The sequence below is a fragment of the Lissotriton helveticus genome, chromosome 1_1 (assembly GCF_964261635.1).
Source record: "Lissotriton helveticus chromosome 1_1, aLisHel1.1, whole genome shotgun sequence".
Lineage (NCBI taxonomy): Eukaryota > Metazoa > Chordata > Amphibia > Caudata > Salamandridae > Lissotriton > Lissotriton helveticus.
In genome coordinates, this window is record NC_136057.1 from 234,726,333 (window position 1) to 234,870,511 (window position 144,179).

A 144,179-nucleotide genomic window follows, 5' to 3' on the forward strand; every position below is an offset into this window, starting at 1 on the left:
TGAAAATGGAGAGCTAGAAGTAGAAGAGCAGGTCCAAGAAGTCCCGACTCAAAAGGTGACAGTTCCAGGAAGCAAGGTGGTCAAAGGGGGGACTTCGGCTCCACGGGCCCAGTTCCCACAGCCACCGAAGTTAGCGACAGGGGGAAAGGTCTTTAAACAAATGCCTCTATTCATCGAGGAAGAAAAGTGTTATTACATTGATCCATTGACAGGACAACGTGTGAGCAGTGAAGAGGACTGTACCCTCGGGGCAGTCCTAGAGGTGGATCAAAGAGGGCCATTTGTTGAGGCAGAGGTGGCAGGGTGTCCCACTACGTTCTTGGTGGATACTGGGGCTACCCGATCAACTCTAAGATCGGCGGTGGTTCCAGACTTGCCGATGTCAGGGGAAACAATTCAGGTGGTAGGAGTCGCGAACAAAAGGCTGACTAGTCCCTTGACAGAACCAGTGTCTGTGAAGATAGGAAACCATATGAACGAGCATCAGTTTGTGGTTTGTGACTCGAGTCCGGTATGTCTGTTAGGAAGGGACTTGTTGTGCAAATTGAACTGCACAATATACTGCACCCCGCAAGGAGTGGAGGTACAGACTACCGACGATGATGCTACCTTTAAGGTGGCCAATTCAAAATCCTGTGTAGAACTATATCCTACTCTGACAGTAGAAGATCTTCCTCAAGACTTACGAGATGCAGTGGCGTCAGAGGTATGGGATTTCACAGGAGAAGAAATAGGATTGATTAAAGGGGTAGAACCGGTAAAAATACTAGTAAAACCAAATGCCGAGTTTCCAAGAACGCCTCAATACAAATACGATTGTAGGAATAAAACCTGTGATCGAGTCAATGATACAACAGGGAATACTGAAAGAAATCGTGGGTAGTCCTTGTAACTCCCCGATTATGGGTTTGCAGAAACCTAGTGGGAAATTCAGGATAGTGCAGGATTTACGAAAAATTAACAACATAGTCGTTTCATGTTGTCCCGTGGTACCGAATCCTTCAGTGATACTGTTTCAAATACCATGTCAGGCAGAATGGTTCACAGTGATAGATCTTTGCCAGGCTTTCTTTTCCATCCCATTGGATGAAGAGAGCAGGTATCTTTTTGCTTTTAAAATGGAAGATCGCGTTTTAACATGGTGTCGAATCCCACAAAGATTCACAGACAGTCCATCCATCTTCAACCAGTTGTTGAAGAAGAATCTCGAAAATCTAGTACTGCCGCAGAATTCGGTTCTGGTCCAGTACATAGATGACCTACTTGTTGGGTCAGAGACAGAGGAAGCCTGTAAAATAGACTCAATTGCCTTACTGAACCATTTAGCTGAAAATGGACATAAGGTATCTCCGAGCAAGTTGCAGTACTGTCTGACAGAAGTACAGTATTTAGGGCACCGGTTAGAGAAAGGAAAACGTAAGGTGTCACCAGAGAGGATTGAGGCGATAATGAAGATGAATGCGCCTACAACACAGAGAGAAGTTAGAATGTTCCTAGGAATGGTGGGTTACTGCCGACAGTGGATAGTTAACTTTTCACTGAAAGCAAAGCCCTTACAGAAACTGACGCACAAGGAGGTGAGTGATCCGGTACCATGGGATGAAGAATGTCTGGTGGCGTTTTTACAGCTGAGGGACGATTTATGTCGTGCTCCGGCTCTGGGAATGCCCGATTACGAGAAGTCATTTTCACTCTATTGCTGTGAGAGAGAGGGATGTGCTTTGTCAGTCTTGGCACAGACCCACGGAAATGCCCGTAGACCAGTTGCATATTTTTCGGCTACATTAGATCCAGTAGCCGCAGCGTTGCCCGGATGTCTCAAATCCGTTGCTGCAACGGGTGTCAGCATTGAAAGGAGCGAGAGTATTGTGATGGGACATCCAGTGGTGGTGTATGTACCACATTCAGTTGAATTGCTAATGACCAGGACGAAGACGCAGCATCTGACCAATAGTAGGCTCACGCGCTACGAGCAAGTTATTCTTGCCGCGGAGAACGTGACCCTCAGGAGATGCTCTGTCTTGAATCCTGCTACTTTAATGCCATTACCTACTGTAATAGAAGGCGAAGGATGTGAAGACCACGATTGCCTTGATGTGACTGAACTATGCACGAAACCCAGACCAGACATTGTGGATGAGCCGTTGTCTGACCCCGATGAAATTTATTTTGTTGATGGCTCATGTTTAAGAGACGATACTGGTCGGTTGAGAGCAGCTTATGCTGTTTGTACCATTACTGGAGTTGTGGAAGCCGCTTGCCTGGAAGGAGTACATTCCGCACAGGTAGCAGAAATCATTGCCCTAACTCGTGCCTGCATAGCAGGAAACGGAAAGAGAGTCACCATATACACTGACAGCCAATATGGTTTCGGTGTGGTTCATGATTTCGGGCAGTTGTGGTCTCAGAGGGGATACATGACCTCCTCTGGTTCGCCCATTCGAAACGGAGAATTTGTGAGGTTGTTGTTAGAAGCATTACAAGGTCCAGTTGACATCGCAATAGTAAAGTGTGTAGCACATACTAAAAATACAGATTTTGTGTCACAAGGCAACAGATACGCTGATGAAGTCGCACGTTATTGTGCGGAACAAGATTATTCATTTTCAAAAGTGGAAATAGATGGTGCTGAAGAAAAGACTGAAAGACTTAAGCATGATGTTAGAAACTGTAGACACTTGGGAGGATTTAAGAATGATGCAGGAGAACGCACCTGAAACAGAGAAAAAGGCTTGGGAAATAGCAGGTTGCGTGCGAAGTGAAATGGATTTTTGGGTTTCGGCAGATGGGAGGGCTGTGTTACCTGAAGAATTAGCTAATCCCATGGTGAGAGAAATACATGGTCCAGTACATCTAGGAAGGGATGCTATGATGAGAGTGTTTAGGCAAACTTGGTATTGCCCAAAATTTAGAATAGCAGCAGAATCAGTATGTAAGCGATGTGTTACCTGCCAACAACTGAATGTAGGCAAACGACCACCAGTCACACTGAGTCACATTGGGAGGTCGGGGGGGCCTTTCAATAGAATGCAACTAGATTTCATCGAAATGCCAAGAGTAAATCGCCTTCGGTATGTGTTGGTGATTGTATGCGTATTTTCCAGATGGGTTGAAGCGTACCCTACACGTAGGTGCGATACACTCACAGTGGCTAAATTGTTGCTCAGGGAGTTGATACCGCGCTTCGGGGTGCCTGCCTCTCTGGAATCGGACAGAGGAAAACATTTTAACAGCGAAATAGTGAAGATGTTGTGTTCCACACTGAATATCGATCTAAAGCTGCATTGTAGTTATCGACCAGAAGCTTCAGGAATTGTGGAACAAGTGAACGGCACTTTGAAGAATAGATTGGCTAAAGTAGTGGCATCCACATCTTTGAGTTGGCCAGATGCTCTTCCCTTAGTGCTTATGAGCATGCGCAGCACCCCTGACAGGAGGACAGGTCTCTCTCCACACGAGATTCTGATGGGGAGGGCCATGAGACTTCCCACAGTTCCAACTGCTGCCCTGTTGAATATTACAGATGATCTGATCTTGGATTATTGTAAAGGACTGTCTGATGCCATCCATTCTGTGTCCCTTCAGGTGCATGCGGCTGAAGTTCCAGCATCGAGGAACCTGTGTCATGACCTGAACCCAGGGGACTGGGTGTTGGTTAAAAAACACGTCCGGAAGAACTGCCTAGATGTTCGCTGGCGTGGGCCCTTTCAGGTAATCCTGATAACGAACACCGCGGTGAAGTGCGGGGGGCTGCCAAATTGGATCCATGCATCCCATACTCGAAGAGTTCCAGCACCTCTAGAAGAAACAGCTCCTATCCCAGACGAAAGCCCGGAAGTGGAAGAAGAGTCGCAAGAAGGGATTGAAGCAGCTGAGGGGGTGTCGGAAGAAGTTGGGAACGCATCGGATTCAGAAGAGGAGCGAAGGCAGGACGGCAGTGAGACTGAAGACGCAACTGAAGGAGAGAGCAGCAGTGAATACGAAACAGACACAGATCAGTACCAAAGTGATCAAGAACCGAGTGTGAGGACGAGATATAGGAGAACAAGGTGTGAGGCTGCCACTTGGCCGGGGAGAGACAGGAGGCTAAGTTTGAGGTCGGCCCAGGAAGAAACACTTGTTCCTATATCCGAAGACTCGGATCACGAGGAAGATACCCAAGAGGGAACCGAGGAGGGCCCTAGAAGATCAAGGAGGGTGCGAGTGCCTAGTAGAAGATACTCTACTCCTGATTGGACCTACCTCGTTGCAGATGTCGGTGGGGCACAGAACCGGGAGGGTCAGGGAAGTGAACCTGATCAGAACTGACCCAATCATCACTGTACAAATTCTGTTCCTGCTACCGGCGGCGGAGACTGAAAGGTTGCTGACACTCAACATCGTCTATCCCCCTCTCCTAAGCGGAATAAGAAAATTGATTTTAGAAACAGTTGAATTTCCAGTTTGCTGTTCACGATATCCAGTGTTGGAGGGAACTCTCCTTCGGTTAGAAATGCTTGAGTGAGTAGTGGAAGCTCTTGGAATGCTCATTGTTTTGGACTAACACTTTGTTGTAAAAAGACTTTTTGAAAGGACTTTGAAAAATTACTGCAAGATAACCTAGCGCCGAGTGGAAGAAGAAAATTGGTAGGGGTTTCCTTTTAGCGGATGGAGAAGGGCTAGGGTTGTCTGTTTTCTACAGGACTTTGAAATGTTTTGCGGAGTAAATTGTCGGCTTCCAAGTGTTCCAAAGAGGGACAATATGTAAAAGAAAGACTTTGTACAGAGAGAAGAAGAAGCAAATGCTGAAAGAAAGTCAAGAACTACACTGTTTGAGAACATGGAGGCTGGCAACCCGAACCGCAGGGCAAAATGTATAGTTGGCACATTGTTGGGAGTAGTGATTTCCTTGATAGTTTTAGTGGTTACTGTTTCATACATAGTGGGACACGAGAGAGATGCAACTGCAGTCAAGGAGGTCAAGGGAGTGTCAACACCGAAAACTACCATTATTAATGATAAGGGAAACATCAATGATAAAGACAAAGCGTTGTTAGATGCAGAAGTAAAAAGGTTACACACGGATGAGTCACAGGGAAATTACAGGTCAAATGCTTATGCTAAATTGCTTTATGAATACGTTGATGCCATGGAGGTGAAGAATTGCTACGTTTGTATGCAATTACCAGCTTCTGTGGAGGAGGGTATCAGATACCATCATCTTCCATTGACATATGGAATCACATGCAGTTTGTTGTTGAGCATATTTTATGGACGAGAAGGATTTGAGTATTATTTCTCGAATTTCGACTCGACATTGCCAGAGGTCCCGAATTTCAAGCATTTGAACAAGTGGGACTACTACAAAAGCGAAGACAGATTACACAAATGGTTTATTCCATGGAAAACATTAGATACTTCACATGCTCGAAGAAACAATCTGACTTGTCAAGTGTCAGAAATTGAGAAAAAGTTTATAGGGCAGGTAGATACTAGATACAGGAGGCAGACGATTCTGAAGGCCTCAGGACAATGGGAAACAGATTGGACCAAGGAGGAAAGGGCACATCAAAGAAAGGGTAGTATTGGTCCAATTGCTTTAGATAAGGAGAAACGGGGGAAACTGTGCATCCACAGGAGTTACTCCTATTATGAGAATTTTTATGTAGGTCAAGTCAATTGTGAACATGCCTTTCAACTGGAGTATTACTCTAAGGATTTTTTGAAAGGGATGCAAGCAATTCCAAATGTATATTTTGTATGTGGAAGAAATGCCTATGTGAAGCTACCAGATAATTGGTACGGATCATGCTATCTGGCTGTTGTCTTCCCTAAAATATATCATGTTGAGAATTTAGAAACGACAAAGAAAGAAATACCAACTAGGTGGAAGAGAGGGCTGGGTGCAGCAGAAGTAGTTGGAGATGTACTCGGTGCTGCATTCCCTATCTTAGGACTGATATTGAATGACATTAAGATCAGGAGGTTAGCTACAGTCGTAGATAGGCTATCTGCCAGTACTGCTAGATCATTGATGCTGATAGAAGGTGAGATGCAATCGATTAGGGCAATGGTTCTTCAGAACCGACTTGCTTTAGACGTTCTGTTAGCTAAAGAGGGAGGAGTCTGTAAGGCTTTGAAGGTCCAGGAGTGCTGCACTTACATTCCAGACAATTCAAAACCTCTAGAGAAGTATATACGAAATATCACTGCCATACACTACGAAATTGAGGATCTGACAAAGATAAATGTGTGGGAAAAAGTAGGTCATGGAATGGGTAAAGTTGGAAGTTGGTTTGCCAACTTAGGAAAAGGTATCGTTTGGTACATACTGAAACCCATCATCATAATTGTGATTTGTGTAATCACTTTGTGGGGATTGGTGCGTTTGTATCAGTGGTATAGAGCAAATAGGTTGCAGAGAACTATGAGGAAACAGGAGGAAAAGTTGACAGCAATGCAGGACACCCAATACAGGAGTCTAAAGGCATTAGAGACAATGAAAAGAGGTGGCACTGCCACGACTTCACTTTGAAGGGTTCTACATTTTTGTGATGGTGTCTTGATGGTGATGACCCCTGAAGGTCATCAAAGGGGGGATTGAGAGAGCACAAGTCTGAAAAATGTATAAGTGCACCATATTTACAAGCACGTAGTTAGTTTAAACATGCTTTTGCACACGAGTGTTTTATATTTAGAAGTGAAATACACAGAGTGTCTTATATTCAGTAGTGAAATGTATAGAATGTTTAAGTAGAGTAACAATAATCATAACTGTGTGAGATTAATGTAGAAATGTTGGAATGAATATGAAAACCTCATGTTCTCATGTTAAAGGAATCATGTTAGAGTTGAATAGAACTCTAAAAATCCAGTATATTGTGTAGGCCTTAGGGCAATTCACAGCAAATCTAAACGTGCTGCTAAAATAATGTGAGATGGAGTTAACCTGGTTCTTCCACAAATGTATTATCGAATTAAGTTTGAAATATATGTTTTATAGATGTGTTGTTTTAGAAACGTATGCTAGTTAAGAATGTTGCTGTTTAAATCAAGTTAATGTTTTAAGAGTGCAGGGAACTGCTTCATGTAAATCAAGTAGGCCTGAACTGATAATGTCATATCGTTTGAACTGCCATGTGCTCGTTAGGGAAGAAGTCGAGAGGTGTCCAGCACCGAGCTTTGAGTGTGTTTTACGACCTAAAGATATGGTGGAGTCTGGAATTTGAGGCCCACTGCAGGACGAACTGTATGCAGGTGCGAGGGTCTTAATCAGCTCGAATGAAAGGGACTTTGTTCAGTGGCGCTTGGCACAGGCCTGTAGGAGTTTCCAGGAATTTCAGGGGGTATCAGCGCACTGGAGAAGAAGCCTGGGAACCAAGGTCAACTATAACGAGGGTCTTGAAGAGTACCATCATGGAGTTTACCGCGCAAAGATGTACCACGTGAGGGGCGTCCCAAGGGGCGTTTCTTTTGGAAATGTGATTTGGTATTAGGTAAAGTGACCCGGGAGGAGAGCAGAGCAGATGATTTTTGGGAGCCTAAGGAAGCGGATGGGTAGGCAGATAGGCTGATCAGGAGAGACCCATTATCAGAGAAGAGACAAAGAGAAGTGCGTGATCTTCTTAGGAAGTCACCACGGCTGACACCTAGAGGGGTAAAGATCTTGTTAAGTAGGGATGTCACTTAGGATAGTGTAGGGACAGACTAACCTTAATTTTCTTTTCTGTAATGACTTTGAGGTTGCAACTTGTATCCATTTTGGCAACCCTTATGGTTTTCGAGCTTGTACTTATTATTTTGTTTTTCAGACTCAGACTATTCAAAAAGTTCATGTTCATAGTGATACCGATTTATCTTCTGAATCTCATTTTGAGAAGTTTGTATCTTCAGTTATCTTTGACTTTATATTAAATCTTTGAAACTTAAATTTGGTCAGTGATCATTTAGAGTGGTGTAAGTTCTTAAATTGATTGACCTATTGTTAGATTACCTTTTACTCAATGACAGGTACCAACTATTCAGTCGACATAGTTTGGGATTTGGTAAGGTAACTAGTAACCAGTAATCCCGCGTTAACACCTTCATTGTGTTGGCTCATATAAGTATTGTTTTTCCACTGGGTAGCCCTCCCACAAGTTATCCAGCAGCCTAGTGTGGATAGAAAGTTTGCCAACCTGTTGTCCTCTTGCCTCATACGAACACCGCTTGTGACCCTATCTAAAGTGGTGCTCAATGTCAAGTTGAAGTCCCCCCTTGAAGTTGTAGGGAATGTGATGTTTGTGCAATCCACCCTCCCAGGGCTTCCAGATTGCCTGTTTGTACCCCAGTGGGAGATACCATAATGCTGCTGTCATTTGAGCGTGTCCAATTCTCCCTGAACTGTGGCATACACAATTCGTACAGAATCTAATGAGCATGAGTCGAAAGGAGAGCTGGACCAGGATCGCTGCTCTATGGATCCTGATGAGAAACTAGAGTGCACCAGGACCTTATGCTTCCCTCTGCTCAAGAGTCCACTGTATTTCACTCTAGGTGTGTCTCTTGCAGTAGTACTAAGTCTGGTCCTCATCACAAATTGGCCAAAAGTGAGAGAGAGAAAAACACACAAATGGGAAAGAAGTAGGAAGAGAAAGGTGGAAACAAGGCACAAAGAGAGAAAGCTATTATGTACTGGACAGAGCTTACCTAGCTCCAGCCCTCATTAGAAGGTACTTCGGAGTGGAATCAGCGGCCTGCCCGGGATGCGGGGAGAGGGAGGCACACATACTCCACATGTTCTGGGACTGCCCCCTACTGCAGACCTTCTGGGGAGACATACGGCAAATAATAGGCGACTTGATTGATAAAGAGCTGCCACAAACACCAGAGCACTTTCTCTTAGGATGGTTTCCGCACACAGCCAAGAACAAATTGACGGGGAAGTTTCAGGACCTTGCTTACGTCCTAGCCAAGAGGTAGATAGCTAGAAACTGGAAGGCCCGATAGGTCCGGAGATCGCCACCTGGAGAAGGGAACTAGAGAAGTGGGCAGGTGCAGAAAGTAGGCTACTGTTTAGGGAAGCCAGTCGGGGGTTGATAAGATGAACAGGGCCAAAGCTTGGGAAACCTTGCTGGATGAACTAATAGCCTCTGGACAGGAAGACGTTGAAGAGGTGGGCTCCCCTAGAGCAGCTGACACGGCCCTAGGCAATTGACTGGGGGAATCCAAACTTAACACACTTGAACTAGGCCATCACCACTCACGACCGATGAGTTCACATGTACGAGCAGCTACTTACAAACTGCCCCTATGTTTTCTGTGTTCAATTGCAACCCAGGGGGGAGGGGGCAATTGTTTTACTAATTGAGAAGACCGATTGTAAGAATTTGTGAAGGTTAACAGATCATTTGTCATGTATGTCATGGACTTATTCAACATCAAGCAATGTCTGTGGTAATATTGATTAAATGAAAATAAAATATGGTTAACAAAAAGAGAGAAAGCAGGGACAATAAGATTGAAATAATGAGGCAGTACTGTCTGGGAGTGGAGTAAGAAAAACTGAGGTGAATTTGACACCACGATTCAACACTGATTTTTAATAACACCGCCGGAGCAGAACTTTCGACATCAGCATTCAATCTTTTACAGACTAATCACTGTCAATGATGGCCAAACTGCTTGTCAGTGTGGGCCCTTCATCTTTAAACACTTCTCTAAAACATAAATTTCATTTAGGGCAAACACAGTTCGTGCAGTTTTGACCAGGTTCCAGAAATATTGAAGAAACTGTAATGATATATTCTGTATCTGGCTGTTTTTCCAAGGCTGGTGGCTTAGTGGACAAATGTGTCCACTATAGGGACCTGTGTTTGACCTCCTGGTCACAGCTTCAAATCTCAGCTAGTCCACTCAGCCTTTTATCTTTGGGAGGTCGATACAATGAGTACCATTGAGTTTAGTAACAATAAATCTGCTATTCAGTGCCATGATACTCTTGGGTGAGCGTGCACTTTAGAAACACACGTTCTATTATTAAACAGAATAAACAACCTTAGTTGAAAAAAACAGTCAAGGAAGGAACGAGGAAATTAAAAATCAAAGCATGACAGTACTATTTACATCTCACTTAGGCAATCTGAGAGGAATGTTATCAAGAGTAAATTCTATGAAAGGCGCACCCAGTCACTCTCAGTCAAGTGAGGATATATTTAGCTCATGACCGCTGTAAGAAATTGGGTTATTACTTGTGGGTGGTAGTAATACCACTAAGACAACAACCACAATCATCTGGGTGAACCCTACTTAAGCAGCAACCCTAAATTAGCTTAGACTTATCCCTCTGGGAGCGTGGCACACAAAAGCAGTCAGACTTAACTCTGAAGCAATATGTAAAGTATTTATAGATCACTTCAACAGTAATAAAGTGAAATGAGAACAAAAGAGTAAAATATCATACATTTTTTGGGGCCATAGTGACAAAAATTCCATCAGCAAAACCGGAGATATACAACATTAAAGATTTAAGTCAAAATAGTTTGTAAGAGCTCAAAGCCTCAACTGTAGATAACTTGTCGCACTGGACCAAGTTCAGGCAGACCTCATTGGAGCCGAGGCCAGCTACAGGGACCCAGTTTACTGAGCGATGCAGAGTCCCATGCCAAGGGTGTGTCGCGCAAAAGCGATTTCCTAGGAGCTGCGATAGTAGGACCTGTGTAGTGTTCGAGTATTCTGCCAATGAGAGACTTGCGATGTGACGTCCTGTTACACACCAGCTGGCTAGGAAGGAGTTGTGGAGCTTACGACGTGGAGTCCATCATCGAGAATGAGAGGAGTTGGCCTAACAGCTAGGGCGTGGACCTCGAATCTGGGGAACTCGGTTCGAGTCTCAGCAATGACGCTGAACATCCTATGATTCTGGGCAAATCACTTAATCTCCTGGTGCCTAACAAAAAAAAACCACAATGTGTCCTCGTGTAATGCAACTGGTGCTATGTAAAGCACTCTGATACCCGATTCGGGTCAAGTTCGCGCTATATAAAAGTTTGTAAAAAAAAATGCAGTTGACGAGGAGCATGTGATGCAAAGGCCTGCATCGAGGATGCAGTTACTGGGAGGCTGTGAGTGGTGATGCAAAGTCCTGGGCCAAGTCTGGGCCATGCAAAGGCTCCGATGTGTAGTTTGGTTAAGCGATACGTCACACAGCAGCACCGATGGGGAGTTTCTGGTAGACAATGTGGTGCGTGCGTTCTGCTGGGACCACAGTTGGGCTGGCAGAGCACCTCCAGGTCTACTTCCAAGGGTCTAGAACTGGGGTGACATCAGTGGCGGCTGGTGGATTTTGAAAGTGGTAGAGCGAAAAATTGTAACCTAGTATAATCAGCGAGCGAGCAAAGTTCGTGAGACTAGAACTGCAAAAGGAGGGTGTTGGGGAAAACTTTTGAAAAAAATGAATTCAAATGGTGGCTTTTATATCACATATTTACTGCAAATTGTTGCAAAAACGGGATCCAAATATTGTATTTTAAAGCACAAGTGTGAAGAAAACATTAGAAACATATCAAAAATGTGCCCAATTCTTTAACTGGTCTGCTTGCATAATGAACCTCAAGCCAAGCACACAGCCAATGGAAACAGGCCCTCTAAGTGTTTTCTACCTGTAACACATCTCTGCCTCTTTACTGTTTTGGTTGTTGAAGTCATCCAGGCTCACACCATTGGTAACTTTATTTATTTTATTTATTTATTTATTTTAACGACTTGTAGAGCGCCTGGTGACCCGAAGGCATCCCCGCGCTGTAATGATTTGGATATCCAGATGAGATGGAGGAGAAAAAAAACAAAAGAAAAGGGGGGACGTTATTTCGGAAATAGAAGTGTTTTCAATTTTTTTCTGAAAATAAGATAGCTGGGTTCCAGTCTGAGGGTACGGGGGAGTGAGTTCCATCCGGTGGAAGCTTTCACAGAGAAGCGTCGGCCTCCAGTGCGTGTCTTTTTAAATTTGGGGATGTTGGCTAGATGTTCATTCTCGGACCGCAGGGATCTGGGAGCTATATAAGGAGTTACCAGGTCGCTGAGAATCGGAGGGCCAGCTCCATTAATCAGTTTGTAAGCCGTGCACGTAACACCATACATTGCAAATACTTTAAAAATTAAATGCCTGGTTGGGCAAAACAAAAAGAAAATTCTATAGTGAAAGGTCAATGCCAACATCACTTATGCGATTTTAGCCAATTTTCTGCAGGGGAAGACAAATAATTCACTGGAAAGAATCCTAAAGAAAATGTGTCCCTAAAAGTTAAGCCAATGGAAAAGCCCTCCAGGGATTTAAATTATATATGGCCTCCATCCATGCTATAATTAGAAATCACTCAACTTCAGTGGTTCAATTATTTAAATGTCAAATGCTGATTAAAGTCTTTTAGGACATTACTCACACATTTCCTTGCAACTGAAAAAAGAATCAAGCCATCTGTGCGACGAAAATTACTCCAGCAGTAGATTTACTCATTGTCCCTCCTTTTTCTCTTCCATTTGATAATCAACCCTATCTGTGCTCAATTATGTGTTTCTTGAGAGTGCATATACAGGCACACGCACCCCGTGAATAAAATCAAGACAGACAAAAATATGAATTTGTTTTTTGCATCCGAACGTTCTCTGGACGACAACTCGCAAATTATTTTACAGCGTAAATGTATTTTTGCTTTGGAATAGTCCTGTCTTTGATGTAGCAGTTTGTAATCATGGCATGTTATAAATATATTGGCAAACAAGCTGCATTTCAACGAGACTGTAGAGCCTGTATACAGTACATTGGAAAAATCCAATACCTGTGTGAGATGACTTCAAAAACGAAAGCTGTGAATTACACTGGGATGAGAGAAGTGACCCAGATAAAACCCAGACATGTTTACTTACTTCAAATGCCTGGCAGTGTAGGCATGCGTCATTGTGCTGGAGACAGTCAGTCCTCGCTGTGCTTAGGTGCAACACACAGATTCGAGTCAAGCTGCCATGCTGAATGGGCAGTGTGCGCTGATGTGATTGTCTAAACCCGGCGATCAGACAGAAGGGTGGCAGAGGGTGGGTCAAGTGCAAAAGCTGGAGTCTAGTGAAATCAATATGTGTGTTTTCTTTTACCTTTGTCGCTAAAATATTGAATACTTAAGTATTGGTTTGCCACATTGAAAACAGTATGTCACCCAAATGAATACAAATGCAACTATGAAGAGGTAAACCACATTGTGAGTGATGCATAATGTGGGAGCTTAATGGTGGGCCGGACACACTTCTGTTGTATGCTCTAGGGATCAAACGTCAGTCTCAGCCTTGATGAGATTGGGACATGGAGTTGTTTAGGGTAATTTAAGGGATGGTATCTGTTTGACAGACATACTGCATACAAAATCCAGTGTGGCGTTGCAATACATAATGTGCATGTCTGCTAAGCTCAAAAACATAAGCGCCAGACTTAAAGTTGTTAGCCTGAAACAATTTAGCATTAAAATAACAGACAAATTTAGAATTCTGCAAGTGCACGAATTGTGTTTCCCATCCCCGGCATTTTCAGCCTTTGTGACCCTGCCTGCCGGAGCACACTGAGTATTTTAAACTATAAAACGCACGGAGAATTTCTCCTTACTTTTTATAGTTTAAAATACAGGATGAAAGGTTTGCATGCTTGCATGCTTCACCATTGTCAGCTTCTAATATCCTATCAGTGGGCCCGATTGACAGAATGAATTTAAGACTCAATCCTAAACTTACTACTATCTTGCTATTCACAGAATGCTCTTACTACTTTTGGCATTCACAGAAAGAACTTACTACTTTTGGTATTCACAGAAGTTAGGATTTTGTCTTAAGTCTGTCTTAAGTCTGTCTTAAGTTTGTCTTAAGACAAACTTGAGACAAAATCCTAACTTCTGTGAATACCAAAAGTAGTAAGTGCATTCTGCGAATACCAAAATAGTAGTAAGTTTAGGATTGAGTCTTAAGTTCATTCTGTGAATCGGGCCCAGTGTGCGCCAGCAAGCAGGGCTCAAAGGCTGCCCAAACCAACAACGTACGCCACCATGGCAGGGCCTCAAGGCCACCCTAGAACTACTGCCAAGGGCTGGCACGGCACATTCATCACTAACATTTCTAATTGCAAAATGGAACAACTGCACATGGATGTGGAGACTGACTCACATTGGGCACATGGAACCAGAGACATCTCAGACACAACATGCACACAGACTGTGGGTGTACATCAGAATTGTGGCTATGGGTCTCGCTGTGACATACATACCATCCCACCCTGGACTCAGGGTGTATGTGACAGGTCATACAAATATCCAAACTGCAACTGTGTCCATGACTCATGCCCATAACGGAACAGTTGCATATTAAATTGGTGAGGTGCACAACACACAAAGGATTATGTCCCCATGAACTCTTGCCCAGCCTTGGAGTAGCTGCACCAAAGTGCCACACATGAAACCAAATGTTGCCCCCCATACACACACAGGTAATGCAGCCTTACATGCTATGGGATGAACTGTGGCACATGCTGTGGTGTTGTAGGTGGGCCTCTGAGTGAACTGCACAACGCGTATGCAATGTGAACCGAGGCGGGTGACTTCTACAGAGACGGGTTGTGTAGTTCAGGACCGAGCTGTGAGAGCGGCTTGGCCATTGACTGCATTGTGAACCAACTCGGGTGACTTTTATGCAGACGTGTCATATAGGCATGGACCGAGACGTGCACACGCATAGCCCATTGAATCGCATTGAGACGGGTGCATGTGGATTTTCAAAATACGCGTCCTACAGTCAGTTGACTTGGCTATGGACTCTCATGGAGACGGACGCGAATTCAAAACTTGTATGAGTCGTGCGCTGGAAATTCAGTTGGATGCCTACAACAATGTTGCAATCCTAGGATGTCATAAAGGTGAAAATTTGAACGATGCGGAAGACGTTTATGAGTCTTACAATTCCATGGATTGGACAGATTCATGGAATGCAACCGTGTTGGACCTATCACTAAGGAGACATGGCACAGATTCTGCAGCACTGATATAAGGCTGGCTGGCCCGCAGAGAGCTCACTTGCCTGCACTACAAGCTACAGGACCACATCTCTGCTACCACTTCTACTGTCTCTGCATCCTCTGGCTACTGCAATGGCACGTACTCTGGAGAGGGCCCCAGCCTTCACAGAGGAGGAGAACCAGGCCCCGCTGGATGGGGTTCTCCCACAGTACTGAAAGCTGTATGGGAAACCAGGGGAGCAGGTGAGTGTGCAGTCCACTGCCTACCTAATTGTGCAAGTAGTCTGACTAGCCGTACTTTCAACACCCAAAGTGTGTATGTACATGTGATGAACAGGTGTCCTGCTGTAAAAGTGCATTAGTGCTAGCTTTTACTTCCCAGGCAATATTACCATGTCAGACCTGCAGCAGAAATGTCCATTTCCATGGGTGCACTACCTGTGTACCTCTTTTAGCTTTGTGATGACTACATGCATTTTCAACTGTGTGCAGCACAAATATGTGGCTTGCGTGGTAATGTACTTTTCACTTTGTCATCCTCACAGGTTGATGCCCACCAGAACAGGAGTTCTGGCTGACCATCGCCCAGGCTGTAATATCAGTGGGGGTCTACAAGCGCCGGATCCGCAACTGCCAGAAGAGGTTGCACGACCTTCGGGGCTGGACCCGAGAATCGCAAGGGTCCAGCTGAAGCTGTTGCCTCCTCGTCGTATGGGCGGACACTGGACCCTGACCCGCCACATGCTCCAGATTCTAGTGGTGGTCTTCCCAGGCCTGGATGGGCAACTGAAGGCAGACAGCAGCAAGGAGGGGGTAAGTCCATGCCCAATCTGTGAACTATGTCTGATATGCTATTTGCTGTCTTTTCGCCTGGTCATACTTCCACATTACATTGGTCTTGTAGTCCTTGACTCATGTTGACTCATGTACCTCAATTGTGTAATGCACACTCCTCATCTGATCCACATGTGTGGCCCCTACAGTCTGTGCATTTTTTCACTTGGTCACTGTGTCTATGCAGTCAGCTATGCTTAAGGTTCTGGACAGCATATGTTACTGGGACTCTGATATGTGCTTAGTGGGTGGGTCAATTGTTTACATGTGATCTGTGTGTGCCTTAGATAAATATTCCAATTGCTGGTCTGACTGGCCACATGTGTGTGGGGTATTTAAAATGCACCAATGCAGCAGATGAGTCCATTTAGTGGCCTCAGGAGTATGTATATCAAGTGTGTCACACTTGCCCATACACCTGCCTACAGTCCAGGCCTATACACTGTTTCAGGTTTACCTGGGCAGTCATGCACAGTTCAGGACATTGGGAGACTCTGTACTCATACTCCTGTGTATCGACTGATGGATTGTGCTCATCCTCCTGGACCTGTCGGCCGCCTTCGACACGGTCTGCCACCACATCCGAAGCACACGCCTCCACAACGCAGGGATTCAACAAGCCACCGAGATTATCTGCGGCGTACCCCAGGGCTCTTCCCTCAGCCTCACGTTGTTCAACGTCTACATGGCCCCGCTTGCCCACATCGCCCGACTGCACAACCTCCACATCATCTCCTATGCCGATAACACCAAGCTGATCCTCTCTCTCACCAAAGACCCTCACACAGCCATAACCAACCTCCACGGGGGAATGACAGCCGTCGCCGACTGGATGAGAAACAGCCAGCTGAAGCAGAACTCAGACAAAACGGAGGTCCTCATCCTCGGGTCCACCCCCTCGGCTTGGGACGACTGCTGGTGGCCCACCTCGCTAGGAATGGTCCCCACACCCACCGACCATGCACGCAACCTTGGGGTCATCCTCGATTCCACCCTCTCCATGACAAAGCAGGTCAACGCCATCCCCTCCTCATGCTTCAACACCCTCCGTATGCTTCGTAGGATCTACAAGTGGATCCCCACCGAAACCAGAAGGACGGTCACCCAAGCTCTCGTCAGCAGTAGACTGGATTATGGAAACGCCCTCTACGTCGGAGCCTCAACGAAGCTTCTCAAATGGCTCCAACGCATCCGGAACGCTTTAGCACATCTGATCCTCGACATCCTGCGCCGCAGCCACATCACACCCCGCCTGAAAGATCTGCACTGGCTCCCCGTCAAAAAGAGTTTAACCTTCAAGCTCCTCACCCACGCACACAAAGCACTCCAAAACACCGGACCAGCGTACCTCAACTGCCGCCTCAACTTCTACACCCCCACCCGCCAGCTCCGCTCCACGGACCACGCCCTCGCCACTGTACCCCGCATCCGAAGAGCAACCACCGGCGGTAGATCCTTCTCCCACCTCGCTGCCAAGACATGGAACACCCTCCCCCTACGGCAGACACAGGACCTACTGACCGTCAGGAGACCTTTCAAGACCTGTCTATTCCAACAGTTGCAGCTCCCCATCTCCCCTCAGTGCCTTGAAACCCTCATGGGTAAGTAGCGCGCTTTACAAATAAGCATGGGCGGATTTCACGGATCCACGATCCGCGGATTTTGCGGATTTGCGTATTGTTGATCCGCAAAATCCGCGGATCTGCGGATTTTTTTTCTTTTTTGCGGATTGCACTCGTGAAAGTCAAGGATGCAAAGGCCTCTATCCAGCATCACAGCTCATTTTCGACTGTAGATTTGGGAAGAAAGCACACCTGCCCAGCCTCGACAATGCTCACGATTGTTTTTGGGCTGATTCATGCATCACTGAATTTGAGCTTCAACTGTCCATCATAGTGGGTAAATGGCGGGAAGACGGTTCACACCGCAAGTGTGTGGGCCGGGCCAAACAGACGGGCCTTACATGCGAGCACACATGACTCCCCCAATGGCACCTGGGGTTTTCAGTAGGAGTCTGTCCTTATCTATACTAGCCGGGTGGACCCTGCTATTTGCAGCATACCCACGCTTCCTCAGGTTGCTGAGCCTGTGCCCGATGCACTCACTTCTAGTTCACATACAAAAATCACAACTCTGTCGTTGTTGTTCAGGACCCTCCATCGGAAGCGGCTATGCGACTGTAGGAGAGTAGGGTCTGCAATCCTATGATCACCCAGATTTTTGCTTTTTGCTGCACTGGTTTACGACTTTCCCTGGCTGTGGGCCTGCTAATCAGACCCACAGCCTAGCTGTTCTCTCTATCCAAATTGTACTCAGGTACTGAATTGGCACTGGGCCCTCTCCAAGTCCCTGTACTCAGGGCTGAGGTGCACCCAGAAGTCTCCCAGGGGCTGAAGCATGTATTATGCCACCCCTGGATTGACTAACTAAAACTGACACAACTGGCTGCACGACAGCTGGGGCAAGGTGGTGTACTCACCCTTTGCTTTAGATATAGTATACCTATATCTAACCCTAAAATGGACACACAGATCTCCTATCAGTCACTCCTATGGCAGGCCTTAACAATCCTGAAGGCAGAGTGCTTGGAATCGTGTGAGATGGTGCTCTGGCATGAGCTGAGCCTGTCTGCGGCTTTCGGGACCCATCCCTTAGCCGTTTCCATGATATCGCATACCATATACTCTTAAGTGCATTATAATCCTCGCGGTTAAATGCCAACTCTGGTATCGCTTTATCAAAACATGTCGAGTAAGGTGTCATACGAATTGGAATACTAACCCCTCGCCAATTCTGGCGACGGGGTTAGCATTCCACCCTTCTAGAGGGACACGACATGCATGTAACCTATAACCCGGTTAAAAGTCAGACAGAGCCTTAGCATCCACAAAATGGATGCTGCCACCGAGACACAAGTCTGCCCTCCTGCTGCTGGGAGTCCTCCCAGAGCAGGAGATAAGGACAAAGGGTTTCCTGCCAGGGGCGGTGCCAGCACCGTCCCAGACAGGGTTTTGTGTATTGTAGGTAGGCAGGGCTTTTGAGGAAGGTGACTGCACGTGGCACCCCGGTGCTCACTGTGCATAGGCTGGCTGGAACCAGTTCCAGGGTCACTCCAGACCCTGTGCTGGGGAAAAGCCCGCCAAGGAAGTGGGTGTAACCACCCCCCTCCTAGTCCCACCCCTAGGGCAGGACTTAGTCGCGTGCCAGCCCCTTTTTACAGGATAAAGGTAGGAACTGGCCCCCTTCCAAATCAGATCATCTTTGAATCCTGAAACTACTTTCCACGAAAGGAACTCAAGACTTCTTCCTAAGATTTCTCCCTTGTGACTAAGGAGTAGTCACCCTGCATCCGCAGGCACCATCTAAGAACACTGCGGTCTGCTGCAAGTCCTTCCTCCGGAATCCGACTGCCCAGCTCGACGAGAACCGGCTTCCCTGGCACCTCTGACCTCTACCCACCTCTACAGCCCAGCTGAGAACTGTGGGTGCGACGAGACCTCAAGGGACCGGCCATCTGCAAGACTGCACGACTTCTTTCCAGCAAGCCCGCCGAGTGAATTCCTGGTGAGTGCTTTGGGGTCCGAGAAGCCCCGACCCTGAGCAGCTCCAGCACCGAAGTGCAGCCCCCCAGCATCTCCACGATCTGCGTGGGGCCCTTCTGCTTTTGGCTGCTCACCGCGTTGTTTGGCTACTAGCCCGCTGGCTTGTGGCCTTCCCGACGACGCCCGACGACATTTCTGCTGCTAGTCTGGTTGCTCCAGACTGGCCCTTGCTTCCCTCCATCGGAGAAGTACCCTGGACCCTCCTGGTCCGCCCAAGACGCCATTTTAGGTCCACCGCGTGGGCCTTGCATTTGCTAAGACTTGTTGCCCAATCCTGGGTCCAGCGACGTCGACAGCAAGAACCTTCGTGGGACAGCTCGCACCTCCATCCTGGTCGCCGACAACGCCTCCTGGTCCGAGAGACTGCAGAGCCCAGCAGCGCCCACTCACCTGACTGCGGTGACTTCGCCCGGTGCCATCCTGGTGCCCACTTAATCACTGGCTAGTGATTCAAGAACTTGGTCCCCTCTGCTTTCAGGTTTTCTTCTTCCTTGATCCAGGCTTGGATCCATCGAACTTTTCTTCACTGGTCGCCTGCCAGCAACTTCTTCCTTCCAGGCTCCTGGTCCGGCAACAAGATCCCCGACGTCTTTTCAGACCTATGCAGCTGCAGCCCCTGGGCTAGGTAACTTCGGCACTTCGGTGTCCCAGCATAGCCTCACTATCCTAGGGTCAGGATCCACTGTCGTTTTCTTCCTACCAGGTCGGGTTCGCCCGTGAACACTAACTTTGCCTTTACTAGCTTCCATAGACTTTGTCCCGCATCCCGCGTGAGAGTGCACACTCTGCACCCGAGTCCCCTAGGTCTCCTAGAAGTAATCTAACGATTCTATAGTCAAGTCCTAGCGATTCCAAAGCCTATTAGTACTGTACTTACCTGCTAGTAATTTCGCATTCCACTTTTTCAGTATATGGTTTTTCGTGCCCCTCGGGCATTTGTGTATAACGTGCTAACTTAAGTATTTTCGTAAGAGTTTTGTTGTGTGCCTAGCACCCTGTCCTCATAAAGAGTACAGGGTTGTTGTGATTCTAATAAATACACTGTTTATTTTCATAACACTTGTGTGGTGTCCTTTCACTGGGTGTTCAAGGGGTAATGTGATGGTAAAACAGCTGGCTTAACACGCCCTCTAGAGTCTTAGCCTTAGACTGCTCGTATCCATGCTACTAGGATAGCTGGTCTATAAGGTTGACTTACAACCAATCATCAATAAGGGTTGTTTGGACTGATATATAGTGATCACTAGAATAGTGAACACTGCACATCAGGCCAACTTCTCACATTGGTGAGCAGCGGTTGGGATTTGAGCTTGCTGTTGTTTTACCACACATGCCCTAAGAATATCTTGTGAAAGATCACATAAGTACTAAAGGTACATATAACTTAGCTTAGAATACTCTGAGTTCTACTGAACCAGCTGTTGTAGCTCCTAGGGCCTAGCACACCCTAAACTACAACTCTAGCAAGGGATCAGTAGGCAAACATATAGTGTAGGTAAGTGCACCACTTACACCTCACTAGAAAAGCATGTCTACCCAGGAAGATTCTACTGAGACTCCCCTGGTCAGTGTTGACCCTCCACAGGTCACTTCAAGATATGCAGCTCTCAGTTTCCAGGAGATGAGACAGATCTGTGTCTCCAGAAAACTGAAGCAGGGGTCTAACCCCACCATTCCCTTTCTGATAGGTCTCTTAGAGACATATGATGCCAGAAAGCTTTCTCAGTTACATGAGAACATGCCAGCCTTAGAGGGAACCTCTGGGGATCCAGACCTCCCCAACACTGCTACTGCAGTTGAGGAGGAGGAGGATCAGGAGGAACTCTCTGGGGATGAGGTAGACAAAGGTCTTGAGGTAGTCAGAAGGCTAACCAGGGCCAACTTAGACTTACTTGGGCTAGGATCTGGGGGACCCCCAGTACTAACCCGAAGTGGGCCTAACCTTGGAGTTAGGAGAGATAGATCTCTTTCTAGGGACTCCAATAGATCTCTGCACTCTAATGCCTCTTCTCAGGGGAGAAGGAATCCTCCACAGAGGAGATTTACTTCCCCTCAGAGAAAAGAGCATGAAGCTAGAATGAGACAAGCTGAACTGAGGATTGAAAGGGAAGAACTTGCCCTGGCCAAAGAGAAGCTTGCCTTTGCTAGAGAGCAGCAGATGAGTGGGCTAGCTCCCACTGGTGGCAGCAATCTCCCAAGAGATAGAGAGAAGGGTTTAGATACTAAACACCTGACTAAAATAGTGCCCCCCTTTAAGCAAGGGGATGATATCCAGAAATGGATGGCTGCTCTGGAGAGGGCCTGCACTGTGCAGTGCATTCCCCAGAGTCAGTGGGCAGCTATACTGTGGCTCTCCTTTGATGGTAAAGGTAGAGATAAGCTCCTCACTACAAGAGTAGAGGATGCTAACAATTACCAGGTCCTGAAGAATACACTGGTTGATGGGTTTGGTTTAACCACTGAGCAGTACAGGTTGCTGTTCAGAGACACCCAGAAAACTCAGTCTCAGGACTGGTCTGACTTTGTGGATTGTGCCACTAAGGCTTTGGAGGGCTGGTTGCTGGGTAGGAAGGTTACAGATTACACAGGATTGTATAATCTAATGATGAGAGAACAAATTTTAAACAATTGTCAGAACCAGTTGTTGCACCAGCACCTTGTTGATTCAGATCTGACCTCTCCCCAAGAATTGGGAAAGAAGGCAGACAAATGGGTCAGGACAAGGATCAAGCAGAACCAGAACCAGAACCAGGGTGGTCAGAAGAAAGCAGACCAGAAGGGTAATGTTAAGAATGAGCAAAATGACCAGAAGTCTTCACCAGGTCCCCAACAAACCAAAGAGGGTGGGGGTCAGGCTTCCCAGAAGAAGAAGACTCAAGAAGGCCAGTCAAAAAGGTGGTGCCAGTACTGTAAAAGTAAATCTCACTGGTTTAGTGAGTGCACCAAAAGAGGAGGACAAACTCCTGCCACTACAGCCCCTAAGGCAACTGCACCCCCTAGTACAGTCAGTAGTGGTAGTGTACCTCCCAAGGCATTAGTTGGGTTAACCTTGGGTACTGAGGGGTCTGACAACCTAGTTGGCACACTCACTCAGGCTGTCCTTGTCTGTACAGGGGATATGGATATGTCCCCTGAAATAAGTCCCAATACTTTGGGCAAATACAGGCAGACACCTTTGATTAATGGCAAAATGGCTCAGGCCTATAGGGACACTTGTGCCAGTGTCACCATGGTGACACCTAACTTTGTGGACCCTGGACAGATCATGCCAGGTACTGATTTCCTGGTGACCAATGCCAGCAATGTCACTACTAGTCATAGTGTGGCAATTGTGGCTTTCTCCTGGGGTGGAGTGAAGGGACAAAAGAAAGTTGTAGTCAGTTCAGACCTCCCAGTTGATTGTTTGTTGGGCAATGATTTGGAGTCATCACAATGGTCAGAAGTGGAGCAGAGGACTCACATGGAAATGTTAGGCTTGCCAGCACATGTGCTTGCTGTGACTAGGTCACAGGCCAGAAAATGCCCCACTGAACAGGTGCTGGATCCTGAAATGATGGACCAGACACCTTCCAAGAAGAAGAGCAGTAAGGGTAAGGCTTTGCCTTCCCCCTTACCCCAGGTTGAGGATCAAGTCTCTGAGGAGGCTGATCTGAGAGAACTGAGGGAAACTGAGCCTAAAGAGCTTGAACTTGATCAAGTTGAGTTTCTGGGCTCAGGGGGACCCTCCAGAGCCGACCTGGGGAAGGAACAGTTGAGCTGCCCTTCCCTTGAACCCCCCAGACAGCAGGCTGCTGCTGAGGCTGCAGGGAATGCCACAGGTGCCCACAGGGTATACTGGGAAGATGGACTCCAGTACTCTGAGTCAAGAGACCCCAAGCCTGGTGCAACCAGGAGGCTGGTCATCCCCTTGTCTCTGAGAGGTTTCCTTCTCACCTTGGCCCATGAAATTCCCCTTGCAGGTCACTTAGGTCAGACAAAGACTTGGGACAGGCTTGTCGCACACTTTCACTGGCCCCATATGAATGAGAATACCAAGGAGTTTTGTCGCTCCTGTGTCACTTGCCAAGCCAGTGGTAAGTCAGGTGGCACAACAAAGGCCCCCCTCATACCACTACCTGTGGTGGGGGTTCCCTTTGAAAGAGTGGGGATTGACATTGTTGGTCCAATGGAACCCCAGACAGCATCAGGGCACAAGTTTATACTGGTGGTGGTGGACCATGCCACCAGGTATCCTGAAGCTATTCCCCTGAGGACCACCACAGCCCCTGTGGTGGCAAGAGCCCTAGTTGGAGTGTTCTCCAGAGTGGGTTTCCCTAAGGAGGTCGTTTCTGACAGAGGTACAAACTTCATGTCAGGATATCTGACTGCAATGTGGAAGGAGTGTGGTGTGAACTACAAGTTCACCACACCCTACCACCCACAATGCAATGGGCTTGTTGAGAGATTCAACAGGACCCTGAAAGGGATGATTCATGGACTACCTGAAACTCTTAGGAGAAGATGGGATGTCCTGATCCCCTGCCTCTTGTTTGCTTACAGAGAGGTCCCACAGAAGGGGGTTGGCTACAGCCCTTTTGAGCTTCTGTATGGACATCCTGTAAGAGGACCCCTGTGTTTGGTGAAGGAAGGATGGGAGAGACCTCTCAAAAAGCCTGCAACCAACATAGTGGACTATGTACTTGGTCTCCGCTCCAGGATGGCTGAGTACATGGAAAAGGCATCTAAAAACCTTGAGGCCAGCCAAGAACTTCAAAAAGCTTGGCATGACCAAAAGGCTGTTCTGACTGTGTACCAGCCAGGACAGAAGGTGTGGGTGCTGGAGCCAGTGGCCCCAGCAGCTCTGAAAGACAAATGGTCTGGGCCCCACACCATCATTGAGCAAAAGGGAGAGGTTACCTACTTGATGGACCTTGGAACTCCCAGGAGCCCTCTCAGAGTGCTCCATGTTCACAGGCTCAAGGCATATGTTGACAGGAAGGACATGAGCTTGCTCATGGCCACAGATGAGGGACAGGAGGAAGAGAGTGACCCTCTCCCAGACCTGCTCACTCAGAATCCTGATGATGGATCAGTTGATGGTGTTGTCTTTTGTGGCAGCCTCACTGAACATCAGCAACAGGATTGCAGGCAAGTCTTGCAATCCTTCAGACATATGTTCTCTCTGACACCCAGCCAAACTGATTGGTGTACCCATGATGTTGACACTGGAGACAGTCTGCCTGTCAAGAGTAAAATCTACAGACAGCCTGATCATGTTAGAGACTGCATCAAAACTGAAGTGCAGAAAATGTTGGAGCTGGGAGTCATTGAGCCCTCAGATAGCCCTTGGGCTAGTCCAGTAGTTCTAGTGCCAAAGCCTCACACCCAGGGTGGTAAGAGAGAGATGAGGTTTTGCGTAGACTACAGAGGCCTCAATGCAGTCACTAAGACTGATGCCCACCCAATACCAAGAGCAGATGAGCTTATAGATAGATTGGCTTCTGCCAACTTCTTAAGCACATTTGATTTGACAGCTGGGTATTGGCAAATCAGGTTAGCTGAGGAAGCCAAACCTAAGACAGCATTTTCTACCCCTGGAGGGCATTATCAATTTGTGGTAATGCCCTTTGGACTGAAAAATGCACCTGCCACCTTCCAAAGGTTGGTGAATCAAGTCCTCACTGGGCTGGATGACTTCTGTGCAGCATATCCGGACGATATTGCTGTCTTTAGCTCCACCTGGGAGGATCACCTGGTCCACCTGAGGAAAGTGTTAGAGGCTCTGCAAAAGGCAGGCCTCACTATCAAGGCCACAAAGTGCCAGATAGGGCAGACACAGGTTGTATACCTGGGCCACCTTGTAGGTGGAGGCCAGGTTCAGCCACTGGAGAGTAAGATACAGGCCATCAAGGACTGGACTCCTCCAATCACCCAGACTCAGGTTCGAGCTTTCTTGGGCCTGACTGGGTACTATAGGAAGTTTGTCAGAAATTATGGGTCCATAGTGACCCCCCTTAATGACCTGACAAGCAAAAAGATGCCAAAGAAAGTTCAGTGGACAGCAAGCTGTCAGAAAGCATTCAATGACCTAAAACAGGCCATGTGCACAGCACCTATCCTCAAGAGTCCAGATTACTCCAAGCCATTCATTGTCCAAACAGATGCTTCTGAGTTGGGTGTGGGAGCTGTTCTGTCTCAACTGAATTTTGATGGTAATGATCAGCCTATTGCTTTCATTAGTAGAAGGTTGACACCCAGAGAGAAAAATTGGTCAGCTATTGAGAGGGAGGCCTTTGCTGTGGTCTGGGCCCTGAAGAAGCTGAGGGCCTACTTGTTTGGCACTCACTTCACCATTCAGACAGACCATAAGCCCCTCTTGTGGCTAAATCAGATGAAGGGTGAAAACCCCAAACTGCTTAGGTGGTCCATTTCCCTACAGGGGATGGATTTTACAGTGGAGCATAGACCTGGGACTGATCACAGCAATGCTGATGGGCTCTCCAGGTATTTCCACTTAGAGCAAGAAGACTCACCTGGTCAAGGTTAGTTTATTGTCCCAAAATTTGGGGGGGGGTCATGTAGGAGAGTAGGGTCTGCAATCCTATGATCACCCAGATTTTTGCTTTTTGCTGCACTGGTTTACGACTTTCCCTGGCTGTGGGCCTGCTAATCAGACCCACAGCCTAGCTGTTCTCTCTATCCAAATTGTACTCAGGTACTGAATTGGCACTGGGCCCTCTCCAAGTCCCTGTACTCAGGGCTGAGGTGCACCCAGAAGTCTCCCAGGGGCTGAAGCATGTATTATGCCACCCCTGGATTGACTAACTAAAACTGACACAACTGGCTGCACGACAGCTGGGGCAAGGTGGTGTACTCACCCTTTGCTTTAGATATAGTATACCTATATCTAACCCTAAAATGGACACACAGATCTCCTATCAGTCACTCCTATGGCAGGCCTTAACAATCCTGAAGGCAGAGTGCTTGGAATCGTGTGAGATGGTGCTCTGGCATGAGCTGAGCCTGTCTGCGGCTTTCGGGACCCATCCCTTAGCCGTTTCCATGATATCGCATACCATATACTCTTAAGTGCATTATAATCCTCGCGGTTAAATGCCAACTCTGGTATCGCTTTATCAAAACATGTCGAGTAAGGTGTCATACGAATTGGAATACTAACCCCTCGCCAATTCTGGCGACGGGGTTAGCATTCCACCCTTCTAGAGGGACACGACATGCATGTAACCTATAACCCGGTTAAAAGTCAGACAGAGCCTTAGCATCCACAAAATGGATGCTGCCACCGAGACACAAGTCTGCCCTCCTGCTGCTGGGAGTCCTCCCAGAGCAGGAGATAAGGACAAAGGGTTTCCTGCCAGGGGCGGTGCCAGCACCGTCCCAGACAGGGTTTTGTGTATTGTAGGTAGGCAGGGCTTTAGAGGAAGGTGACTGCACGTGGCACCCCGGTGCTCACTGTGCATAGGCTGGCTGGAACCAGTTCCAGGGTCACTCCAGACCCTGTGCTGGGGAAAAGCCCGCCAAGGAAGTGGGTGTAACCACCCCCCTCCTAGTCCCACCCCTAGGGCAGGACTTAGTCGCGTGCCAGCCCCTTTTTACAGGATAAAGGTAGGAACTGGCCCCCTTCCAAATCAGATCATCTTTGAATCCTGAAACTACTTTCCACGAAAGGAACTCAAGACTTCTTCCTAAGATTTCTCCCTTGTGACTAAGGAGTAGTCACCCTGCATCCGCAGGCACCATCTAAGAACACTGCGGTCTGCTGCAAGTCCTTCCTCCGGAATCCGACTGCCCAGCTCGACGAGAACCGGCTTCCCTGGCACCTCTGACCTCTACCCACCTCTACAGCCCAGCTGAGAACTGTGGGTGCGACGAGACCTCAAGGGACCGGCCATCTGCAAGACTGCACGACTTCTTTCCAGCAAGCCCGCCGAGTGAATTCCTGGTGAGTGCTTTGGGGTCCGAGAAGCCCCGACCCTGAGCAGCTCCAGCACCGAAGTGCAGCCCCCCAGCATCTCCACGATCTGCGTGGGGGCCTTCTGCTTTTGGCTGCTCACCGCGTTGTTTGGCTACTAGCCCGCTGGCTTGTGGCCTTCCCGACGACGCCCGACGACATTTCTGCTGCTAGTCTGGTTGCTCCAGACTGGCCCTTGCTTCCCTCCATCGGAGAAGTACCCTGGACCCTCCTGGTCCGCCCAAGACGCCATTTTAGGTCCACCGCGTGGGCCTTGCATTTGCCAAGACTTGTTGCCCAATCCTGGGTCCAGCGACGTCGACAGCAAGAACCTTCGTGGGACAGCTCGCACCTCCATCCTGGTCGCCGACAACGCCTCCTGGTCCGAGAGACTGCAGAGCCCAGCAGCGCCCACTCACCTGACTGCGGTGACTTCGCCCGGTGCCATCCTGGTGCCCACTTAATCACTGGCTAGTGATTCAAGAACTTGGTCCCCTCTGCTTTCAGGTTTTCTTCTTCCTTGATCCAGGCTTGGATCCATCGAACTTTTCTTCACTGGTCGCCTGCCAGCAACTTCTTCCTTCCAGGCTCCTGGTCCGGCAACGAGATCCCCGACGTCTTTTCAGACCTATGCAGCTGCAGCCCCTGGGCTAGGTAACTTCGGCACTTCGGTGTCCCAGCATAGCCTCACTATCCTAGGGTCAGGATCCACTGTCGTTTTCTTCCTACCAGGTCGGGTTCGCCCGTGAACACTAACTTTGCCTTTACTAGCTTCCATAGACTTTGTCCCGCATCCCGCGTGAGAGTGCACACTCTGCACCCGAGTCCCCTAGGTCTCCTAGAAGTAATCTAACGATTCTATAGTCAAGTCCTAGCGATTCCAAAGCCTATTAGTACTGTACTTACCTGCTAGTAATTTCGCATTCCACTTTTTCAGTATATGGTTTTTCGTGCCCCTCGGGCATTTGTGTATAACGTGCTAACTTAAGTATTTTCGTAAGAGTTTTGTTGTGTGCCTAGCACCCTGTCCTCATAAAGAGTACAGGGTTGTTGTGATTCTAATAAATACACTGTTTATTTTCATAACACTTGTGTGGTGTCCTTTCACTGGGTGTTCAAGGGGTAATGTGATGGTAAAACAGCTGGCTTAACACGCCCTCTAGAGTCTTAGCCTTAGACTGCTCGTATCCATGCTACTAGGATAGCTGGTCTATAAGGTTGACTTACAACCAATCATCAATAAGGGTTGTTTGGACTGATATATAGTGATCACTAGAATAGTGAACACTGCACATCAGGCCAACTTCTCACAGCGACTGACAGGAATTAATGCCTGTCATTACTTTTAAGTCCCAGTGCCTGCCAATAAATTACATTAGGGCACAAATACTCCTTTTAACATCTGCCTTCCACCTACATATCCTTCATTCCTGCCTTGGGATTAATTCCGGTTCTGTTGTGAGATGTCCCTAGCCCCATCCTAACGGAGAATAAAGTGATAGTTGGTGACTGGCATGCCTGTGATTAACCACTTTGGGGAGGGGTGGGACATGCATCATATCATCCATAGAAGGTTCCTCATGCATCAGATGCACTGCTCCTTCGGATTAATGTAAGTATCGCAACAAGCTTACATCCTCCTGTTTTAATTCCTTCACATTTACATGGTTTTTAAGCTTCCAATTTCGCTTACATTATTAACCCATGACCTCATATTTGGTATTGAATAGTCGGATTCCCAGAAGTAAATCTCATTTCTTATGTACTGCTTCTGTGCACTAAAGAGCAGCCATACCCCAGTTGATTAGTCAGAAGGGAAGGGTAACCTGTTAGCTGAAACAGAGGCGATAGGGCACTGCTACACCCCCTTTGAATTAATTTAGGCTCCTTGTTAGCTCTGACCTTCCACACGTGGAAGAAAAGTCTGTCACATGGTCTGAGATTTCAAGTTATGGGACCTGAATGTAAAGACCCACTCTGAGTCCATATAGAACTGTTTTCAGGGGGTCAGACAGCAGGCTGATTGGCAGCTTCATAAAAACTCCTGGATAAGCTTCTGAATGTACTAGCGAAGCAGTATGCACCTGCTACTACAGTATTTGACCGCGTCATCCCCATCAAGTTGTGTACTATCTCGGCAAACCTTTGGGTGGAAAAATCTATCAATCATTTATTTCGGAAATTATATTCTGAATGCCGGGATAGGGTTCATTATGGTGCCAGGGGAGAGTGTACGCAACCAATTAGCATAGAGAGAGGGGAAAGACAGGGCTGCGGCCAATCGTTCATTACAGAGAAGGTAGGTATATTATGGGAAATATTCTTTCTGAGGCGAGTAAGGACAATCCTGTCCCTGAAATAGTTACTAAGTTAGCTTCAACAGGAAGCACTAATAGATAAAATAAAGCAGGTGCTCGAGCACCAGCTTTATTTTATCTATTTGTGCTTCCTGTTGAAGCTAACTTAGTAACTATTTTAGGATGGCGCTGGCAGTTTGCCGGCGCCATCCTAAAATAGTTGCAACAACTTCAAGCTTGAAGCCTTGAACTTTTGCCCCCCGGATCCGCCGCTCGCGGATTTGCGGTAAATTCGCGGGAGTTCACGGATCGCGAATTTACCGAAAATCCGCGAGCGGAACGGATTTTCCTCCCATGCTTATTTACAAATAATATGATTGATTGATTGATTGAAATGTGCCATCAGGTGTCTGACTCTATGTCGTTGTGGTGTGGCTTCCTTTATGGGACAACTGGTGTGTCCATAATATTTAGGTTCAGCAGGACATCCGAGATGTGACTATAGGAGACGATACCTGTGCACCATATAGGTGTGTGATCACTTGGCTGTGCAAAATACTGTATGCAACAGTGAATTACAGGCAGCTGTGTTTCATTCGCAGCAGACTGTGAGGTGCTCATGTTCAGGAAGTTGTGTTTTCAGTCATTCATATGTCTGATTTTTGTGATGTGGGGTCATCATAGTCCAGAATATGTTTTCGGCAGGGTCAGACAAATGCACTTGTCAGCTGCAGAGTTTGCTTTGGTCATGACCTATGATTGTGACACAGTGAAGACTGCTGTTGTCTGGATGCCCTGCCCCTGTGACATGGGGCAGCGATGACTGACTTACCATGCATGCCTGTGCCAGGGCATTGAACTTGCTAAGAGGGATCCTGCATTGGAGTCAAAGGTGCTCCATGCACCCCATTGTGGCATTGACTATCAGGATGCTAGGCATCACACGCATGTGAACTGAGACTCTGGGCATCCAGTCATCCTGACACCTGTACTGAGTGAGTGGCTTGAGATGCGATGTGTGTGTATAGTAACACACTTATACATATTCACTTGCATGCCCAACAACTGTGTAGGAGGTGCATGCATGCACATTGGGGTTTTAGCAGCCAACATGCAACAGACATATGAGTGCAAGTCCAGGAGAGATATGGGTGCCATGGTTGGTGGTCAGACTGGCAATTGCCCTATGTAAACCAGTGTGGACTGTTTGAGCAATGCTCTGCTGACGATGCCAGGGCTTGCCCTGTGATGTGCTGTAATCACTGTGTTGTGTGCAGTCAGTGCAGGCGACTAATGTGGGTCTTTTTTTCCTAATTCGATCCAGATACATCCATGGGCACAGGAGGGGACAGCGCCATGGAACAGGATGAGCCACAGAGCCAGACTGGGCCAGCAACTGAGGAGTTGGAGAAACCCAGTGGCACGGAGGGTGAGGGGAGCCACACAGAGGAGTCCTCAGCACCATCTACCTCAGCTGAGGACCACAGCAGCTCAGAGGATGTCTCCCTTGTGGGGGCGGCTGTCAGTAGCCAGCAAACCCCAGCTAGTGAGGCTGTTCCCGCCAGCACCACAACCACCACCCCACCACCCTCCCATCAGCTTCCATCCCAGAGGTCCATGGCATCTCTCATGTTCGGGAGCATGTCTCCTTCATGCCAGGCACCGCACCCCCTGCCCCTGTGTCCCCTGCTGCCCTGAGTGTGGAGTCTGTGGACTTGCTTAAACAGATCCATGTAGGGCAGACATTAATGCTGAGTGTCCTCCATGCACACACTAGTCTGTTGACACAACTGGTGTCGTTCATGGAGGGCATCTCATCAGGCATGTCTGCCCTACAGAGGACCAATCAGTCCATGGCCTCCTCCTGAAATTCAGACAGGGTTGATGGTTTATTTCCAATTATATTGTGTTTTTCTTGTATTTGTTGTCTTTTTTTGTCCCTCAAAGGAAGCTATTGTAGCGATTTTTGTTCCTCCTCCAACAGTCCCTCCTGCCTCTGCCCATCCACAATTCCTAGCACCCTACCTGTCCCAAGCACACACACACCAGCACAGTCATCCAAACACACAGACACAGGCAGCACACAAACACCCAAACCAAAGTCCAAACGTGAACGCAAGCAAAGTCAGGGGACTGATACCACACTCACGGGAATGGTTTGCAAACACACATACAGGCATCCACAACCACTCCGCAGTCCTCCGATCCCTCTCCCTCCAAAAGCCCTTCCCTTGCCGCATCTGCAACCCCATTTCCAAAAAAGCTCTTCCTGTGTGACCTTGGCCTCTTCCCCACCGATCCAGCAGATCAAGAGTACAGGGGAAGAGGAAGTGCCCCTCACACCCAGACACCCTCCCCCAGGTGCGGGCAGACTGAGGCTCACCAGCAAGTCCCCCCGTACACAGAAGAGCAAGACCCCACCCCGCCCCACAGCTCCACTGCACAGTCTCTTTCCTCCATCCCCGAGGTCAGCACTCCATAGGTTCCCCCGCCACACCCTGCCCCAGGTTCTCCACTCACAGATACATCATTCCCAAAATGCTCAGGCCCTCCCCCTACCACTTGCTCTTCCACCACCACCACCCCCGGTCAGCCTGTTTTGTGCAACTGGTGCGGGGACCGTGCCCCCCCTCTGTCCTGCCAACCTCACCTGAACTCCATTCCGTTCCCATAGAGTTAGGCACTGCAGTGGAGTCCACATCCACGCAGTCTGACTTTGGAACTGCAGTGGGGACCCAGTGCACTAAATCTGCCCTGCCCATTGCAGTTGCTCTGGCCCCCACCCCATCAGACTTGTGCCCCATACTTGTGACGGCACACACCATGACAGACACCTCCACTGCAGTTGCCAGTAACTCTCCTGCACCCACCACCCCTTCACTGCCTCGTTCTGCTGAGCCCTGATCCTGTCCATGTGGTCCCTGACAGGCCCCCATGTATGCCCCTCAGAGTGGATGTCCCCTGTCGTTCACAGTGCAGGCAAGCAACGGGTGACAGGTGTCACTCACACCGAATCTGGACTTTCTATATGGACTGGACCGTGGCCTTTATTTTATTATGGACTTTCATTTTCAGTTTTCAATTTGCTGAATAAAGCCTTTTTTGTTCTCCTTGTGAATTTGATTTTGCTGTACATTATGTTCATGATGTTTGCATTGCCTTGCTTTTATGATGCTGGTTTTCCAATGTTTAATACTGAGGTATTGATGTGATGAACTCCATGTGGTCCATGAGATATGTAAATTGTTCTGTTTGGTATCCATGTCATCCTTTGCAGCTAACGAGGTGTGTCATGATTAAGTAGTTTTCCACAGTGATGTCAACATTTCATTGACATGGTCACATCTTTGGCTTGCACCCATGCACATATGATGTGCTTCCTATTGCCCAATGTGTCTATTTCCCTGACTGTGGGCCCATCTTCACTGGACATGCAGGTGTGCGCATCATTGGTGAAGGAGTCAACTGTGTCCTCTGTGCAACTAAATAGACATAAGTATGGAGTATGTGCAGATGACTTAAGGGACACTACCATACCCAGGCTGATATGACTAGTGCCTACATTGGGTGGTATATGATGGTTGACTGAGCAAGTGTTGTGCTGATATGACTGTGACCTGCTGGAACTGTGTTTTGCACAGCTGTGCTTCCACAGGAGTTGAGTCCACTTAAGTTAGTGTGTTGTTCTGTGAGATTGCCTGGGCCCATGGTGTGTGTTGTGTGGGCATGTCTGTGTGTCTTCCCATCCCTTTTTCTACACAGGCTGTGTTCCCTTGATATGTTTGTGTTGGTGATGCTTGCTGAGTTGTCCTGTGTTCATCACACATCTTTGTCCGGAGCTTCCAGATATGTGGGTGCATGACACACTACTGTTCATGTGTGTGTAATCACTAGGATTTGTCAGTTGTGAGTGGTGATGATGTGGTCAGATGCAGATGGTACACAGTCATGGCTACCCAGGGCATTTGTTTGTTCAAAATATCATGTATTTGTCCATAGGTGATCGTGACATGTGTATGTGACTGCTCCCAATCGTCAGGATCAGAGGTGCAATGTTGGTAGGTTCCAGCATATGTGCCTTGTGTTTCTCCTTGACTTCTGCGTTGTCCTAGGACTGTGGCAGGGATTCCAAAGGTTACTTGAGATTTGACATCATGGCCATGTACCACATACTGTGCAGTATGTATGTCATTCACCATGGTTGTACACCGTCCTTGTGTGATGAATGTGTGTACCTTAGAACCTCCCAACATCACTGTGTTCATCATCGGTGCCTGTGCAATATTACCAGTCCATGTAGGCTTCACTAATACACATTGGTGCACTGCAGGATGTGTGGTTTTGAGGGTGGACAGATGTGAATGTTTGCATGGCTGGGCCCCTACCTCCCTTTTGTCCCTGGTTGAAGGGCCATGCTGAGTGATTTGTGTTTTTGTAGGTGTGATGTAACTTTGAGGCACAGGACACATGTCTGAGTTTCCCAGTTTGAACACCATCTACCTTTGGCATCACAGTGGACATTTCATGCAGGCTTGTGTCACCCCAATGTATGATCCCTGGGGGTAGTGCTGTTGTGGGTCTGTCTCTTGCTGCTTTAGGTGCTGTTCATTCCAGCTTGTGTCACATATGTCTGTTGGGATCCCTCTCATCTTACAATGACTGATTTCCCACTAAGGTGTGCCCAATTGATGGGTTACTTTTGTATGGCACTGTGTCCACATCTGTGTCATTGTGGTTCATCCCCCCATATGTGTTGTGTAGTTGCCTGGGGATACTGAGACACACACATATACATGTTGTGTGAGGTGTGCAGTGTGAGGATTGCTTGTTTGTGATTGTGCATCTGCACAAGTGCATTGGTATTGCTTTTGTGGGCAATTGTCTGGATGTTGTTTGGGTGATTTTCCCTGCTGTCCCTGTGAGTCATATCTCATCATTCTAAACATTGTTCCTTGTTGTTATGTCCCATTGCTGCCATGAAGTGGGATTTTGTGACCTGACACCTACAGTCTATACAGGATGTATTGCTTTGTGTGTCTATTTTCGAGATCTGTGCATGCATCATGATGGTCACTTCTGCTCTTTTGCCATTGTACACTGTATGCAATGTCAGCCCCCATGGGTGGTGCTTGTTTGCACATGGGCAAGAGTATTATTTATTGTCACAGAACTGTTTGCCATACCACATCTCTGTGGGTATGTGACACAACTACTACTTTGGCACAAAAATGTTACATGTGTTGAGAGCAGGAATCATACATGCTGTTTGTCATTTGCTGCTTTTACTATGTTGACACTTACCTTTAAGTCACTGTGATAATAGGGGGTTAAGCCCCATTAGCACAATTCTCAACTTTTGATGCGATTTGGAACAACACAATTGACATTGGATCTACACAGTGATGGGGGATTGGAGCACATTGACATAGTGATAGTGTGATGCTTGACTTGTGTAGTCCATATTCAGTTTTTGGTCACACATGTGATGGTAGTTACATTGTATGTGCTAACTCATATTCACTGTTGGGGCTATTTTTCAAATACTACACACTGTTGTCATGATGTAATGGGGGCTGTATTTTGATGGCATACCTGATGTTGATGTGTGATGGATGTGTGGTGCGTCACCCATCCTATGTGTGGGGTTGTTGATATTGATAGTCACACAGCCCTCTATGAGTGAGGGTGGCAGTGGTGATGGGCAACATGCCCCTATGAGTGGGGGTGGCAGTAGTGATGGGCAACATGACACATATGGGTGGGGGTGGGAGTAGTGGTGGGCAACATGACACATATGGGTGGGAGTGGCAGTAGTGGTGAGCCACATGCCCCTATGAGTGGTGGGGGCAGTAGTGATAGGCAACATGACACATATGGGTGGGGGTGGCCGTAGTGATGGGCAACATGCCCCTATGAGTGGGGGCGCATTAGTGAAGGGCAACATGCCCCTATGAGTGGGGGTGGCAGTGGTGATGGGCAACATCACACATATGGGTGGGGGTGGCAGTAGTGGTGGGCAACATGCCCCAATGAGTGGGGGTGGTAGTATTGATAGGCAACATGCCCCCATGAGTGGGGGTGGCAGTGGTAATGGGCAACATGTCCCTATGAGTGGGGGGCAGTAGTGATAGACAACATGCCCCTATGAGTAGGGGTGGTAGTGGTGATGGGCAACATGACACAAATTGGTGGGGGTTGCAGTAGTGGTGGGCAACATGTCCCTATGCGTGGGAGGCAGTAGTGATGGGAAACATGCCCCTATGAGTGGGGGAGCAGTATTGATAGGCAACAAGCCCCTATGAGTGGGGGTGGCAGTAGTGATGGGCAACATGCCCATAGGAGTGGGGGGTGGAAGTAGTGGTGGGCAACATGCCCCCATGAGTGGGGGTGGCAGTGGTGATGGGCAACATGACACATATGGGTAGGGGTGGCAGTAGTGATGGCCAACATGACACATATGTGTGGGGGGCAGTAGTGATGGGCAACATACCCCTATGAGGGGGGTTGCAGTTGTGATAGGCAACATGCCCCTATGAGTGGTGGGGCAGTAGTGATGGGCAACATGACACATATGGGTGGGGTTGGCAGTAGTGGTGGGCAACATGCCCCTATGGGTGGGAAGGGCAGTAGTGATGGGCAACATGCCCCTATGTGTGGGGGTGGCAGTGGTGATGGGCAACATGACACATATGGGTTCGGGTGGCAGTAGTGGTGGGCAACATGACACATTTGGGTAGGGGTTGCAGTAGTGATGGGCAACATGCCCCTATGAGTGGGGGGGCAGTAGTGATGGGCAACATGCCCCTATGAGTGGGGGGCAGTAGTGATAGGCAACATGCCCCTATGAGTGGGCGGGCAGTAGTGATAGGCAACATGACATATATGGGTTGGGGGTGGCAGTGGTGAAGGACATCATGACCCTATGAGTGGGGGTGGCAGTAGTGATGGACAACATGCCCCTATGAGTGGTGGTGGCAGTATGCTCAGATGTGAGTCCCTTGCTCACTTTGCCGCTGGATTCAAGCAAGCCGGGCTGAAGACGGCTGGAATGCCAGAAACCGGTCCTCAGGAGCTTGTTTCCGGTCCAGGGAAGGCATGGCTTGGCAGTTCGGGCTGGACTGTTCCCATGAGGCACAGGGTCAGACTGATTTGCGTATAGCCATGTCTGAACTGGGGTGGCAGAGTGGGCTAAAGAACGGTGATGGATCAAACCCAGATCTTTTGACTGGGTGTGAGTGTTTGATTGATTCAGATGCTCCATCCATCACCACCCCCTTTTGTACCGAGTAGTGATGAGCAACATGTCCCTATGAGTGGGGGGGCAGTAGAGATAGGCAACATGACACATATGGGTGGGGGTGGCAGTGGTGATGGGCAACATGACACATATGGGTGGCAGTAGTGATGGGCAACATGCCCCTATGAGAGGGGGGCAGTAGTGATGCGAAACATGCCCCTATGAGTGGGGTGGCAGTAGTGATGGGCAACATGCCCCTATGATCGGGGCAGCAGTGGTGATAGCCATGCAAGCCATATGGTGGCCTATTACTAGTGGACAGAGTCTGGACCCCCTGGGGATGTGACATTTGGCGAGTACGTGCCATTTGTTTGTGTGGTGGGTGTCCGACTTACTGTTTGCGCCGTCCGTGTCTGTTCCTGATTCGATCATAAATGTACAGTACTGGTATGACCTGCACGATGGGATTCTTGTTGCGTTCGTCTCGTACACGCTGCTTGTTGGTCCATTTAGTACCCGTTGCTAGCTGGTCCGTGTCATAGCCGTGTATTGTGTTCTGGTGTGAATCATACCTGATATGCAACTTTAGTGGATGCTGTGACGTGCTGTACGTGGCGATATGTCCGGCGCGTAGGAAGTACGCATCGTACTTGACCGGCCGGAAATTGCAGTGATTATGGTGCCGTGCGACTCGAATTGTGTGTTTACAGATCAGGCTCGTACGGAAAATGTGAATGGAGTCATAGCATAGGTGTCGGTCGGGAATTTGGCACTTTTCCGCATTGTACCTCCTCGCCCAGATGGTCCCGCTCCTGGTACCATTCGTCCATAAGGTAAGGCTACGGCAGCTCTCGGGGAGCTGTCTGACCAAGATCGGAATTGTCCCCTTGGAGTTGGAATAGTAAATTATTATGGTTTACTATCCAGCACTTTCCATAAGTTTATTTGGTTTTGGAGTTTGAATAAGTAAATTATTATGATTTACTATTCAGGACTTTCCCTGATTTTATTTGAATTTGGAGTTGGAGTAGTAAATTATTATTGTTTATTATTTAGCAGTTTTGTCGAGTATAGTTTTTTTTGTTGTTAGGAGAGTAAATTGGGGTGTGGGGGTAATTAAGTTTTTTTATATATTTTATTTTATTTAGAGCTTAGTAATAATAATGTAGTAACATTTATTAGGTATATTTTTGGGTGTTTTTTATTTGTAGATTGTAATAAGTAAAAAATAATATATTTGTTTTCATTTCCAATATTTTTTCACGTGAAAATATTTAACTTACGAATAAAAATTAGTTCTAATTTTTTTTGGGTGGTATACGTTTTATTTTAAAATAAAAAAAGAAAAGTAGACATTTTTATGATCTATTTAAAAAAACAATAATAACATAATTTCAACATTTATTTTTTATGTATTCATAATAAACAAATAACATATTTTAATGTATATTTTTTTTTAATACAGATAATGAAAAATATGATATTTTTGGATAACAGACTTATGGAACGGTAAAATAACTTATTTATACATTTTTATACATAAACATATTTATTTGTGTGGTTGAACATTTTTTACAACACAAAGAAAATATTTTTATACTTTTCTAAACATTTCAAATAACATTTTATATTTGTTAATTATTTTACAATAATTGTACAATATGTATTTCACAAATGTATATTTTATTATTTAACATATTGAGTATTCTTTTTTATGAAATAATATTCAATATGTTAAATAATTTACAATATTTGTAACACTTTTTTACAATATATATTTTAACACATGTTGATATTTTTGGAAGATTTATATTAAATGACATAAATATATTTTTGTATACATTAGGGGCCATATGTAGGTAATCTATATTTACAGATTCTAAAATACCGAATTTTATCGATTCGGTATTTCAGAATCGGTAAATGGTATGTAGATAAAAATCAAAAACCAAATCAGTAATATTTGGTATTTAAGAATCGGTATTTACCGATTTTCCCATTCAGTCCTATGGGCCTCAAGGCCCATAGGAATGAATGAGAAGTCATTTACTATTACCGATTCTGTAAATACCGAATTGGTAATGGGGTAACATTTTCAAGGGTGGCAGGGTGTCACATTGATACCCTGTTGCACCCCTGAATAGTGCATGGGTGCATACATGCTAAGGGCATGTATGTCTGCCACATGGCACTTTTAAAAAAGCAAATAATTGCTTTTTGAAAGGTATTCGGTATTTACCACCAACTTGTAGTTGGTGGTAAACCCTTCCTACCCCTTTTCAAGAAAAACCTCAAGCTGCTTCCCTTCGTACCCCCTTTTCAAGAAAAACCTCAAGCTGTTGCTTCTCAACAAATATTGGGCTTCTTAATTCCTATGAAACTTTCTGTCCATTTACTCTTTGCAGTCCTCTACACTCTCCCTTCCACTACCTTTCCTACTCTCGCTCTCCTTCTTTCTCCCTTTAACTACTTAATCCCCCCTATTTACTTTTTTAACAGTCCTCTTCTCCTTTACTTGTTCTCTGAATTTACTCTTTCTTTTCCTTTTACACTTGGAGGACTTTATCGCTTAGACTATGTTTACAATTTGACGTTTATTGATTTTCTTTTTCATGATGTGTTAAGTACCCTGTAAAGCACTCTGATGCTCTTGGGTCCAGTAGCGCTATATAAAACCTTTTTAAATATAAATAAATAAATGAATTAATTAAATGAAAAATGCACTCACTTGAGTGCTCCCCACATTAAGTGTCGTGTATTCCTATAGGTTCTGAATCGATCCCCCTATTCCTGACCCTATTCTGGTTAAACTAACTATCAAGTTAACTAACAGTCAGCCCATGAGGCAAGACAAGCCCCCATGATGCAGATACCGTTATCTGACGCAGTCACACTACGGCACAGGAACGTGTTATCTGATTAGGTCATAACGCTTGAGATCTAATTAGACCAGCGACATTCCTCCAGCCCCTGATAAGGCATACGACGTTCTCATAACAAATCAAACCTATGACAACCTGGGAAAAACCCTGCGGCCATTGTTTTGATTTCACAGAGAACTTTAGTAAAGAATGTGCTAACGAGCAAGTCGTATGACATCTTTATTGACGTATCTATGTCCATCCTTACGTCAATCTCGGCACCTTTAAGGTATAAATATTACCGATCTTGCCCTATGCAAACACACGCGTGGCGACAAGACGGAGCAGCCACACTTGCCGAAGCCGAGAGCAGAAGCAGACCCCGCTGGCGCAGCCCCGCCTTCCTGACGCGCTGAGAGACGCGCTGCTATCTCAAGCCGAGAGACCCAGCACCGGCGCTTCCGGGTAGCCCTTGCAGGCAGCCTGGAATATCGAGACCAGAGAACGAGATACCATTCCTCATTCATCCTAAATTCCAGGTACAGAACTGAATAACCCCTCACAGAGAATTCTTTAGTTATTCACTTGGCAAAAACAAACTTAACTTAAACTGTAACTTTCTATTCCCGCCCACGCATTAGACTTAGGTCAGGTACACGGGGTAGGCGTATTTAGAAACACCAGTTGAGTACGTTTAGTCAAATGTATATGTGTATGTAAATATATTTTAATCATTTCAAACATCATATGGCTCAGAAACCATATCAATGTTTTTACAGTATTATTTTATACTATTACTTTTAATGTATGCACTTTACTTAACTATAAGTATTGCAATAATATCGATCCATTTCTCATGTATGAGAAAAGAGACTGATCAATAAATAACACCTTCTTATTGAACACGCCCGTCTCTTCCTTTTCTCTACATTCTGATGAGACTAAGAATGCACGTACTGACTGAGTAAAATAATTGCCTTGTGCTCACACGACTCTCGAGATTGACTCTTGATTAGGGGAGAGCAAAGTTGTCATGTTCTATGGTTGTCAGAAACTAAATCCCTTCTTGTCTAATCAGGGAAGTTAATTCCTCCTTGAACATTCGAGAAAGTTTCTAGCGAACTCTGAGCTACGCTGGCAAACCCAAAAATTAAGTCTAGTATCGACAGTAGTAGACCTAGTTAACGTCTGGTCTAGGCCTTTACAGCTGTAGGTATTATTCCAATGCGCAGAGCCTATTGGGAAAATAGGAGCTGCACTACATGGCGCCCAACGCGTTTGGAAAGGGCGATAAAACTAACGTAAGACATTTAGAGTAACTCAGTCGTGCTTTCTCACTCAGACCCCTTTTCCCATTATACTCCAAAGACGTCTGGAGTGGGTGAAAGGTTATATCCTCCAAAACCTCGCAGGAGGGAACTCCTATGTATGGTTCTTGGTATAGTCAACGTTGAAGGATACACTGTTCCAAAATATTGTGCATCTAATCTCTGTTTCCATAAAGAAACCTGATCTGCAAACAGCTATAATACCATCCGGTCAGTAAAATGACTGAAAGTGATGATGAAAGAGAAACAGTTAGATTAGCAACTGAACTCGCAGATGCTGATGCTACCATGCAAGCAGCAGACACGAATATAACACTCATTCCGGTCATTAAAAGGAGATCTATAACCTTAAAACTTATAGAAAATGGACTGACACCTAGAGGTGGCACAGTCATATTCGTAATCGAGGCACACGAATATCGGCAGACAGAGGTATATTATTCATGGATACATTTTCCAGCAGCTAATGCTGTAACAAAGTACTTCCACTATTACAAAGTAGAGGAACCTCCTAATGAGTACACTCCTTTCGAGGAGGTGGAAGTACCACTCAAATTCCAAGAGCATTTGCTCTTATTTGATGGCGCCCTAATACATAACAATCACATTACAAGGCTCGGTCCTTTAGGAAGACCAGGAGCAACGTGGCCGGTCTTAGCCGGATACACACCACATCCAGACATCGAAAGAATGCCTGCAGCAGAGCTGTTAATACAGCTAAAACAACTACTAAAAATTCATAGACAATTAGTTCAGTATGTAATGCGGACTTCAACAATTCAGCCAGCGATTAAACTTCCACAGCTGACCCCTCACCAGGGGAACACAAATAAAATCACACCACAGAACATCCAATCCTGCCTAGGTAAAGTTCCAGCTAAACGGGAACAAATACCATTCTGGTTGGCACAGAAAATTACCCAAATAGAGGCGGTGTTTCCTGACACCACCCCATTAGAAAAACACAGGATTCTGACCATATGTCTCCCAATGGGAATCGCACCACACATTGAGGACTGTGACACTTGGGGTACAGTCTTTGCTTCCATCTACACAAAAACGCACGGTGTTCCATCCATTTCGGTAATACCAGATGTGCTAAAACAAATTTAAGATGAATACGGTCCAGAACCTGCTTTAACTCTTGGTATGAAATTACTAAAAGACTTCAAGCAGGTCTCGGCTATATTATTAGCCAACATAAAAGGTGAAGCAGCAAACGTGGCGATCCGCCAGAGGTTAAAAGAGACAGATATAGCAGACCAACCAGCTGAAATTGCCAGAATCATAGAAAAATCCTATGAAGAACTAGGCAGAGATAGTCTAGCTGGAATACCCGTAAAACCGCAACTGACTACAAGTCCAGAAAAAATATTTTTTAATAATAATTCACCAAAAAAGAACTGGGATGGAAACAAACAATCCAATCCTAAAGAAAAGAAATTCCAGTCCCGAGGGAGGTCTCCCAGGCGAAGAGAGAAATCTCCAAACCAAAGACAGAGGTCACCGCAGAGTGACCCCTCTGGGAATAGATATAACCTTAGAAATAGGGATAATATAAAAAAACCTGATAGATATCAAGACATTGATACACGTCCCTCTCAATCTTTTCAGACTTCCTCGCAGAAATCGGAAAGAAGAGGACGATCGGAAGAGCACGCCAAGTCCAAAGACAAGGAACCTGCTCAGCTAAAAAAGAAATTACAATTTCCAAAAAAGAAGGTAGCCAGTATCAAGGTAGTTAACAATGCCGAGAATACTGAGGACACAACTGAAAAACGGAGAGTGGGCGCAGACAATGCTAGACAGCGCAGCAGAGGTGAGCATAGCTCGCAAAGTCCTTATGAATCATCTGGAGACAGTGGACACGAATGAATATCTTCAAGTGGAAACTGCAGACACCAGAGTTAGCAAACCCCACAAGATATACGAGATAACATTACGTATAGAGGGAGATAAGACTAGGAAAATAAGGGGACTATTTTGGGATAATCTCTCCAAGGGCTATGATATCCTTCTAGCTGAAAAAGACTGGCCACCAGAGTTTGTCAGGGAGTGCCCTCATGGCGAAGAAGTAATTATGCCTGCCTTCTCGAATCAAATCCCGAATCATAAAAAATACACACTTGCTAGAAAGTGGGCAGTGGCCTTAGCACCTGCTTTATATAAAAATCATGTAGGATGGGATGAGGATTCTCCTCCTCACAAAATCCAGTTAAAATCACAACCTACTGCACAAAGGCAGTACCCAATTAAGCAAGAAGCTAAAAAACAGGTAAATGAAATACTAGATCAGCTAGAATACCAGGGGGTGATTGAAACTTGCACCTCACAAATGAACAATCCTTTGTTTCCGGTCTCCAAACCAGACAATTCATATCGTCTAGTTTTGGATTACCGACACCTTAACACATGTTGCAAAACCTTTGCAGTGCAAAACTCACACAGTGCTGCACTAATGAATAACATAGTGCGCAAAAAATACAAAACAACCTTGGACATCTCCATTGGATTCTTTTGTCAAAACATAGCACCAGAGAGCAGATATTTAACTGCATTCTCAGTAAATGGCACTCAAAAACAATTCTGTCGGTTAGCCCAGGGGTACAAGAACAGCCCGGGGGTATTCTCAGCGAGAGTAACAGAATTACTACAACTATATGATGATGAAGCATTATCCTATGTCGATGACATTTACTTAAAAGATGATGACTTGGAGACTCACTTGAAAAGGGTGAACACCATAATACTTGGGTTCGCTGCAGAGGGTTACAAATTCAACTTCAAAAAATCCAGAATTGCCCATCTGACGGTCCTATTCTTAGGATATGAGTTATCAAGTGAAGGCAAAAGCCTGGCAGACAATTTCCTAGAGAAATGTGCCGTAATCCAAGCACCTAGAACACTAAAAAACTTACAGTCGATTCTAGGTTTCCTAAATTTCGGAAGAACATACATTGCAAATTACGCAGAAAGGGTCAAACCCCTTTATGATCTAATTAAACCAGACTTTAAAAGATCCAGTTGGACTCAAACACACACAGAAATTTTGAGATCCTTACAAACAGACATGCTAATTAAAACAAAATTAGAAACACGTGATAACACACGCAATCTTGTGATTCGAGTCATCCCAGGGAGATGCGGATTCACATACCTGACCTCTAATGAGGGAGAAAAGGTACCAATTGCATTCAAATCACACTTGTACACTAAGGCTGAAATGAAATTTAGCCCAACGGAAAAAATTCTTACAGCAACACAGACAGCTATAGCAAAAGAACGAGCCCTGGCACAAGGTAAACGAATAGTAATCGTGACACCAATACCAGCCTTAGAGGCGGTAACAAAAGCAAGCATTCCAAATGCTAAAGCACTCCATCCGAGATGGATACAATGGGCTAACTCTCTTGCTGCAACAGACGTGGTGTACGAATTTGACCCTTACTTAAAAACACAAGAATTTCTCCAATATGAATTTGAATGTCCTACGCCAACCGAAATTCTGCCTCTAGATCACTACGGCTGTATAATATATACAGACGGATCAGCACAACCCGCAGTAGGGGGTAAACAAGCTGACAGTGCTGCGTGCGCGATTGTTAAAGGTCGTTGGCACGAAGGGAAATTTAAACCAACCCTCACTAAAACACAATCCCTAGGAGATTGTACAGCTCAGCGAGCTGAACTACTAGCATTCAAGATGGCGCTTGAAAATACCGATCGAGAATTCCCCACACTCATAGTGTGCGATTCGTATTATTGCGTTCAGTCTTATAATGAATACTTGCAGATCTGGCTTCAGAACGGTTTCAAGGATGCGAAAGGTGGCACAATCAAGCATAAAATGCTCTGGGAACAAGTAGCTCTTTTACAAAAAGAACTACCAAAGACTCACGTGATACATACACTGAGTCATCAACGTGATGGCGTTCACGTTGCAGGGAATTCATTGGCTGACGAGGCCGCGAAGGCAGCTGTGCAAACGGCTTCCGTAGCTGCCGTCACCCGGTCAAAAACAAAAATAGACAGCGAAATATTACAAGCTGTCAGCGCTTCAGAAAAGGATTCGATAGAACCATTCCCTAAAGGCTTTCCAGTAAAATACTCATACATAACTGATGCAAACATTGTTCCTTTTGTTCAAATCCCTGGAGTGGGGGAGAGGGCAATTCCAAACATGGAACATAGGTTAGGACTAATAATAGCGGCACACGAAGGGCTTGCTTCTATCCATGCTGGCGTCTCAGCCACAGTATCATTATTAAAACAGAGATACTGGTGGCCACAAATGAGAAGACAAACAAGGAACTATGTTCTAGAATGTGAAATATGTCAAAAAATGAAAGTATCAACGGTGAGACGTCCAGCTCAGACGCCCCTTCTAATCTCGGATAAACCATTAGCCTGTGTTTATCTAGACCACTGCGGTCCCTTACAAAGGGATGGTAACTATAAATATATCTTGGTTGCAGTGGACTCATGCACGAGATTCATATGGATGTGGCCCCAGCGAACGGCTGACACCAGAACTGTTATAAAAGATTTGCGAGTCTTTATCGGCACATACGCAATTGGCATGCTGCATTCGGACAATGGTCCTGCTTTTAGCTCTCGGGCTTATAAGGAGGCCATGGTCAGCATGGGCGTGCAATTGCGGTACTCTTGTCCATTTCACCCTGAGGGGAACGGAATTGTTGAAAGAAAAAACCGTGACATAAAGCAATCTATAACGGCAAAGGTATTAGGTTCGGGAGCTGGGTGGGTCAAACATCTAATAAGTGTCCAACGTAGTCTAAATAACTTGCCAAGAAATTCTCTGAAGGGATTCAGTCCGTACGAATTATTATTTGGAACTAGGATGATGATCTCTGACCTTGATAGTCAGACTTCAGTGGTGAAAGAAAAAACCTTTGATGTCAAAGACCGTTTGGCTATTTTGCAGGACTTAAACAAAACAAGAAAAGACCTGAGCAACATACAGTTGAAACAACAGCCAACAACCACTGAAGAATCACCACCTGTCCCAGCAAGACCTGTCTGGATTCCAAAAGTCGGGGATCTAGTCAGGGAGAAGATCGCGGTAAAGAAGGAATTTGGGCCTTCTTACAGAAAAGCAGTTCCTGTCTTGTCTGTCAACGGGACAAGATCAGTTGTACTACCGCCACTTGCTGGTAAAAAGGAGAACCGAGTTGTATCCATCGACCTGGTAAAACCACAACATGTGGCCGATAACAAACGGTAGGCCAAGTGGACTCCCAATAAGTAGCAGAACACCAAGGTTTGCTACCAGCACAGAGGTCCTATCAAAAAGGCTCATCACATTCGAAACGCCTGCAGAAGAACAAGAAGGACTATGCAACAATGCAATAGAACTCAGACCTCTGAAAACCCAAATAAAGACATTTAGCAGAGACACACCAATCTATACTGAAGTACCAAGTGAAAATGCAAAAAACAAAAATCCTGAACCAATTGGAACAATTGACAGAACTGCATCCGGTTACTTCATCAACTTCGATGATTCCTCTGACGGCTTCAGTGAATCAAAGACACAGCCATCATCAAAATCCTTTAAAGACAAAGCGAAGGAACTTTTGAAACAACTGAAAGAAACATATCTGATTTCTCCATGGATTGAATTTTGGGTGGGTTTTGGTGCATTTATCCTCATACTTTGGCTCATCATGGTATTTACTTTGGGACGCTTCATTGAGGGAAAATATGCTAAAATGGACACAGCAAGTCAGAACATCAACTTGATCCTCAAACCACACACATCTTCACACGTCGAGAAAAGAGAACTTTCTTCAGAACTTTCTTCAGCCAACTTCACAGCCAATCCGATACCTGGTGGGGTAGCCTGGGACAACACTGACTATGAAATTTATGGTCCGGTCGAGATCCTGAAATATCCACACCAAATCAAGATCTCCTTGAGTGATTTTGCAAAACCAAACTCATTTGTTGATGATTGGGACTTCGAAAGCATTAACAACATGATGTCTGACTTAGTAATGTCTGCTAAATTTACAAAACATGATTATTTGCAAGGTTCTACAAATTATGATAGTATGTATTGCTATAACCATTATGGTAACCATTTTTTACATAAATCTGCACAACCTAGAAATGTTTTAAATTATAATCAATGGGAACATTGTGCTACACCTCCAAAAGGGAGCTCTAGAACCGTGTATGACAAATATTCATATTTTTCAGGTTTTAACACAAGTAATGCTGAAACATTTTATTTTAAATTGTCAAACAAGACAGGGATGAAAACCATGATAACCAACACAAAATTGATTTATTCAGACTCATTCTTTGAACAAATGAATACTTTTGGATTTGATTATTGGGACAAAAATGTTGATTTGAAAAGTGTTTGGGGTATAAAAGAATGGCAAGTACAGGGTATAGAAGCTTTGTTTAGAGCCTGCATGATCCCAGAACAAATGATATTTTTAAATGACACTGTTCAACAAACCACCTGTCTTGGCTTAGCCAAAATCAAAGATTTAAATAAACCGTCTATTCCAAAGCCAACAATGTTTAGCAATAGCTCTGATACAGATGAAGAGATAGACGTAAACCAGATATTAAACCAAAACAGAACACATCCTGATTGGAAACAATGGTTTATCTGGCCCACAGATACAAATAACTGTCAAGACAGATTCCTGAATAAAACACAGGGGTTCAAAATGACCAGGCCAGACCCAAGATATCCCCAAAGACATCACCCAGGGATAATAACAACCTACAGTGTGGGCAAATTATGCCTTCAATGGCTTCAAACTTCCACACTGCCTGAAATTAAGCAACACCTAACTTTACTTACTGATGGTGCTGACTTGCGTGATTTCATTCTGGGACCACGCAAACAGCGTCAAAAGCGTTTCATAGCAGCCTCTGTATATGCAGCATACAATGAGGCCTGGAAGGTTACTCAAATTGAAACAGCAGAAAGAATACGGGAAATTGACCGTATCAATTTGGAAAAATCACTTTCTGTAGTGGACAATGGGTTAATGACTCTGTCCTCCAGAATTTTTTCATTGGACAGCATTGTGTCTTCAGCAATCGATATATTATCGCAAGACTTACTGTTATTACAACATGGTCAGTCACAATTGCGTTCTATTGTACAGCTTGGCTGGACGTTACAAAATCTGCGTTCAGGCTATGTGCCTTGGCGTTTAATCAACACAACGTCACTATTCCAAATCTTTCACCTTACTGATAGACAAATCGGTATGGCGCAAAAGGGTGCTGATTATACAATCTTGAGCATTGAAAAACTAGAAAGATTACCAATGACAATGTCAGAACGACCTGTCAGTGAATGGATAATACACGTAATCATAAATATTCCAATCTCAACCTTCAGGTTTCAATACTGCCAAAAATATATACAGGCTGGCATGTACGAGAAATTGGGAAAGGGGTACCTTAAAACAACTTGGAACCTGCCCTATTCACATGCATGTGTCAGTAATAAAGGACAGAAAGTGTTTCTTAGTGGCAACAATTGTGCTATGTCACTAAGCGGCACGCTTCTGTGTAACGGTATTAGTTTGCACGGAGCCTGTGAAGGGAATTCATACAACCTTTCATGTCACCAGCAAGGCGCACCTACAACTGAAATAGAACCATTCTTTCAAAGACTCTATAATGGGAGTTACATTCTTATTGTAGACCGCAGATGTTGTAGTCTTAGGCCCGGGACTCCTTATCTAGTCACTACGACGGCGAAGGTCAAGTGCTGTGGACGTTCTTTGTTCCCCAGCTCCTTTCCAGACAGGGAGGCAAGGGCATGGCCCAATTTGAAAATTACTTCTATTCGAATAGATACTTTAAGCAGAATGAAAACAGTGCTTCTTCAGACGCCTACAAGGCTCACGTCATCAAAAGAAACGTATGATCTACAAGTCGCAAGGACGACTGCAGAGATACATACATTATTATCAACTAATTCCCCCGTACATTTCGCGGAAATCCTGAGCGAAATCTTAAATATTTCTGATACCAATGGGATCTCAGGGGTATTTAAGACAGTATTTTCGATGGCATTAACACCATTCAAAGCCATACTGGGTATTTTTCCAGATTTCGTCCATTCGATTTTTGGCGGACTTCCCCTGATCCTGGGACTAATTGCAGGAATCCTATTCTTAGTCCTTATTTTTCGTTATGGCAACCCATGTCACAGATCAAACTCTCGCGACAATGGAAGAGACGATCCTAGCCATTGGATACCGGGACCGGATATCAAAAATCCTGGGACTCTCCCGGCTTAGAGACCTGAACATGACTTGGTTTCTATCATTTCGACCAATGTGGCAAAGGTGTGTTTTACCTGTACTAAGGTGTCTGCTATGCGGAGAAGAATGCGTGTTAGACACCTGTCTGACGCTACAATCGGATGCGCCAGTGGATGCAGATACACTGTTGGTTCCTACCAAGGTTCACGCTTTGTGCTGCCCTCAAAGGCTGCCAATCCTGATGACGGCATTCCTGGAATCTTCACCACTACGATTGAAGAGTAGTGAAGTTCAAGATGAAAGCAGCATCGAACAGGTACGACCTTCTGTCAGCAATGCGAATCAGAATGTCAATGGAGGCAATCATGCGCATGAATGCATGGTTACACCTATTTCCGACTTAGTGGAACTTTCCCATGAAGCTGTTGACAGTTTTTTCGAAAGCCTGAATGATATGATGTTCTCTCCAGAACAGAAATAGAGACTTTTGAGTAAACTCGCACACGGCGTTCCCTGAATTCGACCTTCAACTTTAAAAATAAAGTCACATGAACAATTACAATCCAGTTCACGGACAGCAATTTTCAGCAACCCCCTAAAATATTTTCCCATATTTTTTCCGGGACACTGATCTTCTGCTTAAAGTAAGAAACTATTCCTAGAGAACTAAGATTTCTATTTTTAGATACTTTTTAGGCTTTAGCTGCCCGCTGGTATGTTCACAAACATTTTATTATGTGATGAAATGGTCTCGAACTTTCTTTCTGTATAGCCATGTTAAGAGCCATTTCATGTGTATTTCTCAAATACCAAATTAGCAATAATGCATACAAATGCGTGTTTACTTTTGCATTTAATTCATAGCTTAAGTGCATACAAAATACATGACTGCAATTTTTCAGTATATTTGAAAATTTCAAAATGCATTTATGTATTTTGGGGTGGTAAGGTATACACTATTCTCTATAGTATGTTGTACTATGTTATACTATGCATAGATTAGTAAATATGACCATAGTTAGCGTGGAGTGGGTGTCGTGTATTCCTATAGGTTCTGAATCGATCCCCCTATTCCTGACCCTATTCTGGTTAAACTAACTATCAAGTTAACTAACAGTCAGCCCATGAGGCAAGACAAGCCCCCATGATGCAGATACCGTTATCTGACGCAGTCACACTACGGCACAGGAACAGGTTATCTGATCAGGTCATAACGCTTGAGATCTAATTAGACAAGCGACATTCCTCCAGCCCCTGATAAGGCATACGACGTTCTCATAACAAATCAAACCTATGACAACCTGGGAAAAACCCTGCGGCCATTGTTTTGATTTCACATAGAACTTTAGTAAAGAATGTGCTAACGAGCAAGTCGTATGACATCTTTATTGACGTATCTATGTCCATCCTTACGTCAATCTCGGCACCTTTAAGGTATAAATATTACCGATCTTGCCCTATGCAAACACACGCGTGGTGACAAGACGGAGCAGCCACACTTGCCGAAGCCGAGAACAGAAGCAGACCCCGCTGGCGCAGCCCCGCCTTCCTGACGCGCTGAGAGACGCGCTGCTATCTCAAGCCGAGAGACCCAGCACCGGCGCTTCCGAGTAGCCCTCGCAGGCAGCCTGGAATATCGAGACCAGAGAACGAGATACCATTCCTCATTCATCCTAAATTCCAGGTACAGAACTGAATAACCCCTCACAGAGAATTCTTTAGTTATTCACTTGGCAAAAACAAACTTAACTTAAACTGTAACTTTCTATTCCCGCCCACGCATTAGACTTAGGTCAGGTACACGGGGTAGGCGTATTTAGAAACACCAGTTGAGTACGTTTAGTCAAATGTATATGTGTATGTAAATATATTTTAATCATTTCAAACATCATATGGCTCAGAAACCATATCAATGTTTTTACAGTATTATTTTATACTATTGCTTTTAATGTATGCACTTTACTTAACTATAAGTATTGCAATAATATCGATCCATTTCTCATGTATGAGAAAAGAGACTGATCAATAAATAACACCTTCTTATTGAACACGCCCGTCTCTTCCTTTTCTCTACATTCTGGTGAGACTAAGAATGCACGTACTGACTGAGTAAAATAATTGCCTTGTGCTCACACGACTCTCGAGATTGACTCTTGATTAGGGGAGAGCAAAGTTGTCATGTTCTATGGTTGTCAGAAACTAAATCCCTTCTTGTCTAATCAGGGAAGTTAATTCCTCCTTGAACATTCGAGAAAGTTTCTAGCGAACTCTGAGCTACGCTGGCAAACCCAAAAATTAAGTCTAGTATCGACAGTAGTAGACCTAGTTAACGTCTGGTCTAGGCCTTTACTGCTGTAGGTATTATTCCAATGCGCAGAGCCTATTGGGAAAATAGGAGCTACACTACATAAGGATTCGGTAATTTACTTTTTCTCTTTTTTAGGTTACTTTCTTCTAAAAGTCTTATTGACAGCTTGTCTTGAAGATAGCACAAGTCAATATTACCTTTTGGCTGGAACGCTGACTTACATTATATAATATAAACTGTATGAATCTATATCCTATGTGATCAACACTTGTTACCCTTGATTTTTTATCATGTATTGTTTTAAATTGCAGCCTATAATTCTGATTTCTATATTAGTCTTTGTGATTGGACCATATTCTTTTGATTTATTGCATTACTGTTTGTCTTTTTGACTTAATTTTTATAAACTCTCATGAGATGGCTATTTTGAGCACTTAAATTCCCTTTTTTGTAATTTGTTTGCAAGGGAATATACATTTTATACATGGATATTGTTGGATTTACCTGGATTGTGTTTGCAATTTTGATTCTCCCGAGTGAACCATATTTTCTTTGATATATTGTTATTTCCCTTGTTCTTACGGTTATTGGGACTACTTTAACATTGTTACAGACAACTTTCTAAAAGTTCCATTTTCAGTAATGCAACTTAAAATTTGACCATCAAAAAGGACTTGAAAGTACAAATCTATATCACCAAAATGGACATTTCAACATGCTCCTAATTGAAAGTTATTATTTGTTAAATGTGATAAGTTATCCCAATGTATCCAACAGCAGAGGTAGGCCTCACAGTAATGAAAAACAATTTTAGGAGTTTTTCACAACCAGGACATGTTAAACTTAAAAGTGCATGCCAACTTTTTAAATACATTGCACCCTGTCGTCTGGACTGTGTAGAGCAAACCCACTGGTTTATCTTGCCAGGTTAAAATTGCAGAGTAAAACTGCACACAAAGGCTGCAATGGCAGACCCGAGACATGTTTAAACAGCTACTTAACTGGGTGGCACAATAAGTGCTGCAGGCCACCTTTTAGCATTTAGTTTAAAGGCCCTTGGTACATCCTGTACCACTTTACTAGGGACTTATAAGTAAATAAAATGTGCCAATTGGGTGTATGCCAATGATGTCATGTTCAAAGGAGAGAGCAGTGGTTAGCAATGGTAAACTGCAGCGGAGTCCTAAGACCAACAAAAACAAGATCAGCAAAAATAGAGGAGGAAGGCAAAACATTTGGGCGAAGAGCACCCTCAGGGTGACAGGTGTATACTGTATCTTGCCGTGCTTTTAAAGAGAATAAACAACTTGAGTTGAAAGAAATAGTCAATAAAGGAGCCAGGAGCTTGGAGCTTGGAATTGAAGTATGACAGTAATAATTATATTTCAGTTATGCAATTGCCTGGGATGTGATTAAAAGTTAATTCTATGGAAGACACACCCAGTCTCTTGCAGTCAAATAAGGTGGTATTTAGCTCATGACATCTGTAAGAAATTGAGTTATTGACTGAGGGGCTTGGTCACCCCACTCAGATAACAACTACAATCCTTGTCAGGGTGAACCACAAACGTGACCTGTGCTTAACCCTCTGGTAGCTTGGCACAAAAGCAGACAGGCTTAACTTTGAGGCAAATTGTAAAGTATCTATGCAGCACACAAATAGTAATAAAGTCAATACACCACACAAGAAACCCCCCACACCAATTTAGAACAAGCATTGTCAAAGCCTACAAGTCTCGGCAATGTGAGGGCTATTGGCTTTGTCAATGTCTTTTAGCCATGTTGTATAGCAGCACAGCTGCAGTTCAACATGACTGAAAGTCATAGATAAAAGCACTATGACATAGTTAGTGTTGGTGCATGATAGCTTTTTTTGACTCGCAGCATAGATGGGACACGCAACAAATCGTGGGGGGCACAGCAAGCAACACAACGGGGGTGCAAGGCAAGTAACACAACACGGGAGGAGGTAGAGATCAGTAGGGGAGAAGGTTAAACAAAGCATTATGATGTGGCCAGTGGTATCCGTGTCACAGCGTTTTGGTCTGTTAGGGTGGGTTGGGGCCAACACAACAACTGGAGGGAGCAGACTGACAGGAGAGAAATAGAAACACTTCTCAGATGTAACCCCCATGATTCTTTTGTACTAATATCCTAGTGTTCTGTTTGGAATGGCAGCCATGCTGACATTTTTGACATATAATTGTGTAACTAGAGGTGGGCGAGCCAAAACATTAACAGGGGCAGTCGAGTCAGAGCCGAGCCTGGGGTCTGAATTGGGTCTTAGAGCCTGTGCACAGCTCTAAAGATATTTGTCATGTAAATCATACAACAAACATCATGTCAAATGTAAAAATTATGTTCAAATATTTAGTAATAGGCTCAATATAGCACTGTACTGATAAGTACTTATTAAAAAGTGGTACCAACTGGTATCCTGAGGTCACATATTTGAAGACACTTTCATGCACAATAATGAAGAAAAAACATTTTGGAAACAAAATATTTGCCCAAGACCACACAAATTAAGTGGGGAAGCCACAATTTATCTAGGTTTCCTGGTTTCACTTTGTACAAATCAGCCAGGAAATTGGTATCTATTTGTCTTTCTTTATGTTAAGACTTTGTTTTTATCTGTTAGTACATTTTTCTGCAGTTTTTAAATGCAGCACAAACTCAATCGAAGGCCAAGCGCATTACATGAGCACTAGTTACATTATAAAAGCTCACATGCTTTCTTTATAGGAGGAGATTAAGGGCCAGATGTGCAACCCGTTTTTGCATGCGCAAGGGGGTTTGCAACCCGTTTGCCCATGCTAAAATCTAGTGGGCCATGTACAAAGCCTATTAGCGAGTCACAATTTATTTGCAACTCGCTAAATTGGTTTTGCAACTTGCTATGAGAAAAGGGCGTTCCCTTCCTAATAGCGACCGCAAAGCCATATACCAATGTTTTGCAACCGCAATTGCAGTCGCAAAACACTCACCAATGACCACCCTCTTCAAGAGGTTGGTAATGGAGTTGCAAATGTGAAGGGGTCCGCATGGGACCCCTTCTCCTTTGTGACAGGCTCTGAAAATATTTTTTAAGGGCAGGCAGTGTTCCCAGGGACCACTACCTGCACTTAAAAAATGAAAAAAATGTGTTTAAAATGTTTTCTAAATGCATCCCATTTTCCTTTAAAAGCAGTCCCAGACACGGTGATCTTCTGAGGAAGCAAGCCAGCATCCCTGGGAGGGCCTTTCTTTCCCAATAGGCTCGCAAATTGCGGGAGACTCATTATAATTTGTGAGCCTCGCAATCTGCGACCCCATTAGGAATCACAAACAGCGTTAAACACACTGTTGTACATGGAAAATAGCGCCTCGCAAATTAGTTGCACTTTGCACGGCGCTATTTTGCTGGTCGTACATCTGGCCCTAAGTGATGTGCACAGACTCACAGGTAGTTCTGCCAACGCCGAGAGGGCTGGAGTGGGAGGCAGGGTGTGGTTGACATAGACACAAAGCAGATTGCATTTATGCAAAAGAAGATATTCCGTCGGGAGATCAATAAATGTTTTTCTTTTTAAATCAATAGTACAGCTCCCTTCCCTCTAAGCAATGTTTTTTTACCATTTATTGTGACAGCAATAAATCAATCAATCAATCAATCAATGGATTTGTATTGCTCTGCTTATCACCCGTCAAGTATCCAGGTACTTGAAGGTCCAGGTGGGCTTATTCGAACAGCCAGGTCTTGAGTGCCTTTCAGAATTCTGGTAGAGAGGTGTTGGTTCTGAGATGAAGGCTGTTCCACATCTTTGCTGTGATGTGGGATTAAAAGCATCCTCCGCTTCTGCTTCTGTGGATGCGGGGCGTGTTAGCGAGTGAGAGGGCGATGAAGCACAGTCTTCTGGGTGATTTGTGGAGGTTGAGGTGGTGGTTGATGAAGGCAGGTCCTTTGGTGTGAAGGTCTTTGTGAGCATGGGTTAGAAGCTTGAATTGGCATCTCTCTGTATAGGGAGCCAGTGGAGCTGTCTGAGCTGTGGTGTGATGGGGGTTTATCATGGGAGGCTGAGGATGAGCATGCACAGCATTTTGTATGGCCTGAAGTCTCTGTAGGAGGTGGGCGGCAATTCCTGCATAGAGAGCTTTGCCATAGTCCAGCCGCTGTTGATGAGGGCCTGTGTCACGGTGCACCTTGTCATCAGAGGGAGTTGGGTTACATCTGAGTAGGACATGATGTTTAGTCCAGGTGCTCTAAATATGTTGGAGAGGAGGGTCATGTAGGTGTTGAAGAGGGTGCAGGCGATATTTTTGTATTCAGAGGTGTAGGATGGTAGTGGACCCTCTGTGTTCTTCCCATGACGGAGGCAAACCATCTGATAGTATCCCCTTGAGTGCCCATCTTTTGATCAGCGTGTAGTGTGATACAGTGTCAAATGCTGCCAAGAGGTCGAGGAGGATCAGGGCTGCTATTTCTCCTCGGTCAGGGATGGTTCTGATGTCAACTGTGGCAGAGATTTACTTTTGCTTGGAATGAAACCATTCAAACCAGGAGGGTTGCAAATAAAAATTAAACTCCAAGCATACAAAGAGAAAAGCAAACACTCACTTTGTTGTCGTTGAAGTAATGTAAACAATGTGAAAAGTTCAGATTGGAGGTGTCTCCCAGAAAAGAACTGCCATCTGATGCAGATAAAAGATACCCTAAGTCCTATTTTTTTTACTATTAGCTAGAAGAAGTGCCATCAAGAGAACTCTAGGACCATGTTTTCATTCACAGTTGAAGTTGTAGAGGCCAGCTTTGGGGTGGAAACCCAGCAGTAACGGGCACATAAACACAAAAACGAAACCAATTCAGGATCTGCTGTTCATTGCTGTGCGCAAAGGAGCCACCACACAAACAGCACTCCCCCACTCTTCTCCCTGCCTGAGAGGGGATGCTTGCAAAACACACCAAAGTTGCCTTAACCAATAGAGATAAAACAAAAACTGCAAAGTACAACAACACTAAATAGCTCCTGGCAAGAGGGCTGCAGAAGAGCAGATTGCTCTTCCACAAGAAACTCCTTCCGGTATCACAGGCACAACACGAACAAGGGTGGGTGGTGAGTGCTGGGCGGATTGGGGTGAGAGGGTGGAGGAGTTTATGAAACAGGAGTGGGTGAGTGGGAGTTAATAAGAAACAGACTAGGGCCAATGGCTAAACACAAGCACTCATATGGAGTGCTGGAACACAAAAAAAGTAGCTCCAAATACAGCTGCAGTAGAAGGGTTCAAGTACTTGACCCATGCTCCAATGGAGGGACAAACACAAGAAGAGGACATGAAGCAGGCATGCCTTGACAAACAGGAATGAAGGAAATGAGAGTAAAGCAGAAACCAACCAAGGAATAAGCTATGGGCCATCAATCATCTGTAAACAAAATGTCACGCAGAGACAGTGCATACAATGCCTAGCTGAGACCTAAAAACAGAGAACGTTTTAATAAATATAATGGCAGCAAAAACAAAGTAAATCCAATCTAGAACTTGAAGTTATTAGTGGAGTCTAGCACCTAAACAAATCAAAGCTCCAACTGCCAGTTTCTGGCCACGTAAGACCGGGTCAAAGACAAATGTTAAGGCTTAGCGCAATGGAGTGTAAGTCTGATACAAGGGCTGGATTTCGCCTAGTCTCAGCATACCTTTGTACCATTTTTGAAGGAAGGTTTGGAGAAGGTAGAGGTAATCAGGAAAAGGCAGCAGGCTGTCCCTGAAGAGGAGCCTTAACCGCCAGGGAGTCGCTGGCTGAAAGTCTCAGTGAAGGTTTCAATGATGGCAGGAAGAAGCTCTGAGTAGAAAAAGCTGTATTTCCAGGCTGAAGAGGTAATCATCTTCAATGTAGAGCGGGTCATCATCGAGCCCAGTGAAGAGTTTTTCCTTTAGACTTAGACAACTTTTTGGAAGTTGAAAATCTCCAGTGGGACAAAGCTGCAGGCTGTAGCCTGAGAGGGCTCTTCATGGTTGGATACCCTCACAGGGAGGTCCAGCTGAAGAGCATTTGTTACTGCAAAGAAGAGCATATTGTAAGCTACCGCAAAGTCAGTCTGACCAACAATACACCTTGGGCAGATTAGGTGGCAGGTAGGTCCCAATCTATTATCACTTCTCCAGGAGGATTTTGTAGAAAATGTTTCTAAATCTGAGCTTTTGGAGAGGTACCACTAGTACCACTACCAAGGGTCCAGGACCTTGTGGGCAACACTTGGGGGGTTAGGACCCACTCCAGAAGAGGCCAGAAGCGGGATTAAAGGCCTCAGGAGCTTGTTATGTCCCTGAAGCTCACACAGGAAGCCATCCATTTAGCCCTTGGAGTCACTTCTGGTGGTCCTACAGTCAAGGAGATGGTCCAGTTTTCCATCAAGCAGCAAGACAGCCCTTCAATCAGCAGTACAGTCCTCTGGTAGCAGCAGGGCAGTCTTATGGTGTCCAGAAGTGTACTAAAAAGCTGTTCAGCGGGTTATACCTGGAGACACCCTGTTCTATCCCTACATCTGGTTCTGGAACGTTATTACCTTCCTCTGCCAATGTTCAAAGAAGTTTGGGGTGCACAAAAAGCTAGTGTCAGGTTCCTTTGTGTGTGCTGGAGAAGTGTAAGTGGGGCATGGCACAGCTCCGGTCCCAGCCATCCTAGCACGATGGCCCACACTGTCCACCTCCAGTCCTCATTATGTCACTGTCTAGGGTAGTATCTGCACCCCCAAAGAACTCAGAGACAGACGTCTGGTAGGAAAAAACTAAGTTCATCAGCAAGCAGGCAGCGGATACACAAGAAGCCTTTTGATATCCTGCCTTCGCTCTTTGAAATGTACCCCAAATGTTTTAAGTAAACCCAGAAGACCTGTCAAACAGGCTGCAACACTGTAATGTCAAAGACAGTCCTGCTGCTATTGAGGCTTGACTGGATTAGGTAGTAATAGAAGCTCAGCTAACATGTGGCTGTGCCAGGGGAGGTCTCTGTGAAGTGAGTCACAAGCGTCAGACGCAGAAACCCAAGTACACCTGTCAAACAGGATGTGACATTCAAACAGAAATTGACACTTTATTGTGAAAGACGATCCAACCCTGCATTTTCTATTAGGTTCATACGGGTCACCTCTTCCCATTCAGATCTGCCTATCGGTTGCTCATAGGCACAAGTTCACAATCATTCCTACCTATTTAAATGCTAATTACTGGATGGCAGAACCTGAAGTGCAAAAATACAGATTTACCTTTCAGGGGCTTCAAGCAGGCCAAAGTAACTTTTGAAATGTCACTTTTCCAAAATATGTATACCAAATACAAGTTCACCCTTTAAATTGGCCATGTGAAGTATTTCAAACATACCAAAAATTAAACTTGTAGTTGTTTCTTAGGTGGAGATAATATTAATTAAACGCAACATTGTATCCCAATGCTTGCCTATGGAACAGCCAGTCTTGCCACAGTGAAAAATAAGTATATATATTTTTGTCTGCCATACATGTTAAACATTCAGTATACAAGTCATACTTTTAAATTTCACCCACCATGCCCTTTGGGCATATAAGTGCCACCTTAGTGGTGGCTTATAAGTAGTTATAGGAAGGATTAGGCCTGTCGAAAGGAGCATTTTGATTTGTTGAAGTGGCAGTTTTAAACTACACACCCGCCTGTAGTTGCAGGCCTGGAGAGATGTTTTACTGCGCTATTTTAGTGGGTGGCACAATGAGTGCTGTGTCCCACTTGTAGCATTTAATTTACAGGTCCTGGGTAAAAATAGAACCATACACTGAGGACTTAGAAGTACATTAATTGTGCCAATCAGGTGTATACAAATATTAACATGTTTGAAAGGGAGAGCACATGCATTTTCTTACTGATTAGGAGGAGTAATATACACATAGTCCTATGGCCAATACAAATGAGTACATCAAAAGACGGCAAACATCTGGGGTGCCTCTCATAAAGAGGAACATTTTCAACAGTCAGGATTACGAGTTGGGCCTTAATTACACAAGTGTTATGGTCCCCATTGGAATTTCACGTTCTACATTACCTCTGCTGTCCCATGCAAATCACTCAAGGAGAACAACATCTTGGACCCATCCCAGTCCGGTTTTCGCAGCAACCACAGCACCAAGACAGCCCTCATCTCCGCCACCGATGACATCAGGAGTCTGCTTGACAACAGAGAAACAGCGGCCCTCATCCTCCTGGACCTGTCAGCCGCCTTCGACATGGTCTGCCACAGCACACTACGAACACGCTTACACAATGTTGGAATCCAAGGGAAGGCCCTGGACTGGACCACATTGTTCCTCTCTGGCAGAACCCAGAGCGTCCACCTTCGCCCCTTCCACTCCAAAGCCACCAAGATCATCTGTGGCGTACCCCGACGCTGTTCAACATCTACATGGCACCCCTCGCCCACGTTCTCCGACCGCACGACCTCAACATCATCTCCTACACCGACGACACCCAGCTGATCATCTCCCTCACCAAAGACCCCCACACCGACAAAATCAACCTCCACGAAGGAATGAAGGACGTCGCAGAATGGATGAAGAACAGCCGACTGAAGCTGAACTCAGACAAGATGGAGGTCCTCATCCTTGGCCCCACCCCCTCAGCCTGGGAAGACTCCTGGTGGCCGACATCACTAGGAACAGCACCAACACTCACCGACCATGCACGCAACATAGGGGTCATCCTTGATGCCACCCTCTCCAAGACTAAATAGGTCAACGCCATTTCCTCATCCTGCTTCAACACCCTCCGAATGCTCCGCAGGATCTTCTAGTGGATCCCCACTGAAACGAGAAAAACAGTCATCAAGGCCCTCTTCACCAACAGGCTGGACTACGGAAACGCCCTCTATGCAGGAACGTCGGCCAAGCTCCTGAGACGACTGCAACGCATCCGGAACACCTCGGCACACCTGATCCTCGACATCCCTCCGCCACAGCCACATCACCCCCCATCTGAGAGACCTGGACTGGCTCCCCGTCAACAAGAGGGTCATCTTCAAGCTCCTACTCCATGCACACAAAGCTCTCCACAACACCGGCCCAGCCTACCTCAACAGACGACTCAGCTTCTACACCCCCACCCGCCAGCTCCGCTCGACAGGCCTCGCCCTCGCAACAGTCCCTTGCATCTGAAGATCGACCGCCGGCAGCAGATCCTTCTCCCACCTTGCCGCCAAGACCTAGAACATCCTCCCACTAAACTACGGCAGACCCAAGACCTACTGGCCTTCAGAAGACTCCTCGAGACCTGGCTCTTTGATCAGTGGCTGCATCCCCCCCATCCCCCCCAGCGCCTTGAGACCCTCACGGGTATGTAGTGCGATTTATAAATGTCTTGATTGATTGATTGATTGATTGACTGGAGAAAAATTAGGAATTGCTTTGAATTTGAGCCCTGTGTTCCCAATTCGCCAGTAATTCCTGATTTTTAGTGCACCGTCAGGGTCTGACTCCTAAACACCAGTATTTCTACCCACCCTCAGAGTTAGTAACTCAGTGAGCAGCACAAACTGCAGCCCCAGTAACTGTGACTCAAAATATTGTCCCTGATTAGACACCTGGGCAGCTTCTTCTGGAGTCCACAGCAAATAAAAGTGCTTCCTCGAAGCCCAGGTCACATAAGCAGGCATCTTTGAAACCCATGCCGGCTGCAGTCACCCATGAACCCATTAAACAGGGGTATATTTTCATGTGTGGCATAAAAAAGGAGGTCACTGCAAAAACTGTACCTCGTCTAAGGACCCAATGATGCGGGCCTACACATCTGGCTTCAGCATTGATTACCCCTGTACAGTGCTGTGTTGCTAGCTTCCTAGGTTCTCGCTTCGGAAATACCAAAACATACATTTAGACATGCAAAAACTAGGATCTATAACCAGAGAGCAGAGCCAATATGAAGGTTCGCCAGCCTTCAAACTCATGCCAGGCCTCGGTTTGTAGGCGGCTCACAGCACAACAAGACGGAAAGAACAGCTCAATATCACAACCATGCGGCAATAGGCACTGACCACACTCCGCAGGAGGGGCTAATCAGTAAGTGGGCAGGATATCCCATCAAGCAAACATCTCGAGTCGAAAGAAAGTGTCAATGAAGGACCCAAAAAATTGGAATGATACCATGGAATGTTATCAAGTGTGAATTCTGTGGAAGACACGCCCCGTCTCCCGCAGTCAGGTAAGGATGCTTAGCTCATGACAGCGGTGTACATAAATCCAGAGACAGAGGAAGAGAGAAAGGGAGATTGACATATTTTCCAGCACAGCACTATCCACCATGGGCTCCTGGGTGATTTTTACCCTGTTCCTTACTTGGGGTCGGTCTGTTAATGCTAAAGTAGCTCTCGATTTTAGCGAGTGTGATGGCTTTTTTTATAAAAGTGCACCACCGGCCGGGATCCCGGCTGTAAACCCCGTTAAACTGTGCCAACAATGGAAGCAATTCCAAGTCTCCAACAATCCAACGACCTGCTTCGCGACGCTTTACGACACGTTTTACCGTATTCCCGTCTGGTCGGCGTACACTCTGATAATGGACAGCAAAGGACGCCATCAAAGATTTCCAGACAAATGGTACATTGAGCCACAGGTATGGTCTTTTACTACTCATCTGCGCGCTGTCTATCGCTGCCTCTGTGGGTCTGATAACATCCCCTAATTCTGTGCTCTGCATAGCCGAGTAGTATTTCCTTTGCAGTTCTGCGGGTGTTCAGTGCTGTAAAGTTATGTCGGATACGGGTGTCCTCATGGCAGGGTCTTCCGTTCTTTAAGGCTGGGTCTGTCAGCCCACGGATACTAAACTCCAATCAGGATTTCGGAACAAATCCCCAATGAATATGCATGGGGATAATTTGCAAGGCATGAATTTGACATGAAGAATGCTTGCATTTGTTTGGGTCTCGCTGATACTCAGTATTTTTGGTGAGTTTGAGAGTCAGTCCTGGAATAAATGGAATGTAAGTATGTGTGACTGATGCCAGGGGCAATGGCTACACATTGGAACTTGGCAATCAGCCTTCTCTGGCTTCCATTCAAACATGGCTCCATCTGTGTCGATATATGGTTCAGGGCTCTGTCAATGTCTAGGTGAAACCTCCAGGCAGAACACCAACGGGCTGACCTTGCAGTCTTCCCTACTAGTGTTGAATTATTATTATTTTATTACTTAGCAGCTTGTAAAGCGCAATGGTTACTCCATTCCAGAGTGTCCCTGTGCTGAATTCCAATCCCAGCAAAATGCATACTAATCTGTGGGATTACTACTTCTCTGCACACCCTAGGAATAAGTGAACAGCGGCCACATCCTTCCACTAGAAATCCTATAATGCTGCACCAAGGAGCCATCCTCAGATGACTGGTTTATTGGAAGGAAGCCTTGGCTTAAATGTGAAGGCATTGGCCCATTGAAGAGTTGTTGCGTGTTGGAGTCCTAGCTGCCATTGGGTCTAGGCAACTTTCATTGATTTATATATATGCGGAGCAGGCATAATTCCAACACTGCACACATACCACAAAAAAACTGAATTAGTGTAGTACTGGTGTGCGCTTCTCACCTACATTCATCCATTGAAGAGTAGAGCAACTTGACACAATGAGTCTTCAAGTAAGACATGCCTGAAGGAACAGTCCGCACAAATGATTTCCGCCATGACCTGGCTCCTGATCCCAAGATGTCAACTCTCATAATGAAACACCAAGACGTTCTTCTTGTGCCTGCTGGTGCCAGATACAGAGGTGCCGTCTGCATGCCCCCACCTACCCTTGTTGTGGGATGAGGCAGTGACGGACAGCCTTGGATTGTTCTCTCTGTAACCTCCTTCTTCATTGAAGAGTTTGGGTATGACAAGCCTGGCGAATCTTCACAGGTAGACACCCTCTCTTGCACTCCAGTGGCTAAGACTACTATTATTCGGGAAGTGGTAGCAGTCCACAGGCACGGTGTGTGTATAATGGGAATGTGTGCTTGAAACTATTATATCATAGGAATCCCTTTGTCACATATCCATGTCTCAGCCTCTCCGAGATTATTGTCAATCCATACATCGCTTGGAAGCCCATTACCTCCATCTCCTCCAGGGGTACCTATAAAATACCACCTCTACCAGAATCCTCTGGGTTTGCCCAGCTCCTCTGGGAGGCAGAGCACCAACACTTCCTGTGCTGTGAACTGTTGGCCATTTGCTTCTGCTTTGAAAGCAAATGGTGTCTCCAGGTTATTAAAAGTCTGGGGTATTTTCATACTTCCATGCAGACTAGTCTCGTTTGCCTGAACCCTTCCCTTACTGAAGTAAAATGTCAGTCGGACGCCGGTTGTGTCCCACTTGAATTCTCTTTGTATTTTTTTGTTATACACTCATTGAATATTAAAATTCTGCCCAGCTGGACAAGGAATATAGCACTGATTTAGTCTATTTTTATTAAGAATATTCTGACTGTCTATGGACCACTGTCTTTAGAAACTATCAGCCTGATTCATCAATCTCCCGTTTTGCGAGCCCCTAATAGCGATTCATAACGAATCGCTATTAAGGACTTGCAAAACGGGATTCATGTAGGAATTGCATAAAGAAATGCGATTCCTACACATTCCTTATTTGCGATTAGCTAATTGCTAATCGCAAATAAGGAATAACTCCCCATTCATTCCTATGGGCCAAAAGGCCCATAGGAATGAATGGGGAGTATTCCTTATTTGCGATTAGCTAATTGCTAATCGCAAATAAGGAATAACTCCCCATTCATTCCTATGGGCCAAAAGGCCCATAGGAATGAATGGGGAGTATTCCTTATTTGCGATTAGCAATTAGCTAATCGCAAATAAGATAGCGATTTAAAGGGTGCCAGGGGTGTCCAAAGGACACCCTGTAGCACCCCTTAAATGCAAATTGAAACAGGTGTTGCGCACACACATGTCCAAAGGACATGTGTGTGTGCAACATGCAACTTAGAAAAATGCTTTTAAAAGCATTTTTCTAAGTTTTCGCTATTTACCACGAGGTTTGACCTCGCGGTAAATAGCGGGCCGAAATTGCGAATTCGCAATTTTTAAATGGATGATGAATTGCATTTAAGGAATCTCAAATAGAGATTCCTTAAATGTAATTCCTCGCAAAATAGCGAAATCGCTATTACCGATTTTTGCATTTGGGATGATGAATCCCAAATGCAAAAATAGCGCTCGCAAAGGGCCAGATTCTCAGAATCTGGCCCTTTGCGAGCCGATTTCGGCTTGATGAATCAGGCTGTATCTTGTTTGCATGTGGCATATTTATAGAGCAATTAACACTGGGAAAGATTAACCGCTTGATTCATCAAGCTAAATTGCACTCGCAAATGGCAAGATTCTCAGAATCTTGCCTTTTGCGAGTGCAATTTTTGCATTTGGGATTCATCATCCCAAATGCAAAAATCGCTATTTAAGAATTCGCACATTTGCGAAGAATTGAATTTAAGGAATCTCTATTTGAGATTCCTTAAATGCAATTCATGAAGCATTTTAAAATTGCGAAAATGCAATTTTGGGCCGCTATTTACCAAGAGGTCAGACCTCTCGGTAAATAGCAAATACTTAGAAAAATGCATTTAAATGCATTTTTCTAAGTTGCATGTTACACACACACATGTCCTTTGGACATGTGTGTGTGCAACACCAATGTAGATTACATTTCAGGGGTGCTACAGGGTGTCCTTTGGACACCCCTGCACCCTTGAAATCGCATCCTTATTTGCGATTAGCTAATTGCTAATCGCTAATAAGGAATAACTCCCCATGCATTCCTATGGGCCTTTAGGCATGGGGAGTTATTCCTTATTAGCGATTAGCAATTAGCTAATCGCAAATAAGGAACATGTAGGAATCGCAATATTTATTGCAATTCCTACATGAATCCCGTTTTGCAAGTCCTTAATAGCGATTCGTTATGAATCGCTATTAGGGGCTCGCAAAACGGGAGAATGATGAATCAGGCTGCTTGTGATTTGCCCAGGATCACAGAATGTTTCACCACAGAGACTTGAACCGGGATCCCCAGCTCTTAAGTCAGCAGCTCTGGCCACTCCTCTTAACTTCCGTGTTGCTTATTTTAGAAGGCAGTGTCTGCTGTCTGAAGTAGGTGCTGTCTACCCAACTAACAATGTAAGTAGTACCCCATAGATTACGGTATCTCCAGATGATCAATCAACATACTAGGTAGAAGAAGCTTCCATGTAGCACACAATGGAAAACAAGGCAGAACACACTTCTTTTACATAAATTACCACTTGGGCATTAATTGAATTGAATATGGATTTCGGGAAGGTGGTGCCCTTTGTCTTACCACTCTCACTTCTTTGTTGAACAGCTTCTGAGATATGTGCCTTATTTCCTTGTCTTGTATACGCTTCTTTGCCTCTGACGACTTGCTGTTCTGGATGGTGGCTGTATGCTGCTGGCTCCAGTGTGTTTCCTGCCCTGGTCTAACTCACTAATGCTCATGGTAAAAGGATTGTGGTTCTTGGAAGGGATGCAGGTTGGACCTGGGCTTTCCCTGTGCTCCATGCTGGTACTGCCCAGATCCATCAGCCTCATCTTTTACCTCCTTTCTCATGACCCCACTCACCCTCTCATCAACGCATGGGTGTATCACTGGCAGCTGGGATGGAGGGCCTCTCTTCCATTATTTCGTTTTCTGGTTTCCTGCCACAACCCTGGCCCATACACCACTGATTGCTGCCTGTACTATCTGAGCCCAGGCACCATACTTACTTGCCCCAGCACCTACCAACACAGGCGATGCCTCATATCCAGGGTTCTTACCCCAACCTACCCCCACCTGAAAGATCTAGATTAACAGACCTTGCGCACGCAGCATATGGGGGCCAGACCAACATCAGGGAAACAGATCTCTTTCACTCTTCCCTTTCCAGAGTACCACTACTGAACTTTAGTATTTTAGAGTTTTTGACTCTCAACAGTCCTTTGATACTATCTCTTACCATATCCCCTGGGACTGTCCTCCTACCCTCCCCCATCTCCCTCTTAGTACTATATGTCAAATCAGCCAGTTTATTACTGTACAGAGTTATCACATCCAGCTGTTGGACTAATGGGCATACAGTGAAAAAGGGAACATTACAGACACACAATCACAATAACTGTAGGAAAGTAGGATCTGCTTTCATGGTTACCCACACTTTTTGCTTGTTGTCAGTATGTTTTGACCTATTCTGACTGTGATCCTTCAAATCAGGACCACAGTCACTATGGTTTCTCCCTAAATTTACCATGGTAAGTACGTTTGTACATCCACAATTGGATGTTGCTATACCCTTGTAAGTTCCTAGTATTTGTTATTAAGGTACCCAGGGCATAGGTACGCCAGAGGTCTCCCTTGGGCTGCAGCATGCATTGTGCCACCTATGGGAGTCCACTTAAACTGTGAATATTGGCCTGCAGCTGCAGCCCGTATAATTTGGTGCTTGCACCTTTCACAACAGATATACGCTTCCTTATATCAGGGAAAGGTAGAACAATATGTTTCCTGTTGCAGGGCGGTGTGACCACCTTCCAGACAGGACTTAGTGCATTGGCCAGGGATGGGGCACTGGCCAGCGCAACCAGACTGCTTTGAAGAGCACATTTGGTGCCCTCCTTGCATATTCCAGTTTGAGCCAGTTTAGGAAGCCCTTGGCTCCCGCTTTGGCATGAAACTAGACAATGAAATGGAAGTATCTTCCCCTCTGCCTAGCCCCTCCTCTGGGAGGGACCCCTAAATGTAAATAAATGTAAATGTGTGGTACTTGTATACCGCACGAATCACCCATGAGGCATCTCAGCGCTTGTCCGAATACCGCTGAGGAACCCTTCCTGGCCTTTCCTTGTGAAGTGCCCACTCCTGGGCACCCCCAAGGTGAAGCCAGGCATCCGATTCCTAACGTTGTTGGGGCCATTGTGGAGATTAAGCAAGCTATTGCCCAGAGTTGCAGAGTCGGACCCATGATTAGAATAGGCACCGAGTTAAGAATTACCAGGTCCGAGGAAGTTGAGCCCAGGACCCGCAGAGGCGGGAATTGAACCCTGGTCCCATCCTAGACCTCTACATCAGGGTCTGCCGCTCTAACCATTGAGCCACACTTCACCCCTGAGTTGTTCCAACAATTTCTTTAGGGTACTTAAGGGCTTACCTGTTGGTGGTTCCTTATATTAGTGGTGGGACAAGACTCAACCCTGAAACCCCGTCACCCTTTGACTGTTTGGACACTTGGACTTTGTTGGACTTGGACTGTAAACACAACTACACCAAGGAAGACTCTTGCTGCTCCTGGTCTCGCTGTTCTTCATGTCTACTTTGTGGCCTGTATCTGTGCTTCTTCCAGGATCTTCAACAGACCTGTGGCCATCAAGGACACCTGAAGTATTCTCCCTTGGAGTGAAGTAGTCACTCCCCTGCTTCTGCAGGCACCACAACAAAGATAACCGGTCTGCTTCTCCTTTAGTCTTACAGACTTCCCGAGGCTCAGCAACACAGGTGGTGGTTTGGCCTGTGGGTCCTCCTGAGGGTCGGCTACTGCTTCAGTGGGCTCTCCTGCTGTTGTTGAGTCCCTTGGACCTTGCTGGTCCCAACGTTTCTCCTTCTTCGTTTTCCATGCCAGTTGCATCTATCAATGCTTGTTGATGCACCCGTCGACAACCTAATCAACAACATCCTACGTGGGACAGCTTGTGCATGTGTGTAGATGTTTTTGTAATTTATAATTTATAAGTTGTTAAAATAATTATCAAAATTTATTATTAAGTAAGTATATCTTATATATTTTATGTATATGTTTAATTAATGGTCTATTATTGTATATGTATTATTTCTTAATGTTAAACATTATTAAATATTTGTAACTATGTTTATTTTGTTTATAAGTATTATTTACTTTATTTTACACTTTTTTTTATTACAAAAAAACAATATTTTTAATTACGATATTTTTAACATCGATATTTTGGTTTCGATATTTTTGTACTTACCATGTTGTAGATAGGATGTCGATATTCTTGCCTTCGATATTCTTGCGTTGATTTTTCTGTAGGTCGATATTTTGTCCGTCGATATTCTGTCAGTGATCCATATTGCCCACCAATGTTGGGAGGTTCAGAAGAGTTGACGGTGACCTTGTTGCTGCAGCTGTGAGGACCAGACAACACTGATGAAGACCAGGACCTGTGCACAAGCTGTCCCATGTAGGATGTTGTTGACTAGGTTGTCGACGGGTGCATCAACAAGCATTGGTAGCTGCAACTGGCATGCATGGAAAACGAAGAAGGAGAAACGTTGGGACTAGCAAGGTCCAAGGGACTCAACAACAGCAGGAGAGCTCACTGAAGCAGTAGACGACCCTCAGGAGGACCCACAGGCCAAACCACCGGATCACTGACAGAAAATCGGCGGACAAAATATCGACCTACAGAAAAATCAACGCAGGAATATCGAAGGCAAGAATATCGACATCCTATCTACAACATGGTAAGTACAAAAATATTGAAACCAAAATATCCATGTTAAAAATATCGTAATTAAAAATATTGGGTTTTTTTGTAATAAAAAAGTGTAAAATAAAGTAAATAATACTTATAAACAAAATAAACATAGTTAAAAATATTTAATAATGTTTAACTTTAATAAATAATACATATACAATAATATACCATTAATTAAACATATACATGAAATATATAAGATATACTTACTTAATAATAAGTTTTGATAATTATTTTAATAACTTATACATTTAAAATGATTATAAATTACAAAAACATCTACACACATAAAACAATAACAAATAAAAAGTAAATAATTATATTCAATAAATAAAAAAATACATATACTTTCAATATTTTTAAAATTAATTATATACTACATTATCAAAAATAATAAAAAAACATATTAAATAGCTATAAATAAAAATACTATTCAAAGTCCCCCCAAAAATACAGTAATGATAACGTTGGATAGCGTAACACTTAAAATTACTATTTACACTTCAGAAACTGGAACAGTAGGGAAAGCGTTGGATAGCGTAGAGGTAAACATTACTATTCCAACTCCAGAGACTGCAACAGTAGGGAAAGCATTGGATATGTTTCCATGCAGCCATTCCAAAGTTAGCATTTACCGCAAGGTTAGAATGCACTTAAGAGTATATGGTCTGGCTACATCACAGAACAGCCTCAGAGAATATGCCCCGAAAGCTTCAGAGGGGCCCAGCTCATGCATGGTCACCCTCTCACACAAAACCAAGCACTCTGCCTTCAGGATTGATAAGGCCTGCCATAGGAGTGACTGATAGGTTTACATGTGCTGTGATTAAAGGTAGATATAGGTAACCTATATCTAAGGGCGGCCGCAAAATCTGTCCCGCTCGCGGATTTTGCGGATTTTTGCGGATTTTTGGCAATTTCGCGAATCTCGCGAAATTGCCGAAAAACCGCAAATCCGCTCGCGGGCGGATTTTGGGCAGTGTTGAGTAGAGGTATCGCACAAACTGGTGGCGTCTTCTTTGATAAATATGAAGGGCAGGGTTCATTCTGGCGCGATGCTCCTGTCACAAAAATTAAAACTCAACAGGAAGCACTTACAGATATAAATAAAGCAGGTGCACGAGTTGAAGCTCAAATTCAGTAACGCATTCATCAGCCCAAAAACAATCGTGAGCTTTGTCGAGGCTGAGCAGGTGTGCTTTCTCCCCATATCTACCGTCGACAATTAGCTGTGATGCTGGATGCATTGCATCCTTGACTTTCACAAGCGAAATCCCCGTGCAGTTCCTGTGACCAGGGGCTTCTTTCTCCTCATCTGCTGCACTGATCGGTCTCTGACCTTTTATACACACAAGAGGCATGTGAACTCACATAGAGGCCCGCCCGTTTGGCCCTGCCCACACACTAGCTGTGTGCACCGTCTTCCCGCCATTTACCCACTATGATGGACAGCTCACTCCAGGGACCCCTGCGCCCTTCAGCGCGATGGCATAGTAACACACACATGGTCACTGGAGACAACTCTTCTGGCACTTTACGCAGCTGTAGTGTAGGAAAAGCACTATACATTTACCCAACAAGGTAGCACTTACTGATTAGCCAGCAGAAGTACAGAAAGTACAGTGTATTTGTGCAAAACTGCAAATCCGTGAGTTCGCAATTTTTTTGTGAACTCGCAGATTTTTTGCAATTTCGCGTGAATTTGTGGACCGCAAATCTGCAAAATTCACCCATACTTACCTATATCTTAGTAAGGGGTGCATGCACCACCTTACCCAGGCAGCAGTAGCAGTCCTGTGGTGTCATTTTGGAAGGCTTCCCAGGGGCGGCGTAATACATGCTGCAGCCCCTGGTAAGCCTCTGGGGGACCTATGCCCGGAATACCTGGTGTATCATATACTAGGGACTCACAAGGGTACACCAGTAACCAAACTGGAGTGTACCTAATGTACATGCAATCAATTTAGAGAGGAAGCAGCTAGGCTGGGGTCCTGAATAGCAGGGCCCCAGCCTAACTAAAGTAAAAAAACAGCGAAACCTCAGCAAAAAGTGGGGGGTAACCTTAGTAAGCAGATCCTACTCTCCTACATGGGTGTCCCTAGCAACACTAGCAATCTTTCCAGATGATATGCTACCTTAACATCCTCTGTGCGATATGATAGAAATGGAGAGTGCACTGAAAAGTTTTGGGTGACCCATGAGATTAGACAGGGCTGTGTGCTTGCCCCCCTTTTATTTTCCTTGTATATTAATGGAGTCTGTCATTCCCTGCAAGAAGTTAATGCCGATACCCCTAGAGTAGGAACACGCCCAACCTCTATTTTGCTCTACGCGGATGACGCAGTATTAATTTCCAGGACTGCAAATGGTCTAGAAAGGCTCAACTATCACTTTGTTAATTTATGGAAAATAGAGCCCTTAAATTAAATCTAGGGAAAACCTCTGTCATGTCTTGCCGGAATAAGAAGAGATCTGGGAAAAGCGTCTATGAACAGGGACATAAACTAACAGAGGTCAAAACTTTTAATTATTTAGGTATTACATTTTCTCAAAAAAGTAACTGGTCTTCTCATATCGAGGTAGCCAAATTACATTTTATTAGAGCCATATCTGCAGTTTTTAGATATTCCAAATAGATCGGGAATAAACCAGTGAGAGAAATTTTGAAGTTGTACAGGAGTAAGGGCCATATGTATCAAACTCAGGTTTTGCGATTTGGCGAATCGCATTTTGAGAATCGCAAAACATGATGTAATTAAAAGTTCGCTAATATTTGGCCCAAAAATTCGCAGAATTTAATGTGAATACCTAATTTCCGATTCCTTAATTGCGAAATCGCAAAAAAAAAAATCGCAAATCGGCGAATCGAAAATTCAGGTGCAGCTTGATGACATCACAACCAGGAAGTGTGACAACCCATGCTGCACCTGAGTTTCAGAAGCAGAGTGAGAGGTTGGAAGGAGGGCTGAGGCACTGGTGCACTGCTACTGACAGAGGAGAAATGGCCACACAGGATAAGCAGCAGGGGAAAACAAGCAGGAAGAGAAAACAGAAGTTCTCTGAAAGGGAGCTGGAGGTGCTCATCCAGGAGATGGTGGTGAGCCATGAGCTGCTTTTTGGAAAAAATCCCTGCGTGTGCCTGAGACCCGCAAACACAGAATCCAGGCTGACATCCAGGAAAAGTTAAACTCCATTGGGGTCACCCACCGCAGCGTAGAAGCCCTGTGAAAACGCTGGTGTGATATGCGCCAGAGGTCTAAGGAAAAGGTTGCTGCCAGGCTGGAGGAGGCAAGAAAGACTGGTGGTGGGATATCCACTGCCACTGATTCCACGCCACTGGAGGAATTGGTTGAGTGGACCCTCCGCCGGAGAGTGTGAGTGGCGTGGCAGACCTTGACAGGTCCGACCCCCTAGACCACAGAAAAGGTATGTGTGGATTCCCTCCTTGGTCGTCACCTACCCAGTCGGTCTTTAGACAGACTTCCTCTTGTCTCTCCTTGTTGTCTTTTCTCTCTTTCCTCCCTTTCCCACCTCCCCCGCCCCCTCCAATGCTTTTCTCTCTCCTTTCTCTCCTCTCCTAATGTATTGCCTATTATTTTTGATGTATTGTGTAATTGTTGATCTTGTCTGATACATTGTTGATCCTCATGTATAGTGCTCTGATACCTTTGGGTCTAGCCAACCTCACTTTCCCTCCTCCCCTCCCCCCCACTACTTTCACGCTCCTCTCTCTCCTCCCCTAATGTATTACTGACTGTTTGATATAATGCTTTCTTGTTTGATCTTTTCCTATATATTGTTGAACCACATTGTTGCACTTCCTTTCGTCTCTCATGCAGTCTCCTACCGCATCCACCCTCCATTTATGTCTCTCCTTCCCTCCTCTCTTAATTGTATTGAGACTGAACTATTTTGTCTGACGCCCGATGGAGCTACTTAGTTTAGCTATAGGGGAGATGGGCCGTGGATTCCCTCCTTGGTCGTCACCTACCCAGTCAGTCTTTAGACAGACTTCTTTTCGTCTTTCCTCATTGTCTCGTCCCTAGCTCCTATCCCCTCTCCCCTGAATTCTCTCCCCTTGCCTGCTACTCTGCCTACCCCCTGTCCTTTGTGCCCTTTGACTAAGCACTCCTTCTCCCCTTGTTGGGGAAAAATCCAATATTTATACTCTGGAGTCTCAGCGAACCCGCTGAGTGAGTCCACTGCGCCAAGGGAGCCACTCACACTTGAGGTATGGTATGGCACCCCTTGCCAAAGCACTCCCTCTCCCCTTTCTGGGGAAGGATCCAGTATGTAGGCCTTGGAGTCTCAGAGACCTCTCTGAGAGAGTCCACTGCGCAAAGGGACCCTCTCACAACAGAGATAAGGAAGTGATACCACTCCCCTGGGATCACAGCTTACTGGACTTTGAACGTTTGCCTTGACTCGTCTACCGGTTTGTGTACCAGTTACGCTTCTCCTCCTCTTCCCAAGCTGTGTCTCTCACCCTAACCTCCTCTTTCTCGCCTTCATTATCTGTCTACTTCCCCTGCTCCAACCCCCCTCCCCTGAATCTCTCACCTTGCCTGCTTCTCCCCTTACGTATTTGTGCTTATTGTTTATCTCAACCTTACCAGTAACTATGTGGCCATGCTCTAAGAACTATGTAACCTTTGTTATGATTTAACCTGTAACTATGATCTGATGCACATGTAAAGCGCTCTGATACCACCGGGTCTTGCCAGCGCTATATAAAACTCTTAAAAAAAAAAAAAAAAAACAGGTCTCGGGCTGTACTGTAGTGCCCCTCCACTCTTATGGAGGCAGCGGAAACTTTTCTTGAGTATTCCAAAGGTCCTCTCAATGGTACTGCAGGTGGCTGTGTGGGCACTGTTGTACCTCCGCTCTCCAGCGGTGGCATGATCCAGGTACGTAGTCAGTATGTAGTCTCGGACAGCATACACACTGTCACCTGTAGGGTAAGAAGAATCAGGTTAAACACTGTCCTTCCGCTGCTGCGCTTGACTGGTGTGTCCTTGTTACCAATGTGTTTACCTAGTAAGTAGCCATCAACAAATTCACCATTTGTGAGTCATCGCTGAATTCCAATGTGGCGGAAGATGAATGAGTTGTGGGTGCTGCCAGGGTATTTTGCTTAGATGTCAGTGGCAATATGCTTGGCATTGCACACTACCTTTATGTTCAGGGAATGGTAGGACTTGCGATTTCAAAATACATACTCGTTCCGAGAGGGGGAGATATAGCGACATGGGTCCCATCTCTGCAGCCAATGACGTGGGGGAATTGTGCAATCTGATAGAACTCCTGCTTGGTTTGGTCTAGTGCCTGTTGTGTGCTGGGGAATCGGATGTGGTGATGCAGCCTATGTACCATTGCATCAAGGAACGCATGGAAGAAGCACAGCAGTGCACTCTGAGAGACCCCTCCTGCTGTGGCTATCACCCCCTGGAAAGTCCCTGATGCTAGTAGGTGCAGTGAGCACAAGACCTGAACATGGGGGGGATGGTGTGTGTCCTGCGTGTGGGGTGTTCAAGTATGGGTTTGAACTCCAATATTAAGTCCAGGATGCTGTCCTCATCCAGCCTGTAGTTAACATGGATCTCCTCCAAAGTCCGCTGGAACAGGGTGATGCGTTGTCTGAAGCTCCTTTCCTGGCGTCTCTTTCTCTGTGCAGCACCTCTGATTTGGCAGGCTCCTGGCTATCACATACAGCCCAGCCATTGGGGAAAAGGCCTATGGCATTGTGGGCCTCTTTAAATAGGTTGCACCTGGTTACCACCTGCTGAGACTTGGTGGTAATTGCGATTAGCAAAATTGTGAATTTTCGGGAATTCTCAATTTGCGAATTTTTAATGCATTTCGTTTAGCGAATTGCAATTTGAGATTCTTTTTTTTGCAATTTACGCTATTTGCGAGGCTGAGATAGCAATTCCGCCAAATTTATTTGCAGAATTGATTACTCGCAAAATGACTAATCGCTAAATTTGTTATTTTGCGATCGCTATGTCTCTCATACATAGGGTATCTCTGTTTTGCGATTGTAAACACCTATTTTTGCGATTCGCAGTGTTTACGATCTCAAAACAGCTTCACACATATGGCCCTAAATGTTTACAGGTAGCTCTTTATGGCCCACCACTGTGAGGTGAAGAAAAGTGTATTTTGCTACAAGCCCATGAAAATTCACTCCTGGGTGTGCCCAGCTCAACTTCTCCTTCAATAGCACATTTAGAATTGGGTATAGAATATATTGAAGAGCCCATTCATCTAAGAATTTTGAATTTTTTGTATTGCTTTGCTCAAAGGAGGGCAATAAGTTTCATAGGGAGGTTATCATGGATTGTTTAGGTCTAAACCATTCTGAAAAAATCACCTGGCTAAAAAATGAAAAGTCTTTTTGACATGAACTAGGTAAAAACTTGAATCCCTTAGAGTAAAAAAAAACAAACTATCCTTTTGGATAAAAGGAATACCCAAAGAGAGTATCAAGAATCGTCCAAAACAGCAGTTAGCAGATATCTCCTAGGATATAGGGTAGAGGGGATACAAGACTATTTGGTTACAGTAAAGAATGTGTGTGATAGATTTCTGCTCACCAGATTGCACCTCGAGACAATTCATTTTTAGTGGTTTTCTCAAGAACTGATTCATGACCTTAAAACCTACCTAGATGCCTGTGCGATCGTAATGCAATACAATCAGCTCTGCACTTTTCTTGCAAACGATTCAGTCATATCAGAAAGCGTTTACTTCACACTCTTTTCTTGTCATAGGGCATATTTTGCTACGAAATCGCATTTACCTATCTTAAACAATTGCCAAATACCATATGCATTTTGCCATTGTTACTTTTATTTTCTTTGCAGTGGAGTGGATGTACGTTTTTAAGTACACTTTAGTTCAAGCTATTAGTGCAGATTTTGCGAGGGACTCCACTAATCACAGTATAATTACATTAGATACTAAAACTAAAGCACAAGAGGTTTGCCCAGAATGACACAGTGTGTGCCAGTGAACAAGCCTTGCATGTTTTCCTTTACAAACGGGGAAAATCTTGGAAGCGCATCATATTAAAAATGGTTCTTCATTTTGTTACTGTCATAATTGCATCCAAAATTACATTATCCAGTTGGATTATGCACAGTGAGTGGGGGAGCTCAAAACTTCTTTTTGCGAACTCTGGTGCCACTTACCTGCCTTGACGGGGCTGGGAGGTCTTGCTGCCCGTCTTTTTTCCTTTTCCCTTTGGTCCCGCTATGTGCTGTGCTGCAGCGCCCGCCGCCGCACAACCATTTCTACCCGGTGCGGCCGCCGAGTGGAGGGGGAGTTTGTGGCGCTCTACACTACTAGTCCCAGCAGCCCTTGCGTCCGGAAGCCGCCATCAGTGACATCGCGCCAGGAGGCGCATAAATAACAGCATCACCTTCCGCGTCGCGGGAGCGCGCGGGAGCAGCCCGGGACAAGGGTGGGACCATTTGTGACCATTCGTGACTGTTCGAGACTGGACTGGGCCACATTATTAACATCTATGGGCGTATGTACTATCTATAACATTTCTTAAATTATCTGTTCCACTATCGAGGTTATGAGTATACGAAATGATATGGTGCGAGGGGGAGGGGTTGGAGATAGCATTACGGGTACATTAGATAATTTCATCATCAGAGCCACTAGTGTACTCGAAAAAGAAATTGCCCTAACTGAGAAACGCCTGTCTATGGAATCTCTATTTAACAGGCGTTCATCGATGGGAATTATAGCAAAATCTAGCACACCCAACCAAGTTAAACCACCAATAGGGGGGAACCTCCTAGCAAGTAATAATGAGGGCTCGCTTACCTCCACGCCAAACTTAGAAATATTACAAAGTACTGACTCTGCAGAAGAACTAGCTGAGACTAGTGCCTCAAGTAGTGTAATCAGTAATAATACCCCACCTCCTAGGACTAGGTCTAAAACTAAAAATATCCCTAACCAAGGAGGGAAAACAAACATATATAAGGATGCCCCTACCAACAAACTTAAAACACAAAGGAAACCAAGGGCTGATAAGACTAAACCTACATCACACAATAAGACTAAACCACTGAGGTGTGTAAATAGAGCAGTACAAACTATAATTATAACATCTATGGATCATGCCATGGTAACCACCCAGGAAACCATAGGTCCTGATACTATAACGGTAGACCAGGCTAATCAGACAGTGGACAATGACAATGTAAATGATGGAGAGGGATTCTTGTTGAAGATAGAACACCTGATGAGGTCACTTATGTTACCCCTGTATGAAAGGGTAAAGGGGATAGGGGAGAAATTGGGGAAAATAGAAGAAGTCTCACGTACTAACAACGAGTTGTTGATGAAGTATACAAAATCGACACATACACTGACCCCAAACACTACGATACCATTACATCCGCTTAAAAGCATAAATAGTCTACCAGCTGAACCCAATGTACGTAAATCAGCTGAACGCACGCAATTGCATGAAGGATCCACCGCTGGGCACACAAATGTATTAAATAATGCCCTAACAACTTCAGGGGAAGAGAGACCGGAGACACCTACTGCCCCATAATCAAGGTTAACAGAAACTGGAAATATTCAAGCTAAGCCCGGGGATAAAAGAGCAGATGAGGTGAAGAGCAAGAGTCAGTCGAACCAATCTGACCATCCCGACAGGGTAAGACCAATGGACAGACATATGAGTATTAATCTGCCCCCCGAATCATTCCCATATACTGTGGTTTTAATATGGGTACCAGCTCTGGGAGAGGGAAAGTCAGAGAACTACTTTGAACTAAAGAACAAGGTCAGTCACTGGCTAAATAGATGCAGGCCGATTCCATTGTTTCTAGACGGTGGAATCCTTCATGTCCGCAGATTAAGTTGGGTAGGTCAGAGGAAAAAAGATCACGATGGAGACTGTGCTATAGTGAATTTTAAAGATAGCCAGGTGGTACATCATATTTGTGGCTGGAGGGCGGGAAACCTTGAAAGCAGGATACAAACAGTAAACCTGGGTTATTTTTACCCCCCACCGCCCACGACTCAACGCAATAGGCATTTAGACCATGTACAGGGGCAGTGGTATAGGGATTCCTGTAACAACCAGTTTAATGTTCCTACCCATATCGTTTTGCGGCTCTCTATGCCCAAGAAGGTCTTGAGGGAGTAGACTGACGGTATGAGGAAACTCCCATCTCACCTACTCAGAATCCCCCTATCCTGTTTGGAGATGTGGTAACTATGGGAAAGGGTGATGAAGATTCGCCCTTGGTCATAGTAGCAACTGCTCCTGAGGACAGTTTGGAATTGATTGTACCTAACATTGTGAGGGATAGCCAGGAGGATAAGATCACCCAAGGGCAATTTGTGAACAGGCATGGGGACACATATTCAAAAAAGCTTAACCAGAGAACTAACTGTACTAGCAAGCATCCCTAATAAAGTCATAGCAACCAAGCAGAACAATGACTTTGATCTTAAAATACTCAGTTGGACCGTCGCTGGCCTTGAACCCAGATTAAGGGATAAAGACTGGGTACACTTAATCTCGAGGTACGACATAGTAATGTTCCAAGAAACATGGGCACCACACGACTTGCATATTGATGGGTTTCACTGCTGTAATATAGCAGCTCGCAAAACCCACTTTGGCCGAGCAGTGGGAGGTTTGTTTGTTAGGTTTAGTATATTGGCTGGAGGGAGCTATAGGAATATAAATACTAACATACAAGTTATTGAATATAAACGCCAAGTCCCCTTTTTCTTAATACATTTTTATAATAATGATTTCATCTCTGTTCCAAACAAAAACTTTGTAGCACTTTTTAAATTTATCACTAAATTAGAGGATAGATGGGGTAAAGGTGAAAATCTGGAGATTGTACTGGGTGGAGACTTCAATGCAAAACTTCCAAAGGATACAAAGGTCATGGGATTAAGTCAAGGGAACCAAGCCAAATGGAGGGGTCTTGAACTGAGAGCCCTGTTAAATGAATACATCATGAGTAATGCAATGGATTTTGGTCAACAACTCAGCGGGTACCTACGCATAGAGGAAAAGTCGGGACGTCAACTATTGATTTTATTTTTGTTTCCCCCGGCTTGGCGGACCGCATATTAGTGACGGAAATTGTGGCAACAGATTTTGGGGACCACAATCCAGTGACAGTTATACTAAAACTAGCTAAACGACCTGCCTACGGTACTATGCAGGGGGCGAGGGACATATGTGTAACCCGGATAGACTGAGGTTGAAATGGAGAGGTATAGACAAAGATGAGACCACCAAGTCCTTATTAAGGGAGGAACAGATATCAATTCATTTATGCTCAAATACAACAACCAGAGGCCACAAAGTAATCACATATTTCATTAAAATATGTTCCACGGTCAGAACCCTACTGTCAGTACCTGTACCTCAGGGACAAAAAGATCCGAAGTGGTTCGACCATAATTGCTCTGAAGCAAATAGAAACTTGCGCAAGGCCCTCACAGAGACCCCCTGAATCAGGACAAAAGTTAGTGCGGCTAGGAAAACCTATAAATTAGCACTAGACATACGGAGAGGCACACTTCTGGACACTCGCTGGGAAACCCTGGCTGAAACCGCAGGAGGGAAATGTAGTAACCTATTTTGGCCCGCGGTAAAAGAACTACGGAACATGGGCCAACAACTAACACCAATAAGTTGCACTATTGCCAGCAGTGCTTGGGAACTACATTTCTTAAAAATGTATGCCCAACCGTCAAATAGCCCAAGTTTTGAAGCTCAAGACCAGTTTGGCAATCTACAGATATCCCTGGGGGAAGTGGAAGAAGCAATTGCCCAGAGTCTTGGCAACAAGGCACCCGGACCTGATGGGTTGCCCATAGACCTTATTAAATGGAAACCTGATCTTTGGGCCCCAATACTTGTAAATGTTTTTAATAGTCTGCCTCAATCTACGATGCCTGAAACTTGGGGAACTAGTATAATTGTGTTGGATTCCACCGGCCCAAACACTGCAGGAACGTAGTATGGCCCAATCCACTACCCTGACTCAAATGTCGCTCATATGATGTATGACCATGAGACAACACCTGAGCCCAGGACAGGGGGTGGGAAAACAAAACAAGGGAAAGTGACTTCAGCGAAGCTTCACCCTTAATCTGGACAGCAGACCAATCACTTGCCACCACCTCCACGCTTCTGTACCTGTGGAGTAATACACACAATTACTCCTAGGGTCCCCAAGTCCCACTAAACAGCCTCCCTCATTATATCATGACCACACCTCGCCATATTTAAACCACAACCTCCTTACTTGATGTTAGCACAGGATTGGCTTCGGGAGATCCAGGCAGCTGGACGACCAAATGTATTTCAATGGCTGCTTCTTAGTCCAGGGGAAGCACGATTGGCAAAGGAAGCACTCCGTTCCCCAGGGATAACAAGGATTACAATAAACGGGTTTAGGAGGAAAAAGCCACTCTCTGGGCATAAAAAAAACCCTAGAAATGTCTCGTAAACTAATGAAAAAGGGCCAGGGATGAATAAATCACTTGTGACTCTGAACACGGCGTCTGACATCGACCGCGCTCCTCGGTGTCTCCAGCGCGTCGATATCGACCAAGCAGCACACAACGACGTGGACCGGCAGCACAAGATGCGGAAACAGAACGCGCTACTTGGAATTCACATATTTTCCCATATCTGGGAGTGTCCTTTGCTGCGAATGGTTCGTGGACTGGGCATTTGGCCCAGGCCACGAGCAAATTCTCAAAGGCCACTAATTCTATTCTAAGCATCCCCAGACCCAAAAGATCAGGTGCCATTAAAGCAATTGTTAAACTTTTTAAACTACAATGTGTGCCAGTAGCTACCTATGGGGCAGAAATATGGTGCATTGGAGACAATTGTCGCATCCAGCAGGAAGGAAACCGGTTCTGCAGGAAGCTGTTAAGCATACCAATTTCTTCATCTACTTATATTACGCACAGCAAACTAAACTTATCCTTTGTTTTGGACTTTATTTGTGCCCGACCAGTGCTATATTGGCATTTGATATGGAGAAATAATTCAGCCAGTTTGACCCAAGATATAATATCTGACTGCCTAAAATGCGAAAGGGGGATGGAGATTCCATGACTTTCATTTGTTCAGAAAAGCTAATGTAAGATAGGCAAAGACAATATCTTTGCCAATCCAAGAGATGCTAACACGGTGAACAAAACTGAACTGAAGGAAGCATTTTATGCACTTTATACAACGGGTAGAATTGGGATAGAATTGGGAAAACCTACAGTGGCAAAGTACATGGATATGGGATTACATAGATACCCCTTAGCACTGTACCTAACCCTACCGATGACACATTGGGAAAGAAGTCTCTTGTTCCGATTTAGGGCTGGTTCTATTAGATTTTTGTTGAATTTTCCCTTGGGGCACCAACTAAAGGGCCGATTATGATGGCGGACGGACCTGAATCCGTCCGCCACCATAGAGTAGGAGGGACCGTCCGCAGGGGCTGCGGCGGTCCCTCCGTGCAGATTAGGATGTGACCGCCAGGGTGGCGGTCACATCCTCAATCTTTAACATTGCGGCGGGTGCAGCTTCAAGCTGCACCCGCCGCAATGTTAAAAATGCATACATTGCATTTGTATGCAGCAAGCGGCAGGCACCGCGCGGTGCCTGCCGATTACTGCATACAAATGCAGGGGGGTACCATAGGTACCCCCCATGTGCACCCCCCACCCCCCCTTCACCCAGGGGGCCCGCAACGGGCAGTGAAGCTCCGTTTGCTTTTCCACAGAGGAAATCCGGCCGTGGAAAAGCATTTCTTTTTGGGCATCCTAATATGGCTGACGGTGTCTGAGAGACACCGTCACCATATTAGTGCTTTTCCGCCGCGGTTGTAAGCCAACCGCGGCAGAAAAGCTGCGGACGGACCCAGGACCCACCAGCCATCCTAATGTGGCAGTGGGTCTTTGGTGGGTCCGATGCGGTTTTACCGTATCCTCCGGGCCGGTGGTGGCTTCCGCCGGCCCAGAGGATGCGGAAAAAAACGCTATCCTAATCAGCCCCTAAGTACGAACAAAATAAGTTGCCCTTGTGATGGGCTTAGTAACCAAAATGATCTACATTTTTCTTCTCTTGTTATTACTATTTGATATATGCTAAATGTTTTTTTAATTCCTCTTTTTAAAAAATGTAGACCAATCACTCTGAATGAATCCTATCAGCTGCTGCTTTCATTGGATAATGAGGAAATAATCTGTTGCACTTGCACTTTCCTAAAAACTGCAGTTCGTGCTCGAAATATGATGGAAAATGCCTAAATTAGGACTGCTGGTGACTTATTGCAAATACCTGTATTTTTATTATTCTCATGGATTTTATGAATTGTATAATTATATATGTGCTTTTATGGATTTTTAAGAATTCGAATAAAGATTTTGAATTGAATTGAAGTTGTAGCGAAACCAGAGACAGTTTGAAAAAGTATGCTGGGATTTGAGAAGCTGAGCTAACTAAATAAAAAAGTTATGGGAGTGCCCAAAAGGCATGTAGGAGAATGGCTGGAAATGACATTTCAAAAGGAAGTTTAAGCTCTTCCTTCAAAGTAACATAAAAAGCATGCAAGGAGGGGTGCAGAGGATGCAAGGAGGAGCCCTCAGGCTGAAAGGTTGCATCAGAAGGAAGGTTGGGCCCTTTTTGAGTGATCTGACCTCAAGGAATAGTGCACTTGCCTATTCACGCTGGCCACTGGGACTTCCAGCTCCCAGAGGCCTGTCACTCTGTTACTGAGACAGTAAGCCATTAAAGAGTCAACATGTCTGTGGTCACTTTGAATCCCTTTCAGTGTCAGGCGGTCATACATGAGGAATCAGCATCTCTTTTGTCCTGTCACTAGAGGTGATGACTGTTGTAAGGTGGTTACGTTTAGCAGGTAAACACTATCATAGGCCACATGCAGCCTGTCTGACCCTGGGCAATACACAACTGATAAGCACTTAGCCATACTGTTGGCGAGCTGCTCATGTTCCTCATTTAAGGTTGAGGAGTGACAATTCATCTGTTAAAAATTGAAGAATACCCCATCCACTTAACCCTTGGTTCCTGGACATCATATAGAGTGCAAGAGAGTGCACAAGCTTGCAATATCAGAGGTCCTTTCTAGCTGTCCTGAGGGTGAGTAGTACAAACATGTGTTAACACAAGCTGCTGGTATGTGTCTCTGGAGTGACCTGCACATTCCTGTAGTACATCAGGCTGTCCGGAGAGTGGTCAGCAGGACCCTGCAGGGCCACATGCTGTTTTCAGGTGTCCAAGAATGAGCAGCAGAAGCCTGGAGTTAAACTTATCCTTAACCTATAAAATGTACTACAGCATGTAGTAGTACATATCACACTGAAAAACATTTTCAGTCACAAAGTACACATGTCCCAAAATTGAAGAATACATATGCAAAGAGTTGTGGATATATTGATATGCATGAGTAGAACATTTACATACCCACATATTCATATAGAATTATGTAGTAGCACGTGCAATGCTGAACAACATTCTAGTAACTCAAAAAAGTCAACACTATTCAAATCTGTTTGTTTAATTATGCTTCTGATGAGGGTAAAAGAAACAAGCATTTGCAATGCAATCGGTTTCTCATTTGTGAAGTTAGAGCTATTGGCGATGTAAATGATAATATTTTTTACTTACGTTTATTTTCTTTGCAGTGGAGTGGATGTACGTTTTTAAGTACACTTTAGTACAAGCTATTAGCGCAGGTTTTGCAAGGGACTACACTATTGTTAAAATTCAATCACAGTATAATTATATTAGATACTAAAACTAAAGCACAAGAGGTTTGCCCAGAATGACACAGTGTGTGCCAGTGAACAAGCCTTGCATGTATTCCTTTACAAACGGGGAAAATCTTGGAAGCGCATCCTATTAAAAATAGTTCTTCATTTTGTTACTGTCATAATCGCATCCAACATTATATTATCCAGTTGGATTATGCACAGTGAGCTGGATACCAAATGATGATCCAAACGGTGTTTAATCAGTCTGTAGAGTTGATTAGGATGTGATTTGCAGGTATGAATAGCAGAATCAGTCTCAGGAATATCGCACACTTTCTCGGCAGCCTGCTACACTGATCTCAATGTACCTCGCAGGTGATAGTTGTATTTTGCAGCCGGGTCCACAGAGGCATTAATCCTTCAGAGGGCGATACACTAGGTACTATTGTGATGAGCAATTCTAAAGTTCCTGTAGTACCTAGGTGCAGGTGGTGAACCACAAAGGAATGCCCTGTGCTTGACAAGTAGTGTACCATGGACAGAAGAATAGGTGCTTTCCGGAGTTGTGTAGGTGCAGGAGGCTATCCTGTGCCCGCACTTACATCACCAGAGCACAGGCCTGGAGGATGCCGGAGCTGGAAATGCCCTGCTCAGCACAGATGCTGCTTGGTTGTTTACTACTCATACAAAGGGAGAAGAGAAGCCAGAAACCTAAAATTGTCAATACTATCGACGCCCAGGAAAATTATTACCCTCTGGATGGCATCCATCAACCGGACACATAAAATAGACTAGTAAACAACAATGAAAACAATGAGGCAGCATTCACCACCTTATGGGGGCCAATTCCGATCTCGGTTGGAAAGCATCTCGACCCAATCGAATCCGGGACACTTTCCGAGTAAATCAGGTCACGAGAGTCTGCCCAAGCGAGTGCGATGCATCCGTATCCCTACGGATACGATTCGGTCAGACTCTTATTGACTTCAATGGGAGCCTCTGTTACGGAAGCGTACACAGGGTCCCTTTGAAAAAAGGGGTGGCTGGGAAAAAGCCTGTGTCAGGCGCCCCATGGTGCCCGACACACCTTGCATTCACGGAAAGCGGGGACTCATGGGTACCCCACAAGACCGAATTGGAGGGCTCCGGGTGTAGACTGGCCTGCTCCTGGCCCCCAAAGACTGATTTCGACATCCTTTTAGATGCGTGAAGAGCAAATTGTAAAGGCTGTCCGACTCGATCATCGTACTCACTTGTTCAGAAAGCGAGTCCCTAGAGCTGTACGAATCAGCTCCGAATGGCTCGGTCTGTACGAATCCTGTTTGGACCAATTCGGTCAGCGCAAACTCGTCGAAGGCATCATGCTTGCGCACTCAGAAAGATGTACGATCCGGTCGGAAACAAGGGCTGCGAATCGGACTCGCAAAACGCGAATCAGATTCTGAGAAGTTCTGAGTACATCGTAATCCACCACATAGTTTTTTTGTTGTTGTTTTTTTTAAAGCAATAACAAACAACGTTATGTGGGGGGTGTGGCAAGAGTGACTAGCAAGGTGGAAAGCTCAATTACAATTAATATACAATGTTTTATATTATATATTTAATTAACTGATTATTATTTGATAAATCCTGGCTTGTTTTTGCTTTGAAGGCTGCAATTTAAAATGCTATTTTAGTAAGGCTTACTTCCGATCATTATATAACATAACATGTCTAGAAATCTGTATTACGTAATAATAGTTAAATAGATGGTATGTACAAGCAGCATGGTTTCTGACTGTAATCCCCTGCTGGTGAACATCATCCTATGTCTATTGCACTGGGGTTGTAGGAATCCTGAGGTTTTTCGAGAAGGTGGGGCAATAATTACACAAACTTTTCATGTTTTTCAAAATTTACAAAAAGACTATGGGCCCGATTCACAGAATGAACTTAAGACTCAATCCAAAACTTACTACTATTTTGGTATTCACAAAATGCACTTACTACTTTTGGCATTCACAGAATGAACTTACTACTTTTGGTATTCATAGAAGTTAGGATTTTGTCTTAAATCTGTCTTAAGTCTGTCTTAAGTCTGTCTTAAGTTTGTCTTAAGACAAACTTAAGACAAAACCTAACTTCTGTGAATACCAAAAGTAGTAAGTTAATTCTGTGAATGACAAAAGTAGTAAGTGCATTCTGTGAATACCAAAATAGTAGTAAGTTTAGGATTGAGTCTTAAGTTCATTCTGTGAATCGGGCCCTATATTTTTTTTAATCACTCAAGAATGGCACTGGTGCTTGGATAAATATACACAAAAAGAACTAAGGATACACATATCCAAGGCCTCACTTTGGCTCTATTTTTTGGGTGACAAAACAAATTACTTAGCAAATCCAGGCTGTCCCATAAATGTGTCTGTTTTTTGGTTTGGATGTAGGTAAACATATGACTGGCTAACCTTCAGTTCCAAAAAGAAGCGCATAAGGTAGGGCATCCTGTGTAGATTTGAAATCTCCATGGCTGCAAAACTGAAAGCAATCAGCAGGTGCAAAAGTTCAATCTTAACATTAGTAACCATTCACTCTAGTGCTTTCTGAGGGGCCCCTCCAGAGTTCAGTTGCCTATTTGCAACTATTCTATGACCCTGCTCTGACCCTCACAGCAGGCTCATAGAATAGCTACAAGTAGGCCATAAAGGTCCTGTGAAAAAATATTGCACTGCAACAGAAAGCAAATTACAGATAAGGAAGGAAGCAGGTGCCAGCCAGACTGGAAGTTTAAAAATCAGTGACACATTAATCAACCCCAAATTAATTCATGGCAGGTGTGCTTGCTTTTTTTTTACATAGGTAAATGCAATTGTGGTCCGGCTGCATGAGATGTGATGAATGGGAATGATCGGCGGACAAACACAATAGGAAAAAGGAGGCAACACCTCTGCACAAGTCAGTGTTGTAGGTCTCGGGTGTCCCCAGGCGACATTCATCAGCATAACCATCAGAAAATGAGCATGTAATCCTCGCAACTCGAGGGCAAGCCGTTGACTGAGCCTTTCAGGCAGAGTGAGATCGGTCAGATATCACTGCAGCATCTACAAGCCATGGCCTTGCCTCTATCATACAATGGCAGAAAGCAATTAATTAAAACAGCGGCGAGCGATAACAATTATTAAAAAACAGGGATTGGCTTGGCAAACATGGCATTGGGAATAGGAGGGGGTACAACAAATAGTAAAATAAAAAAAATTCAAATTGCAACATATTGTTCTAGTAGCTGCGGACTGGGTGAAGCCGATTGCTGCTCCAAAAGGCCTGTGCGGAGCATGGTTGGAACACCTAAGAACTGTTTCTGCTGTGTCTGTGCTCTTGCGGAGGGGAAGGGCTGATAACGCGACTGCGGAAAGGACTGTTTCTGCTGTGTCTGTGCTCGAACGATGTGGGAGGGCTGATAACGCGATGGTGCAAAACAATGAATTAAAACAGTGGCAGGTGCGAAACAATTAATAAACTCAGGGACAGGCTTGACAAACACGGCGTGGGGAATGGGAGGGGTACAAGAAATAGTACCTACATCAAAGCGGATGGCCACTACTTAAGGGGAATTAGTATATAGTTGAGCGGTGCTGCTGATCTACAAATGGTAGTGATGTATCTGGTGTGGGAACCAATCAGGTAGCAGCAAAGAAGTTCGACGCGGGAGTGAACCAATGGACAGTAGCAGGCGGGATCAAAGCCCTTTTGGTGATTACAACATGTCTTGCACATAGCGCATGCTCTCTGCCAGGCTCCACCTAAAAAACACTAGAAGAAAAAATTAGTCCAGTAACACAGCAAGAAGCAAAAAATAAATAAATGTTTAGGGATTGAAGTCACAAATAGCTTACAACATATGACAAAATAAATGCTCTGCACTGCAGGCTGGCGGAGAAGCTGCTTGGAGCGCTTGCAGTACCATACAGTTAGAAGCCTTTTGTTGCTGATATTTCCAGACAATTTCACGTGACCTCAGACTTGTAAAGCACCTGAGATTTCAGTATTGAAAGCAAAACAAGCAGTAAAATAATAAAGACCGTAAGGATTGTTTACGGACATAGATGCTTGAAAAAGTAGCATAATGTCTGTTAGACTGTTACTTTTATGATGTTTTATGAGCCTGTTTTGCACTCAAATAATATGTTGTTTTAAGATCCCACTGAAAAATATTATCTAGCATTCATATATGCATCAAAATTATACTTTGAGTAAACACATATTCAAAATGCAGAAAGCTACTGTTACTGGGAGAAGCCTTCTTTCCACAATGGCTTCAGAATTCACCAAATAGTTTTTGCCCTTTCCTGAAAACAATTCTTCCCATGCATTGTAATGCATACAATGCTTAGGACACGAAAAGAGACACCAAACAGCCAACTCAACCAGGAAGGTGTTTTTTACTTCTTTGAAATACACGGAATGTGTATGAATATTTCAGTAGGAGTAGTGACAGGCAGCTGCAGGGTCATGGTGGACCAAAAATTGTATGCTCAGCATTTAAAGAGAGGACTGGTCTGCAAAAAAAATCTGGTGAACAGGTGCCTTGTTCATAAAGGTATTGAAATGGCTTTATAGAAACATGCACTTTGCTGTCTAGGAATAAATAGCTTCAGGCCCTCCACATTACTGAAACAGCACTCATCACCTCCTCAGATGACATTCACATAATCCTGTAGAGCTGAGATACAGCAACCGTCATCCTACTGGACCTCTCTGCAACATCTGACTCACTTTCTAACACCATCCTCTCTCGACTCCAAGAGATTGGCTTCCAAGAACCCACCATCTGCTGGATCTGCTCCTTCTTGACAGACAGAAGACAAGCTGTCAGCCTAGACCATATTCTTCGAAAACCCCAGACTCATCTGAGGAGTGTCTCAAGGTTCATCACACAGCTCTACCCTCTTAAAAGTAGACATGACCCCTTTGGCCAATATCATCTGGACACATGACATCAATATCCTGTCCTACACCAACAGCATGTAACTTATACTCTCCCTATCAATTATGACTCACCGCACATGGAACAAGTCCACCACCTGCATGACCGAAGTTGCCAACTAGCTAAACACTGCCAAGACAGAAGTAGTGATGTTTGACTGACTAGGACCCACCCTCAGCAACCACGCCAGGAACCTCAGAATCACCATTGTTAATAGCAAACTGGAAATTACTGCACAAGTGAACTCTGTAACCACCTCCTGCTTCCACTCCCTGAGGATGCTGAAAAAGTTCACCACTAGAAAAACCTTCACTTACCCTCATCATCAGCAAGCTGGACTATAAAAAACACTGTCCATGAAGGAATCACAGAACAACTCACCAGAAGACTGCAAACCAGGGCTGGCTTTAGCACTGGTAGTGCACGGTGTGACAATCTTTTTTGGTGCCCCCTGCAATGACCTCCTTCTTCACAAATTCCCTCACTATCACCTTCCAACGGTGCCCCTCATCTCTCCATAGCCCCTCCCCCACATATGTTTAATTTGTTTTATCTCACCACTCATACCAGTAAGGTTGTCAGAGCACTTTACATCTGGACAGGACTTTAACTTATTTTTCTTAGTTTCTCCAAAGGCTCTTGAGGTAGAGCTTCAGCCTGTTCAAGAAGTCTCAGGAACAGCAAATACTTCAAGATCATATGCTACCAGCACTGGGAACTGTGTGTTTTGTGCTGCAACAGAAGAAAAAGCAACCCGTCGCTGTCATCGATGCTGCTGCCGGCTCTGTAACCTATTGGCACCGCATAGAGCACCGCCCGCTTTGCACCGCAACTTTGGTCTCACCAACGATGCAGCCCAACGCAGCCACCAAGCTGCAGTTTGCACCGTAACGTGAGGGTACTGCACTACGCAACACCTCACTTCACATCGCCGCCCTGGTATCACCAACTCCACGCTGACATCTACGTTGCTGCCTGCACCGTGGCCTGGGGGTACTTCTCGTAAGTTACTCAACACACCGCCCTTTCCACACCACAGCCATGGCCTACGGACGCCGGCACCATCAACTCCATATCGTCTAGCAATGACAGCATTTCAGCAATGACAATGACGCTGTTTACACCATGACCTAAAAGCACCACAATGAGCACCGCCCCACTTTGCGCCCCAGCCTTGGTCTCAATGACGCAGCTGGACGCCATCACCAAGCCACACGCCGCCTCTTCTGAGTTCATTGCAAGGTCCACGATGCCCTGCCTTTCCAAGGTGCTCACAACACCGTGATAGCCCCAGACGGACCTATCGACTTCAAAGAACTGATTTTTTACTCTATTTTTGCAATATTCGTATTTTGATTACTGTATGTTGGATTTTTATTGTTTTTGTCTTGTTTTACACAGATAAATATTGGCTATTTTTTTAAAAACTTGGGTGATGTCCTTTTGTAGTGTTTTCACTGTATTACTGTGTGTTATGTGCAAATGCTTAACACATTGCCTCTTAGATAAGCCTGATTGCTTGTGCCAAGCTACAAAAGGGGAGAGCAGGGGCTACCTTAGAAGTGTAATCACCTTACCCTGAATGGAAGGAATGATCCCTACTTGGACAAGGTGCATACCTTTGCCAACTAGAGACCCCATTTCTAACAGACAGTCATTTATATGTCTATACCTCTGTGATAATGCTTTGCATGGAGGGGCCACAGGAATTAACGGGCTGCAGGGGGTCGTGTTCTAGAGCAAACTTTGCTTGGATCAGGCTATAACCTAATGGACCTTGTAGGGGGATGTTGCGTATTTGGATATCAACATAAATATTTGTGAGCCAATGTGATTTTCCCATAGGACAAGCATAATTACTTATTCAGATGTAACTGCATAGGAATGCAAAGAGGTGAGGGTGACCATTTTAGGGCTAACTGTTGTGACACATTTTGATCAGTGCAGACAGTTTGCATACAAGTAGTCTATTGGGGTGTTCTATTTAGTAAGTTCGTTATGGATTTTGAAGGTGGCACAGTTGGCCCATGTTTTGTGAAAAATGTGCATGCCTTAGACTAAATCCCAATAAACTTGATAGGTGTATGTTGTTTGTTTAAAAAAAACACAACGTGGTCAAAGTATAATAATATGATAAAGTCTGATTCAACCGCGTTGGTTGAATTATTTAAGGTTCAGTAAATGGAATGTGTTTTAAATAAAGAGATGCCTGCTAAGAAGATGCTGATCGAATTAAGATTCTAACTTCAGCCTGTGAATAAAATGCAGGCAGAATATATTTTCAGTGTTTTTGTAATCCACTGTTAATGGCAAGCAGTTTTTTCACAGTACACTCTTTTTTTTGTGTTAGAAAGCTTTATTAAAATAAATAATCAGTACAGCAAGGTGACATCGGCATAAATAAATGAGGAAGAGGAAATATGAGGAGATAATGATAATAAAGCCGATGGCACAAATAAGGGACAAAGCATTTTAAATTTTTAAGAGAGGGAGGGAAAAAAGGGGGGGAGGGGGATGGGGGATGAGAAAAAACCTATTAATAAGTCATAAATGGAAAAATTGCAATAGTCATAAACAGCAATCACAATAAAGTACAGTAAATGCACAAATAACAGCAAATACGTGGCCTAAGGGCATTAGAGAAAACATGCATGAAGCTAATAAAACAGCATAAGTGAAAGATGAAGGAATGTACTTATAAGCAGGAGTACAAGTATTCAAGGGGGTTTAAAATTGGCAGAGGAGAACGTAGAGGGTTTCTTTTTGGCAGATTGATCTAAATGGAGAGTAAGGGGTAACCAGTACAAATCAACATTACGAGAGGGTTTGCAAGAGGCTGCAAAGGCAACATCAAGCCTATGGGAGTGACAAAGTAAGTTCCACCAACATAGTATGGAAAGGCTGTTTAGAGACTTCTAATTAGAAGAAATGTGTTGGAGTGCAAGGGCAAGCATGAGGTCTAAGAGACCACGTGAGTGTGAAGGAAGGTCAAGAGATTCCGAAAGACTCCCCAGAAATACCAAAGAGGCTGAGAAAGGGATAGAGAGGTGAAAAATATGAGAAATACGAGTCCACACCTGTGTCCAAAAAAGACGAACTGAAGGGCAAAGAAAGAAAAGATGAAAGGAATCCGCATTAGTAGCATTGCAGGTCCAGCAATTAGCACCAGAAGAGGAGAGAAAGCGAGATAGGGAGAGGGGAGAAAGATAAAGCCTATGATAGAAGAAAAAGAGGGATTGAGTAAGAGAGGCATTGCGGGAAGTTTTCAGAGATTTAGCCCAGACTTTATCCCAAAGACAAATCGGCCATGTGGAATTTAGATCTTTTTCCCAAGAGAGTTCCAGTTTCGATTTGGGGCGATCAGGGTCAGGTGCAGAGAAATATTTGTATATAAGAGAGGCCTTAGGAACATTGGATAGAAGTGTAAGTAGAGAAGAGGATGATGAGGGTGAGATGTCCGATTCAAGAGAGTAGTATCGGTCAAGAACCGTTCCATAAGAATGAAGGATTGAAATTGAGGAAAGGAACGAGGAGATAAACCATTGAAAAGATGGTGGACCCAGACAATATCCCTCGACCTCCAGGTAGGCCAGGCAATGGGTCTGTTACGTAGGAGAATGAGTGAATTATACCAGATGGGTAATAACAGAAAGGATTCACGAGAAATAGGGGCAGTTGATACCAAGGGTCGTAAAAGAGAGGAAGTGTGCTTTAATAAAGGGGGGAGAAGACAGGGAGCTTTAGCGGTAAAATGGAGAACTTCCTGAAATGAATAAGGGAGCAACAGGTCACGTTCAACAGACAGCCAAAGAGGTGAAAAAAGGGAAATGTCCTGTGACAGCCAACGAGATGCTTGACGGAGGGAAAAAGATTTGTGGTAAAGACGGAAATCCGGGAAATTAGTTCCACCATTAATTTTGGGTTTACGAAGGAATGAGAGCGATATTCGTGCTCTTTTCTGTTTCCAGAGGAACTTGGACAAGACAGAGCCAATACGACGAAAGGAAAGAGCCGGGATATGGATAGGGAGCATGGAAAGTAAATAAATTAAGATTGGGGCAATCATCATTTTGATGGAGTCAAGACGACCACACCAAGAGAGGAAAAGGGGATTCCAGGAGGAAAGTAGAGCGTCTATCCTAGATAGAACTGCGTTCATGTTAAGCTGGACAGAAGATGAAATAGAGGTGGAAAAAAGGACACCAAGATATTTTATTTTCTTACTATTCCAAGCAAAACCAGTGGAAGAAAAGAAGTGTGGGAGGCAGAATTTAGTTAAGGGGAGAATCTCCGTCTTATCCGAATTTATTTTATAACCGGAGACCAAAGAAAAGTTCTCAAATTCAGCTAGTAAGGAAGGGACCGAGGTAGTAGGGTCAGAAATAAATAGAAGTATGTCATCAGCATATGCAGATAGTTTAAGTTGGTGGGGTCCGTACGGAAAGCCAGAAATGGAAGGATTATTGCGAATGGAGGTCAAAAAGGGTTCAAGAGCTAGGATAAACAAAAGAGGGGAAAGAGGACAACCCTGGCGGACACCGCATTTAAGTGTAAAGGGTGAAGTAAGTTTACCATTGACTAAAACAGATGCTTTGGGCATAGAATAGATTAAGGAAATATAGGAAATGAATTTCGGGCCAAAACCATGCCACTTCAATGAAGCTATCAAAAAGGACCAATCAACTCGGTCAAAAGCCTTTTCAGCATCAACTGAGATGGCTGCAAGAGGGATAGAAAGGGAGGAGGCTTTACTAAGGACATTGAGGAGTAGTCTGGAGTTATCCGAAGTGAGGCGGCCTTTAACAAAGCCACATTGCTCCTTCCCTATGAGGTGTGGCATAAGGGGATCAAGGTGAAGAGCTAAAAGTTTAGCAAACAGTTTATAATCTACGCTGCCTAAAGATATTGGCCGATAATTTTTACAAAATTTAGGATCCCGTCCTTCTTTAGGGATGAGGCATATAGTAGCATCTTGGAAGGAACCTTGAGCCAGGCCGTCGGAACAAAAAGACTGAAAAAGGAGGAGAAGATGAGGTAAGAGGATGTCGGAAAAATGCAGATAAAATTCGACCGGGAAGCCATCAGGGCCGGGGGTCTTGCCTTTGGTGAGAGACGTCAATGCAGTGGACAATTCAGAGAGGCTAAGGTCAGAGTCTAGAGTAGAAAAGTTGAGCTGGGAGGTATCAGGCGTAGGCAAACGATCAAAGTATGATTGAAGAAGATCTGGAGTAGGGGGATTTTCAGGGGAATATAAAGATTCATAGAAAGATTGAAATTGTTCCAAAATGTCTTTGTCTGTATGTAAAAGAGTGTTAGAAGGGGAATAAATAGATTCAATAATAGTTCGTTCTTTTCATGATTTTAGATAATTAGCAAGCAGTTTACCTGATTTGTTACGACCGCCATAGTAACGAGCACTGCTTCGGAGGAGATAGGAAGAGGATGAATCTGTAGTGAGTTTGTTAAAGGCAATTTTAGATCGAAGAAGTTCAGGAGACATCTGATTTGGAGAGGAGGTATAAAATTGGTGTGCTAGGGACTTAATATGTGTTAGGGCGACCTTGTGTTTCTGAAGGAATGCTTTCTTTTTTTTGGAAACAAAGTCGATAATGAAGCCGCGGGCCGTGGCTTTAAAGGAGTCCCAAAGGATATGCAGAGGGGTGTCAGGAGTAGAGTTGATTTGGAAAAATTCTGAGGTGAAAGAGCGAAAGGAGGAAGAGAAAAGAGGATCAGTGAGAAGAGAGGAGTTGAAACGCCAACGAGACGATTTAGGAGCAGGAGGAAGAAGATCAAAGATAGTAATAATAGGAGCATGGTCAGAAATGACAATAGGTTCAATGGAAGAGAAGAGAAGGTTTTGAGATAAGGAGGAAGAGAGGAAGATGTAATCCAGGCGGGAAAAGGAAGCATGTGGGGGAGAGAAAAAGGAGAAATCCATGGTTTCTGGGTGTGTGATCCTCCATGAGTCTACGAGATTAACCTGAGAGATAGTATCAAGGAACTGCTTGTGGGGCTTGTGAGGGGAGAAACGAACAGAAGACCTACGGTCTAAAAAGGGGTCAACAATCTGGTTACAATCTCCGCCTAATAAAAAGGAATCATCTTTGTATTGGATACATTTTGCTGTGATCGAGGGCCAAAAAGAAGAGTCAAAGCATGTAGGACCATAAACATTCAATAAAGTAATCGGAATAGCATTGATAAGTAATTTAACAAGAACCCAACGACCCTCTTCATCCCTCTCCTCAAGGAGTACTTTACATTTGAGACGTTTGTGAACTAGGATAGCAACACCATTCTTTTTATGAGAGGCAGGTGAAAAGAAAACATTGCCCACCCAAAGTCTTTTTAGTTTCAAAGATTCAGCATCAGAAAGATGGGTTTCTTGAATGAGGACAATATCAGGGTTGTAAGAGGAGAGGTGGGAAAGTACTCTCTGCCACTTAATAGGATGATTAAATCCTTTCACATTCCATGAAATAACTTTAAATATGAAAACGTATAAAACTGTTCAAAAACAACATTTGCAAAAATATACTGTACATGCAACAAGTCAAATCAGAGAGGGGAAGAACTATCACAACTAATGGGAGAGTAGAATGAAAAATAGGTGGGAACATGAGAAGCGGAGAAAAAGGAAAGGGATCTGAGAAGGGGGAAGAGGAAAGAAAAGAGAGAATACATAGAAGACAGTACAAATCCAGAAGGATGACTGCAAGAAACATACCTGAAGGGGGGGGGATACACAATGGAGGTGGGGAAGTGGTGACGCAGGGCAAGACGGATAGACCAGGATCAGAAGCACAACCGCACCGAAATCTCACAGGGGTACAAGGGATGACACATGGTGAAGGGGGAAACCGAGACATATCTGCATGGGGAAGAAAAGAGAAAACAACAGCTAACTCAGGAACATAATATATATATTCTAAGCAATATAAAATAAGTCAGAAGTAATGCAGAGAAAGAGAGAAAAACCGGAGGAACAAATGGAAAGAAGTAACAAGGAATTAGTAAGATTAAGAACAAAGTAGAACCAGGTAGAATGAGAGGATAACAGCGAAAGACCATTCATAGCGAAAAACAGAAAACAGCTATCAAGATAAATAACAACATGCATCAGCCACTATTTGAAGGGGAAGATTCCATTCCGTCATTGTCATGCAAAAGAAGAAAATTACGGAGTTCACTAGGATCTTGAAAAGACCAAGACTTGTTCTGATGGGTGACTCTGAATGTACATGGGTGGAACAAGCCATATCGGGCTCCAAGAGAGCGCAGAGAGGGACGTAGAGCCAGAAATTCCTTTCGTCGTGCAGCAGTGGCAGAAGAGACATCCTGGGAGATATAGACACGTTGACCTTGCCAAGATAGATGTTTTTTGGTTCTGGCGGCAGAAAGAATGGACAGCAGGTCTGTAAATCTCAGAAAAAGGATGATGACACCACGAGGTTTAGTAGATGTTGATGAGCGTGCCCCAAGTCTATGTGCTCTTTGAATGCTGAGGGATGTGGAAGGTGGCATGTCCAATAATTTCGGAAGGAAGGATGAGAAGAAAGTGACAGGGTCATCCCCCTCAAGAGTTTCCGGCAAACCATAAATACGGAGGTTGTTCCGTCTATTACGATTCTCCAAATCCTCTGTATGACGCTGTAAATAGAGGACAGTCTTTTCCAACGAGTCAATGCGTCGTGAGTTGGACTGAATCTCAGGAAACTGCTGTTCCATGGAGGAGATACGAGTATCCATGACCTCCCATTTGTCCTTTAAGAGTTGCATATCTTTGCTTGTTTCCTCAATGAATGGACGCAACGCACGGATTTCTTCCAGAATTAAGTCAATGGAGTGCGAAGGAGGAGAATCTGGTGTAGGAGAGTTTTGCTTAAGTCTCTTGGAGGTTGATGTAGTAGGTGATGATCTGTTCGCTGGTGTTTGGCCTGAAGCTGCACGTTGAGAAGAGGAAGTCGCCATCACGACTGAACGTGAGGAGGTATCTAAGGTGGAAGAATGTACAGGAGTAACTGCAGAAGCTTTGAAGACAAATTTGGACTTGCGCAGATTCACCATAGGGGAGAATAAGTCATAAAAGTACTGCCGGAAATAGTATATGTAAGGGAGTCTGGATGGAAAAGTAGAAGGCTGAGACACTGAGAACAAGAGTGAGCTAGTGATCCTGAATATTCCGTTTAGACTGGTCTGCACATTACTGTTGAGGATTGATTAGAAAAAAATCGCCATTGTAGTTGACAAATTGAGGGCCTGCTCTATAGTCATGTGAGCAGCGCAATCCATTATGCTGACCAAAAGGGAACCAACATTCCGGAAAAATCTGACAGAAGATGTCTTTAGTATGAGATGAAAATCTTAATAGTATACATTAGTCACAGGAATGAGACCCGTTCGATGATGACAACTGTGCCCTCAAACTGTCAGAGTATGCGTAGTAGTGATGAAATTACTGCAGGTCAACAGATGAAAAGGCGTTTGTTCAGAGTGAAAGGATCTTCCACAACATCATCTTCAGTTATAAAAGCAGGCACAATTAGACGTGTCAGTGACAAACGCTTCGTAGCCAGGGTGCTCAGTCAGTTATTATGGTAGGGCCAATGGGTAGGAAACAGTCACCAGAATCAATAAGGCAGTAAATACGGCTTTTGCAGGAGAAACAATGTTATGACGTGAGGTGGCAATTAGAATTACACTGGTTCAGGAATAGCGCGGTGACCCTGGAAAAGCGCACGTCATAAAATATAACATGTGGCAAGTCTATGTGCCGGCCGTAGAGATCAGAGCAGGATATGAGGCGGTAAATAGCAGAAAAACATGGTAGTCGGCAAGAAAGTGTGAGGAGCGGAACAGAAACCGCGGCTCGCAATCAGCCGCGATTGTCACAAAATGGCGGACGCATAGTAGAAAGGCAGAGCGACCTGAGGAGGAAGAGGGGCATAAATATTCCGAATGTGCCCAAAAGCTCACCTCCAGGGTCCAGGTTCCATGGATATCGATGGTGTGAGGCCGGTATCTGCAAAAAGTAGAAGAAGAGCAAATCTGAAAGGGAACCGCCGGCACTGAGGCAGATTCCAAAATGGCGGGTCCCGGCAGCTCCCGGCAGCTTGAAAGTCAAAGCCGTAGAAAAGTCCTTAAAGCTGGTGAGTAGAAGTTGAAAAAACACACCTCATGTTGACGGCATGCTCCGGTCTCGAATTCCGGTGTTTTGGAGGAAGTCCGGTCTCCCTTACAGCAGGAAAAGTAGAAGGAGATGTACCGGCGCGGAGGAGCTCCTCACCTAGCCGGCCATCCCGCACGGCGTCCAAGCCCTTCACAGTACACTCTTGAATAAGTGTTTCTATGGCTTTTATATTCCAGCTCATTCACAAGGACCTTCGTGGGGAAATGCAGGCAGAGAGGGAGATATCCGAAGACCTGCGGCTCAGTCTGAACGAGAGTCAGGCCATTAATGACGACTACAAAGATTCTTATTTCGACCGGGGGCACTTATTTCCCAACTCCTTCCAGGAAACAAACCTCAGAGACTCCACCTTCACTCTCACAAACGCTGTGCCCATGGACCCCTGCTTCAACAGAGTCACCTGGGCCAAACTGGAGAAGGAGCTCAAATCCCAGTTACTCTCAAACTGTGTCAATGTGCAAGGCTTACCCTACCTGGTGACAGGGGCAGTGCCGAACCAAAACAGGAAAATACCTGTCTTTGATCCCGAGGACACAGCGCCACCCGCAGGTCCAAACCAAGACTACGACAGAGTTTCTGTGCCCAGCCACGTGTGGACCGCCGTGGGCTGTGATCACAGGGGTGATGAAAATAAGAAATTCTCTCTGGCGTTTCTAGGCGAGAACAAGGCCGAAGGCGATATCGAAACTCTGTTTGTGCAAGACAATGCAGCCAGGCTGAAATCTCTGTATGCTTCTCCCGACAATATTGCCATTTTTAGTGACCTTTGTGAGGGCACTAATAAGGAGCTTCGGGACAAAATCTCATCAGACATTAAGAAAAACATTGTAAGCGGCAATAGCAAAATAAACCTGGCCTTAGAAAGAAAGAGGGCAGCAGATAATATGGCTCAGAGATCCAGTTCAGCACAAAAACGAGTGAAGACCTCTACCAGTACTACCGTCTCACTGCAGTTCCCAAATTACTCTGAGTGGGCTAAAGTTTACAACAGCGAGCCGGGGTACGTCTGTGAGCTATCCAGCCTGGGACTGGTCGGCCACCACGACACCACCCTTGTCCACGAAGAGCACAAAAAAAGACTTAAAAAGAGTGTGGCCTCTGAAACGGAGGGTCCTGTTTGTCTTGTGCAGGAGAAGGCCGCGCTTCCATCACCAGGCTTGGGAGAACAATGTCGTCTCAATGATGTTTGTAGTAACAAGAACGAACGCTACAGACTGCTGCACGGAGCAATGTGAATTGAACAAGGAAAAGGGGGAATACGAGTGACAAAGCTCCTACTATGGAAAAGTGCCCTGCTCCCCTCAGTACTCCAGCGTGACAGCTCCGGGGGGGGGGGGGGGGGGGGGGGGCTTGCCGCAGTGACCACCCATGTGGGAGTTATGGCCATAGTTATTACTGGTGTTATACAGATTATGATGAGAACTGGAACTACTGCTGTTCTCCAAGGTACCCCTGTGGGTCGGGTGGACAAAACGTCTGTGCCGCCGCTGATTCAGGGGGTAGACGGGTCATGTGCCACATGTAGGCCAGAGAAGCAGGTCAGAGATACATCCAACACTTGCACAAATAGGTGATTATATTTGTGAGGTGTTTTGAATTCGCCCTAACTATATATATTTTTGAATATGGGGCTCATTTCATGTGCCGGAAATGTCACGATCTCCGGTTCCTCAGGCAGACATATTTTGGACTACGTTTCATGTTTATGAGTTGGCCTGAAATAGGGAAGCCGTGATGTGTAGTAAATATCAGCTTTGAAATTACAACTATCCGTCCTGGTGCATGGCTCCCTGATTCCACATCCATGTTAGCCTGTATTCTCTGCTAGAATTCCAACGGCTTTTCACTGACAACATTGCTTCAGAAAAAAAAATATGAATGTGTGGGTTTTCCGGGGTAATTTGTGATCCTGATTCGAAGTAAATGTCCACTTAAATCGAGATTAGAGCGCTATAAAAAACCTTTTAAATAAATAAATAGAAGGAAATTGATAACGAGGGCTCTGTCCATGAAAAAGGCAGCCGGACGAGGTGAAAACATGTGAAAATCGGTGCAGAAACTTGAGAATCCAGCAGTTATTTCTCATTCCAAGGATCCTATTACGAGTTTACAAACATGGTTTTACCAGACCCGGAATATCCAGTGCCACACGGTGTGGTAGTTACAAGGTGTGCTGTTTCAGTTCCATTACAAGTTTTCCCACTCAGAAGTGGAATCACTGCTGGAATTGGGGTATGCGCACCCATTTCCTCAGCCCTCATTCACAGGACCGTTCTACAGATATAAGGTGCAGGTTTTGCCCCCTTAACTCTTAGGGGCCTTATTAAGAGTTTGGCAGTTTGGGAGCGGGACCTCCCCGCTCCGCCAAATCCATGTACCAACCCCTTGCCGGATAAGGAGTTTTCTCCTGTCTGGCGGGCCGTTCTTTGGCATTCCCAGGGCGGTGCCTATGAAATAGGCCTCACAATGGGAAGTCAGAGGGAGTACCTGCATGGCATTGACTGCTGCAGTTAATTCCATCCAGGTACTGATGTACATGCAAACAGGGGGGCACAAACTGTGCCCCCCTGTGTGCATCCACATGGCGTAAGGAACAAGTGGACCCTATGTGGCCCCCTTTGTTTCCTCACGCCACACTTTTTATAGCAGTCGCACCGCCATGAAAAGAGTGGCATTGAGGAACCTCGTAATATCCTTGGCGAGCCGCAGCGGCCCCATCAAGCATATTGTGGACTCAATACCGCTACGCCTCTGCCAGGGATTTCAGATCTCTGGCTGTTGTGGTGGCCCCAGAGTGGCCCGAGTGCCCTGGTTCTAATGGGGACGTCGGAAGACCACCACTGGTGCGCCCCATGAATCTGCCGGCCCTTAATCACTATTCAAACAATAACTCTGGTCTCTGCCCACATTGGGATTATCAATAATTTTTATAAGACCCCAGAGTGGAAACATTGTAACAGTGTGGTGATCCTGCACTTGCTAATTAACATACCCCATAGTAGTAATAGCTGGCTAAGACAATGCCTGAGAGCATGCATGGCTGAGAGCTGGGTGCATGGCTAGCCATGGACCCACTGGCAGCAGAAGGGTGCTCATGGCTCTCTCTTCTCCTGCTCAGTCCTTCGCTCGCCCATCCATTAAGCCATCTACATGCCCAGCCACTCCCAAATTCGTCCATTTATGAACTCACAAAACCATTAATTCAACCGTCCATTAACTCATTCTTTCATTCACCCAACCACACAACCAGACAAAGCACCTCGGCCAGGAAGGGCGACAAATCGCCATGAGCGTCTTGCCCCGTACGCACCCTGAAAGGCCAGGGAAGTCCTCTGACACCCTGGCCTCTGGCGATACTCCGTGAATGCCTAGGAGCTGCACACCCCCCAGTGCCTTGAGACCCATCCGGGTGAATAGCTGCGCTCAACAAACCTTGATTGATTGATTAAAGAAGCCCTTCCTCGCAGCAACCCAACTCTTGGTTCAGCCTGGAGACAGGACAGGGGCACATGTTAGAATCTATGCCTTAGTTGGTGTAAAAATACTGAGGTGGAAATCAATCCATGAACCAAGAGCATTTTACATGTTCAGAATCATATACTAGCCAACGGGTCATCATTGCTTGTGCAAAGTCACTAGGTAGAGCCAGGCAAAGCTGTCAATCAACCTCATGTCATGTATGACCCCTTACTTCTACCTTTTATCTTTTCTTTGCCAAATAGCAATTTGATTTATGGGGCCTTGAAAGCGTGGGATTTAAAAACCTGCATATCAATGCTCTTGGCAAAAAAGAGAAAGCATGGTGCCTCATGGCATCAAAAAGCAACATATAGTAAAACAAAAACATGGAACAAACTAGTAGCCAGTGAGCAATGATGGCATGATGGAATTGAAGAATAAACACACCAATGAACTGGTTTAACTATAAGAATGAGTCTACCTGAAAAAAACGTTCTTCTTCTTATCTAAAAGGTTTGATCTTCATATGAAAGCAACATATAATCATTAACACTTGATGCCTATGAGAGCAAAACATATAGTGTGTGCTCAATATAAGAATATTTATAACAATCATCTAATCTTTTTATTTCAATGATGAACAATTTTTACTAAGATGATACAAACTCGAGAATTTATTTTCTAACTGTTGTAACATGAACACATCATCCCTAAAATATACATATTATACAGAGAACACATAATACCAGAACGGAACAGCTCAATTATCTTTCAAAAACTCAGATATAGAAAGTGCTTTCCTCAATGTATCAAATATTTTTTCCTGAATTATAACATAACAGGAAAGTACATCAATCCTACAAGCAAAATGCCAGATTTGTCTTTGTATCAACAACCCTCCAGCCCCATCTGATAATTTGACATATTTATCTATTTTAACTCAACGTTAAAGTATAAGTGAGACAAACAGCTCAACAAGCCTCTTTAAAATTTATAATTTATAAAGGTTCTGATACAGATTGTTCTGGTCATTAAGTGTAGACTCTAAATCCTCCCAAGATGACAAATTTAAAATATGTCTTTGCCTTGGGCCACAGAACATTGAGCTTTGAAACAATTTAGCACTTAGGCGAAACTTAAAAGCATGAAAACATTTGGCATTCGGTCAGTGGTTGGGCACAGCACTTGCGATTCAGTCAATGGTTGATGGATGATATAGCGAGAAACCATGGATTGAAGATAAAAAGCGTTTGAATATCAGTACAAAATAGTGTAAAATTCAAGATTCCTAAGGGTCAATACATAGTTATAAAATACAGGGCTTGAAAAATCATACAAATGTTACTATACCTGCAGTTCTAGGAACTTTAATAATCTACTCAACCTAAATGTAATGTACTTGATCCATGAACTGGTCTCAAATTGTGTGATCCTAGGCAAATATTTTGTCTTATAGAGCCGCCTTATTCTTTATTATCACATAAGAGTGCACCTTTAAATATGCAAGTTCACTATTTCTGCTGTTCAAAAAACTCTTTATTTACTAGACTAAATGTTTGCTACATGTATAACAAGAATCAAGCCCATATATAGGGTACTCATGATTCCTGGAGTGCCTCTTAGTTCACTAATAGCATTGTCATCTGAGCAGGAGAAGTAATAATTTCCAGTTCATGTTTAAAAACTCACTTTTCATAAATATATTAACAAAGCATGCTGTGGTAGTGAATTCTCATTTACAGATAACATATTTACCAATGATATGGCCACAAAATATTGTGTCACCCCAGAATTACAAATATGGGTCTTTGTAACTAGTGAAATATATTTTAAACCTTTGAACAGTTCACTTAGTAATTTCAGTGTGGTGTTAGAAAAAAGCCTGACACCTTCCAGCCTTTCATTTAACAAAATTTGCACAGTTCAATTGTCACACAGTTTACTTTACAAACTCCTCTACCTTAAGCCATGGAAAGAAAAATAAAGGTATTAAGATAAGCTGACTTTTGACCTCTGTCTCTAAAAAGCAGCAGATGTGATAAAATAACAAGATTTAATGGCATTTTTATTGCTCTTTCCCTTTGTTAGCAATAAATATGCCTTTAAATCTTGTTGTCTTGTCACATTTGCTCTGCTTTCAGAGACAGAGGTCAAAAGTCAGTTTTGTCTTCCCTTAAGTTAGAGGATTTGAACTGGCCAGAAAGTGTGAGTAGTCTATAAATATAGCTGTCCTGAATACAGTGGGACAGTGGATTTTTGAAGACCTGAAATAGATTTTGAAATAGTTCCAGTTCCATGCAGAGGAGCTACTCCTTACTGTAAACACCTCAATGATTCTAGATAATTATTCACACTTTCTTGTGCTTTAAAGTTTTAAAAGAGTTCATTGATTTGCTAACTTTCCTAAAACAAAATACATTGGATAGGCCTCAACTGCTCATAAATCAGGCTGAGCAAGCATTTCCAGCCACTTATGATACAGCACATTTAACAAGGTCCACATGGTTACTACACCTAAATAAACAAAATCAAAAATTAAAGCATTATTTGTGGCAACAATTATTTTTGTGAAATGCGATTGTAAAATTCATTGCGCCTGAACGTTAGTGGGTTGGAGAAATTGAGCTGTTGAATATGTAACATACAAGACATAAAAATAAATGTATCTGAATGGCCATCCTGATGGAAAAATGAAATGAATATGCAATGCGATTAGAATTAATTTGAACATTATGCATACGTTTTAACCTGCTTCACATGTGATTCGAAACGCATTAATCATTTTATGTCACAAGGTGGATAAGTCAAAAATAAACATATATTTCATATGTGCAGCATGTAATGAAAAACTTTTTAATTTTAATAATAAAGATTACTTAACTGAAAATTATTGTCTGGCTCAATGTCTTAAATTAAAAAGTGACAAAATTAAAGAGCAAGATATACAGAGTATTCAGATACATGCTTTCCTTTTTATGGATCTGGACTGAAGAAAATAAACCTTAAGCCCTGAATATTTTATAATTGCTCTGATGGACAAATGAAAACAAATGCAATTGAAGAGCTTATAGTTCTGGATTTTTGTATAACATACTTCTAGTGAACCAAATATTCTTCTTCTCTTCTTTCCCTGTTTTTTTCTTCTTCTCATCTTTACTGTCCCCTTTTCTTACTCTCCTTTTGCTTAGTAGTTTGGTTTGTGATTTCTGTTCCTTTATTTATACTCTCTTTCATTTAAGAGAATGTCTTTTGTAAGACTTTTCTCCGATATTCTTTCTTTTAATTTGATTTTCTTTCTTTTCATTTGATTCTTTTCTATTGTATTTCTTTTTTGCTTGCCTCTCTATTTTTACTCTTAATTTGCTAACAAAATAATCCTAACACAAGACTACTCGAAGGCTACTGTGGACATAAGAAAGGGCTTTTTAGCCCAAAGAGACAAATTAAGGAAAGAAAACATCTTGTTCTCCTTCGTTGGCCCCACCAAATTTAGGATAAGCAGCAAAGGGATGTCGCTCACATTTGAAGATCCAACGGAACTGTCACGAAACCTGCAAGGACCAGCCACACAGGAAATGGAGACCACAGCAATGACATCAAGCAAGAGGAGCGCTTCACCAGAACTAACGACGGAATAATCAGGAGTGACATGGTGTGAATCACGAGATCAGAAGAAACGTTTGCCAAGGAACACATTATATACCTCAAATCAACAAAGTCTACCTCATGCACACAACAAAGCAGAAACTGCTATATACCATATCAGTAAAGTCACCAAGATATGGTGATCAGACACACGGGCCCGAATGAAGAAGGCCTCAGCCAGCGAAAAGGAAACATTCAAGAGCGGCGATCTACCTCAATAATATCCTTTCTACGTACAACTATAGAGATACATAGTTAAATGTGACTCTAAATTTTGGAATCATAGCCTATAGTACAGAGGACTCACCACTGCCAACCATGATATCCCAGGGAGGGAGCGGGCCATTGTACGTCTTCAGTACGAGGTTTCAGAGCATGGAGGGGGGAAGGGTGGGGGGAGAGCGGGGGGACGTTGTCTTGTCTGTCTATTCTGTCTTGTTCGTTTGTATTTTCTTGTCCACATAGGTGCCCATACTCCGATGTTTGGTAGACCGGTTCACTCGACAGAGCGGCAACATCCATCTACCCTAGCTAACTCCATCAGGCTGATGGGAGCCACGCACCGCAGCCACCAAACAAAGAATCACAGGGGGAACTTAAGGGGAAAGATAACAAGGACCACACTATCCACATAATGACACTTAATAATACCAAAACACCACCACCTAGCAACAACTCCGCCCTACAGGCAGACCTGAAGATAGTCTCGCTCAATGTTAAGGGCTTTAACCACCCGATTAAGAGGAAAAAGGTACTGGATTACCTAGCAAAGACTAAAGGAGATGTTATACTTTTGCAAGAAACCAAACTATCAAGGGAGAAAGCTAACAAGCTTAGGGCAAAATGAATAGGACAGATAGCCTGCTCACAAGCAGTGACCAAGAAGAGAGGAGTCGTCACTCTGATGAAGAGAAACTCAAAGATAACCATTGACAATGAACAGTACGACGAGGAAGGGAGACTACTAATAACTCACCTGAAGAGAGGCGATGAAACCATAGTCTTAGCTAACACATATGCACCGAATACTGATGACGCAGCATACTGGGAGGGAATAGCGAAGAGACAGGCGACAGGTGACCCGAACCACATGATAGTACCAGTAGGGGACTTCAACCTGCCATTAGATTACACCCTAGACAGACAATCTACAGCCCAAGCCAGACCCCCAGCCTCACATAACACCCTAAAGAATATATGCAACAGATTCAAGCTGAAAGACCCCTGGCGACTTCAACACCCCGACACCAGGGACTACACCCTCTACTCCAACCTTCACAACTCCTACAGCAGAATAGACTACATCCTCATCTCAGGCTCCCACGCACACCTTATCTATACTACTATTATAAAGCGAGAACTGGGAACCTTTGAGGCGGGTAAACTCGGGAACCACAGCGCCAATGCAAACAGCCAATACATCTTTGAAAACATCAGGGCAAGCAGATGGACATAGGCTATATAATAAAAAAATATATATGTTAGAAGGGCAAAGTAATTTTTAAGGAAAAGTAGTCCCTTTTAAGTAGCGCCAGCTAACGATGTGCGCGCTGACATCACGGTTCGGCGGCCAGGAGTGCGGGGAGGAGCGGCCAGGAGCACGGAAGCCGGAAGAAATGCATCACCCCCGAAAGCCAGGAGCACACATTAAAAGGTACATTACCGCAGGCGGCCAGAAGCGCGGGGAGGACGGGGTAGCCGGAAGAAGTGCATCACCCCCGAAAGCCAATAGCACACACTAAAAGGTACATTAACGCACAACCTTTCCAGTTCTCTGTATAACAGCAACCCTCGTCCTGCTAACATAGCACTCCAAGTGCCATCCGTCACAGCTAAAGTGAACATGCCGTCAACAGTCTTCATTAGCGCTGATGCACTCTCCTCCTTGCCCCCATCTGTCACGAACACTGTTTAAAATTCGGACTTATTAGGCTTTATTTGGGAGCGGGTCTGGTTAATATCTCTACGGGCTGAAGTCATCAACCGTCCACGGTGCCCGAATCCACATAATTCCTAGCCCTGTATGCGCAGCTGATAACCACTGCCGCGCGCACAACCACAGGGCCATAAATCTAGCTGCAAGCAGCTCCCACACAAACTGGGTTAATTTGGTTTACTATATAGCCAGTGAGAACGCGGGCTTGACTCGGAGGGGGCTGACACAGGATTAAATGGGTGGGAAAAACAAGAGCTAAAACCATAAATCAGGGAGCAGAAAAATAAAACAAAAAGGGTCTAAAAGACTGATTTTTATTTTGGACTTTCTGACACTATTTATAGAGAGTGGTGACATGGAAATCAAAAGACCATACTGCAATTAATTCTTTTGTGGAGGGATTCAAGTGCACGGCAGCTATTTCTAGGCTACTTTCTGAAATTCCTTCTAACATACATGGGGCATTATGAGTGTGTTAAAGATGTATAGTAAGAACAATAAAACAAAAAGGGTCTGAAAGACTGATTTTTATTTTGGACGTTTTTACACTATTTATAGAGAATGGTGTCATGGAAATCAAAAGACCATACTGCAATTAATTCTTTCCGTGAAGGGATTCAAGTGCATGCTAGCTATTTCTAGGCTACTTTCTGAAATTCCTTCTAACATACATAGGGCATTATGAGTGAGTTAAAGATGTATAGTATGTATGCAGAGGACAAATTTTAGAGTACACTGAGGCTGAGCGGCCAGGAGCGCGGGGAGGAGCGTCAACATCGACATGCCCAGGGGAGCGCGATGCTGGTGAGTACCTTTCACCCAGCAAAGCCTACCCGGACAACGTCGGGACGGGCTGCTAGTAGAACATACGGAAATTACGGCAAGAACAATCTCCAACCACTCATGCATCACCCTGCAACTATCAGGTCGCCACAATGAATACCCCACCCGCAGATGGCGTTTTAATAACATAGTCATGGCAAACCAAGAGGACAAATCGAAGATAGAGCAAGCCATTAAGGACTAAATTGTAGATAACAACACACCAGACACGGTCCACAGACACTATGGGACGCCCTCAAAAAGACAGTTAGAGGAACGCTAATTGAGATTAAAGCGACACGAGATAGAGAAACCAAACACCATCTAGACCAATTAAAAAGAGACATCAAACATCTAAAAACAAAACACACCAATGACATGGCAAACCCCAACTCACTAAAAATGCTCACAAGTAAAAAGTATGAATTCAATAGAATTCTGATCGAGCGAGCAGTCCTGTGGATTAAAAAATACAAACAAATTAACCTCTGCGAGGCAAACAAAGCAGGAAAAACCCCAGCATCATACCTCAAACAAACAACACTCCATCTCATCAATCACAGACGCAAAAAACAACACACACACCCAACACAGGGACATAGCTCGCATGTTTAGGGACTTATACCAAGAACTATACAAAGGAGATGTAACGCTAGACCAGAAGGGCAGTAGTGCCTACCTAGACAGATTGAATCTGCCCAAAATATCAAACGAAGAGGCGCAGGCCCTAGGACAAGAAATAAAAGCTAAAGAGATCGCTTTGGCTGTCAATTCACTGAAAGACAACAAAGCTCCAGGGCTAGATGGCTACACAGCAGCCTTCTAGAAAGCATTCCAAAACAACCTACTCCCAATCATGAAAAAAGTCTTTAACCACTGTGAGAAGGAGGGGGAAGTAACGAAATCCTTGACAGAAGCAAACATTATAGTCATTCCCAAAGAAGGCAAGGACATGCAGCGCCCTCAAAACTACCGACCCATCTCACTTATCAACATAGACTGTAAGATATATGCCAAAATCCTAGCCACAAGGCTAAACAACTTGCTCCCACAGCTGATTAAAAACACACAAGTAGGCTACCTGAAAACACGTATGTCTCACGATAACACTAGCCTCCTCTGCCATGTGATTGAACACTCTACCAAATCTGATAAACCGGCGGTAGCAATAACACTAGACGCAGAGAAAGACTTTGATCGAGTGTCCTGGCATTTTCTCGAACAATGCATGCGAGCATACAACCTGGGAGAAAGCTTTATGAGAAAGGTATTGGCACTATATAAATCCCCCAAGGCACAGATAGCCATAAATGGGTCAACATCACAACAGTTCAACCTATAACGGAGCACACGACAAGGGTGTCCCCTATCCCCGGCGCTGTTCCTTTTAGCCCTCGAACCCTTGATCACAGACATCGTTGCCAACAATAATATGAAGGGAGTGACCATCAACAACACCACAGCCAAACTCACAGCCTACGCGGACAACATTCTCATAGTAACAGAAGACCCAGAAACTTCCATCACAGCACTTATGGACACCATAGGTATATACTCTACACACTCCGGTTACAAGCTAAACAGAGACAAATTGGAGTGTATGCCACTCAACATAAACACAACCAGTGGGGTAACAGGCGCCTCCGGGCTAGCCTGGCAATCCGGGTTTGTCAAATATCTAGGGATGCCCTTCGGGAAGAACCTGAAGTCCACTCTTGAACACAACGAGAAACTAACCTTAAAGAAGATTAAAGAGCTATTGGAATCCTGGTTGCCCAAATTCATCATGTGGTGGGGGAGAATAGACACCATAAAGATGATGATAACCCCAATAGTGAACTACCTGGCGGGAATGCTCCCTCTCAAACTCACAGACAATTTCCATCGCAAGGTAGACCAAATGATAAACAAATTCATCTGGCGCGACAAAAAGCCTAGAATAGGTCTCCCCAAACTAAAGCTAGAGAAGAGACTAGGAGGACTAAACGTAGCGGACTTCAGAACATTTCAAACGGCCTTCATAGCTAGCCAGGATACTACCAGACCAGAAATAGACTCCAACTTGGCTCTCCATCGAGAAGGCCATTCTAAACAACCCCAGCCCTATGACTCTCCTCACCGCTAGCAAGCAGACACAGTGAATAACTCTATACTTAAAAACACATGACAAGCACTTCTTAAGATAGACAAGAAACTAGAACATAGCATCAAAGACTCAAAATGGGAATCCTTATGGGTGAACCCCAAGATCAAATACAGGGGGAAACCCCTGGACATAAAATCATGGAAAGAACTAGGGTTCTCTTTCCCGGCACATCTAGAAGATAAAGGGAAGTCCTACTCCTTTAACAACCTACAATTACGACACAACCTCAAGGACATAAAACTCTACAACTTCCTTATAATCAAAACAGCCTTATCTACAGCATAATTAACAAAACACAAACCCACGATCATTCAATACATGGAGAACCTAAGCAAAGTTGGCCACCAGGTGTCCCACATATACAAACTCCTCTGCCCCAGCTCCTCAAAGCTTAACATCAAGAACACCAGATACTGGGAAGACCAACTAGACACCAAACTCACAGAGCAAGAGCTACACACCCTCTGGGTGTCCCCAGCAAAAAACATGATCTACCCAGTGCTAGCGCAGACTAAATTCAGGTTACTGCATCAAACATAGTGGACCTCAGCGCACTTAGCGACGTTAGGTCTTAGAGAGAATGACCGCTGTTGGAACTGTGACTCAGAGAAGGGGGACCTGACGCACCTCATATTCCACTGTTCCAAGGTTAGATAATTTTGGAAGGAAGTCTTCACATTCATAAATAGTGCCCTTGACTGCACTCTAAGAATAGAATACGCCACAATTACCACTGCACTATTAAGAGTGGATATAGCCACACAACAGGACAGAAACCTCCTAGACTTCCTCCTAAAGTCCGCACCCAAAACAGTGCTCGCCAATTGGAAGGACATGACCAAAACCAGGTTCAAAGGGTGGCTGAACTGGGTGACATTCCTCAGAGGTGCCGACAACACAGCATTAAGTTACGCTCCATGGAAGAATCCCAACATAGAGATGTGGTCTACCCTAGACAAGTTCCTTGACCTTTACGAACCCCCTTGAACAAAGAATTCAGAGTCCACTAACAGTAGGACACACCCACAAGAAATATCAGCTAGGCCAGAATGGCGTAAGGTCACAACAGAGAGCACCAGGATGGTCAACCATAACACAAGAGCCAACACTTGTATGTTCTATGTTACGTGTAGGAACCCCGGGCCCGATTCACAGAATTAACTTAAGAATCAATCCTAAACTTACTACTATTTTGGTGTTCACAGAATGCAGTTACTACTTTTGGCATTCACAGAATGAACTTACTACTTTTGGTATTCAATGAAGTTAGGATTTTGTATTAAGTTTGTCTTAAGACAAACTTAAGACAGACTTAAGACAGACTTAAGACAAAATCCTAACTTCTGTGAATACCAAAAGTAGTAAGTTCATTCTGTGAATGCCAAAAGTAGTAAGTGCATTCTGTGAATACCAAAATAGTAGTAAGTTTAGGATTTAGTCTTAAGTTCATTCTGTGAATCGGGCCCAATATATATAAGAACTACCACATCTATCCCTATGTTTTATGTCAAATGTCTACGAGGCAGAGAGGCAACCGTGCATCGTCAAGTAATGGTCCAAGCCTAAAACCAGCAGCAACCTAAGCCTAGAATCAAGTGCGTGAGCCCCATCGAAAATATCCGCAAACTGTCTATTCATGTTATTTGTCATATATACTGTATTGTGAAAATATCAATAAAAATATTTAAAAAAAATATATATATATTATCTTAATCAGAGTTATCCACATGTATGATATGGGGATTGCCCTGAGTGCATATAACTTAAACAGCTATATAAATGACATCTAGATTACACTTCCAGATTTCTAATAAAAAAAAATATAGGGGCAGATTTATGATAACTGGCGCATCCCCAGGGACATGCCAGTTATTTTGCGCCGCTGCTCCGCCACCCATGGTGTGCCACATTTACAATGCGGCGCACCATGGGACAAAATTGGCACAGATGCGTGACGCATCTTTGCCGTAAAGGTGGCGCATTGCTGGAGTTTCGTCGCAAGCGCGACGCAGCTCCAGCAAGGCTCGGGGGTTCCCCATCTTTACAATGCTGCATCAAGGCCTACGCCTGCTTCAAGCAGGCGCAGGGTTTTGACACAGCATTGGCCTGAAAGTGACTGAGTGAAATCTTATAGATTTCACTCAGCCACTTTTGCGAGGTGCACCTGCCCCGGAACGCCCACCCTGCGCCGGAACGCCCACAAGTGGCGCAGGGCTTTACAACGTGACGCATCTGCCTAGATGCGTCACATTGTAAATGGGTCATAGGGATGCGCCACGTTTACGCCGCAGTTGCGTGACGCAAACGTGGCGCATTCCCAACATAAATCTGCCCCATAGAATCTTAAAATGATGATAGAGTTCAATTAATTCAAATCCATATTTTTGGACCGATATTTTCATATGGTGTTGGTCTTCAAAACAGGTTAAAAACTGGAGGCAGAACTGAAATGACTATGTCATTATAGAATAAAGAGTCTCCGTTGTAGGTCATATCAACTCGATAAAAAGTATTGGCAAAGCCAATAGCTCTGACATTGGCCGCCAGCCTTTTGGCTATACTTTTTCATTTTTTATGGTTTTAGGGAATCTTTATTGCTTGGGAAGCTGCCATCAACGCAAAAAACAAATAAAACTATATATGTTTTTAAATGGCTAAAGCTAAAAATGTTTTTCTGGTTTCAAAAAAGTACACAATACCATGGGACTCTCTGGCACTGGAGGAAACTACTTCATGTTTGGATGAGCACCTTGTGAAAGGGCTTACCGCAAAACGCATAGTTAAGTCAGTCAATGGCTGAGCTGGGCTGACACACTGCCCCCTGACGCATACTGGAGTGGGTGGCAGAAAAATGCGAATGACACAATCAGAAACCAATGGAGGAAGTCTGGCTAAAAGCCCCTGTAAGTAACTATGCTATACATGTTTCTGGTCAAATGAAAAGGTCTTATTTAACACAGACCTAAAAAATCGAATCCATTTGGCATGGGCTGCCACTTTATAAACAAAATAGGAAGGAAGAAAGAAAGGAAGAGAAGGAAGAAGGAAATAAGGCACAAAACTGAAGAAAGGGAAAGAAAGCAAGAAAAAAGAATGAAAGGCAAACAAGAAAGAAACAAGACATAAGTCAAAAAAGAAGTAAAGAAGGAATTAAAGAGGAAAGGAGGAAAAAAGAGGAGGAAAGAAAGAAAGCAACATAGAAGGAAAGTAGGCAAAAAAGAAAGGACTGAAAAAAGGGAAGAAGGAAGACAAAACAGGAAGAAAGAAATGAAATAAGGATACTAAAAAGGAAAGAAACAAAAAAGAAAGAAAGCAGAAAATAAAAATGAAAAAGACAACACAGATAGAAAAGAAAAAAATGCCAATTTGTAGAGCATAGCGTATACCCGAAGGTGTCTTAGCGCTAATGTCTGCAGAACAAAAGTAACTCAACTTGAGATTGAATCTACGGATTGAAAATCCCTGTCTTTAAGTTTTTTTCTGAATTGGAGAAGGGATGGGGCTGCCCTTAGGAGTAGTGGAAGAAGGTTCCAAGCTCTTGATGCTCTCACCACAAAACTACTTCCTGCCAATTTTATTTTCATAAATCTAACAAAATTAACTTTAAAAGCCCTTGAGGATCTTAAGTTTCTAGTTGGTGTATACCAGGTTAGTGTTTTAACAAAAAAAACAATAGTCCAGAGTCATATAGTGCTCTGTAAGTAAGACAAAGTGCTTTAAACGTTCCAGCCCTTTTTACCAAAGACTGACGTGACGTTGTGACGTTTCCCTCACGTTACCCCACGTGACCGGGGAGGAACGTTTTTCTTCCGCGTATTCGGAACCAGGCGTGTACGGATAGGCACATCGCGGGACCTTTTCATATTGAAGTAAGTGGAGCAGGTTTTCGGGAGGGAGGGTGGTCCGTTACTTATGTCACCAATGGTGCTTGTGTAACTTGTAACCCCTTCCGCCTCTCTTTCTCTCTCGTTCCCAGAACTCCTAGGGGGTCCCCCAACCTGTGTTCCATGAAGTAACTGACATACCAGATACACGTAAGCCAGTCTTTTTCTCAATATTGTTGTATGTTCTACGTTCTAGCTCTATCCCGCCGTAGCCCTTTCTGGGTCAGCTAAATCTGACTACTGGGTTCTTTGCGGCAGCCACTGAAAGAGAATGGCTCAGTGGATGCCAAGTATTGGTAACATGCCTGCTTGTAATAAAGGGGGTGTGTGAGATTGTGCATCCTCATTTCCCCAAATGGTGGGGGCGGCCCCTGGGTATAAAAACTAGTTGGTTGGCCGAGTAGGCTGTTAAAAATATTGTGGGAGAACTGCGTGCCCGGCGGGGATGCACAGCCAGTGACCGACCTTTCTTCCCCTCTCCCTACTAGCCTTATCGTGCACAAAGTTAGAAAATATAGAAGAGATTGAAACACGCAAAATGCCTAGAGATACCTGTAGTTACTAAATGAGGGAGCTAATGATTTGTTCAGGAAGAGAAATTTTTTGTTCACTGTTACTCTCTCCTTGACAGGTTACTACCGGCCTGGAGAACACCAGCTGACCGCAATTCATGGTAACACCGTGAGTTTTTTATAACCCACACATGAAAAGAGGTTAGGGTACGCCTTAGCGCGCGTATACCGCCATGGTCATTCGCACTGATCAAATGGTCCTGATGAATGCTTAGCAAAACATGCACTAAGATAGAAGCTGAAACAAGTTCATGTCGACCTAACACTACACACCTACGGTTTTTCCAGCCTCTTTACTTTGCTGGGTTAGATCCGTCATTTGTTTTTAATCAGCAACCAGAACACCTTGAAATAAATATTGTTTACAGGTAGTTTCTGGTTACTTCTTAACCTTGAACCATATCATGTGCACTTATTCACACCACATCACCTGCTCCGCTGCAATCGCAGGCGTCGTAGCACACCGGAACGGCATTCGGTTGTTCCGGTGGGGACCCTATGATGAAGCATGTCACCCCAGGTGGTGAGTGAGGGTCCTTCAAGAAATATTCTGTGTGTTTCTTTCTCTGTAGTTTTTATGGATTCAGCCACTCTTTTGTTGTTATGAATCATCTCAGATGTCTCCCAAGTTCTTTCCTTTGCTAACTGGGATAGGAAGGGGATCCAATTCGAACGGCCAGCAAGAAGCTGACCAGAAGTTAGGATTATTCCCAAACAATATAAACTCTGTTTTCCCCACATTAAGCTTAAGACAATGTTTATCCATCCAAATGTTAATATGTCCCATGCATTGCTGAATGCAATGTCTCGTCTCATTGGAAGTGTTTCGCATCGAGCACACAAAAAAAAGAAAGACGGATTTAAGTAAAGAATGCAGAAAAGAAAGAAAGAAGGAAAGAAGGCAAAAAGAAGTAAGAAATAGCAGAAAGAAAGAAGGAAGGAAAGAAGGCAAAGAACAAAGAAAGGAAATATTGAATGAATGAAATAATAAAAAGGCAAGAAAGAAAGAGGCACAAAAAGAAAGAAGGACAGAAGCAAAAAAGGAAAGAAGGCAAAACATGAAGAAGGAAAGAAAGTAAGAAAGAAAGAAATAAAGAAAGAAAGAAAGTAAATAGAAAGAAAGAAAGTAAAAAGCAAAAAAAGAAAGAAAGAAAGCAAAAGGCAAAAAAAAGGATAGAAAGATGGACCTCCAAGAAAGGAAGAATACAAAATGAAATACAGAAGGAATGCAGGAATGAAGAAAGAACAGAAAGAAGGCAGTACGAAACAAAAAAGGAAAGAAGGCAAAGAAAAAGGGAAAAGGAAAGAAGGCAACAACGAATGATGGGAAGAAAGAAGGCAAAAAAGAAGCAAAGAAGGCTCAAAGGAAACAAAGAAGAAATATGGAACGAAAGTAGGGAAGAATTAATGAAAAGCAAAGAAGGAATGGAATAAGGAAAGAAGAAAAGAAAATGGAAAGAATTAAAAAAAGACAGAAAGATGGAAAGAAGGCAAACAGAAGGAAAAAAGAAGGAAAGACGTCAAAGAAGAAAAAGGGAACAAGAGAAGGAAAGAAAATGGAAAGAAGGAAAGAAAAGGAACTGGAATGAAGGTGGGAAAGAAAGAAGGAAAGGAAAAGGAAAATAAGGCAAAAAAGAAAAAAGGGATAAAGGACAGAAAGCAGACAAAAAAATCAAAGAAAGGCAGAAAGAAGAATCGTAAGATGGAAAGAAGGCAAAAAGAAAGAAGGAAAGAAAGTAAAAAAGAGGCAAGAAACAAAGTAAGACACTGGAAAGAAGGGAGAAAAGGGGTTTCACAGTCTAAGATATAGGATACTAAAACCGAAATCACACCCCACTTATATTGAAATAAAAGAGTTACAAGTGTGTAGCAAATAAAACAGGATAAAGTATGATTTTCTTCCAGGGCAAAGTTTAATATAGGATTGTTGGTGACATCAAGGCCAGGAAATAACTGCAGTCAGATAAACAAAGGTCATCCCAAAATGAATTCACAACAGTGATGTCAGGAGACAGAACTGAGGAAGCTGGAATGTGTCCTGTGCTCACTTCAAATGGGTCCTGGTATTACATCAGGCAACCGTTAATAAATTATGAAGTAAAAATTAAAACACTGGTTCTAAAGGGAGCTACCTGTGTTCAGATGTCCACCTTGTGGAAGAGCAAAATACAAGTCCAGTTTGCAATGGAGGAGGTCAGAAGGCGGAGAGAGAGCGATGTGGATGGTCGTTTCTGTATCAAGACGAGCAGGTTTAGTGGCGTAGACTGTCATTGCTTTAGTGTGAAGATCCTATCTGGCGTCCCGGACGGTCATTGCTGGAGATTCATGTCAGCGGACACTACAATGCTGAATCGTAAAGTGTGATCTCATGCTGCCGGTCCATGCTATAGCGCAAAGAATCGGTTCACTGGAGCTTTGTGTTGGCAGTTGGAGTGAGCGGCAAGATTTGGGGCACTTCGCAGTCACAAAGAGCCCAAAACTTCAGTAATTCTTCCTTTCTTCCTTTCTTCAAGGAGGAGCTCAACTGATGCCACACCAAGCACCGCTTGAGGATCATGAACTCACTCCAACATCGGTCAGCAGGGCTCAGGCAGTTCCAGTTGCGGGTCCAGGAAGCAGATCAGCTGGCAGATGCAGGCAGGACTTTGGGGCTTGTTATATTTCTGTAGCTCAAAACAGCAGGTCAGTCAGCTGACCCTTGGTGTCACTTCAGCCTTGTTTGAATGTCCAGTCTTTCTCCTCAGCAAGCAGGGCAGGTCTAAAGCAGTAAAGCTGAAGGGTGTCCTTTTTCTGTTGTGTCCACAGTCCCAAAGTTTACAAAAGAGTAGGTCTTTGGGCACCCTTTTTATACCTGGTGACCACTTTGAAGTGGGAGAGCCTTCTGAAGTTTCCCCCTACAGAGGTGTCTAGAATTCTGCCTCCCTGCCCTGGCCCCACTCTGTCTGGGGGCACAATAGGCTAGTGTGAAGTCCTTTGTGGTTGAGCTGGGCCAGTGCCACTGGAGTGCTAGTGTGGTAAGTTATAGTTTCACTCCCCATCTCCCCCATCAATCCAGCATGGCCCATCCTGTCAATACCAAGACCCTCCATTGCGATGCTGTCTGTGAGGAATACACAAAGGCCAACTGCCAACTACACATAGTAATGGAACCCAGTAACAGGCTGCAGGCACCATGTGCCAGATGTACGACCATAGCATTTTGCATCTCGCAAATTTCGTCAAATTGCGAGTCGCAATTTGCGAGTCACAAAATGCTATGTACAACAGTGTAGCAGACACTGTTTGCGATTCCCAATGGGGTCGCAAAGTGTATGCCTCATGAATATTAATGAGGCTGTCTCAATTTGCGACCCAATTGGGAGAGGCTAGCACTCCCAGATGGTGGCCTGTTGAGGTCAGAAGACCACCATGTCTGTGACTGCTTTTTAAATAAATCAGTTTTTTTCCAAACGCAGCTGGCACTGCCAGCTCTGCCAGTACTTCCTGCACTTAACAAATATTTGTGCAACCATTCACAAAGGGGAAGGGGTACCCTTGGCACCCCTTCCTGTTTGCAAATGGTTTAACTCCTACTTGAAGTAGGTGGTAAACTACAAGTTTTTTGTGACCACACATGTATTCGCAAAACACTCATTCATAGCATTTGCACTCGCTATTAGGAATGGACGGCCTTGGCACGCCCCTTTCTAATAGTGAGTCGCAATCCATATTTTGCAATTCGCTAATGGGTTAGCTACTCGCAAAATAGCCACATATTTTTGCAGTCGCAAACAGGCCTAAAGGCCCTTTGAGACCATAAAAAAATTGTCATACATATGGCCCTAAATGGTTAGGACAAGAAAATGCCAACTTTCTAAAAATAGAATTTTCTGAACTGTGACTTAAAATCTGACTTAACCAGTAAAGAGGTTTTTAAATTACAAATCCTCAGATGCCAAACATGATTTTAGGACCTGCTCTCAATCAAAGGTTATCACTTAATAATATAATAAGGTAACCCACCACCTTCACCCACATCATCAACACCTCCATCACATCAACAACTTCCCCTGTAAACTGGAAGCATGTTGCTATCAACCCCCTCCTTAAGAAACTGTCAGCCGACTTAAACCAACTTAATATTTTCATTCTGATCTCTCTGCTCCCTTACCAAACCAAAGTGACAGAGAGAGCTATTTACAAGCAACTCACAACCCACCTTTACGTACACCACCTGCTGGACCACACTCAATTAGGTTTAGGAAAAAAAACACAGCACTGATACTGCCATCATCGCAGCCACTGATGACATCCATACAATTCTAGACTGAAGAGAGACAGTGGTCCTCATCCCGCTCAACCTCTCTGCATCATTCTGAATAGTCTCCGCCACAGTTAATCATTGGAAGACTCAACAAGATCGGCATCCAAGGACCTGCTCTCAAAAGGATCTCCTTCCTCAAAGAAAGAATCCAAAAAAGCAGAATGCCACTGTATGCATCAAAGTCCAAGAAGCTGCTCTGCTTGGCCCCCCAGGGATTGTCCCTCACACCTACCCGTTTCCATGTCTACTTGACATCACTTGTCAGCACCATCTGATGTCACGGCATCAACATCATCTCCTACGCCAACGACACCCAGTTCATCCTCTCCCTGACAGACAATACCAACTCCACCAGAACCAACTTCACCAATTGCATGACCATGGTATCAGAATGCATGAGAATCAATTGCCACAAACATAACTTTTACAAGCCAGAAATGGTGGTCTTCGGAAACAAAACCTCCCCATGAGATGCTACATGGTGCCCAACCGAGCTATGACCAACCACCCATGCCAGAAACCTGGGGATCACCCTGGACAACAAGCTCAACATAATGGCCAAGTCAAAGCATTAAGCACTGCCTGCTTGCACATCCTGCTCATGCTCTGAAAGGTCTTCATATGGCTGCCACAGAACACCAGATGAACAGTTACGCAAACACCAGCACTAGAAAACTTGATTACGGCAACACACTGTACCCTGGAATCTCCAAGCAGTTCACACATAGACTTCAAACCATCCAGAACGCTGCAGCAAGACTCATCCTTAACTCCCCTCATCACACCCATATCTCATCTCACTTAAACCTCACCTACGAAAGGTCCACGGGCTCCCCATCCACATACACAGCCAGTTCAAACTCCCCATGCACACGAACAAAGCCCTAGCACAACATCGGACCTGAATACCTGAACAGCTGAATACACTTCCACCAGCTAGTCAGACACCTATTCTCAGCCTTATTCTCACTCACACATGCCCCACATTAGCAAAAGTACAACAGGAGAGCATACTTTCTCCTACATCACATCTAAAAACTTAGACAAACTCCCACAGCACATCAGAACCTCCTCTTCACATCTTGAGTTCTGCAAGAGATTGAAGACCTAGCTATTCCAAAAACCTTATGTGGATCTCTCACATTACTCCTGTTCTGACACTTGGATACCCTCATGGATGGTTAGCACACTCTATGAATGAACAGAATATAACATAAAAACCCAACGTTGTCTTATGGGAGAGGTAGGATTTGCGTTACTCAAAAACAAATTCAGGAGTTTTTTACTATTAGGACATGTAAAACTTAAAAGTACATGTCCAATTTTCTTATCACAAAGTGCCCTGCCATTGGGGCTGTTGAGGGCTTACCTGAGGGGTATGAAAAGGAAGGTGTAGGCATGGCAAAAGGTTTACTTTGCCAGATTGAAATTGCTGTTTAGAACAGCACACACTGACTGCGATGGCAGGCCTAGGACATGTGTTAAAAGGCTACTTAATCGTACGGCACAATTAGTGCTGCAGGCCCACTAGTAGCATTTAATTTACAGACCCTCGATACATGTAGCATCACTTTAATAAGAATTCAAATTAATTTAAATGTGCCAATCGTGTGTACACCGGTTTCACCATGTTTAAAGGAGAGCATGAGCACTTTAGGACTGGTTAGCAGTGGTAAAATGCACAGAGTTCTATGTTACAACAAAAACAAGTTCAGAAAACAAGAGGATGAAGGCAAAAAGTTTGGCGACTACCCTGCAGAGAGGACTACGTTCAAATCATTATTTCAATAAAATGAGAAGGCCTTGCTTATGAACATGAGAAGCAAGCGTTATTGTGAATTTCCGGTAGTAGAACATTCTAATCACAAGAGAAAGACGTGCAGGTTTGCACTTGAAGATATGCCAGTGAGACGTCTGATGAAGCAAAATGCACTGGACGCCAAAAGAATGATGATAATGCCAGTTTGAATAAGCAAATTAAGCTGATTCTGAAAAATAAAGGCCCAGTGAATTCATACTATTCAGTAATACAGACAAAAATGTGAGAAATTAAAAGTGAAATGAAATTTAACTAGGGACAAGTTGTAGTAAGCCAAACTGGGTCCTCAGTTCTTAGAATTAGAAGCATGAAGTACAATAGTTCACAAGAAGTGAAATAGAAACAGGTGTTTATTGAGCCTCACACCAATCAGTTCCAACCAAATATCCGTGATGAAATACGAACGATCTAAAATAGAACTACAGTGAGCACGGGGGCCAATGGGGGTGAAAACACCAGGCAGAAGGTGCACCGTAAGAACACTGGATGGAACACTTAATATAAGACACACTGGGAACAATCTAAAGAAACACTAAATACAACACATTTCCTTCCTTTGACACCGAAATATAACACATTTAAAACAGATGGAAAATAATACCATATCACAAAATGTATCTGACACAACGAAAAAACATATTAAACATAGGGCCATATTCTCAATGAAGTGGCGAAGAGAGGTGTTAGCCTGCTTGGCTTAACGCCTCTCTCCGCCACTTCAGAAACACGAGGCTGCACCCTTTTCTCAAGGACATGGTGCAGCCTCGCATTTAACTTAGCGCCAACCGCAAGCACCTTTGCACCAGGTTGCGAGGGTGTCAGCAAGCAAGGAGGTTTGTTCACGTACAGGAAGATGTCCCTTCCAGCACATAAACAAACTGAAAATGCCAGTTTGTAACTGACATGTGTACTGCTTCATGCAGCACACATGTAAGTTACACCAGGCATGAACAAACCATGGCATTTGCATTTTCCATGTGTGCTGCACAAGGCAGCACACATGGAAAATGCCAAAACGAGGAGAAATAAAGCATTTCTCCTCGTTTCGCCACCTGAAGACCAGATTTTTCCTGGTCTTAAGTTTGGCGCTACATCCTATTTACGCTGCCCTTGAGAATAGGCGGTAGCATCAAACTCAATGGGTGTTGCCCACCGCAACTCCCACTGCACGCCTCTTTGACGCTAAAACAGTGTGAAGGGGGCCCTATTCACAAGGCAGGGTTAAGCTGAGTTAAGTGGCTTAACACTGCCTTGTGACTAGGGCTAATCCCCTATCACCACAAGATGTTGTTGTCGTGATAGGTGCTTGAGAATATGCCCCATAATCTTTCAAATAACCGGGGGCATATTATTAAGGGGGTTGATCTCCGCTTTTTTGGCTTTAAAAGCCAAAAAAGCGGAGATAAAATTATCTCCCTTTTACCTAGCTGTCGCTAACACCAGTTAGCGACAGCTAGTAGGAGATAGCGACCATCTTGGACCCCGCTTTGCATGTCAGTGATATTTATCACTAATGACATGCAAAGTTGGCGTGCCAAGATGTTAGCGACTGGAAACAGTCGCTAACATCGCTATCTCCTATTACCAACTTTTGGAGATATTCACGCTAAGCGTGAATATCTCCAAAAGCTAACACCTGCCCTGAGCAGTTCTTAGCCATGTTATCCAATGGGAGGTGGATAACATGGCTAAGAGCATTATCTCGGTAATGCATGAATATCGCTGACTTTTCAGCGATATTCATGCATTGTGGCCGTTTTTTATCGCATTTGCGATACACCTTGGTAATACCAAGGTTTATCTGCGATAAAAATCGCCGCAGCTCAGTGGTAAAATGTTGTCTCTAACCAAGCAATAGCGATAATTATTGCTATTGCTTGGTAATATGCCCCAGAATGTCTCAACTTCACTTTGCAAAAATGTACACTCATCTTTATGAAGTTTCATACCTTTTTCTTGTAGAGCAGAGAACACTTTAGAAAGTATGCTATTATGTTCATTAATGGCAGCAGCAAAATGATGAAGTTCTCTTGAAAGGCTTATAGCCTTTCTGTATTGGCAAATAAGGTATCCATTAACCTTTGAACTAGGGATGCACCAGAAGATAATCCAAATGGCATTCGTAAATAACAAAATGCCCTGAATGGTGTTAGTAAAGTGAAGAGGTGTTTTCAATTATCAGCTCAGTCTGATGGTATGCTGCCATGAGGCCTAAGAGGGTAATGAATTTGACTTCTCTCATTTTGGCAAGAATATCCTATATCCGTAGATCATGGTCAACGAGAATCTGCTTATCGAGGGCCTTTAAATCAGAGCATATTCTTAAATCTCCTTGTTTTTTCTTTTAATTAAAACAAAAGGCAATAGCCTGTGTGATGGCGATACCCAGTGTGATCACTCAATTGGCTAAATGACTCCTTCCATGCACAAATTATGTAATAAAAAAGAGATTTTCTTACAAACAGAAATGCGTGCATTCTTCATTTGTGCTTGAGTGGTATGGCATTTAAGGCAATTTAATTTTGTGGAAAAAAACTGTCACTTTTTCTAATTTGTTGATGAAAATACCAGTAAATTTACCTAATATGACTTCAACAAATGGGATACTTTCAAATGGGCGAAACCTTGTATCAGTGGTAGATCTCAGAGTCATAACTAAATATTCCTGATGCCCCCATCCAAATAGGAGCACTCACACTGGATGATTTATATCACAAGCTGTTACATGTGATTCTTTGTCAATTTGGCATAGTTTTCGATTGCGTTTTAATTCATGCACCAACAGGTTGCTACCATATGCCCCAATCATACTGATACATGATAAATAGGGTTTATAATAATGTTTAAACTACCGCTCTCCTGATTTGGGCACCTATTCATTAATTAGCATTTAAAAAACTTTAGAAATACCTTAGAAATTCACTGAAAAAAACCATAGGTTACAGGGATGTTATAGTTATTTGGACATTTCATTCGTACAAAACCAGAGAAATTCGGCCGTTATAGTTAGTTGAGCTAACTATAACTCGTGCCCTCGCAGTGTGCTGCTGATGATGACGTCACATACTACATCACTCATGCCATGGTCAGTGACATCACTGATGACATCTCAAATGACATCACTGATGACATCATCCACAGGCTGGGTGATTTTTAAAAGTTTAAGAATGTTATGTATAGGTACGCAAAGGTGTACTAAAGAATGAGTGGGTGTATGAGTTTTTGAATGGATGATTTAGTGGGTGCATGACTAGCTGTATGAGTGAGTGATTAAATGTGTCTTAGTGAATGCATGGGTGAGAGACTAATCTGTGTGAATGTCTGTTTCAGTCTGCCAGTTGGGGTGTAAAAGGCTGCATGGGTTGGTGAGTAGCTAAATGAGTGTCTATATGGATTAATGATTGGTTGTCTGAGTACCAGTATGGGTGCCTGAGTGTCTGTGTGGGTGGATGGGGGGTGTAACTCCCTACATGGTTGTGTGAGTGGATGATTTAGTGGGTGTATGTGTTCATGAGTGCGCCTGCGATGGGCTGTATGGCTGTGTAGGTGAGTGAATAGATGTCTCAGTGTTATATGTGTGAGGAACTACATATGTGAAAGGCAGTATATGTGAGTGTTGGAGTATATAACCAACTATGTGTGAGAGTGAGTGATTGCGAGAGTGGATGTAGGCATGAGTGTTTGCTTGTATAAGTGATTGTAGAAGAGAGTAAGTATGTGTTAGTGTCCGTATGAATAAGTGAGGTGGTGTGTGTATAACTGTATAAGTGAGTAAAAGGCAGTGTTATTGATTCTTTGGGTGACTGATTAGGTGTGTGAGTAGCTCTCTGGATGAGTGACAGTATGTGAGTGTCTGTATGGGTGTGTGAGTGCATATATAAGAGGCTGTATTAACGAGTGATTGCATGTCTGAGTGACATTATCGGTGAGTGGATGTGTGTAGACCTATGAATCAGGGAGTGGGTATATACAAACAGGTGTTGGTGTGTCTATGGTTTCAAGAATGGTAATCTGCATTTTAGAGTGGGTATATGAAAGGTAATTTCTGGGTGTGAGGAAGTGCATCAGATATTAACCAAATTCTGTCATCAGTGATGTCATTTGACCATGTCATGAGTGATGTAATATGTGATGTCATCAGCAGTGCATTGCGGGGGGCGCTAGTTATAGTTAGCTCAACTAACTATAACAGCTGAATATCTCTGGTTTTGTACGAGTGAAATGTCCAACTAACTATAATGTCCCTGAAATGCATGCTTTTTTCAGTGAATTTGTAAGGTTTTTTAAATGCTTATTACTAACTATAACGCCCCTGAAACCTATGTTTTTTTTCTGGGAATTTCTACGGTTTTTAAAATGCTAATTTATGACTATAGTAATTGTCTTTACAGAGCGGTGCTGAAAGGGGGCTGGGCCTCCGAACAGTTCTCAGGAATTCCGCTGCATAGGACTTACAGTAGGTACCAGGATGGCTTCATGGCCCTTATGAGTAAAGTGGACTTAATCGCCAAACCCGTAGTGTGTCAGGAGGTGAGTTTGCAGACTCGTGGAGAAAGGGCGGCGTGGCCTCCGAAGACCTCTTAGCAATACCACTGTGTGGGACGTACTTGCGGTAACAGGAGAGGTAGTTGGCCCCCAAGGCCCTTGGGTAACAGGAGAGGTAGTTGGCCCTCCTTGTGGGCTAACTACCCCTCCTAATACCTCCAATAAGTCCCACAAAGCAGCATTGGTAAGTTCTCAAAGCAGGCCCGCCCCCTATGTCCCAACAGTTTGCAAAGGCCCTCACCCGGCATGCTCTTGGATAGGGATTAACGTCCCCTTCAATGTTGGGGGTCCATAGAGGCCAACTAGCCTACCTGACACCTCCAGTAAGCCCCAGCTAGGGGGATTGTTGAGAAGTAAACACGGCCATGCCCCCTTTCTCCATCACTCTGCAAACGCGCCTCCTGGCATGCTCTTGGTTGGGGGATGAAGTCCTCATGCCTCTAGAGGTTCCCTGGGGGCCAACTAGCCCTCCTGTTATCTCTGGTAAACCCCACACAGCTGGATAGCTGAGAGTGGTCAAGGCACGCCCCTTTTTTACACCACTCTGCAAACGTGCCTCCTGGTGCACTGCTGGTGGGGCGATGAGGTCCACATGTGCCCTAAGGATACATTTCAGGCTAATTACATCATACAGCAGACAACAAGCAAATATAAGAGGGATCTTAGGAAAATACTGGTACCTTATTAAGAATGACCCTATCTTGGGCAAGGTGACACCACGGAGCCCACAAATTACATTCAGGATGGCAAAATTGATGCGGCAAGTTCTGGGACACAAAAGTACATACAGCAACAACATGGTTAAGTAGGCAGCAAGGATTTATAAAATGCTCTAAATGCAAAGCTTGCATTTAGAGCAAAAATACGGAAGCATACACATCAGGACTGTCAAGCAGAGCAAGAAAGATAAAAGGGAGATTCACATGCAAAACTGAATATGCAATCTATGTATTAAAATTCCCATGTTGGTCTCTTCAATACATGGGAAGCACTATTCTAGAGGTGCATAAATGTATTTTACAGCACTTGTGTGCTGTAAAGAATGGGGATAGAACCTACCCAGTGTCACATCACTTTGAAACATGCCACAACAAAGTCACGAAAGGCCTGAAATATTTTGTCATAGACGCAGTAGCTCCAAGCATCAGTGGAGGAAACTGAGCAAAGAAGCTAAGAAAGCTAGAGTTACAGTACATCATAGAGCTCGATACTAAGTGCCCAGGAGGCCTTAATATTGGAAAAGATTTACACTCTCACCTGTAACATGTATATAGCATTCTGTACTGCAAGAAGCCTTCCGTTTGCCTTGAAAGCCGATTTTAAAATGTTTTAACATCGCAGAGCACGAACTACAGCACATTTCTTGATGACTGGGTAGTTTAAAATGTAAGAGAGTAATTTACTTTTGATACAATGCCTACTGTGGCCTAATCACATTATAGCGCAGAGGGACTTAGCACTATGAGGTGATGATAAATTTCCATAAGGTCTTATTGTATGCTAATATTACATAAGTCGCTGCATTATAGAAATCTGTAAAATATTTTTAAATACAATAGCACTATAAGAGTGTATTGATGAGTTTGAGTTTGAGTTTAAAACATTTGTAGAGCGCACGTACACCTGACGGTTTCATGGCGCTGTGAGGTCCTGAGCCCAAGAGGGTAGGGAAATCGGGGAGAGCGAAAAAAGGGTGGATTATGAGGGGAAGGCTTGTGAAAAGAGAAAGGTTTTTAGCGCCTTTCGGAAGTGGGAGTATTGAGTGGAAGATCTGAGGTGAGCAGGGAGGGAATTCCAAAAAGCGGGGGCAAGTGTGGAGAATTTTGTGCCCCCCCCACTTTTTACGCCTGAAGCGTGGGACTGCCAACAGCTGTTGGGAAGATGAGCGTAGTTCCCTGGCGGGGGCGTATGCTTTGATTTCCGAAGAAATGAAAGCGGGAGCCGTGCCGACCCGGGCTTGAAAGGTGATGCATCCCATCTTGTACTGAGCTCGTTCTCGAATAGGGAGCCAGTGCAGGGACTTAAGGAGAGGCGTAACGTGATGGAATTTGGCCAAGTTGTGAACCAGGCGGGCCGCCTGGTTTTGGACCAGCTGTAATCGTTGCATGCTGTAGGTGGGCATGCCGCAGTATAGAGCATTTCCGTAGTCCAAGCGGGAGACCAACATCGCTAGGACAATGAGTTTTAGGGCAGAGAAAGAAAAAAATCGGGAAACTTTGCGGATGGTGCGAAGTGAGAGGAAGGAAGAGGACACCACAGAACTGACCTGGGAGTGCAGGGTGAGTTGGTTATTCAGCTTGATCGCTAACGTTTTCACGGAGGAAGAAGGGGAGGGGGGGGAACCTAGTGAGGGGGGCCAAAAGAGAGAGGTCCAGGGACTGGAGCAACCACCTGTCAGAATCAACTCGGTTTTGTCTGGATTTAACTTCAGGTGGTTGTAGTTCATCCAGTCCCGGATGAAGATCATGGTGTACTGGAAATTCACCATGGACTCAGGGGATGGGGACAAGGTGAAAATAAGCTGCAGGTCATCCGCATAGTTGAAAACGGTGACTTCCATTTGGTGTAGGGCGAAAATGAGAGGGGCGATGTACAAATTAAATAAAAGGGGAGAGAGGGAGGAGCCCTGGGGGACCCCGCATGGAACTTTCCGGAAGTCCGCTGAGAAATCGCCCAGGCGCACTGCCTGGATGCGGTCCCTCAGGAAGGAGGACAGCCAGACCAAGGCCGAACCTCCGATCCCCGCCGCCCTGACACGAGAAAGTAAGATGGAGTGATCAACCGTGTCAAAGGCGGCGGAGAGGTCGAGGAGGACCAAGGCCTGGGGATGGTTGGTGTCCATACCCTCTCTGAGGTTGTCAAGGACCGGTAGCACCACGGACTCCGTGGAGTGTGCAGGGCGAAACCCAGCCTGCCGGGGGGCTAATACCCCGTTCTCCTCCACAAAGGTGCTGATCATACGGGTGACATGGCGCTCTAGTACCTTCCCTAGAAAGGGCAATAATGAAATAGGGCGGTAGTTGACAAGAGCGGAGGGGTCGGCTCCAGGTTTCTTTAGGATGGGCAAGATGGAGGCTGTTTTTAGGGGTTGAATAACAATGCCCTGGGACAGTGAACTGTTGAGAAGTTTGAGAGGGGGCTGCACGCAGGTGGCGTAGATATGTCTAAGGATGTGAGGGGGACAGGATCCAGAGGTGAGCCTGATTTGACCATCGGGAGGAGGGAGAGAAAGGCCTCCTCTGTCAAAAGGGGGAGAGATTCGAGGCGGTCCTCGACTAACGGACACTGGGGGTTGACAAAGGTAGGGGGGGGAGAAGGGATGTTTGCTTTGATGTTAGACATTTTATCTAAGAAGTAGGTGTTAAGGGAGTTCCATAGATCCTGGGAGGGAGAAGGTTTGAGGGTTTGATAGTTAACAAAATTATTAGGTGTCACGTAAAGCACTGCAGAAGCGAATAAGAATTTGCATAGCAATCAATCAATCTGCGAATGAAAAGTGCGCTACTCACCCATGAGGGTCTCAAGGCGCTGAGAGGTTGGGGGGGTCAGCAGATCTGCTTAGCCGAAGTGGCCAGGTCTTTGAGAGTGTTCCTGAAGGTCTTCAGGGAAGGGGCGCTTCTGATGTCTGCCAGTAGCTCATTCCAGGTCTTGGCTGTGATTTGGGAGAAGGATCTACTGCCTGCCCTGGCTCTATGGATGTGCGTGGTTTCGGTCAGAGTGAGGTCAGTAGATTGCAGGTTTCTCTTGGGTACATGGAAGTTGATTCTGTTGTTGAGGTATTTTGGCCCATTGTTGTGTAGGCATTTGTAGGCATGGGTGAGGATCTTGAAGGTGACTCTTTTCTCCACGGGGAGCCAGTGGAGTTTTTATAGGTGCTGGCTGATGTGTTCATGCTTGGGGATGTCAAAGGACGAGTCTGGCGGCGGCGTTCTGTATTGTCTGGAGTCTCCGTTGTAGGAAGGACTTGTAGATGCCAACTTAGAGTGTGTTTCCACAGTCCAGTCTGCTGGTGATAAATTCGTGGGTGACCGTCTTTCTAGAATCATGGGGGATCCATTTGAAGGTCTTTCGGAGGATTCAGAGTGTGTTGAAGCAGCTGGAGGTGACGGTGTTAACCTGTTGGTTCATGGTGAGGGATGAGTCGAGTACAATGCCGAGGTTCTTGGCTTGGTCTGTGGGGCTAGGTGGGCTTCCAGGTGTGGTCCCATGCCGAGGAGGTGGTTCCAAGGACAAGGACTTCTGTCTTTTCGGATTTGAGTTTCAGGCAGCTGTTGGTCATCCATACTGATGAAGTATGTGGTCAACGTGATGTATTTTTACAGGTCAAAACGCAATTTGACTGATTCAAAGCCTTCAAATGATCAAATGAATTGATTCAAATAATTATGCTTTAAGGTAACAAAATGAATGTGGCAAATGTATAACACTACCAGTCTTTCTTTACTATTGTTTAACACAGAACACTGCACGTGATAATGGAAATAGTTAAAAGACTGCTTGTAATGCCACCTCGTCATTGGTGAGCAAGGCTGTTGTTCAGCCGAAATGCGTACAATGGTGGCCAGACAATAAAAACATAAGAATATCCACACGTGGCGTTGTGATCCATGTTTCAAGGGAGAAAGGTGGATTATAAATATATTCACTGAAAAAACTATAGGTTTCAGGGGCATTATAGTTAGTTGGACATTTCACTCAAACAAAACCATAGAAATTCCCCCATTATAGTTAGTTCAGCTAACTATAACTTGTTCGCCCGCAATTCACTGATGATGATGTCACATATTACATCACTCATGACATGGTCAGTGACATCACTCATGACATCACTGATGACATCTCAAATGACATCACTTATGACATCACTCATGACATCATACAGTGAATGTGTGTTTTTTCTGAAAATTAAATGTTTTATATATGTATATCTTAAGGTCGATGGAAGAATAAATGGGTATATAAGTATCTAAATGTATCTTTTTTTGTAAAATTGATTGTATAACTTACTGATTAAGTGTATCCTAGTGAATACATGGGTTAGTGAGTAATGTTTAAATATATAAATATCTGTATTAGTCTCTCACTTTGTGTATAAATGACTGCATGGGTTGGTGAGTAGCTACGAGTGTCTATATGGGTTAATAGTTTTTTTGTGTATGAGTATGAGTGTGTGAGTGTCTGAGTGGTTTGCTGGGGGTATTACTTAGTGCATAGATGCATGAATGAGTGAGTCACTGTTTGCATTTGTTTAAGACAGTATGTGTGCAGGACTGTATGGGTGGATGAGTGTGTGTATGGGTGAGTTAGTGAGTGAATGACTGTCTCAATAGTTTCTTTATGAGTAAGTACATATGTTTTAAACTAGTATATGTGAGTATTGGTGTATATAAGTGACTATATGTGAGAGTGAGAGATTGGAAGAGTTCCTGTATAAGTAAGCATGTGTTTTTTAAGTGATTGTTTAAGAGAGTAAGTATGCCTACGTTTCTGTAGAAGTAAATGTGGTGGTATGTGTATAACTGTATATGCGAGTAAATGGATGTTTGATAGTTTGTTTGCATGTATGACTATGTGTGTGAGTAACTCTATGGATGAGTGGTGGTATGTAATAGGATGTATAGGTGTATGAGTTCACATGATGAGTGAGTACATGTATTAGTGACTGTATAGGACTATTGTTGAATGAGTGGATGTGTTTGTAGATCTTTGAATTACTGAACAGGTGTGTTGTAACTGGTATTGATATGTCTGTTGTCTTGAAAATGTTTGTTTGTATTTTTGAGTGTGTGTATCGAAGGTTAGATTAAGATGAGAGGAGGTCTGCCACTCTATCACAAGGATGATGTAATCAGTGATGTCATTTGAGATATCAACAGAGATGTCATGAGTGATGTCACTGACCATGTCATGAGTGATGTAATATGTGACATCATCAGCAGTGCAATGCAGGCGTGCAAGTTATAGTTGTCTGAACTAACTGTAACGTGGGAATGTCTAGGGTTTTGTACGAGTGAAATGCCCAACTAATTATAATGCCCCTGGAACCTATGTTTTTTTCAGTGAATTTCCAAGGTGTTTTAAATGCTAATTTCTAACTATAAAGTGCCTGAAACCTACGTTTTTTTCAGTGAATTTCAAAGGTTTTTTAAATGCTAATTTCTAACTATAATGTGCCTGATACCTGTGGCTTTTTAAGTGAATTTCAGAGGTTTTTTAAATGTTAGTTTCTAACTATGGCTACAGAGATAGGAATTGTGAAGAAAGAAGAAAAAGGTACAGAAAGGAGCAAATGAAATGCAGAAAGAAGCATCAGAAGTCCACAAAGACATAGAAAAGTGCAGGAAGAAGCAAGACGTGCAGAAAGAACAAACAGAGGAGCAGAAAGAGGCCTTGTTGCAAAATCATCTTGTACCCTCAACTTTTTCAGACGGGTACTGGTGGTAACTTAGTTTGACTAACCAGGCCTAGAGCCAGTGCTATGCTAAAAGACACTTGGAATACAGTGAAAACACCTACACACACTATGCGTTGGGGTACCCCTGTGATTAGCATGACCCCCTCTGTAAGGCCCTAGTACATAATCGTAACAAAAAAGGGGTATACCCAAAATCACTGGGACCTGGGTGAAAGACAGTATAAAGTATGGTGGTCCCAGTATTCTAACATCAAAACAGTGTCAATGGAAAACATACAATAGTATTTAAATAGAGAATCAAAGAAAAACTACGCTGATGTTGCAGTGTTATTTAATCACACTGAACATAACTTGCAGTTTGTAAGAGCGACATTTTAGAGCAAAACACATTTAAAAACTCATCACTGGATGGTGTGTCAAAAGTGAATGGATTTTCTGAACTGCACAACACTTCATTTAGAGAAGCTTCAAACACTGATTTCTAATATACTCCAATGCATGTTTTCTTCTGTTTAATGTACAGATCCTAAAGAGTTAGAAACTGCAATAGTCTCATCATTTACTATGGAATATAATGTACATACTTCAACTGATTTTGATGAAGAGGCTTATGAAAAAAAGAAGGGGAGTAAAGGAGAACAAGGGTACCCCAATATGTGAATCTGGGGATGACATATGTTTAAGAAAAGACAGTGGTTCAGTGTTGGCCACAGTGGGTCCAGGGCAAACGGTTGATCCCCAGGGGGGACACTGAGATTCAAGTTTAAACTTGGCAATTAAGCATACTGGGAACACAAAAGTAGGAGAACATTGTAGTGTAAAATAGACAATTTGTTTTACCCAAGTTATAGTTGAGAACTTTAAATATTATGCAAGTGATCACACAAAGTGAAAAGTGGGCGTAATGTGACAAAGTGATAATGCATTAAAAACATAACATTGCATTGACAACACACATTGGAATTCCACGTGAAAATATGCAATGGGGGAAGTTCCTGTTGTAAGGGTCTTTGGCGTTTTGATCTTAGGGACTTAAGATCACCTTCAGTACATATGGTGAGCAGTCTGAAACTAAAGGGGAAACAATGTATTTTTATGATAGGTACCCTATGATTGGACTATTAATAAAGTGTTCCAAGTGTTTTAGCGCAAGAACCTACAAAGTTGCTTGAGATACACGGTGGCTAATGAATGAATAGTCATTGTGGGGTGGAGCACGAGGGGTGCCAGTGTTATGAGGGAGGACACAGTAACAAGTGAGTTCTGAGTCATGCATAAGTACTGGCAGACTTACTCTCTAATTGTTGTTATGGCTGTATTGGTCAAGTGAATGTAGTATCTGCAAGGATTCAGGCGGTGCAGCTTGCATGAGTAGGGCTGTTCTAGTCTGAAAGAAGCAAAAATGTGTTAGGCTAGTCCTGCAGGGAGAAGTTATGGCAGAAGTTTCTACGCAGGAACGAGTACTCACTGAAGAGGTCTGAGTGAAGGTGCAGATACAGGGCTACTTCCGTCCGGAAGTCGTCCTGTGGTGTGTAGGTCCAAAGTAATTCTGGGTCTTTATTCAGAGCCGTTAGCGGAGTCAGGGCTGTGGAAATTAAGAGAGAGCCATGGAGGTCAGAGGGGGCCAAGCGCGTAATGGAGGGCAGAGCAAGTGGGAAAGGTAACTGCTTACTTGAGCGTGCCTTATTAGAGCGTGGGGGGGGCTGTATGAACGCAGTTCCAACAGGAAGGGCTCAGAGGTCTGCCTACATTTATATCCGTGAGAGGGCTAAAGGAAGAGAATTTAAAATTAGAAACACTAATCAGTAAATTCCATAGGGATGGTTATATGGCTGCGCCATGATACTTACAAATTTCACCTTGGAAATTTTAAGCCACAGTTGCAGTTATACGCAACCTACGGGAAAGAAAGTTAAAAATAAGTGAGGTGCTGCAGGCAGGGTTGGGTATCACGTTAGTCATAGTACTCAATTAGTGAAGAGACTCTCGTCGGGTCTGAGATCTGAAATGAGCCCAGGCAGGCGATAAGTTATGGAGCCTGCGGGTCCATGGTGATAGAAGGACGGGGGCGGAAGCATTACTACTTACTAACTCGAGATCCTGTGGAGGAGTGAAACACCTTCCTGGTGGGCGTGCAGCTGAAGAATGGCTGAAGTGACGGAATTGTCAATTTGGGGGCCTGGGTAGTTACGTCACCTGATTAGTAGGTGGGGAGCACGCGTGTGTGCTGTTAGTGAGCCTTAAGCAAAATGCCATGATACTAACAATGGTGGTTTATAGGCAGTGGGGCGCGCAAACTTTAACTAGGTTACAGGGCTACAATACTGTCACGGAGCACTCGCCAGTCTCTGTATACAACAGCACTCTGGTGGGCTTTGGTGCTTATGGTAGACAGATTAGTGGATGCTGTTGTATTAGCAGTACCACATCAGGATATAAGAGCCACTCTCTGCTCATAGTGGATTAAACTACATTGTCTGCTTTGTAACACAGTATATGGTCACCTGGCTTTTTGCAATAGTTTCATTGAAAGTTATTTCAATGTACTTAATTCTAAAAAAATAATGCTCTACATTTAAGTAATCACTATTCCCCAGCCTTGCAATATTTTACCATTGTATCGTCTTGATTTGGATTGCCCTTATTATACCCTACACCAAAGTCTACATGCCCAGATCTTTACAGGGTCTATTCCATACATAACTGATCTGGAGGTTAACTTATTCCACCCTGTAATTACTAGGAAATGTTAAATACACATCACTTTTAACTGCAACCCTCTCCCCCATTGTAAACAAGTAATTACCTGGGTTACTGTATTAAGGCATATGTTTTTACATTTACCAACTGTTTTTATAACTACATTTTAAATGTTGTGTAAACGCTAGAATTTACCACCTCTATTGTTAGGAATTCAAACTGTTGTGTGCACTTATCAAATTCAGATATATTCTTAAGTAAATTATATTTTTGCTAACCCTTTAGTTTAAAGAGTTTTCATTCACAAATGAAGTTGGGCTTCTATGCGTCTCAGTCATTGTATGTGGAGATTGTTCATCGTGTTACTGCTAAAAACCCATACACTTTTACTTTACTGTAAACTTTGGATGTCAATGCTGAAGATAGATAAAATAGTCATATAAACAAATGGTCAGAAGTGCTGGGACAACACTTTGACAATTGATTCATACTAATATAATAATTGAGGAAGTTGTGAGCTAGGTTCCTGCCACCTATGCTATTGTGTAATTGGGAGGTATCTACAAGTGTGCCTGTTTATTTGTTAATATTGTGTATTTATCATTAACCTAGCCATATTGTTTGGTTTGGCTTTAAGAGTTTGGACAAAACTGCTTTGCACATACATCTTTTTAAAATTTCAATGGTAAACACATAATAAATAATAAGGTTCATATAACAATCTGCTATGATTCCGCATGCAGCTTGAATAGAATGTTATTAGTAGTCTGATTATATTCATTAACGTCCAGTGGTATTCAAATTATTTGTATTCACTAAATGTTCTGCATTGTAAATGAAGACTATGCGATTATCAAATAAGTTAGTGTTCTAGAAGTATCATTCACATATCAGTAGTCTTCATACACTAGCCTTCACAAAAAGAATACTATTGAATACTAAAATTAGCATGAAATAGTCTGTGAATGCTATAAAAAGACAGGTTAACCACTAAATGTAGTATTAAACTTCGGTATGGCTATTTTTGACTTGCTCCAGTTGACTAAATATATTATGCATTGACAAATGCTCTACAAAAATATCTTCTAAGTGAAGAGCTTTACCCAACATGATGGCATAAACATCCCCAAAATGGCGGCACATTAAGGATGTTGTGTAGTTCCTATATTCCCAATGGGCTCTGCGCATTGAAATAATATAGCCTATAGTTTAAACATAGGACTGAGGTCGACTAGGTCTCTATCGAATATACTAGACTTAATTGTGTGTGCCAGCTAGCTCAAAGGTCACTAGAAACTTTCTTGAATTCACAAAAAGGGATTAGTCTCTGACTTCGCATAAACATGACAACTTTGTTTCCCCAAGATGAAACGTATCTTCAGAGTCGTGCTAACAATAGATAGATATTTCACTCAGTCAATCGTGCATGCTTCGTTTCACCAGAGGTGCAGAGAAAGTAGAAAGACAGGCAATTTCAATAAAAGGATTTATTGAACAGTCTTCTTTCCCAAGCATAAGAAATGAACTGCTACAATCGTAAAACTGGTTGTAAAATATAATGCATACAGTAGAAAGAGGAGAATAAAATAATACTGTAAGACCATTGTATTGTTCCTAAACCAAAGATAAATACATACATAAATAACAGAGGCTAAAAGTACTCAACTGGTGCTTGTAAAATACGCCTACCCCGATGTACCTAACCTAAGCTTAGTACGAAAGAAGAAGTGAGTGAGGTGTAGCAATGTAGTATTCTTTTGCCAAGAATTGTCCAAGATTTCTCTTAGGGTATAATCAGCTCGTACCTTAGTTTGTAATGAAGAAGTTTAGTCTCGGGACTCGATTTCCCAACAACCCACAAGAGTAGCTTGGAAACACTGGCACTGGATTTCTCGGCAGGACAAAAGACAGCGTCTCTCTTAGTGCGTCTGCTGGAGGGTCGGCTTCCTTCGGCACTTGCTGCAGCAGGGCGTGTCAGCCAAGTAGATAGTGGAACTGCTCCAAACCACCGTGTGTTTGCTTGGGCAAGTGTGGGCATATTTATACCTTGACGGTGCAGAGTTTGATGTACAGTTGGACATATTAGCATCATCAAAGAGCCTCAGTTCTTTGAAAACTCGATGAGTTCTTGGACAAATCAATATTCAAGCGAGGGGAAGTCCCTGACTGCTGAAGGCGGGTTTTTCCAAGAAATCGTTGTGGATTTTCGGAACTAGTGGAAGTAGCCCTGCGGTATTTGGATTGCATGAGCTAAGCCTAAATATGGTTATGATTTCTATGCCTATATAAGGATATGGTGATCTAAACCTATATAAGGGCATGAATTGGGAAACTTACAGTAGTGTTCTAAAATAACACATAACAAGGAGGTTACCTTACTGACTTTATTTTTCCTCGCACATACCCAGCAACAATACACCATGATTAACTGTGGGCAAGACAATTGACCGAGGCAATGTGAGGAGGTTGCCTTGCAGTCTACTTTTTTACATGCACATATGCAGCCAAGACTCACAACACAACGCACACTGAGGGATAGTAGATGGTTTACAAAAATGAGCACTCCAATAATGAGCTCTCCAATAAATAAACACCCATCAGAGAATGTACAATACAAACACCATCCAGAGTCAGTAAACACGTACTGATAGTGGTGGCTCTTGGAAAAATACAGATCAGCACCTTCACACAGGACACAGCAATCTCAAAATGAAGGATACGTCCTGGGAGAGGCTTCTAAGCAGCAGCTGATCTAGATAGGTGATGCATATTCTGGAGAAGCATGGTAAACAAAGCAGGCATCAGGGATCGTAGGACAGCTCCAGTCATCGCTATTAAATACGTAGTGACGCCACAGACATGATAGTTTATTTTCAACATAATTAAGGATAAGTCCAGGGAGTAGATGCAGGTACTTTATGCCTCCTCAAATTCAGCAAACCCCCAACCATCTGATTCAGCTAGTCAGAACATTCCAGTCTAGGCAAAGGGAGCCATAGATTAGATAGGATATAACAACATTTCTTTACCAAACAATGTCATTTAACACCAAGGTGTTGGAGAATTGCTTTCTGCATACTTAATCCAGGTGACTATCCTCCTTTGCGATACATTGCCTTTCTCAAAGCCTGCTTCACCTCCTTGTTTCTCAGGCTGTAGATGAGGGGGTTGAGCATGGGGATAAGCACTGTGTAAAAGACTGAGACTGCCTTGTCCTGCTCCTGGGAGTAGCTGGTTGATGGTTGTACATACATTATGAGGCCTGTGCCATAGAAGAGACACACAACAGTGAGGTGCGAGGCACAAGTGGAAAATGTTTTGCTCCTTCCTGTCGTAGAGCGAATTCTCAGAATTGTAGAGAGGATGTAAACATAGGATATCAGTATGGTCGAGAATGAAACGAACCCTACTGCAATCACAACTATGAGAAGACCGATGACTCTTCCAGTGGCATCATTGCAAGAAAGCTGGATAAGGGGCAGGAAATTGCAGAAGAAATGATTGATTTTATTAGGGCCACAAAATGTCAAACTGATTGTGTTTGCAGACATCACCACCGAGGACAGAACGCTCCCAGCAAATGCGAGCGATACCAATCGAAAACAAACTCTGCTGTTTATGATGCTTGTATAGAGCAGAGGGTTGCATATAGCTACATAACGATCATAGGCCATGACTGCCAGGAGGAGGCACTCCAACACACCTAGTATACCAAAAAAGAAAAGCTGCACTGCACACTCTAGAAAAGAAATTGCTTTTGTATCTGAGATAAATCCCTCCAGCATCCTGGGTGTGATGACCGTGGAGTAGCATAAGTCCGTAAAAGACAGATTAGTTAGGAAGTAATACATCGGGCTGTGGAGCCTGGAGTCGATTTGTATCAGTGCTATCATGCTGATGTTTCCCAGCACAGAGGTGATGTAAACGAGGAGGAACATCACAAAGAGAATTATCTGCAGGTCACGACTTGTGGCGAATCCCAAGAGGATGAACTCAGTTACAGTTGTCTGGTTGCCTCTTTCCATGTTTGAAGCAGATAGTACCTGGTGGGAGAAGATGTTTAAGTCAGATACGGAACACAGGTTGAGTGCTATGCTATGCTATGTTACGGTGGCTCTGCAAATCTGAAACATATTCTAGTGGTGTACGTCTGGAATAGCAAGTAGAAAATATCATTCTACCTTAACATTATAGACAACATATTGATGACAAACATATCAACAAGTATGCCTAGATTTTTACACATAAATCCACGTATATAATGTACACAAAACATACAACGTCAACGAACATAGATGTAGAGTTAAGAGCGATACATCTATACTTCTATATGTGCATTTACCTTTTGATGTGTTTGTATTAGATATTTTGGCCATTAAATCAAGCTATAATGATATTTCCTGCTTGAAAGCAGACAGCAATCATTCTAACACTGGAGTAATACAAACTTTTATTGACACTATTCTTATCTTTTGCGAGTGAGAATACTGACTATAGCTTTGCCCACCTAAATGAGTAGCTTCAATTTTGTATTTTTTTTTTTAGGCATAGACAACCAAGTAATCTGCAAAATAGAAATCAATCTGAGAACTCGCAAGAGTACATACATTTGGTGAGGGACACTATGTAGTGTGCCTACCATCCATTAAGGAATAATTATTCAAAAACATTTGGTGATGACAGTCCTAAACCACCTTATAGCATACTTCATTCCCAGATCAATACTCTTCGCTTAGCCTGGGACCTCTGTTGTAGGGAAAGACAACAGTTGCCACTGTTTTCATTTGTGTGGACAAATATGGCAACAATTTGTTCTGACATCATAGTTTGCACAAATGTGGGCCAAGAGTGCCACATCCTAGATTCACCTAGAATACGCAAAACATTGCCATAAATTGGTGATGCCCTGTGAAGAATTTCAGGGTTGTGAAACTAACGTAAAATCATCTGCAGGGCAGTTCAACAAATTTCTTTTTAAATCAATTTGAATGGCCTTGAGATAAATTAAGAGATATTCTTGTGAGAGGTTCTCCCCCATCTGGGCAGCAGTATCTCCAGATCCTTAAGTAGTCTTGAAAGAAAACTAGTTGTATGATGCGCTTAATGGGATGCATTTTGAGGGGCAAATATTTCAATCACTTATATTAAATAAAGGGGCATATTAGCAAGGAATAGCGATAATTATCGCAAAATGCGCTTAACGCCTAATGCTGGATATGTTAGTGGAGAAAACATGCTATTAGCAACGTTTTTCTCCATTGTGCTAAAATTTCCAGTGATAGCGATATTCACGCATTAACGCCAATGGAGACTTAACCTGAGCACCAGAGATTCCGTAAAGCACTGAAAACCTGGCTTTTCCCAAGTAGGACCCCCTGTGTTATTTAATCTTCCTTTCTCTTTTGTCTGTCTTTTTCTATTCGGTTCCTTGTGCTGCAAGCGCCTTGAGACCTCATGGTGAAAAGCTGCGCTATATAAGAAACTCTGACATTGACATTGACATTGACAATCCACCTCTTATTGGATAAACAGGTAAGTCATGTTTTTAGCAGGCTTTAGATTATAGCGGTTATCGTTTTTTTTATCGCTCTGCCTGCCTTGCTAATAGGTGATAGTTGTCTTAGGGTACGCCCACTTTGCATGTCATTAGTGATAAATATCGCTGACATGCAAAGCGGCCACAAACTGGTCGCTATCGCCTAAAAGCTGTAGCTAAATGCTGTTAGTGACAGCTTGCTGATAGGGAGATAAAAATATCGCCGCTTTAGCGGCAACAAAATGCCGCTAAAGCGGCGATATGGCCCTTGCTAATATGCCCCAAAATTCCCTGACTTGAGAAACGAATGCAAACTGTACTCAGCCTCTTAATGCCTAAATGGTTCTGTTTTGAAAAGATGGCCGTGGCACTCCTGTGTGTAACGTTTTGTAGATTAGTATAACATATGGTTGAAATATTTATAGGTGCATTGGGTGTTCGCCTCCTGGGTCGTGAGGTGCTGAGATATGTACTGTTGCAAAATCTTACTAACGAGTAAGAAACCCGATGCACTCTTAGACACTGTTAGTGTTAGGTATCTGTACGCAAAGTTTGTAGGACATTCGTAATTCAAGTGGTTTCCAAAAGTTTTTGTTTTATTCAATTATATCACGTTGGTTCATCATATTGATGGCATATAATGGACTGGTACACTTAGACTCATCATGGTTTAGCCATCGTACAAGAAATTACATCCATGGTATTTATAATCCCCGATGCATTTCGCGCTGAAAAGCACTTCTTCAGGGGGTCTGAAAATTAAATTAAATGGGATAACATTTGTATCATGTTGTGCTACAGGAGCAGAATCATCGTTAATACAAAACTGTGTATTAGGGGTACTAGTTAATTAGTCAAACAATATAGTCAAAAAACCGGTGCAAAATATTCGTGACTAAAATAGAAAATAATGCCATCTCCTTGATGGGATACAACCAGAATCCAATGTTTAGATGACCCGTGAGTAAAATGCGTGATCACTCGTAAGGGTAAGTGCTATAAGGTGGTAAGAGGAAGAAATGCGTCGTGCTGCATATAAAGAAAAAGAAAAAGAACCCAAGCCTTATAGGAGAACCAGTGTCCATATATTAAAACGACTCGAGAGCACCGGTGGTAGTGATGAGAATAGCATAGTGTCGTGCTGGAGCTACCAGAATGGTAAAGAAATCCTACCCGTTAAGAAAGGTATTCGGGATCCACCTTCAACAATGTGACCATAGTAAACGGGCTCCGTGTATTGCCGAACCCGGAAGACGCCGCGCGTTGCGTTGTGTATTATTAAGTAGCAAAGAGTGAAAGAGATAGAAAGGAGACTCACCCGAGTCTGGGATAAAGACGAGTGTGAAAATTAAATCATGGTAATCAGTGGTACATGTGAACAGAAAATCCTCAATAATGTAGATAAAAAATAAGAAATAACGTGGAGGACACAACAAAATGTCCAGGTTGGAGATTAAAAATAAAATAAACAGATTGTGAATGTGTTGAAAACATAAAGAGATACGAGATGGATGAAAAAACAAACAGGGAATTAAATGTGCTTTCAGAAGGAACTGGAGTGTAAAAAAATAATAATACTGATAAAAAGTAGAAACGGACAATAAGGATAGACAAGGATTACACAAACATTACACAAAAATTACACAGCTATTGGAGAGATCATGACTTCAACAAGGTTAGAAATGCAAATATTTACAGGTGACAACTAAATTCAAGTCTGTCATTGAGTCCTTTTGGCTGGGTAGCTTGCATACGGTATATCCAAACAAGTTCCCGTTGCAACAGGATCTTGTTGTTGTCTTTGTGAGGCTTTTTCTCGACTGTTTCCAAAATGAGGAATCTGATTTGACTGGGGTTATGTGACTTTTCAGTGTAGTGAGCTGCGATGTTGGATTTCAGATTTTTAGTACGGATGTTGCTTCTGTGCTCATTGAGCCTGATTTTAATCTTCCGTTCCGTTTTGCCTACATATGGAAGACCACATGGGCATTTAATCATGTAGATCACGTTACTTGAGTCGCATGTGGCATTCACGTTAAGGTTGATAGGTGTTCCTTGAGTAGGATGAGTTATTTTGGATCCAGGTATGATACTGTTGCAGTGGCTGCAATTATGACAAGGGATGGTGCCCTTGTACCTGGTACTCATGGTCGTAGTCGGTTGTTTCAAAAAGGACTGAATGGTTTTGGTGCGTTGGTATGCAAAGATAGGTTGCCTTTCAAAAATTTGGTTGAAGTCGACTTCAGATTGAAGTAGTACCCAGTGTTTGCGAATCACATTTTTGATTTGTCGGGAATGAGTGGAGTATTTGGAAACAAACACTGATCTGCTTGTTTGTAACACATCTTTACATGCAGGTTTCAAAAGTTCTATACGGTTCTTCATCTTAGCTCTATTTTCAGCCATATGCGTGATGGGCTTTGGGTAACCTCGTTGGTGGAATTTATTTAGAATGTTAGCACTGTTCTCTGAATACAAGTTGTCTGTTGATGCGATGCGCTTAGCTCTCAGTAGTTGTGAGTATGGTAGGTGGCGTTTCAGACTCGGTTGGTGAAAACTTTTGAAGTGTAAATAGTTGTTGCGATCTGTGGCTTTGGAAAAAATTGAAGTAATGAAATGATTGTCCTGTATTCGAATTAGTACATCCAAAAATGATATTTCTGTCGCACTCCATGTGTAAGTGAATTGTATCCTTTCATTTACTTGGTTGAGGTTCCTGATGGCCGAGACATACATAGACGACATTTTCCTCGTGTGGCGAGGAAATGAGACACAATTGGTCTCGGCCATCAGGAACCTCAACCAAGTAAATGAAAGGATACAATTCATTCTAAATAAATTCCACCAACGAGGTTACCCAAAGCCCATCACGCATATGGCTGAAAATAGAGCTAAGATGAAGAACCGTACAGAACTTTTGAAACCTGCATGTAAAGATGTGTTACAAACAAGCAGATCAGTGTTTGTTTCCAAATACTCCACTCATTCCCGACAAATCAAAAATGTGATTCGCAAACACTGGGTACTACTTCAATCTGAAGTCGACTTCAACCAAATTTTTGAAAGGCAACCTATCTTTGCATACCAACGCACCAAAACCATTCAGTCCTTTTTGAAACAACCGACTACGACCATGAGTACCAGGTACAAGGGCACCATCCCTTGTCATAACTGCAGCCACTGCAACAGTATCATACCTGGATCCAAAATAACTCATCCTACTCAAGGAACACCTATCAACCTTAACGTGAATGCCACATGCGACTCAAGTAACGTGATCTACATGATTAAATGCCCATGTGGTCTTCCATATGTAGGCAAAACGGAACGGAAGATTAAAATCAGGCTCAATGAGCACAGAAGCAACATCCGTACTAAAAATCTGAAATCCAACATCGCAGCTCACTACACTGAAAAGTCACATAACCCCAGTCAAATCAGATTCCTCATTTTGGAAACAGTCGAGAAAAAGCCTCACAAAGACAACAACAAGATCCTGTTGCAACGGGAACTTGTTTGGATATACCGTATGCAAGCTACCCAGCCAAAAGGACTCAATGACAGACTTGAATTTAGTTGTCACTTGTAAATATTTGCATTTCTAACCTTGTTGAAGTCATGATCTCTCCAATAGCTGTGTAATTTTTGTGTAATGTTTGTGTAATCCTTGTCTATCCTTATTGTCCGTTTCTACTTTTTATCAGTATTATTATTTTTTTACACTCCAGTTCCTTCTGAAAGCACATTTAATTCCCTGTTTGTTTTTTCATCCATCTCGTATCTCTTTATGTTTTCAACACATTCACAATCTGTTTATTTTATTTTTAATCTCCAACCTGGACATTTTGTTGTGTCCTCCACGTTATTTCTTATTTTTTATCTACATTATTGAGGATTTTCTGTTCACATGTACCACTGATTACCATGATTTAATTTTCACACTCGTCTTTATCCCAGACTCGGGTGAGTCTCCTTTCTATCTCTTTCACCCTTTGCTACTTAATAATACACAACGCAACGCGCGGCGTCTTCCGGGTTCGGCAATACACGGAGCCCGTTTACTATGGTCACATTGTTGAAGGTGGATCCCGAATACCTTTCTTAACGGGTAGGATTTCTTTACCATTCTGGTAGCTCCAGCACGACACTATGCTATTCTCATCACTACCACCGGTGCTCTCGAGTCGTTTTAATATATGGACACTGGTTCTCCTATAAGGCTTGGGTTCTTTTTCTTTTTCT

At 44.0% G+C, this 144,179-nt stretch overlaps 1 protein-coding gene and 1 pseudogene across 1 annotated transcript; one reads left to right on the top strand and one right to left on the bottom strand.

Annotated features, from left to right (window-relative positions):
* Positions 1–61,979: 61,979 nt before the first annotated feature.
* On the top strand, positions 61,980–99,680 carry LOC144768690 (uncharacterized; annotated as a pseudogene).
* Positions 99,681–137,493: 37,813 nt separating this feature from the next.
* LOC144761190 (olfactory receptor 5A2-like) lies at positions 137,494–138,426 on the bottom strand. Its single transcript, XM_078646693.1, has one exon. It carries the CDS (start codon positions 138,424–138,426, stop codon positions 137,494–137,496), a length of 933 nt encoding a protein of 310 aa, XP_078502819.1.
* Positions 138,427–144,179: the final 5,753 nt, after the last annotated feature.

What these genes read in the sequence shown, in the direction of transcription:
- LOC144761190 (XM_078646693.1), bottom strand. Translation starts at nt 138,426, where the DNA reads ATGGAAAGAGGCAACCAGACAACTGTAACTGAGTTCATCCTCTTGGGA.